Consider the following 144,179-nt stretch of genomic DNA (forward strand, 5'->3'; position numbering starts at 1 on the left):
GTGTGGAGGAGCTCGCTATCTACTTCCATGAGGGAAGGTGGCCAGGGTGGCTGGGGTCTAACTCGACCCAGTACTCCAGCCAGACCGGGTTCACGTACGGGGAGGCCTCCCTCCCGTGCCCCAGGGTATAGGTTGTTGCTACAAGGGTCAGTGTCACCGTGGGAAAACGTGTGTGTTTGACATGCAAGGGACAGATTAATTTGGATAGGTGGTGGTGGCTCAGAAAGCTGAGCAAGGATATAGGAAACCCCGCAGTCGATTGGGAACGATTGGGGAACAATACCCATCGGACGATTACAGGAACCTGAGGGGAATTGAGTGTGTGCTGGGGCAAGTGGTGGGAACCGGATCAGGGGATTTATGTCTGTATGTGGGGGTCATAGAAGGTCTGCCCCACAGGCGTATCCATCATTTTCCACCGGCAATGGCAAGATGCCGGGGAGGGGGTGGAGTGGGATTCCAGCCTGCATGCGTGTGCGGTCCCACACTCCCCGATCCCAGTGAATGCCACTGAATTTGTAACCCGCCCCCAAAAGCCCCTGCCCACGACCACAACATCACGGACTATAGTCCAGTGGTGTCCTATCACCACCAAGGGACCAGGGAATGGTTTAGTCCTAGTACCAACAGATAAGCTGCTGTACCAGGGGGTACACTATGCAGTGGCCTCAGTGATCCTGAACCTGACCAAGGTGCATTTACCTGAGTGGTGCCTAAAGAGACAGAACGGTTGTACCAAGCCCTGTTGAAGGAAATGTTTAGAAAGTTTTATGAGTTCAACTTTGCCAATGTGGACAAAGCGAAGCGGTACAGTTTACATCCTGAGCATAATATGGGTGCAGGGAGACAAAGAAGGGGGACCTGGAATGATATTGTTACTGCTTATAGTACAGAATCCTCAGTGATAAACAGCCTAGATGACATAGAGCTGCAAACCCAGGTAAATGGTTTAAAGACCCAGTTAAGAAAACTCCTAACAGAGGAGAACACAGTGGTGGGCTCAGAGCTGCATGAGGACCAGACCATGACGGTCCATTTAAAGGAGATAATAGCTGAGCTGGAGAGACACGCCAAAACAGTAAATGCACTTATATGGGAGGACAGGAATGCTTCGGACCAAGCTGCACAGAATGAGGTGTGCGTGCTATACGGGGCATGGTTGCTGGGCGAGGGCCGCAGCAACCTGGAGGATTTAAAACAAGGTTTAGTCCCCTCCTGGATTAGCAACAAGCACCTTGCAGCCCTCCACCCGTTTAGCTTCTGAAGCCTACCCTGTCCCAGTGGATTGTGGACGTTCCAATCACACTATCATGGGGATAGTAGTGAGGATGCCGGTTATGGGTGGGACAGCCTGGCCCGCATCGGTATACAGGGTGGAGAACATTGGGATCATTCAATGGGGTGCACACGTTCGTTTTGCAGAGGTCCCACCTTATGTCATAAAGTGGGAGCACACTATGACAGGTGCAGACCTCTCCGGGTGTCAGAGCGCGGGGTGCTGTGTCCCCAGCACTTGAATGCCTATTCAAGACCACAGTGCGGGTTTAAAGCTGCTGGTGCACGACCTGTGAACTGTACCATGGAGGTAATGGCAAAAGACCATGGGGGAAAAATTCGGTTGGTTGCGCCACCCATTAGCGCCTAAAGAGGTCGAGAAGTGGGGCGCTAACCAACTAGCGCCCGGGCGTAGCGAACCCTGCACCTCTTCCCAAATTAAGTGGACTTTTAGTGCCGGCACTAAACCGTTGCACCCGCTCACCGGCGCACGCAGATCATGACGTCATTTCAGTGTGCAACGCCCTTGGGGTGCCCCGGACCGGAAATTCAGTGGCGCCCCCCTCCGTTCCGCCTGGCGCTAACAAGGACAGCTTACCTGGAACGTTTCCCAGTCGCTGTCGGGCTGGGGGGGCGCTATTTAAAAGGGACTCTTCCTGGATTATTAGTGGTAGCCATTTTTGGAGCACACCTTCTGTGAGAGAGAGAGAGAGAGTTGCTCAGAGACAAATGGAGAGCCATTTCTGCAGTGAGCCTTCTGAACATAACTTTGCAGTTGGTAAGCTTCTCAACCGGCATAACTTTCAGTGCGCACTTACTATGGGGGCTGCATTGGATGGGAACATCGTCCTTCTCAATCATATTGACAGGGCACAGAGACGCAGGGATAGAGTGGCAGGTATGGCCAGACGGAGGAGGGCCAACAGACGTCGGCACACGAGACCTTACGCTGCCAGGGTTTTCCGGCAACAGTTTTCGTATATCAACATGTCGGAGGAGCAGTGTTTCCGAAGGCTGCGCTTCAGTAAGGAGGTGGTCACTGAGCTCTGCCGTCTGCTTCAGCCAGATCTGCAGCCTCAACTAAGGTGCAGGACATCTCTGTCGGTGGCTGTGAAGATCACTGTGGCTCTAAACTTCTATGCCAGTGGCTCCTTTCAGGCCATTACTGGGGACATTGCCAACATCTCACAGTTCGCGGTGCATTGCTGCATCCGTCAAGTGACTAATGCCCTCTTTAAAAGGAGACGGCAGTACATCTCCTTCCCAATGACCCCGGACAAGCAGCGAGAGTGCGCAGAGGGCTTCGCAAGGATAGCGTGCTTCCCCATGGTGCAGGGCGCCATTGACTGCACGCATGTGGCTTTGCGGGCGCCTCTAGGGAATGCGGAGGATTTCCGCAACCGAAAGGGGTTCCATTCTTTGAATGTGCAGCTGGTCTGTGACCACCGACAGCTGATACTCGCTGTCAATGCCCACTTTCCAGGCAGCAGCCACGACGCCTTCATCCTGCGCCAGACTTCTGTGGCAGACCTTTTCGAAGCCCCGGCTCACCCAGGAGGCTGGCTTCTCGGTGACAAAGGCTATCCTCTGTGCCCCTTACAGATGTCCCCGCTCCATTCGACCAGCACCCCTGCTGAAGAACGTTACAATGAGAACCATCAAGCGACCAGGAACATTATTGAGCACACAATCGGCGTGCTGAAGCAACGGTTCCGCTGTCTGGACCATTCTGGAGGAGCCCTTCAGTACTCACCTGAGCGAGTCTCCCACTTCGTGGTTGTGTGTTGCATGCTGCATAACCTGGCAATCCTCAGGACCCAGCCAATGCCACCAGACATTGAAGCACCAGCAGAGGAGGAGGAGGAGGAGGAGGAGCACCAAGATGGGAGGGAGGCACAAACTGCAAGGGCCGTCCATCAGAGGCTTATAGCAAGTCACTTCTAGGCCCCTCTGAGGGAATGCTTTCTGCCATTCCAAGAACATGAATGGAACTGTTCTGCTACCCCTAAGCCGGTCAAGGCAAAAATTTGTGCAAAGAACAGACATGGACATTGTGAATAAATAAACTTCTTTATTTAACAAAACATGTATCCTTCCCGCATGACAAAGCAATGGAAACAAATAGCAAAACAATCAGGTTGCCACATAACTAGCTCTCACACCCTGGAGACTGTCCAAAACATAACTGTCTCTCACACCCTGGAGAAAATGTCCAAAACATAACTGTCTCTCACACCCTGGAGACAATGTGCAAAACATAACCAACATTCAGACAAGCATCCTCGGCCTTGAATGAAAGAAATAACATAATTTAGCAGCACCTTCTACCTTTGGCTCCTCGATGGTGATCTGCTTCCCTTGCGGAATTGCCCCCTTCCCGCCTTGCAGCTCCTCCGTAATGGGACCCCAGTGGCTGCAGCAAGGCTGGGGGAGGCCTGCTGACTGTCCAAAACTGAGACCGCAGATGCCCTTGAGGGACGGCCTGGACGAGCTCTGGGCCTGGAGGGCCCGGCTGCTGACTGCTCCAACTCTGCATGGGCGGAAGCAGTCTGTCCTACAGGTGGTAGCAGCTGCAGTGGAGAAGTGCCAGTGGTGGCATCAGGAATGCTGTCATCCTGAGAGCGGACAGCAGCTCCCTGGTCGGCCAACACACTGGCACTCTGACGGGGCAGCACCGCAGCATGCGCAGCAGTCGACTGGTGCACAGATTGCTGGTCTGCTGTGGCGCGGCGAGGGCCCCGGGGAATCCTACCCGATCCAGCGAGGGTGTCAGCAGTCAGTGCTCGCGTGGCCTCAATCTGCGTCTGCATGAGACCAGCCACTGACTGCGTGGCAGCACTCAGCACTTGCGTGGCAGGTGCCAGTGCTTCGCCGAAGTCCTGGAGAATCCTTGCCAATGTTGCGCCGAAGTCCTGCACACTCCTTGCCTTTGCTGCGCCGAAGTCCTGCACACTCCTTGCCTGTGCTGTGCTGACGTCCTGGACACTCCTTGCCAGTGTCTCAATGGAGTCGGGCATCCTTGCCACTGCAGCCATGAGCTCAGTGTGCCTCAGCCCAGCCTGGGCGCTCATTTCTGTGAGGGCACGCACCTCTTCTGCGCTCTGTGCAGCAGCACTCGCGGCCCGACTCGCCCTCCGGGGAGACGGCCCCCGAGCTTCCCTACCCCCCTCGCATTGCTGCAGGCCGCTGGGTCCTGGAGCTGCATCCTCCTCAGACCATTCCCCCCCGCTCCCCTCCAGGGAAGTCTGGACATGGGCTGGCTCGCCTGAGGGTGGTACGGATGGTTCGGCTTCCTCCTCCTCGTCGCCTCCAGAGTCACTCGCACTGGCAGCTTGAGGGCCCGCCTCCCGAGCTGGTGATGCAGCATCTGAAAGCAGGGATGTTCAAGAGTGGCTTTAGCGAAAGGACAGGGTGGCAGCAAGGGATGCATGAGTGCTGCAATGCTCTGAATTGGCTCGAGAGTGAAAAAGTATGCTGGTGTGGGGAACAAATGGAAGGAGAGAGGTCAAAAAGGCGATAACCTTACCATTGCTGTCCACAATGGGGTCAGTATCTCCAGAGGCGACGGGGCCAATTATCCGGCTTGCCACAATCTGGTGGACTCGCTCCTCCAGGTCTGTAAGGGTCTGCAGGTGAGGCTGGCCTCCTACGGTCCGATGCTGTTGCCTTCTATTATTCGCCAGCTTGGCCTGCAAGAGAAAGGACGGTGTGTGATGAAACCTGCAGCCCTGATCTGGCATGACATGTCTCCCATGGTCGATTAGCCCTTACATTATGCTGCCCTGATCTGGCATGACATGCCTTCCATGGTCGATTAGCCCCTACATTATGCACAGAGCTGAATGTGCATGTGTGTTTCCAGAAAGGGCCATGGGTGCTGGATGACTGCTGGCCATTGGGGCTTTGCAGACCCTCTGGCCATAAAGTGAGGTGCAGATGGAGGGATGAAGATGATTCTGAAAAAGGCACTCAACCTGACGACCCGAATGAGGTCATTGAACTTCTTCCTGCATTGCACAGGAGTCCTGGGAACCATGCTGCTGGAGGTGACTCTGTGGGAAACCTCCCTCCAAGCTCTGCGATAGTCGCTGTGTTGAGGCCTCCTGCCATTCTCTGGGTAGAGCACAGATCGTCTGTGCTCCACCGCGCCAATCAGAGCATCCAATGCCCCCTCGCTGAAGCGCTGTGCTCTCTCCCTGGCCCTCTCCATATTGATGCAGTTGTTGATGCCACAGGTAGGTTACCACCGAGTTTGAGGCCTACGAGGCGCAGGGTGCAGCTGCAGATGATAAGCGATCCGCCCCTTTAAGAGCTGGCCGGCGCCAGCATGTCTAGCTGAAATCGATAATTGACAGCACCTGCGCTGCGCCCGCGGAGAAATTGCGTCGTGCCACCGGGTTAGCGCCTTAAGACTATCGTGCAGCGCCTGATTTAGCGCCACAATCACCTTCAGGGGCACAGCTACCCAATATCGCTCGAGGTGGCGATAAATTGCGCCTGGCGCTAAACTTTGCGCACCACCAGTACTAGCGCCCCAAACGGGGCGATACCGAATTTCTCCCCCCATGTTTCCCCTCAGGTAGCATTCATAGGGGTTGGGACATATTGTGTCACCACAAGTGCGCCACACTACCGGCATGGACAGTACATCTGGTGTCTGGTGAGTGGCAGCAGTTTTTGTTTTAAACCCGAGGCAGAAGTTCAAGTGGCCCAGGAACGGATTGTACCCATCCCTGAACCCTCGACTGTTCACCTCACTGTCAGGGAAAACATCACCAACCTGCAAAGTTACGTCACACATTTTGGCGATTAGACTCCCCCTCTACCAGAACATCTTACCGCCCTGTTAAAAGCAGTAGTCGTCTCACAGAAACATTTCTATACATTGGAGCAGAAGACAGTAGAGATAGGGGCCAAGATATTGGATATTGTGGTCCCACCCTGGTGGGACATTTTTGGAAATATAGAAGTCCCCTCTTGGATTAGGCTGGCTTCGCACATTTTAGTGGTTTGCCAGCTGGGAATAGTTTTCTATTTGTTGTGTGCGAAGTGCAAAGGAAGGGACCAAATGGTCCGCTCTCAGCATGAGGGAGCATGGGACAAAACCAAAAATAAAGGCATAAAAACAACCGTGAATGTGATGAAAGATAAAGTTGGACAAGTGTGTGTGCCAATTTATTTTTCCTGTGTGTAATGTTTCCAAGTGGTGCAGGGGTGTTGGACCCCCTCCGTGCTTGGATGTGAATGTAATAAAAGTTTTGTACTTTGTGTATTTTGATAAACACTACACCTAAAGGGATGGGAGAGTGTTTTGTTTGGGGATTAGTTTAGGTAATACAGAGGAAGGTTGGCTCCCGAGGATCAGAAATGTTGCTCACACCTGCATGATACTGTAGTGTTATAAAGTATCACAGGGGGGTGTGTAAGGTTCGAAAATTTCTGCACAACCCCAGAACACAAGGAAAGTCATTTTAAAAATGATTTTGGGAACACTACAGAAGGAATCTGCAAAAAGGATAATTGTAGTGGTTGGGCCAAACAGAAGAATAAAGAGATTGTTTAAGGAAAAGACTTATTGGACTGTTTTAAAGAGTTATTGGGCAAAAGGGGATTTAAAATAAAAAATCCCAGGAAGATTTGACTGGTTTAAAAGACATGTTCAGGCTTGGAAAAGGCTGGAACAACGGGGAGGCGGGGTGGGCCCCCGAGGTTTGGATATTGGACTGTCTGAGGAATGTCCAGGGCCGCCCCAGTTTTACATAAGGACAATGAAGCCTGTTTTCCCACCCAGAAGTTGCAGAAACATAGAAACATAGAAACATAGAAGATAGGAGCAGGAGTAGGCCATTCGGCCCTTCGAGCCTGCTCCGCCATTTGATGAGATCATGGCTGATCATCCAAACTCAGTACCCCGTACCTGCCTTCTCCCCATATCCCTTGATACCTTTAGCTCTAAGAAATATATCTAACTCCTTCTTGAATATATTTAAAGACTTGGCCTCAACCACCTACTGTGGTCGAGAATTCCACAGGTTCACCACTCTCTGGGTGAAGAAATTCTTCCTCATCTCTGTCCTAAATGGCTTACCCCTTATCCTTAGACTATGACCCCTGGTTCTGGACTCTCCGACCCTCGGGAACATTCTACCTGCATCTAGTTTGTCCAGACCTGTCAGAATTTTATAAGTTTCGATGAGATCCCCTCTCATTCTTCTAAACTCCAGCGAGTATAAGCCCAATCGACCCAATCTCTCCTCATACGTCATTCCTGCCATCCCGGGGATCAGCCTTGTGAATCTTCGCTGAACTCCTTCCATGGCAAGAACATCCTTCCTCAGATAAGGCGACTAAAACTGCACACAGTACTCAAGGTGTGGTCTCACCAAGGCCCTGTACAACTGCAGCAGGACATCCTTGCTCCTGTACTCAAACCCTTTCGCTATGAAGGCCAACATACCATTTGCCTTCTTCACCGCCTGCTGCACCTGCATGCTTACCTTCAGTGACTGGTGCACAAGGACACCCAGGTCTTGTTGCACTTCCCCTTCTCCCAATCTATTGCCATTCAGATAATAGTCTGCCTTTCTCTTTTTGACACCAAAGTGGATAACTTTGCATTTATCCACGTTATATTGCATCTGCCATGCTTCTGCCCAATCACCCAACCTGTCCAAATCATCCTGGAGTTTCTCGGTATCCTCCTCGCAGCACACACGCCCACCCAGCTTTGTGTCATCTGCAAACTTGGAGATATTACATCTAGTTCCCTTATCTGGATCATTAATGTATATTGTGAATAGCTGGGGTCCAAGGACCGATCCCTGCGGTACCCCACTAGTCACTGCCTGCCACTCGGAAAAAGACCCATTAATTCCTACTCTCTGCTTTCTGTCCGCCAACCAGTTCTCTACCCAAGTCAATACCTTGCCCCCAATCCCATGTGCCTTAACTTTACACGCTAATCTCTTATGCGGGACCTTATCGAAAGCCTTTTGAAAGTTCAAATACACCACATCCACTGGTTCTCCCTTATCTATTTTCCCAGTTACATCCTCAAAAAATTCCAGTAGATTAGTGAAGCACGATTTACCTTTTGTAAATCCATGTTGACTTTGTCCGATCCTGTCACTGTTTTCCAAGTGCTCAGCTATTACATCCTTTATAATGGACTCTAGCATTTTCCCCACTACCGATGTCAAGCTTACCGGTCTGTAATTCCCCGCTTTATCTCTACCACCCTTTTTGAATAGTGGGGTAACATTAGCTACTCTCCAATCCATGGGTACAGTTCCAGATTCCAGCGAATTTTGGAAGATGATCAGCAATGCATCTACTATTTCTAGGGCCACCTCCTTAAGTACCCTAGGATGTAGATTATCAGGCCCTGGGAATTTATCGGCCTTCAATCCCATCAATTTCCCTAACACCATTGATGTGCCTCAATAATTCCGAGACTCGAAGGTTGCAGAACAAAACAAGGCTTTTATTAACTTAGAACGAAACACGTAAGCGAGAGAGATGTCGTCCTTCTGGAGATTGGGGCTAGACTGGAGCTAGCTTACAAACGGGGCCAGGTATGGGCGGAGCCCTACACACAGCACATTCCAGCACATTCCAGTATACAATACAGCACATTCCAGTACACAATACAATGAGGTCTGGGGGAAGGGAAATGACACTGAAACCGATCTCAGTCACAGGCAGTGATGAATGGAAATATTTCATCACATTCACCCCTTCTATAGATTTAGTCTGTTCGGGGGTTTGATAGTCCTCTGCGACCGACGTGGCTGTTGCGGTGCCGCGGGTGTCGGCTGGGTGTCCTCGGTAGCCTCCTGGGTCTCTGCCGGGGGTGCCGCCAGGGTTGTTGAAGGGGTAGTTGGTGGGGGTGCCGTTGGTCGGTGTTCTTCCGGGGGTGAAGGAAGAGTAGTGGGTGGGTAAGAGTTGCTGTGATTGTCGTTGCCGCTATTGCCCTGGTTGTTGTCGATGCCGGCTGGGGCGACGTCTTTTATGGACACGGTGTCCTCCCTTCCGTCGGCGTGCCGGACATATGCGTATTGGGGGTTGGCGTGGAGTAGGTGTACTGGCTCCACGAGAGGGTCCGTCTTGTGGCCCCTCACATGCCTTCGCACGAGTACTGGACCTGGGGTGGAGAGCCATGACGGCATGGATACGCCTGAGGTGGATTTCCGGGGAAAGACAAACATTCGTTCATGAGGCGTGGTATTAGTGGCCGTACACAATAGCGACCGTATCGAATGGAGCACATCCGAGAGGACTTCCTGCCAGCGGGAGATAGGGAGGCCCTTGGTCCTTAGAGCTAGAGTGACTGCTTTCCATACTGTCCCGTTCTCCCGCTCCACTTGGCCGTTACCCCGGGGGTTGTAGCTGGTGGTACGGCTCGTGGCGATCCCCCTGGACAGCATGTACTGGCGTAGCTCTTCACTCATGAAGGATGCCCCCCTATCCGTATGGATGTAGCTCGGCATACCGAACAGGCAGAACAGGCTGTTGAGGCATTTAATGACCGTGGCGCTGGTCATGTCTGGGCAGGGGAAGGCGAATGGGAACCGGGAGTATTCGTCCACAATGTTCAGGAAGTAAACAGTGCGGTCGACGGACGGGAGGGGGCCCTTGAAATCTAAGCTGAGCCGCTCAAAGGGCCGTGTAGCTTTGATTAAGTGGGCTCTATCTGGGCGGTAGAACCGAGGCTTGCACTCAGCGCAAGTGCGGCAGTTCCTGGTCAGGGACCGAACTTCCTCAATCGAGTAGGGTAAGTTACGGGACTTTATGAAGTGGAACAGCCGCGTGACCCCTGGGTGGCAGAGGTCGTTGTGGAGGGTCTGTAGCCGATCCCCGGTGGCGCTGGCACACATCCCTCGTGAGAGGGCGTCAGGGGATTCGTTAAGGGCCCCTGGCCGGTAAATGATGTCGTACTCGAAGGTGGAGAGCTCGATCCGCCACCTAAGAATCTTATCATTTGTAATCTTCCCCCTCTGTTTATTATTGAACATAAACGCTACCGACCGCTGGTCGGTAAGTAGGGTGAAGCGTTTGCCGGCTAGGTAGTGGCGCCAGTGGCGCACTGCCTCCACGATGGCTTGGGCCTCCTTTTCCACGGAGGAGTGTCTGATCTCGGGCCCTTGGAGGGTCCTCGAGAAGAAAGCTACGGGCCGCCCCGCCTGGTTGAGGGTGGCCACCAAGGCGAAGTCAGACGCATCACTTTCCACTTGAAATGGAGTGCTCTCATCCACTGCCTGTAGCGTGGCCCGCTCAATATCCTGCTTAATGCTTTTGAAGGCGGCGTGGGCCTCAGCAGAGAGCGGGAAAGAGGATGCTTTCAAGAGGGGGCGGGCTTTGTCGGAGTAGTTGGGGACCCATTGGGAATAATAAGAAAATAACCCCAGGTGTCTTTTCAGGGCTTTGGGAGTGTTGGGCAGGGGCAGCTCCCGTAGGGGGCGCAATCGGTTGGGGTCTGGTCCGATTTCCCCATTCTCCACCACGCTGCCTAGTATGTAGAGGCGCGTGGTGTTGTAAACGCACTTGTCCTCGTTGTAGGTGAGGTTGAGTTTTTGTGCGGTTTTCAGGAACCTCTCGAGGTTCGAGTCGTGGTCCTGCTGGTTGTGACCGCAGATGGTGACATTGTCGAGGTAGGGGAAGGTTGCCTGCAAGTGGTGGTCATCGACCATGCGGTCCATCTCCCTCTGGAAGACCGAGACCCCATTCGTCACCCCAAAGGGGACTCTGAGGAATTGGTAGAGGCGCCCGTTCGCCTCGAAGGCGGTGTACGGGCGGTCCTCTGGTCTGATAGGGAGCTGGTGGTACGCTGACTTGAGGTCGATGGTGGAGAACACCCGGTATTGGGCGATTTGGTTCACCATTTCTGATATGCGGGGTAGCGGGTAGGCGTCTAGTTGGGTGTACCTGTTGATCGTTTGACTATAGTCGATCACCATCCGTTTCTTCTCGCTACCCCTTACCACTACCACTTGGGCGCACCACGGGCTGTTGCTGCGTTCAATAATGCGCTCTTTCAGGAGCCTGTCTACCTCGGTCGCGATAAACCGCCTGTCCTCCCAGCTGTACCTCCTGCTTTTGGTCGCTATTGGCCGGCAGTTAGGGGTAAGGTTCGCGAATAGCGAAGGCGGCTTTACCTTCAGGGTAGCCAGACCGCACACTGTGAGGGGCGGCTGGGACCCACCGTACTTGAGCGTGATGCTTTGGTGGTTGCACTGGAAATCCAGGCCCAAGATCACGCTCGCACATAGGTTCTTCATGATTAATACTTTAAAATTATCATATACAGTTCCGTTAACGCACAATTGTACCGTGCAGTAACCCAGAATGGTCGATGTCTGGGTTTTGTCAGCCATAGAGATGGTACCCTGAGTAGGGACCACCTTTAGGGAGAGTTGTTGTGCCAGTTCTGGGTGGATAAAGCTCTCCGTGCTTCCACTGTCAATTAAGCATTTAGCCCGGCACCCGTTTACCTCGATGTCCACCATTGATCTGGATAGCGGGTGCGGCCTGGTCTGGTCCACTGTGACCGATGCCACTGTAGGGCCCTGATCGATACAAGATGGCGTCCACGCTGTCTGCTCACAAGATGGCGGACCCCACGAGGTCGGGCAAGATGGCGTCCAAGATGGCCGCTCCCACGGCGCACACGCGGTGGTGGCAGGTTTTCCGGCGGTTGGTTTTCCGGCGGGGTTCCCTCTGCACACCTTCCCGAAGTGCCCCTTCTTACCGCACTTAAAGCAGGTGGTGCCTTTCACCGGGCACAGGTTTCTGGTGTGCTTTGGCTGCCCGCAGAAGTAGCAGTTGGGTCCCTGATGCGTCGCGGCTGTCGTAGGGCTTCTGGGGGGAGAGCGGGGCCCAGCCGGTGTCGGGCTGTCGGGCGGGGAAGATGCCTTCCAAGATGGCGGCGCCCTCGGTGCACACGTGGCGGCGTGGACGGCGCGGGCTGAAGAGTAGGCGTCCGAGTTTCTCTGGGCCACATCCAGGGATCGCGCGGTGTCCGCAGCCTGTTTCAGGTCCAACCCCGTTTTTTCCAACAGCCTTTGCCGGATGTAAGTGGAGCTGAGGCCTGTGATGAAGGCATCGCGAACAAGCTCGTCAGTGTACACCGCGGCTTTTACATCTCGGCACTTGCAGTCTTTGCCAAGCATTTTCAGGGTGCTTAGGAACTCCTCCACCGATTCCCCAGGTCGCTGTGCGCGGGTGGTGAGCAGGTGCCTAGCATACACCTCATTCGTAGGCTGCTGGTAATGCGCCTTTAAGATGTCGCAGGCGGCCAGGTACGTCTCGGCGTCTTGGATGAGGGGGTAAACCCGGTGGCTTACCCAATTCCGCAGAATTCCGAGTCTCATCCTTGCAGCGTCCGTAGCGTCTTTGACGGCTGCGGAATTGTCCAGGAAGAATTCCATACACTCAAACCAGTGTCCGAAGCGTGCTGATGCGTCCGGAGCATGTTGATCCAAATCCAAACGTTCGGGTTTCAGGAGTTGATCCATAGTGTTGAAAAAATAAGTTAATAAAATTGATGTGCCTCAATAATTCCGAGACTCGAAGGTTGCAGAACAAAACAAGGCTTTTATTAACTTAGAACGAAACACGTAAGCGAGAGAGATGTCGTCCTTCTGGAGATTGGGGCTAGACTGGAGCTAGCTTACAAACGGGGCCAGGTATGGGCGGAGCCCTACACACAGCACATTCCAGCACATTCCAGTATACAATACAGCACATTCCAGTACACAATACAATGAGGTCTGGGGGAAGGGAAATGACACTGAAACCGATCTCAGTCACAGGCAGTGATGAATGGAAATATTTCATCACAACCATTTCCCTACAAATACTGATTTCTTTCAGTTCCTCCCTCTCATCAGATCCTATGTTCTCCAACATCTCTGGGAGGTTATTTTTGTCCTCCTTTGTGAAGACAGAACCAAAATATGCACTTAATAGGTCTGCCATTTCTTTGTTCCCCATTATAACTTCCCCTGCTTCTGACTGCAAGGGACCAACACTTGATTTCACTAATCTTTTTCTCTTCACATATCTATAAAAGCTCTTACAGTCAGTTCTTATGTTCCCAGCAAGCTTACTTTCATATTCTATTTTCCCCTTCTTAATTAATCCCTTTGTCCTCCTTTGTTAAATCCTAAACGGCTCCCAATCCTCAGGGTTACTGCTTTTTCTGGCCAATTTATATGCCCTCTCCTTGGATCTTATGCTATCCCTAATTTCCCTTGTTATCCACGGTTGAGTCCCCCTTTTTGTTTTATTCTTATCCCAAACTGGGATGAACAACTTCTGTAGTTCATCCATGTGATCTTTGAATGTTTCCCATTGCCTATCCAACGTCAACCCTTTGAGTGACATTCCCCAATCAATCCTACCCAATTCGCACCTCATACCATCGTAGTTTCCTTTATTTAAATTCAGGACCCTAGTCTCTGAGTCAACTACTTCACTCTCCATCCAAATGAAGAATTCTATCATATTATGATCGCTCTGACCCAAGGGGCCTCGTACAACAAGATTGCTAATTAATCCTCGAAAGCTTATGATTCTGAAAACCACAGCATTTCATCATTCGATAATTAGCTTCACTTGTTCTGGTCCGACACTCCCTACTTTGCCTGTCACACAAGCACAAACTGGAACTGGGTGTGGGTGGGTCAAAGTTCACTTTGCTGTTTCTGCAGCCAAGTACATGAGCCTGGGAACTGCGTAATTATCCTCAATGATGTGGAACACTTCCTTCCTTCAACGGGTTAAAAGGGAACACAGGTACAGGCGCAGGACTTTTTATGCCGTTTAGACTTGGAAAAGATCGACTCGGTCAACATCCAATCTGCTCTCGGTGAATAGTCTGACTTCTTGTTGCTGAATAAGGATCTAAAATATAATTAAACCAATGCTTTAGGGGGACTGGGTACTGCAGTGGGTTAGACAGCGACCTTTCCCCTCTGGGACCTGGCTTCACATCCAGCGCAGGCTGATGAGATGGAAATCCCCTCTATCTGCTGACTGCAAGGGTCCGGTGTGAAAAGGGCAGCACCAGTTCTAAGTGTGCACGGGCCTACAACACAAAACTCTCCCTAATTTGTCCCGAATTACCTCACTCAGCGAGGCTTCAGGATGGCAGATGGGGGAAATGGGGATATAGAAATCACAATGGTGCAGTAGGAGGTGTTCTGTTCTTCTGAGGTTGCAGCAGGCTAGAGAACCTTCACTATGCTGTATCTGACCTGGGAGAGCTTGATGCTGACTCTGGGGACTGAAACTTAACCTCAAAAACGGGTGGGTTGGGGTCAAGTGAGATGTTAAAACTTCAAGGGGGCGATTTTCCCCGGATACTTTAGACACTAAAGAGCCTCCGAAGGGCCCAAGATTGTGTCTTAAGCTGCAACGCTGTTTTAGCCCACGTTTAGCACAAGACGCCATCTTGGTAAAGGAGTTGAAGCCAGCGTTAGGAATGGACGCCCGGAGGATGGTTAACCTGCCGATTGCCACTTAAGTTGCCGGCCGGCACTCATTAATGAGGCTGCGTGGAATTTTGGTGGCAAGCGCTTGTCCAACACCCTCTCCTAACAGCGACCAGCTGATTGTCAGTAAACTCGTCCATGCTGAGGATTTCCAGCGCTATTTAAAGGTAGATCACCTTTTACTGTTCACTTGCTGCTGGAGGTTTGAAGAGGACTTTTGAAACACATCGGGAAACTTTCTGGGACACTTTGTCAAGACCTCATCAACACCTGTACAATGAGCTTTGGAACTTGGCCCCTTTACTGAGGCTTCTCAGTTTAAAAAGATTTCTTATTGAAGTATTGGGGAGATCTTAACCTCGCTAGATGCCGTGAATCCCGGTAACCAACGGCAAAGTTCAGACGTGAAGTTCTCGAAATACCCAGTCAGCTCTGCATTGGGTTTAAACAACATTCATTTCTCAATTTCTGCTTTAAAAGAACAGACGAGGCATAAATGCTGTCTGGGCGTGGAAAGTTCCTTCAGGCTTTGGCTGCCTTGTTTGTGGTGGTGTTTGACAGATCGACATTGGAGATCTCAGGAAGAGCAACAACTGACCTCATGTTAACTCAGTCCTGCTTCCTGCTGCCAGATAACAGCACGGCATTGCCAGTGGTCAGAGAGAAACCAGAATCCAGCTTCCCAGGCTGGCTTAGAGCAGAGGGAACAGACATGGACTTGGATTGAATAATTTACAAGAAGAAAAAATTACAGTTTGAATGCTTCACAGAGAATTATGATTTCATGCCATTTATTTGCGATATTCAGAGCTTCCCTGGATGGCTCAGTAGGTAAATGAACCCCTTGGTGTGGTACTGAGTCACACAGACCACAGGTCTTGGAGCTGATCCCAAATAGAGCAGTGATATGGGACTAAAACTGGTCTCTGTTTCTACTGAGCTTGGGAGGGGGGGAAGTGCACATGTGGATGGGATTAGGATCAGCCAAGATGCCCTCCATTGTTGAATAACCTGCCGACACTTGCAGTCTCGGCTCCTCCATGAAGAACAGCAACTTGTCTCCCATGGAACCTTGGCCCAGCTAAGGGGCTTCCGCTGAGGAGCAGAGAAAAGGGCAGAATAATGGGGGCGCAAGGCAGGGGGAGGAAAAAGTGTTCTTCAGTCTTAGATTGGTTTTATGTTTCTGAGGAGCTGTAATTGTCAGAAGTAAATACGGAAAATAATGCAACTAAATTCATTGAATTCTGCAGAAAGTGAGAAGAGACACTGAAAGGATACTGACCCTGTGACCTTTGCAATTTCCCTTCCATGTTCTTGTTGGGATCATGTATATGGGGGTGGGGGGTTCGAATTGTTGAAAGATGTTGGTGACTCAGTGACCGTTTCCTACAATTACATTTCAGAAATGCTTTGCTGCTCAAACTCCCAGCTGGAGACAGATGTGTGTTTGCTGTGATTTGTGTGAGTGCAGGAGGTGGGATAGATCGGAGATGATCCAGCATGTTGTCACCATGTGTTTCATGACAAGTTGCTGCTACACTTCCCTTACTTGGGTGGATATTTTTAAACTCTTCCCGATTCAGGCCTGACACTGGACCCGTACTTTGGGCACATTTGTGTATTGTAGAGGTCAATACTCGAGCTCTTCAGTTTATGCCAGTGTTGCAGATGTTTCGGCTTCTGTCGTGGAAAACAAGGGGTTAAAAACCAGCTTCACTCAAGACAAGTCATGTCCCAGCTTAACTCAATGGATTTGTTGCAGCGATTGCTGGATTGGTTCACCAGATAGTTACTGAGGGAGGAGCCGAGCCCCTGAACTTCAAAAACAAATCTGCTATTTGATTTGTTCAGATATGTGTTCGGGAGTTTTATGAATTCAGGAAGACAATTCTTTAAACTCAGCTTGATTCCGGCAATTGGTTATTAATCACGAGCATGCTGCAGAACTTGAGTAAATGTTGGGGCAAGTGGCTCTGCTACACCCACACCCCTCCCCCCCGTCCCGAGAGATCCTTCCCCCCTTCCCACCCGTGCACCCCCTCCCCCCCGTGCTCCCCCTCCTCCCCCCGTGCTCCCCCTCCTCCCCCTGTGCTCCCCCTCACCCCGTGCTCCCCCTCCCCCCATGCTCCCCCTCACTCCCATACTCACCCCCCCCGTACTCACCCTCCCCCGTGCTTCCCCTCCCCCGTACTCCCCCTCCCCCCCGTGCTCCCCCTCACCCCCATACTCACACTCCCCCGTGCTCCCCCTCCCCCCGTGTTCCCCCTCCTCCCCCCATGCTCCCCCTCCCCCCCGTGCTCCCCCTCACCCCCATACTCACACTCCCCCGTGCTCCCCCTCCCCCCGTGTTCCCCCTCCTCCCCCCGTGCTCCCCCTCCCCCGTGCTCCCCCTCACCCCCGTACTCACCCTCCCCCGTGCTCCCCCTCCCCCGTGCTCCCCCTCCCCCGTGTTCCCCCTCACCCCCGTACTCACCCTCCCCCGTGCTCCCCCTCCCCCTGTGCTCCCCCTCCCCCGTGCTCCCCCCTCACCCCCGTACTTACCCTTCCCCGCACTCACCCTCCCCCGTGCTCCCCCTCCCCCCATGCTCCCCCTCCCCCCGTGCTCCCCCCTCACCCCCGTACTTACCCTTCCCCGTACTCACCCTCCCCCGTGCTCCCCCTCCCCCGTGCTCCCCCTCCCCCCATGCTCCCCCTCACCCCCATACTCACCCTTCCCCGTGCTCCCCCTCCCCCGTGCTCCTCCACGCACTCCCTCCGTGCTCCCCTCCCCCCCCGTGCTGGCCCCCTGTGCGCCCCCTCCCCCCATGCTTCTCCCCCTCTCACCCCCGTGTTCCCCCCCCAATGCTCCTACCCCCCCACCCCATGTTTGTAGAGGGAAGGATGTCCACCAGAACATAATATTCCTGCTCTTCTTCAAATAATACGCTGGCACCTTTGACATTCACCTGAGCTGGTCTGCAGGGCCCCAGTTTAATGCAGCATCGGAAGGAAGGCACCTCCGACACTGCAGCAGTCCCTCCGTACTGCCCTAGAGAGGGCTCACACATACACATACACACACACACACACACACACACAGACACCTACACACACGCACACACACACACATACACACACACACACACACAGACACCTACACACACGCACACACACAGACACCTACACACACGCACACACACAGACACCTACACACACGCACACACACAGACACCTACACACACACACACAGACACCTACACACACGCACAGACACCTACACACGCACACACACAGACACCTACACACACACGCACATACACACACACACACACTCACACACACAGGCACCTCCACATACGCACACACACAGACACCTACACACACACACACAGACACCTACACACACGCACACACACAGACACCTACACACACACACATACACACACAGACACCTACACACACACACAGACACCTACACACACGCACACACACAGACACCTACACACACACACATACACACACAGACACCTACACACACACACATACACACACAGACACCTGCACACACACACAGACACCTACACACACTCACACACACAGACACCTCCACATACGCACACACACAGACACCTACACACACACACACAGACACCTACACACACGCACACAGACAGACACCTACACACACACATATACACACAGACACCTACACACACACACATACACACACACACACTCACACACACAGACACCTACACACACACATACACACACAGACACAGACACCTGCACACACACACACACGCAGATATCTATACAAACACACACAGACACCTACACACACACACACACACACAAACACAGACACAGACACCTACACACACACACACGCGCATGCACACACAGACACCTACACACACACACACACACACACATACACAGACACAGACACCTACACACACACACACACACACACACACATACAAATAGACACCTACACACACGCAATTACACAGACACACACAGACACCTACACACACGGACACACACAGACACCTACACACACGCACACACACAGACACCTACACACACGCACACACACAGACACCTACACACACGCACACACACAGACACCTACACACACACACACACATACACACACACAGACACCTACACACACACACACACACACACACACACACACACACACACACACATACAAACAGACACCTACACACATGCAATTACACAGACACACACAGACACCTACACACATGGACACACACAGACACCTACGCACACACACAGACACCTACACACACACACAGACACCTACACACGCACACACACAGACACCTACACACACGCACACACACAGACACCTACACACACACACACACACAGACACCTACACTCACACATACACCTACACACGCACACACACAGACACCTACACACGCACACACACAGACACCTACACACACGAACACACACAGACACCTACACACACGCCCACACACAGACACCTACACACACGGACACACACAGACACCTACACACACGCACACACACAGACACCTACACACACACACACACAGACACCTACACACACGGACACACACAGACACCTACACACACACACACACACACAGACACCTACACTCACACAGACACCTACACACATGCACACACACAGGAACAGGATTCAGCCATTAAGCCCCTGGAGCCTGTTCCTCCTTTCAGTTCGATCATAGCTGATCTGTATCTTAACTCCAACTACCCATCTTGGTTCTGTAACCCTTAATTGCCTTAGGAACAAAAATATATCAATTTCAGTTTTGAAGTTTGCAATTGACCTCCAGTCTTAACAGGATTTTGGGGGAAAGATACAAGATGAGAAAGTAGAATTAACGTCATTAGTGCTTCCCACCCCTTTAGGTACCATGGTCTGCACCGCAGAACTGGACACAGTACTCGAGGATGGACTGTCCAGAACTGGACACAGTACTCGAGGTGGGACTGACCAGAACTGGACACAGTACTCGAGGTGGGACTGACCAGAACTGGACACAGTACTCGAGGAGGGACTGTCCAGAACTGGACATAGTACTCGAGGTGGGACTGACCAGAACTGGACACAGTACTCGAGGTGGGACTGACCAGAACTGGACACAGTACTCGAGGTGGGACTGACCAGAACTGGGCACAGTACTCGAGGTGGGACTGACCAGAACTGGACACAGTACTCGAGGTGGGTCTGACCAGAACTGGACACAGTACTCGAGGTGGGTCTGACCAGAACTGGACACAGTACTCGAGGTGAGACTGACCAGAACTGGACACAGTACTCGAGGTGAGACTGACCAGAACTGGACACATTACTCGAGGAGGGACTGTCCAGAACTGGACACAGTACTCGAGGTGGGTCTGACCAGAACTGGACACAGTACTCGAGGTGGGACTGACCAGAACTGGACACAGTACTCGAGGTGGGACTGACCAGAACTGGGCACAGTACTCGAGGTGGGACTGACCAGAACTGGACACAGTACTCGAGGTGGGTCTGACCAGAACTGGACACAGTACTCGAGGTGGGTCTGACCAGAACTGGACACAGTACTCGAGGTGAGGCTGACCAGAACTGGACATAGTACTCGAGGTGAGACTGACCAGAACTGGACACAGTACTGGAGGTAGGACTGACCAGAACTGGACACTGTACTCGAGGTGGGACTGTCCAGAACTGGACACAGTACTCGAGGCGGGACTGTCCAGAACTGGACACAGTACTCGAGGTGGGTCTGACCAGAACTGGACACAGTACTCGAGGTGGGACTGACCAGAACTGGACACAGTACTCGAGGAGGGACTGTCCAGAACTGGACATAGTACTCGAGGTGGGTCTGACCAGAACTGGACACAGTACTCGAGGTGGGTCTGACCAGAACTGGACACAGTACTCGAGGTGAGGCTGACCAGAACTGGACACAGTACTCGAGGCGGGACTGACCAGAACTGGACATAGTACTGGAGGTGGGACTGACCAGAACTGGACACAGGACTCGAGGTGGGACTGACCAGAGCTGGACACAGTACTCGAGGTGGGACTGACCAGAGCTGGACACAGTACTGGAGGTAGGACTGACCAGAACTGGACTCAGTACTCGAGGTGGGACTGACCAGAACTGGACTCAGTACTCGAGATGGATTTGACCAGTGCCTGTACAGTTTGATCATGATTTCCTCTGACTGGATTCTCCTGTTTAGGATTTTTAGGCCAACATTATTTTGTCTTTGTTGTTGCAGCTCTGCATTGGTTGGACATGTTTCGTGTTGAGTTTACTGAGGCTTGTAGCCTCTGCTGCTTTGCTTTTTCCCATCTCTCTTTGCCCCTCTGCTGAACCTTTAACTTCTTCTGTATATTTTTCTATTCCTCCCAGAGAGCTCATTCCCCTTCCTCTCTGCATGGCTTGTAAAGTTTGTTTTTCCTCGTTATATCAGTTTTAATTTGTTTGTTGAACTATTTTGAGTCTGGCCTGAGCTGATTCGTTTTGGGCCTGTGTTTCCTGGGCCCAGTTTGCTGTATTCTGGCTCCATATTGTAAAATTGCAATCTTGTTTTTCTGATTTTGGTTCTGAACTGCTACTGCAGGCCTGAAAGTGTTAATCTTCAGCCAAAGTGAGTCATAAAAGTGAAACTAACATTGTCACTCCCTGCACGGACTGTTTATAAGAATTTCACTTCCTGCTCTGGCTCCTCGCTCTCTCCGCGGAGTGCTGTGTGAAAACTCTTCAGGTGCTGCAACAATGGAGCCCGGAGCTTTAGAGGCTGAATTAACCTGTGCTGTGTGTCTCCACGTGTACCAGGATCCTGTGGCTTTAGCCTGTCTGCACAGTTTCTGTTTGAAATGTATTGAGGGAGTTTGGGCCCAGACAGCAGGCCCAGGAGGCTTTGAGTGTCCTCAGTGTCGCTGGAAATTCAACCCCAGGCCCAGTCTGGAGAGAAACTTCACGCTGTGTAATATAGTGGAAAAATACAACCGCTCACAGCCTGCTGCTGATTCAGCCGGTGTCATGTGTGATAACTGTATCGAGAATCCAACGCCAGCTGTGAAGACGTGTCTGAAATGTGAAACATCTTTTTGCTCCCTTCATTTAAAACCACATCTGCTGAACAAGGCCTTGAATGAGCACACCCTAATCGAGCCTGTGTTTGATGTAACAGAGACACAGTGTCTTGACCATAAGAAATTCCTTGAGTTCTACTGTAAAGATGATGCAGAGTGTGCGTGTGGATCCTGTATAACAGGGAAACATAAACCCCACACACTGCTGAGCCTAGATCAGGCACAAACTGCAATTAAGGTGAGTGACACAATTTCCGATATTAAATACAGTGAGGGAGAGTTTTCCTGTTAATGACCAACACTAATTGGAACTGATTGCAGACAGTGCTGCTTTAGCCCAGTATTTTTTGTTGCCCTGGGTCTGGGTGTTTGTTTTCTGTCAGTCAGATTTACTCCCTCTCCTTTCTCTTACAGTCTGTCTGAGAGAGCAGGGTGGGCACTGGGAGGGGTGTGAGAGTGGCCCCGGGTGACTGCCCCTCACCCACACTCAGCCCCTCCTGGGGAGGGCACTGTAGAGCTCAGTAATACACTGTGTGGGCACCTGTGAGAACTGGCACTACATGGCATAGGACTGGAGAGCAGTGCATGTTGTGGCCCTGCGTAACGCTGGGGGATTCTGCCCTCTGAGCAGCAGGGAGAGGACCATCACCGGTGGGTGTAAAGTCTGTGGGTTGTGCAGTTAATTACGACACAGACTTCAGGAGTAACATACAACAGGACTTTACTATTCGAAGGTCAGGGCGAATCTGCCCTATAAATCATGCCACAGCACTTATATACCGGTGTGGTCACCGTCGGTATTACCGTATACAGAAGCCAAACAAGTAGTGCCACACCTAAAATAGTTCTCTTAAAGGTAGACGGTTACATACACTACAATCCTCCCTTTTTAGCTTACAACATACTTATTTCCCATTAAACATACATTATAACATATATACAACGTTATGCAAGACAGTTTACAGATTCAGTCTCTCTGGAGGTTTCCGGACTCTGTCCGGATAACGCCTCAGTGGTATCGTCATTCCCGGCGGGGTAGTAGGTGCTTCTGGCAAAGTCGATTCGGCTTGAAAGACAGTGTCAGGTTCCTCTGATTCCCGTACTACCAGATCGGAGGTAGGTGTTCTGGGTATCTCTGTTTCAACAGTAACCGAGTAAGGTGGTGAAGTAGGTTGGCCATTTGTGGCTGACCCTATGATCTGGTCAACATGGCGCCTTATTATACTGTCCCCAAGATCCACCGTATACATCAACGGGCCTAGCCTTTTTCCAATAGTTCCAGGCTGCCATTTCTCGGTACGGTAGTCCCGGGCCAAAACTTGTTGACCTATCTGAAAAGATCTAGTGGCCCTTTCATTCATGCCCTGGAATTGCCGGTTCTCTACGTCCCTTCTGACGTTTGGCTTGAGCAAATCCAGCCGGCATCTTAATCGTCTATTAAAAAACATCATGGCGGGAGTTTGATTCGTGACCGCATGTGTTGCATTCCTGTACGCCAACAAGAAGCTATCCACCTTATGTTGTAATTTAATGTCTTCATTACCCATGGCCTTGATGGCCTTCTTGAAGGTCTGGACAAACCTTTCAGCCAATCCATTGGAGGCGGGATGGTATGGGGCTGACGTGTAGTGCTTAACCCCATTGCTCTTTAAGAATTTCTTGAATTCTTCGGACACAAATTGCGGTCCATTATCAGAACAGATCTGTTCCGGCAGGCCATTCCTAGCAAACATAGTCCTTAACACTGTGATGGTTTTTTCCGTGGTGGTGGTGGTCATCTTTATTACTTCCGGCCACTTGGAGTGTGCATCCACCGCTATTAGGAACATTGAGTCCATAAATGGACCAGCAAAGTCGATGTGTACCCTTTGCCAAGGAGATGAGGGCCACTCCCATGGATGCAGAGGAGCCTGTGGTGGCGTGTTCTGAACCTTCTGACATCCTAGGCAGTTCTTAGTGATTTCTTCGATGTCTACATCGATGCCTGGCCACCATACAAACGCTCTTGCCAGGTTCTTCATCTTCACTCCACCCAGATGTCCCTCGTGCAGCTCCTTTAACACCTTCTTTTGAAGTTTGGGTGGAATCACCACTCTCGATCCACACATCAGGGTTCCTCGACACACTGACAGCTGTTCTTTCCTCTGTGAAAATGCTTGCAGTGTTGGTTCACCCTGTGCTGGCCATCCCTCCACCGTTAAATCATAAACTCGTGAAAGAGTCGGGTCATTTCTTGTTTCGTTTTCAATCATCGAATTGGTTATTGGTAGACACTCCACTATGGATGAGTGGAACATCTCTACCGGGTCCAATGTAGTCGCTTCTTCTACTATCGGCAATGGCAAGCGCGATAACCCATCAGCATTTCCATGCTGTTTGGACCTTTTGTATTCGATGTCATATTGGTGTGCCCCAAGTAACACGGACCACCTTTGTAACCTTTGTGCTGTCATGGTGGAAACGGCCTTGTTTGGGTTGAATATGGACACCAACGGCTGGTGGTCTGTCAGTAATGTGAACTTCTTACCCTGCAGGTAATGATTGAATTTCTTCACGCCCCACACAAGGCTGAGGGCCTCCCTATCTATTTGAGCATAATTTCGCTCCGTGGAGGTCAATGATCGGGACGCGAATGCCACTGGCCTTTCCGAGCCATTTGGTAACTTGTATGAAAGTACTGCTCCAATTCCATAAGGGGAAGCATCACAAGCTAGACGAAGGGGTAACGTTGGGTTGAAATGAGCCAACACTTCTTCAGAGGTAATCAACTCCTTGCTTCTGCGAAAAGCCTTTTTACATTCCTCACTCCACTTCCATGGTATTTCTTTCCGCAACAGAGCATTCAGCGGATGCAGCACCGTGGATAGATTTGGCAGAAACTTGTGATAATAATTAATCAACCCCAAGAATGATCTTAACTGTGATACGTTTTCTGGAGCGGGGGCCTTCACGACAGCTTCTATCTTGTCAGGTGACTTGTGCAGCCCCCCTCGGTCAATGACATGACCGCAGTACGAGATCCGTTTTAGGAAAAACTCGCACTTCTTGCGATTAACTCGAAGGCCATATTCCTTCAACCTGGTGAGCACCAGTTTCAAATTTGTGAGGTGTTCTTCCTCGTCTTCTCCCGTAATTAGGATATCGTCTAAGTAGCACTGCGTGCTTGGAATTCCTTGTAATACCTGCTCCATGACCCTCTGCCAAATTGCTGGAGCTGAAGCTACCCCAAAAACCAGTCTATTATAACGATACAAGCCTCTGTGTGTGTTGATGGTGAGGTACTGGCGTGACTCTTCCTCAACTTCCATTTGGAAGTATGCCTGAGCCAGGTCTATCTTGGTGAAGTGTTTCCCTCCAGCCAACGAAGCAAAGATATCTTCAATCCGCGGAAGCGGGTATTGTACAGTGTGGAGCACCGGATTCACTGTGATCTTGAAGTCTCCGCAGATGCGGACCTTCCCCGGTCCCCCTGGCTTATTACTTGGTGAAGACTTCATGACGGGAACAATGGGCGTGGCCCACTCACTCCAGTCCACTTTTGACAGTACCCCTGATCGTTCAAGTTCTTCCAGTTCTGCCTCCACAGCTGGTCGTATCGCGTAAGGTACCGATCTGGCTTTGAAAAATTTCGGGCTTGCATGTTCTGCAACCTTAACCTTTGCTTTAATTCCTCGCAGTGTTCCCAGTCCTTGCTGGAATACCTCTTTAGCTTCGTCCAATATTCTGGACAACCGTTCAGGTTTGACATCTTCCTTTCCGGAATCCACCGTCATGGTGTTTAGTGAATGCCAGTCTATCTTTATCTTCCGGATCCACTCCCGTCCCAGAAGTGGTGGACCTCCCTCAGGCAACACATACAGGTCCATCCTTTGGTGCTCTTTATCCTTGTATCTCACCTTGACTTCTATCTTTCCGATGGGGAATACTTTGTGCCCCGTGTATGTCTGTAGTACTAGTTCCGTAACCCGTAGTGGAATATGCTTGAATAACTTTTTATAGTCATGCTTATTCATGACCGTCAGCGCCGATCCGGTGTCCACTTCCATTTTCACTGGGACTTTTGCAATCTGTAGTGTGATCCAGGTAGTTTGTCGGTCAGCTTCATTACTCACATTGTGAATTCTCAGACTATCCAGTCCTTTGCAGTTGGAGTGTGAGTCCGACTTCTGTTCCTCCGGACTCTTCCTAGTCACCTCATGTACCTTTCTGTACCACTTTTGTGGTGACTCCTTATTGTTGGTCTTCTTCCCTGACCGGCATACCTTAGCTATGTGACCGAGCTTGCCACATTTCCTACATTCTTGGTTTTTAAACCAGCATTGGTTCTGATCGTGTGTTGTCTTCCCACAGCGATAGCATTTTGTTATACTCGAGGTAATTTGGTCCACCCCGAGTGCCGCGGCCTTTAGCTGCATTTCCGCAGTTCCTTTCGCTGCGGCTTCGTGCGATGCTGCTGTAAGGACAGCCCTGTCAAGTGTAAGGTCGTTCTCCTCGAGTAGTCGCTTTTGTGTTCCTTCCTTGGACAACCCGCACACGAACTTGTCTCGCAACGCCTCTGTCAGATTCCCTCCAAACTGGCAGTATTTCGCTAGTCTACGCAGTTCGACCAAGTATTCTGCGTTGCTTTCGTCTTTCCGTTGCGTTCTCGCATAGAATTTGAATCGTTCAGCCAACATCAACGGTGTGGGGTTCAAGTGATCCTTCAGAACAGCCACAATATCATCGAAAGTCTGATCCGCCGGTTTAGCTGGTGATAGTAGATGCTTCAAGAGCCCGTATGTCTGTGCGCCCATCGAGTTTAGCAAGGTTATAGCTTTGTCGCCTTCTTCTATTTTGTTGGCCTCACAATAGATCTCAATGCGTTCCACGTACGTGGCCCAGTCTTCTACCTCTGAATTAAAATCGTTGATGTTACCACGCTTAGGCATCTTCCTCTCTTTGGGAACAACACAAGTATTTCTTTAAATTATTATTTCTTTTTTTTTCTCTAAGATGGCGGTTTTCCCGCGAAAATGGCGGTTTCCCGCTCTTATCTTCTCTCCCCGCCCACTTCAATGGCGGTTTCCCGCTTCTGTCTTCCCTGGCGGGAGGGGTACACTTTCCCCACGGGCGACGGCCGCTGGCTTTCAGGTTCACAGCCTGCACGTCGGCTTCAAGGCTTTCCCTTTTTTTTTTTTCCTGGCAGGGCAACCGGCTCTGGGTACCCCGTTGACGGCGAACAGGTTCAGCCGCTGGGCTGGCTCTCGCACAGTTCCCCTTGCTCGGCTCTGTCTCTCTCCCGCTCGCTCGGCTCTACCGGCGCTGGGTACACCCCGTTGACGGAGGACAGTTCAGCCGCTGGACTGGCTCTCGCACAGTTCCCGTTGCTCGGCTCTGTCTCTCTCTCCCGCTCGCTCGGCTCTACCGGCGCTGGGTACACCCCGTTGACGGAGGACAGTTCAGCCGCTGGACTGGCTCTCGCGCAGTCTCTCTTGGTCGGCTCTGCCTCTCCCGCTCTCTCGCAGTCCGGTGCTTCCCTCCCCGGCTGCGGCTGAGTTTCTCTCTTCCCGCGCCTACGCTCCCGGTCGCAGCGCCTCGTGGCTTCGGTCACTGCCCGGCTTTTCCCCCTCGACCGCGGTCGAGTGCACAGCCCTTATCCTCCGGCTATTCTTTTCACTTTCCCTTACTCACAGTCACCATGGCAGAAGGGACAGTCAGTGCCTGTTGCAGATGGAGTTTTTGTCGCTCCAGTCTTCCTCCTTTCTATTGTTGCAGTCTTGAGTTTTCTCCCAGCAGAACGACGAGGGCGGTTGCCACTTTTCGACGCTCTTTAGTTGCTTTGGACGTATTGTTGCCACAGGGTACGATCGGACTCGTCGCCACTGTAAAGTCTGTGGGTTGTGCAGTTAATTACGACACAGACTTCAGGAGTAACATACAACAGGACTTTACTATTCGAAGGTCAGGGCGAATCTGCCCTATAAATCATGCCACAGCACTTATATACCGGTGTGGTCACCGTCAGTATTACCGTATACAGAAGCCAAACAAGTAGTGCCACACCTAAAATAGTTCTCTTAAAGGTAGACGGTTACATACACTACAGTGGGGGAGTGAGGGACACCCACAGGGGGAGACTCAGGGGCTGGGTGGAGAAACTGTTCCTCACAACAAGAGGGAATTGCTGTTTGAGAAATGCTGGTGTGTCTGAGTCTGTCTCCCTTTCCCCGCGGCTGATTGATGGAGGAGCTGAGTCGGTGTGAAAATGCAGCACACGGTGTGTCACTGTGAAAAGAAGCCGGTGTGTGTGAGCTCACTCAGTTTATACAGGGCAGGAGCCTCTTTACTGAGCGACACAGAAGGCAATATTTCTGCTCAGGGCCCAGACACTGAGGCCCCGAGATTCATGGGAAGGCAGGGAGGGAGCAGGGGGCCTGTCAGTGACCGGGAAACACGGAAATTCCGGGAACACGGAGGTCCGGCCGAATTTAACAGCACGACCTCATTAGAATTGTTTGACTCTGTTTCCCTCCCGGCAGCGGAGCCACACGGAGAGGCTGAGCACTGCCAGGCGGGAAATCCTGCGGGACAAGGCAGGAGCCAGGGAACGCTGGGGACAGGGAATCAAAGATCAGGGCTTGTGGAGTGGGGGTGGGCTCGGAGCACAGCGGAGAGATTGTGGGCGGGTGAGAGAAGGCAGGGGAGAGAGAGATGGCGGGGGAGAGAATGATGGTGGAGGAGAGAGATTCATCGAGGGGCACGACGCTGCCCAACATGCCAGCGAGCAATAAGTTCAAGGGTCAACCGTGGGAATATATGCTCTTGGTTAATATCTGACAGCAGTGATTGTTTAGGTTGCAAGCATAAAATATCCATAATCGTTGTCCAAATCAGTGCTACAATCTCACTAAATGATTTAATTTAAAGAATAATGGGGGAACAATTGGGTCGCTCCCCCTTTGGAGCACTAACTTCGCCGGGTCGTTAATTTTAGCTCCTCAAAAAGGTTATTGCTCCCGCGCCGGAAATTGAATGGTAACAGCCCCCAGCAGGAGGCGGGGCTCCTGGAAGTGCTACCCCTCCCTCTGGGGGGCTCCCATTCAGTATCGCGGCACCACGTGTAACAGCGCCATGTGTGTCGGCACAGAGCGAGGCGGTACTGCAGGCCTCCCACCCCTGTTTAAAGGGGAGGGGCCTAGCGCAGCGCGCACCGGGGCCCTGCTGGACCATCGGGAAGTGGGGTACCGGCAAAAGAGCCCGGCACTCAAGAGGAGTCACAATCTCAGAGGATGGCCTTCGTGAATTTGAGAAGAACCGTTTCGTTACTGGGGCAGGGGCAGAAACCTGTTTGGAGGGATTCAAACATGGAGTTCCGGGAAAGATGGGCATGGTTTTGAAAGGTGACAACACGTTCCAGGACTTTGGAGAGGAAAGGGAGGTTGGAGATGGGGAGGTAGTTTTGCAAGGATGGAGGGGTCAAGGGTTGATGTTTTGAGGAGAGGGGTGATGACGGCAGATTTGAAGGAGAGGGGGACAGTACCTGAGGAGAGAGAACCGTTAACAATATCAGCTAACATGGGAGCCAGAAAAGGAAGTTGGGTGGTCAGCAGTTTAGTAGGGAGAGAGTCGAGGGCGCAGAAACTGGGTCTCATGGACAAGATGAGGTCGGCGAGGTCATGAGGGGTGATCGGAGAGAAACTGGAGAAAGATGTGAGTTCAGGGCTCGGGCAGGGGGGAACCTGAGAGGAAGTTTGGCCTGGTTGTCTAGGGGAAGGAAGGGAAGTGACAGAGGCAGCTGATTGGATGGTCTCAATCTTAGAGACAAAGAAGTCCATGAGCTCCTCGCACTTGTTATTGGAGTTGAGGGTGGAGGAGATGGGAAGAGGGGTTTAAGAAGACAGTTTGCAGCAGAGAAAAGAAGCTGGGCATTATCTTTGCATTCCAAAATAATCCTGGAAAATGAAGCAGCTTTTTCAATGAGAGCAGGACCCGATAGTGCTTTATGTGTTCCAGCCAGATCTGGCAGTGAATCCTGAGGCAGTTGTCCGCCATATCCGTTCAAGTCTGCGTCCCTTGGACTTAAGGGAGCGGTGATGAGGGCCGTACTGGGGGAATGGCCAGGGTGAGAGAGATAGTAATGGTTTTAATAGGGACTCGGGCATCAAAGGGGGTGGTGAGGGGGTGATTAAACAGATCGGTAGCTGCAGAAATAACATGGTGAATGGAGGGCCAAAGGCTGGACAGTAGGGATTTTGGAAGTGCAGTTGTAAGTGAGTTGGGAGAGAGTTTTTTCAAGGGGCGGACACAGAAGGAAGTAGAGTTGCGGGAGGGGAGGGGACAGGGGTGGAAGGCGGATGTGGGCGGAGAGCGATACGAGGAAGTGGTCAGAGATGGCCTTATCTGTCATTGACACGATGGGAGTAGCGAGGCCACATGAGATGGCCAGGTCAAATCATAAAATGGCCATGAATGGTGTGGTATCTTGAGGTGGCCATAGATGGAGACAGACACAGGTTAACTCCTTAACATGGTTTAATCAACACTTGCACATAAAAGCTTCTGCCATGAGGCAGCAAAAACAAAGAGTACCACCAGTACAGATCAGACTTAACTCAGGAGAGCAATTGCCACAGCACCACCTGGTGGATCAGGTTACTCATAACCTCCCAGGTTACTACACTCCTCCCCCCTTAAGATTGCCGTATGCAATTCTTAAACAATAACCCTTACTAGGTACTACGTTTTAATTAACCAGTATGCTCTAACCATGGTTAACCCCTGACTAATTTAACAGGTTTGTATAAGTCTTTCTGGTTGCTTGCGAATCCTTTGTGAACGTTTTAATTCCACTTGTGGTGGATTCTCAGATTCATTCACACTTGAGATTGGAGTAGTCTCTGATGTTGGTTTTACTCTGTCCCGCTGTGGCCTGGCAGTACCAGTGTCCACTGGCACCTTATAAGCCGTGCTGGGTCCTGGAACAGCCTCCTCTACTGCCCTTTGTTCCATCTGAGGCAGTTCCCCCTGCTGCCAGCTGAAAAGCTGATCCACATGCCGACAAACCCTGCGACCATCCCCTAGTAACACGGAGTACGACACAGGTCCTGTAATGTCCTGGATTAGTCCTGGTATCCATTTAGGTCCATAACTGAAGTTCTGGGTGTACACAGAGTCCCCTATGGTGAAATGGCGAGCTTTAGTATGTTTGTCATGGTACGCTTTTTGGTTTGTTTGTTTTGTCTCAACCTTGCTTTTGAGATCTGGGTGTATCAGGTCTAACGTGCACCGCAACTTTCTCCCCATCATCAACTCAGCCGGAGAAAGCCCCGTGGTAGCTTGGGGTGTTATACGATAACTAAGCAAGGCTCTATTGAGCTTGGTCTCCAGGGTGTCACCTGAGCTCTTCCTCATGAGCTCCTTAAAAGTCTGCACGGCTCGCTCGGCTAACCCATTTGAGGCTGGGTGATATGGAGCCGAGGTGACATGTGTGATTCCATTCCTTACCATGAATTCTTTGCTCCCTTCACTAACAAAACACTGTGCATTGTTGGATACAATCATTTCTGGAATACCATGCGTGCTGAAGCTGTTCCTGAGACAATTCAGTGTGGCATCAGTCGTTGCAGAGCTCACTGGATAAACGTCGATCCACTTTGAGTGAGCGTCTACCAGCACCAAAAACATTTTGCCCATAAAAGGTCCCGCATAGTCTATGTGAATTCTCCTCCAGGGTTTGCTGAGCACTCCCAGGGATGGAGTGGTGCCCCGGCAGGTGCTTTCCTCTGTTCCTGATATATAGTGCATGACTTTACCTTTGACTCAATTTCAGCATCCAAGTTAGGCCACCACAGGTAGCTCCTAGCCAGTCCTTTCATTCTAGTCATTCCTGGGTGCGATTGATGCAACTGTTCCATCAAAGTAGAGCGTCCCCGCTCTGGGACTATGATGCGTGCTCCCCATAGCACACATCCATCTTGGACACTGAGCTCGTGCTGTCTCTGTCTGTACGGCGCGAACTCCGGTCCCTCACGGTGATCTGGCCAGCCTTTCAACACATACTCACGGACCCTTGACAGAACGGGGTCCTTGGCTGTCCAGCCCTGGATTTGCACTGAAGTCATCAGGGGACTGATCTCTGATCCAGCATCAGGACGTGCTCCTCAGAGGAAGTACTGCGAGGAGATTTTGAGAGGGGCAGGCGGCTGAGAGCATCCGTGTTCCCGTTTTCCTTGCCGGCTCTGTACGTGATCACATATTCATAGGCTCTTAGTATTACTGCCCATCTCATTATTCTCTGTGATGCCATTTGAGGCACCGCTTTCATCTCATTCAGTAAGCTAATAAGAGGCTTGTGGTCTGTACTGATTACAAACTTCCTCCCATATATGTACTTATGGAATTTCTTTACTCCAAATATAATGGCCAACCCCTCTTTATCAAGCTGTGAATAGTTCTTTTCCGCAGCTGTGAGCGTGCGTGAAACAAACCCGATGGGCCTTTCCGCTCCATCTGGCATGTGGTGGGCCAACACTGCCCCCACTCCATAGGGTGATGCGTCGCAGGACATTATCAGCTCCTTCTTCTCATCGTAATGCACTAACACCCTGCTGGACTGAAGTAGCTCCTTTGACTGCTGAAACGCTTTCGCTTGCTCTGGCCCCCAACGCCATGGCTCCTCCTTTCTCAGCAGTTTGTGCAGGGGTGCCAGCAGCATCGATAAGTTTGGAAGAAACCGGTTATAATAATTCAGGAGCCCTAGATAAGCTTTCAGTTCAGTCACTGAGGTGGGTGCCGGTGCATCCTGCACTGCCCGCACTTTCCCTGGTAATGGATGGAGGCCTGTGGCATCCACCCGATGTCCCAGGAATGTAACTTCCTTCTCCATGAAACTACACTTACTCCGTTTCAGGCATAGCCCCGCCTCTTCCAGCCTCTGTAGCACTTTGTCCAGTGTTTTTAAGTGATCCTGATCGTCACTTCCTGTTAGCAGAATATCATCTAAGTACACGGCCACCTTTGGAATGCCCTGCAGAATGCCCTCCATAGTCCGTTGGAATATTGCTGGGCTAGAACTGACACCAAATGGTAACCTGGCATACGTGAACAGCCCCTTGTGCGTGTTCACCATGACAAACTTTTTTGATTCTTCATCTAGCAATATCTGCCGATACGTATGACTCATGTCCAGTTTGCTGAATCTTTCTCCCCCAGCGAGCGATGTTAACATGTCCTCCATTCTCGGAATGGGGTACTGTTCTAGTGATGATACTCTGTTCACTGTTAACTTATAGTCACCACACACCCTTACGTTACCGTCGGGCTTCAATACCGGGACTATTGGTGCTGCCCAGTCTGAAAATTTCACTGGTTCTATTACTTTGTCCTTTAGCAGGCGATCTAGTTCCGCCTCAACCTTGGTTTTCATTGCAAAAGGTACCGACCTTGGTTTAAAGAAACGAGGCGTGGCATCACTGGCTACATGATTCTTGGCTGTGGCTCCCCTTAAGGTGCCCAGTTCGTCCTTGAACACTAACTCATGCTTCATCAGCACTTCTTGCAGTGCCTCTGTACTGTCCTCCATTTTATTCATTGCCTGCCAGTCCACACTCAACTCACTGATCCACCTTCGCCCTAACAGGTTTGGCCCTGACCCTGCTACCACTACCACCGTAAGCTCTTTGGTGATTCCTTTGTGTTCCGCTTGTACTTCGGCCGCCCCCAAAATGTCCACCTTCTGTCCTGTGTAGGTTTTGAGACTAATGGGGCATGTACCTAGCTCTGGTACTTTTGCTTCCCCCCATAGCTTGGCGTACTCAGTCTGCGACATTATGGTTACACTACATCCGGTGTCAATCTCAAACTTTACTTGACCTCCGTTCACTATCAAATACTGAGTGAGAGGGGGTACGTTGGGCCTTGAAGTGTCTATACTGTATACAGTGAAAACCTCCTCACTAGACTCACTAGACTCTTCCTCCGCTTGTATGTAATTTGCCCACTTTGTGTACTTCTCCCTCCCCCCTTTAGCATGCTTTGCCCCTTTAGCACTGCTTCTCTCACTCACTGCCCTTTTACAGACTTTCTTTAAGTGCCCTATTTTTCCACAATTGTGGCACTTTGTCTTTGCAAACCTGCAGTCCTTTGCATAATTGCTCGTCCCGCCACATCGGTAGCAATCCCTGTGGTAAACCACTTTTATCGTTACACTATAGTTATCACTGTTGTATTGTTATCACCGTTATCACTGTTGTATCACGATACGAGGTCGCCTCTTGTCGCGCTGTTATACCTGGGCTGACCACCTCCGACTCCGCCCATGGCTCCACCTACCTGCCCAGGTATAAAGGTAGTCGACTGGCTGGTATTCCTCCTTGTTGGACCCGATCACCCACGAGGGTGGGCTCTGTTATTTAGTCAATAAAAACCTTTAGTTACGTTCCTAACTCGTCGCTTTTTATTGGACGAATTGATAGGTATATCAATTTTATTGACTAAATAACAGAGCCCACCCTCGTGGGTGATCGGGTCCAACAAGGAGGAATACCAGCCAGTCGACTACCTTTATACCTGGGCAGGTAGGCGGAGCCATGGGCGGAGTCGGAGGTGGTCAGCCCAGGTATAACAGCGCGACAAGAGGCGACCTCGTATCGTGATACAACAGTGATAACGGTGATAACAATACAACAGTGATAACTATAGTGTAACGATAAAAGTGGTTTACCACATTCACCCCTTGTTTAGATTTGAGTCCGGCGGGGTGAAGTGTACTACCAGTTCTGGTATGTCAGTCTGTCCGGAGGCCTCGTAAGCCTCTCCGATCGTCGCAGCGGCGGTGCTGCATTATCCGATGTTAGTGCTGGTGTCTGCGTGGTCGGCGAAAGCTCGTGGGGTTCCGGCATGCCGTCTACCTGGGCTGGAATTGGGGGGGTGGTGGGGGGGGGTAAAGGTGGTGTCTCCGGAGTGCCCGAGGGTGCGAGGTCTCGTAAGGAGACAGTGTCCTCCCGCCCGTCTGGGTAAGCCACGTAGGCGTACTGGGGGTTGGCGTGCAGGAGGTTCACCCTCTCGACCAGGGGGTCTGTTTTATGGGCCCTCACGTGCTTTCGCAGCAAGACGGGCCCCGGAGAGGTCAGCCAGGTTGGTAGAGTGGTTCCCGTAGTCGACTTCCTGGGGAAAACAAACATTCGTTCATGGGGGGTGGCGTTAACGGCAGTGCAAAGTAGTGACCGGATGGAGTGCAGCGCTGTCGGGAGGACTTCCTGCCAGCGGGAGGTTGGGAGGCCCTTAGACTTTAAGGCTAAGAGGACGGCCTTCCATACCGTCGCGTTCTCTCTTTCCACCTGGCCGTTCCCTCGGGGGTTGTAGCTGGTGGTCCTACTTGCTGCAATACCTCTCGCTAGTAGGAACTGACGGAGTTCCTCGCTCATGAAAGAGGAGCCCCGGTCACTATGTATATAGTTTGGGAACCCGAACAAGGCGAAGAGGTCGTTCAGGCATTTAATGACCGTGGTACTGGTCATGTCTGGGCAGGGGAAGGCAAAGGGGAAACGGGAGTACTCATCAACAATGTTGAGGAAGTACACGTTACGGTCAGAGGACGGGAGGGGCCCCTTAAAGTCGATGCTCAGGCGCTCGAAGGGGCGGGTGGCCTTGATCAGGCTTGCTCTGTCCGGCCTAAAGAAGTGCGGTTTGCACTCGGCACAGGTCTGGCAGTTCCTGGTTATGGTCCTGACCTCCTCGATGGAGTAGGGCAGGTTGCCGGCCTTAATGAAGTGGTAAAGTCTGGTGACCCCGGGGTGGCAGAGGTCGTTGTGGAGGGTCTGAAGTCTATCACTTTGCGCGCTGGCGCATGTAATTCGTGACAGAGCATCGGGGGGTTCGTTCAGCTTACCTGGCCGGTACAAGATATCATAATCGTAGGTGGAGAGCTCGATTCTCCACCTCAAGATCTTGTCATTCTTGATTTTGCCCCTCAGCTTGTTATTAAACATAAAAGCGACCGAACGTTGGTCGGTAAGGAGGGTAAATCGTTTGCCTGCCAGGTAGTGCCTCCAGCGTCGTACCGCCTCCACAATCGCCTGGGCCTCCTTCTCGACCGACGAGTGTCGGATCTCAGGGCCCTGTAGGGTCCTTGAGAAGAAGGCCACCGGTCTCCCCTCCTGGTTAAGGGTGGCGGCTAGGGCGAAGTCGGATGCATCGCTCTCGACTTGGAAGGGGATGGACTCATCCACTGCGTGCATAGTGGCCTTGGCAATGTCTCCCTTAATGAGGGAGAAGGCTGCGCACGCTTCCTCCGTAAGGGGGAAGGATGTGGACTTCATGAGGGGTCTGGCTTTGTCCGCATAATTGGGCACCCATTGGGCATAGTAGGCGAAGAGCCCCAGGGTTCTCTTAAGTGCCTTAGGGCAGTGGGGGAGGGGTAGCTCCATGAGGGGGCGCATTCTTTCGGGGTCGGGGCCGATGAGTCCGTTCTCTACTACACAGCCAAGGATGGCAAGGCGCGAGGTGTTAAACACACATTTCTCCTTATTGTAGGTGAGGTTCAGCCGTTGGGCTGTACGGAGGAATTTCTCCAGATTCACGTCGTGGTCCTGCCGGTCGCGGCCGCAGATGGTGACGTTATCTAGGTAGGGGAATGTGGCCTGCAGTCCGTTCTGGTCAACCATCCGGTCCATCTCCCTTTGGAAGACCGAGACCCCGTTGGTGACACCGAAGGGGACCCTAAGGAAGTGGTATAGGCGCCCATTCGCCTCGAAGGCGGTGTACTGGCGGTCCTCGGGGTGGATAGGGAGTTGGTGGTAGGCCAACTTAAGGTCGATGGTCGAGAATACGCGGTATTGTGCAATCTGATTGACCATGTCAGATATGCGGGGAAGGGGGTATGCGTCCAGCTGGGTGTATCTGTTTATGGTCTGGCTGTAGTCGATGACCAGGCGATTTTTATCGCCGGTCTTAACGACCACGACCTGGGCACGCCAGGGGCTGTTGCTCCCCTCGATGATGCCCTCCTTCAGGAGACGCTGCGCCTCAGAGCTAATGAAAGCTCTGTCCCCAGCGCTGTACCGCCTGCTCTTGGTAGCGACGGGTTTGCAGTCGGGGGTGAGGTTAGCGAACAGGGAAGGTGGCGGCACCTTGAGGGTGGATAGGCTGCAGGTGTTACGCGGTGGGCGGTTTAACCTTCGCTGGTTGTCGACTGTGAGTGGGGGGAGGGGTCCACCGTATGCTAGGGTTACACTTTGGAGGTGGGATTGGAAGTCCAGCCCTAGTAGGACGGCAGCGCAGAGCTGGGGGAGGACGAGGAGTTTAAAGTTTTTATACTCTGTACCCTTAACCGACAAGGTCACAGCACAGTAGCCGCTAATGTCCGTGGCGTGGGACCTCGATGCCATCGAGATTCGGTTGCGCGTTGGCAGGACAGGGAGGGAGTAGTGGCTCACCGTGTCTGGGTGGATGAAGCTCTCCGTGCTTCCGCTGTCGAACAGGCAGGTCGTGGCGTGGCCGTTTACTTTGATGTCCATCATCGACTTGGACAGGTGGTGTGGGCGGGCTTGATCCAGAGTGACGGAGGCTAGCGTGTAGGTAAGCGAGTCGTTGTCGTCTGCGGGCGAGGCGGTCGTCGGGTCCGGGGGCCCGGTGGCAGTCGGGCGTGGTGGGTAAAATGGCGTCTCCCACGAGGTAGGACAAAATGGCGGAGAAGATGGCTGCCCCCATAACTCACATGAGGCACTATTGGGGTCGGTTGCCTTGATCAAAGATGGCCGCCCCCATGACTCACGTGTGGGGATACTGGCCTCAGTTGCCGTGAAAGAAGATGGCCGCCCCCACAGTTCGCATGAGGCACTGCTGGCCTCTGAAGATCCGCTCCTGCAGGCCTTAGAGAAGTGGCCTTTCTTCCTGCAGGTTGCGCAGGTAGAGTTCCTGGCTGGGCAGCGCGACCTCGGGTGCTTCTCCTGGCCGCAAAAGAAGCAGCCGGCGGCCCGATCGCGGGTGCCCGATGTCGGAGCCGGTACCGGGGGTGGCGGGCCCGGTCGGGTCCGGGACGCCGACGCTGAGGTAGGTCCCGGGGGCGGCGCTGCGAAGGGTATTGCGGTAGGGGTCGGGCCCGAGTCCCAGGGTCGCGAGCAGTACCTGGAAAACGCCTCCTGGTCCTGATGGGCCACCTCCAGGGAGAGAGCGAGGGCTTCAGCTTTGTCCAGGTCGAGGTCTTTAGCTTCAAGCAGTCTTTGCCGTGAGTAGTCGGACCGTAGGCCTTTCACAAAGGCATCGCGGATATTATCTTCCGTATTTTCAACAGCCGTCACCGCTTTAAAGTCACAGTTCCTGCCGAGTGCTCTTAGCGCCCGTAAAAATTCAGCTACAGACTCTCCTGGCTGTTGCGGGCGGGATCTTAGGAGGTGCCTGGTGTACATGTAATTTACCGGGCTGCGGTACTGCTGTTTCAGTAGGTTGATAGCGGCTTCGTACGTAGTCGTGTCCTGGATGAGTGCGTATACTCTCGGGCTCGCTTGGGCGTTCAGAAGTCTTAGTTTGGATCTCTGCGGGGCGCCGGATTCTTCCAGGTAGGATTCGAAGCAGTCCAGCCAGTGTTTGAAGTTGAGGGCTGCGTTTGCTGCCTGTGGGTTTAGATCCAGGTACGGTGGTTTGAGGGCTTGCAGCCAAGCCGGCTGGTGTGGCTGTGCTTCTGGGAGGGCTTCTGGCTGGCCAGTAGTAGACATCTTTAAAATTTAGTCTACATATCAATCCCCAACCCCGACTGGTGGACTTTTCGCGCCAGCTTCCATCTTGAAAACAGCTTCTCCCACTGGTTTACTCCATTTCTCCTTGCTCATACTGTTTAAGTCCTTAATGTCCTTGTTAGCCGTCTCCATGGCTTGTGCTTTTTTAAGTGCCGTCTCAAACGTTAATCCTTCTTCTGACAGCTAACTTTGCTGTGTACTGTCGTTGTTATCTCCGCATACTAGTCTGTCCCTTAACATGACTGTGAGCGCATTTCCAAAATTACAGTCCTGTGCGAGCTTCCGAAGCTCCTCCACATACTCAGTAACGCTTTCTTCCGCCCTCCTAATCCTCGAATTGAATTTCCATCTCTGTACTATTTCACTAGGTTTCGGATTGAAATGATTCTTTAGTAGACTCACCAACTCGTCAAAAGATTTTTCCCCTGGCCGCTCCGGGCTCAGCAGATTCCTCATCCTCACACAACTCAGTAAAATGGCCCTTTTCTTTTCAGCACTGTCCACCTCGTTTGCCATAAAGAAATGGCCCAGTATTTCACAATACTCCTCCCAAGACTGCGAATTGCTGTCAAAAGGTGCCACGGAGCCTACCGTTCCTGCCATCCTTGGAGTCCGGTCACTTTAGCCAAAAAATCAAACTCCGTTTCGACTCCCGCGGCCTAGCCTTGTGCTTTCCCGACTAGTTTGCTAACCAACCCGAGCACCTCTTCCAAATACTCCAAAACTCTTCCGTCCTTTATTCTCGTCGCCATATGTGGTATCTTGAGGTGGCCATAGATAGAGACAGACACAGGTTAACTCCTTAACATGGTTTAATCAACACTTGCACATAAAAGCTTCTGCCATGAGGCAGCAAAAACAAAGAGTACCACCAGTACAGATCAGACTTAACTCAGGAGAGCAATTGCCACAGCACCACCTGGTGGATCAGGTTACTCATAACCTCCCAGGTTACTACAAATGGGTTGAAGCCGAGCCTTTGCAAGGCATCGTCTTGGTCCAAGTCGGCACCACGCTGTGACATTTGATGTCTACTGATGTCTGCAGATGAGGTCTGGAACTCTAAACACTGCTGGATCTCTGCCCGCACCAACACTTTTCTAGCAGAGGTCGCTTTGTAACTCTGTGAAACCATTTTTATGTCAAGGCTACTCTCGGTAATCCTGCACCATTAACAGTCATGCAGTCCCGAAAAACATAAAATCCACTGTGGCTCTTCTAGAGAGTCCAAGGGGTTAATTAGTCAATTCACGATTTCCTTCTGTCACCCTGGGGAAATATCCACTCAAATTAAGAAACTTCAAATTTAACAAAGCTCAAAATCTGTTTCCATTCAGCAATGTGAAAGTTGTTGCTTGGTGAATTAAAGCAGCTGTCAGCGGAAGGGGTTAACTGCTTTGTGTGTTTATAAGGAGGCGGAGCAGATATGGTCAGACTGTCGCAGCTTGTGTAACACAGCTTTCACCTGAAGCTCAAAACATCGCCCAGAGAAAAGGAACCAAACTCCAAAAGTCTCAGTGCCGTCAAAACCTGCACAAAGATCCTGATACAATTCAATTCTGGATTAATTTTAAACACAGTCTTGTCAGGAAAGGCAGCTTTTCAGTTGGTTCATCTCATTTAAACTGCAGAAAGCAAGAGCAGTTTTGAGCTGAAATCCAATTCAAACAAAGTGCTTTGAAGAAGTTCAAATTGATGGACAACCCGACCCCGTCCTGCAACTGGAACTTGGGATTCTTCAAAGCTGCATTTTATCTTCTTTTGTAGAAAAACTCTTTGGGGGGGAAATTGGGCTGGTTTGCGCTGCTCGTTAGCGCCCGGGCACGGTGCTGCTAACGCCTCCCGCGAAATTCAGCGGGTGGTTAGCGGCGGCGGTAGCCGGTAGCGCCACGCGAAACTGCACCGCCGGCAATTACGTCATCGCCGTACGCAGCGCCCCGCTCGCGCTCCGGCCGCAAACTTCCCTTTCGCCCCGACCTATCACCGGATGATATGTCCGACAGGATCGGGGGCGTTTCTGCAGCGGTGGTGATGCTACTTAAAGGCCAGGTGTCGGGCGGCCATTTGTATTTTGGCCGACTGCCAGCACCTGCCCCCTTTCCCTTTGTTTCTCGGGGTGCCGGCCGCGATCGCTCCTCTTGAGTGCCGGGCTGTTTTCACCCACCCCGCTCCCCGGTGGTCCAGCAGGGCCCCGGTGCGCGCAGAGCTAGGCCCCTCCCCATTAATCAGGGGGGAGGCGAACAATGACACGGTGCTACGAGCCGCCATGCGTGGCGCTGCTACACGTAGCGCCGTGAAATTCAGTCGTGGCTCCCCAAGCAGGAGGGGGAGTACTTTCCAGTAGCACACCACCTCCTGCTGGGGGCGCTACCACTGAATTTATGAATTCAAAACAGAAGGACTCAATATCTCAAAACTAATACCCACGTGTGTACATACATAGAGAAAGCAAGGAACAAACTGAAGACAGCCTATGCTTATAGAAAAGACATTGATTAAAATGTTTAAAATGCTCCCAACATGATGGACAAGACGACAGAGGGTTAAACTGCTTTTTGCTCTGTGAAGGGAAAAGTGGGCGGAGCTGACACCACAAACAAACATCACACAGACACATTGTTAAGAGAGACTTTCAAACAAAAAGAAAGCTGCAGCTTGTTAAACATTCGTAGCATTCTTAATGTCAAGCCCTCAGCCAATGGGGACGGTAGGATAGTGATTATGTTACTGGACCAGTAATCCAGATGCCTGGATTTATAATCCCGAGATGTGGTCCAAATCCCACCATGGCAGTTTGTGAATTTGAATTTAAATAAATAAATTGGGAATAAAAAGCTATCGGATAGTCGTAAAAATCCAACTGGTTCACCAATGTCCTTTAGGGTAGGAAATCTGCCGTTGTTATGTCCGCGTATAAATAAAACACATACTGCAGGAGAACGGTGTAACAGGTGTTTACTGAACGTAGGGTATATTGGAACTAACTGTACAGATTACTACTCAGTGTTATATACAGGTGTGGTCACTGCTGGTACTGCAGTATACAGGGGCTGTAAAAGATAGTTCCTCCCTTAAAGGTACATACATTACAATTCCTCCCCTTTTAGATTAACAGTACCATAACATTCATTAAACAATTAAATAATAACTAATTACAATTACAATTTTGTACAATATACATTAGCTGAAAATAATCTCTTATAAATTCAATCTTTGGGGAGGCTTCCTGATCCTTTCTGGATAGCGCCTTTCTCGAGTGTCTTGCTCTTGCGGCGGAGGCGATTCTGGCCCCTTATCATTGGTTGGTTCATCAGCTTCCGATGCTACTGTTTCTGAGGTAGATGCAACCTGTACTTCGGGCTCATCACCAGGTACGTATGAGCGAGGCATGGGGTTGACTTGTTCCTGTGACTCTAGGATCTGGTCAGCATGGCGTCTCACGATGCTCTCTCCAACGTCCACTGTGTACATTAGTGGTCCCTGCCGTGTGCATATCGTTCCTGGCTGCCATTTTTCTGTTCGGTAGTCACGGGCCAAGACTGGTTGCCCTACTTTGAAGCTCCTTGTTGGCTTCTCATTGATGTGCTGGAATTGCTTGTTTTCCACATCTCGTCGTACATTTGGTTTGAGTAAATCCAGGCGAGATCTTAATCTACGGTTAAAGAACATCATGGCTGGGGCCTGGTTGGTGACTGCATGTGTCGCATTCCGGTAGGCTAATAGGAAAGTGTCCACCTTGTGTTGCAGTGGAATGTTGTCGTTATACATCGCCTTTATTGCTTTTTTAAAGGTTTATACGAACCTCTCAGCCAATCCATTTGTGGCTGGATGATATGGGGCGGATGTGTAATGCTTTACCCCATTATTTCTCAAGAACCTCCGGAAATCTTCGGACACAAACTGTGGTCCATTATCGGAACAAATCTGTTCTGGCAAGCCATTCCTGGCAAAAATGGTCCGTAGGACTGCAATAGTTTTCTCCGTGGTGGTGGAGGACATTTTGATGACCTCAGGCCATTTCGAGTGTGCATCCACGGCTATTAAAAACATTGAGTCCATGAATGGACCAGCAAAATCAATGTGTACCTGTTGCCATGGAGATGAGGACCACTCCCATGGGTGTAGAGGGGCATGTAGTGGTGCATTTTGGACTTTCTGACATCCTGAGCAGCTCTTGGTCATTTCCTCGCTTTCTTTATCGATTCCCGGCCACCACACATAAGCCCTGGCTAGGCTTTTCATTTTTACCCCTCCCAGATGACCCTCATGAAGCTCATTGAGCACTCTTATCTCTCAACTTGGGTGGAATTACCACTCGGGATCCACACATCAAGGTCCCCCGGCACACTGACAGCTGTTCTCTCCTTGACGAGAATGCTGGCAACAGTGAGTCGCCATGTGCTGGCCATCCCTTCACTGTCAAATCATATACCCGAGACAGTGTCGGGTCATTTCGGGTTTCCTTCTCTATACTTGCGTTTGTTACAGGTAGATATTCGACTATAGTTGAATGGAATATTTCAACAGGATCCACTGCAGGTGCTTCCTCCACCGTAGGCAGTGGCAGGCCCATCAGCGTTTCCATGCTGTTTCGTGCCCTTATACTCAATTTCGTATTGATGTGTCCCTAGAAAAAGGGACCATCTTTGCAGCCGTTGCGCAGTCATCACTGGAACGCCCTTCTTTGGGTTAAAGATGGAGACAAGAGGCTGGTGATCAGTCAGCAAGGTGAATTTCTGCCCGTGCAGATAGTGATTGAACTTCTTCACCCCCCAAACTAGGCTGAGGGCCTCCCTGTCAATCTGAGCGTAGTTACGCTCGGCTGAGGTTAATGAACGTGACGCAAAGGCTATTGGCCTCTCTGAGCCGTCAAGGAATTTGTGTGACAGAACCGCTCCAACGCCGTAGGGTGATGCATCACATGCCAACCGAATTGGTAGTGTTGGATTGTAATGGGCCAATACTTCTTTTGAAGTGATTAGGGTTTTGCTTTTCTGGAAAGCACGCCTACATTCGTCACTCCATTTCCATGCTACTCCAGTTTTGCAGTAGGGCGTTCAGTGGGTGTAGTATAGTAGACAAATTTGGCAAGAACTTATGGTAGTAGTTTACCAGCCCGAGGAACGGCCTCAGTTGTGACACATTTTCCGGTGCTGCAGCCTTGACTACTGCCTCAATCTTGTCTGGGGACTTATGTAACCCCTCTTCATCAATCACGTGGCCACAATACGAGATTTGTTTCCTGAAAAACTCGCATTTGGGGTGGTTGGCTCGGAGCCCATATTTCTGTAATCTAGTGAGCACCTGCTCCAGGTTGGCAAGGTGATCACTGTCATTTTCGCCCGTAACCAGGATGTCGTCCAAATAACACTGGGTTCCTGGGATCCCTTGCAGGACATGTTCCATTGCCTTCTGCCAAATAGCCGGAGCTGATGCTACCCCGAATACCAGCCGGTTATATTGGTAGAGACCTTTATGAGTGTTGATTGTGAGGTATTTTTTTGATGCTTCTTCTACCTCCATTTGCAGATACGCTTGGGACAGATCAATCTTAGTGAAGCGTTTCCCTCCAGATAGTGAGGCGAAAATATCTTCAATCCGCGGACGTGGATATTGCACGGTGTGAAGGACTGGGTTCACAGTTAGCTTAAAGTCCCCACAGATGTGAACCTTCTTTGGCTCCCCAGGCATGCTGCTCAACAACTTTTTCATTACAGGAACGATGGGTGTGGCCCACTCGCTCCAGTCCAACTTGGACAGTACACCTGAATGTTCCAGACTCTCCAGCTCTGATTCGACGGCTGGGTGCATCGCATAAGGTAACGGTCTGGCCTTAAAAAAATTTGGGTTTGCGTTTTCTTCAATTTTGATCATTGCAGTTATGCCTTTTAGTGTTCCAAGTCCTTGCTGGGACACTTCTTTCACGTCAGTTAGGATCTTTGACAGTCGCCCAGGTGTGACGTCGTCATCCTTTTTGTCAGCCACAGTCAGTGCCTGAATGGAATGCCAATCCAATTGTATTTTCTGGATCCATTCACGCCCCAGTAATGGTGGTCCTCCATCTTGTAATATATACAGATCCAGTTTCTGTATTTCCTTACCGTTGTATTTAACGGGCACCCTTATTTTTCCTTTGGGGTAGTCTTTTTGCCCCGTATACATCTTCAAGATAATTTTTGTGTCTCTCAAGGGTATATGTGAATAGCCGCTCGTAGTCTCATTGATTCATGACTGTTAGGGCTGATCCTGTGTCCAATTCCATCTTTACCTGGGACCCTGCTATCATGAGAGTGACCCAAATGGTTTGGTGATCCTCCTTTGCGATCACATTGTGTAACTTCAGGCAACTTAGTCTCCTGCTTTCGGAGTCGCTATCACTCTTTTGATCTTCTGAACTACTGTCCGTCATCTTCTGTACTTTCTTGTACTTTTCTTTAGTAGTTCTTTTAGTGTTGGTTTTCTTTCCCGACCTGCAGACTCATGCTATGTGTCCTACTTTTCCACACTGTCTGCACACTTTGTCCTTAAACCAACAATCCTTCTGGTCGTGGGTTGTTCTGCCGCAGCGATAGCACTTCTCTGCTCCATATGCCATTTCATTGGTGCTATATTCTTGCGGCTTCTGTTGTATTTCTGCAGCGCCCCGTGCTGCTGCTTCATAGGGTACCGCAACACTGAAAGCCTTTTCCAGCGTAAGGTCCCTTTCCGATAGAAGTCATTTCTGGGTTCCTTCACTCTGGAGCCCACAGACAAACTTACCCCTTAAGGTATCTGCCAGTCCTGCTCCAAACTGGCAGTGTTTCGATAATTTGCATAGTTCCGTGAGATAATCAGCATTACTTTCGTCTTTGTGCTGGTTTCTTTTATGGAACTTGAATCTTTCTGCTATCAGCAGCGGTGTAGGGTTTAGATGTTCCTGTAATATAGTGACAATATCCTCAAAACTTTTCTCCATTGGTTTAGTTGGGGTTATTAAATTCCGTAATAGGCCGTACGTTCTCGCGCCCATGAGATTCAACAATACCGACGCCTTCTTCTCATCGGACACCTCATTTGCCTTGCAGTACACTTCAATCCTCTCAACATATGTAGCCCAGTCTTCGACTTCATTGTCGAAAACAGTGATACTGCCACTCTTCGGCATCTTGGGTGTGGTTTAAAATGGCGCCTCCCGCACTTTTCCTTCTTCCCCAATGGTTGAAAATGGCGCCTCTCGCGCTTTTCCTTCTTCCCCCGCTGCTGCCAATGCTGCTCCTAGCGTTTCTTATGGTAATGGCGGCGCCCTGTGGATTTCACGCGCTTCCCCTGCACTGCTGCCAACGCCGCTCTCGGCGGTCCTCATGGCAAATGGCGGCGCCTCGCGGCTTTCTGCGCGTCTCTCTCTCTCTTCCTCTCTTCAACACTGCCCCCTGCGTGTCTCTTTTTCTTTCCCTCTTCAACGCTGCCCGGCTCCTGAACACCGGCCGCGCCCTGTGCGCTCCACCCTCTCTCTCTCTTTCTTCCCGTCGACGCTGCTCGGCCCTCTTACCGTGCCGCTCGGTTGAGCTCTAGCCCGCCACAGTCCGGGAAGAGTCATCGCACTACCTGTTACCAGCCCGATTTGCTGGACCACCTCGACTGGAGAAGCAAGCCCAGCTCTCAACAGTCTCCCCCGTGATTCTCTAATCTCCGATGGATTACTGGGCGGTTGCCCGCGGTTGACGCCTGTTTCTCTGGCTTCGACCTCCAAGATGCTGATCTTCAGGGACGAATCCCCGTGAGGTGATGCAGAACTGCAGGTGAGTTCGAACCTGCTCGTCGCCACTGTTATGTCCGCGTATAAATAAAACACGGACTGCAGGAGAATGGTGTAACAGGTGTTTACTGAACGTAGGGTATACTGGAACTAACTGTACAGATTACTACTCAGTGTTATATACAGGTGTGGTCACTGCTGGTACTGCAGTATACAGGGGCTGTAAAAGATAGTTCCTCCCTTAAGGGTACATACATTACAGCCGTCCGTACCCGGTCTGGCCTATATGTGACTCCGGACAAACAGCAATGTGATTGACACTTCACTACCCACAACAAAATGAAGGCTCTCGTTAGCGCCCGGGCGAAATTCAGGAGGTGGTTAGCAGCCATGCGCAGTGTACTACATCCAGTTCTGGTCAGTCCAACAACAAGTACTGTGTCCAGTTCTGGTCAGACCAACCTCGAGTCCTGTGTCCAGTTCTAGTCAGTCCCACCTCGAGTACTGCGCCCAGTTCTGGTCAGTCCCACCTCGAGTACTGCGTCCAGTTCTGGTCAGTCCCACCATGAGTACTGCGTCCAGTTCTGGTCAGTTCCACCATGAGTACTGCATCCAGTTCTGGTCAGTACCACCTCAAGTACTGTGTCCAGTTCTGGTCAGTCCCATCTCGAGTATTTTGTCCAGTTCTGGTCAGACCCACCTCGAGTACTGTGTCCAGTTCTGGTCAGTCCCACCTCGAGTACTGTGTCAAGTTCTGGTCAGACCCATCTCGAGTATTTTGTCCAGTTCTGGTCAGACCCATCTCGAGTATTTTGTCCAGTTCTGGTCAGACCCACCTCGAGTACTGTGTCCAGTTCTCGTCAGACCCACCTCAAGTACTGTGTCCAGTTCTGGTCAGTCCCACCTCGAGTACTGTGTCCACTTCTGGTCAGTCCCACCTCGAGTACTGTGTCCACTTCTGGTCAGTCCCACCTCGAGTACTGTGTCCAGTTCTGGTCAGTCCCACCTCGAGTACTGTGTCCAGTTCTGGTCAGTCCCACCTCGAGTACTGTGTCCAGTTCTGGTCAGTCCCACCTCGAGTACTGTGTCCAGTTCTGGTCAGTCCCACCTCGAGTACTGTGTCCAGTTCTGGTCAGTCCCACCTCGAGTACTGTGTCCACTTCTGGTCAGTCCCACCTCGAGTACTGTGTCCAGTTCTGGTCAGTCCCACCTCGAGTACTGTGTCCAGTGCTGTTCAGTCCCACCTCGAGAGCCGTGATTGAGTTGGCCTCCACCACCATTTCAGGCAGTGCATTCGTGATACTAGCCACTCATTGCATAAAAAAGTTTTTTCTTATGTCACCTTTGGTTCTTTTGCCAATCACCTTAAATCTGTGTCCTCTGGTTCTCGACCCTTCCGCCAATGGGAACATTTTCTCTCTATCTACTCTGTCCAGATTCCTTATGATTTTGAACACCTCGATCAAATCTCCTCTCAATCTTCTCTGTTCTAAGGAGAACAAATCCAGCTTCTCCAGTCTATGCACGTAACTGAAGTCCCTCATCCCTAGAATCATTCTTGTAAATCTTTTCTGCACCCTCTCTAAGGCCTTCACATCCTTCCTAAAGTGCCGTGCCCCAGAATTGGACACAATACTTCAGTTGAGGCCTGATGCGCCATCAATTACTCCAAAGACTGAGGTTAAGCGAGTAACAACCAGGCTTTTATTAACTAAAGAATGAAGGTCTAGTCTCGAGTGGTCGACCCGTCCAGAATCCTAAGGGACTGGGAGGTAGTCACTTATATACCTGGAATAGTGGGAGGAGTCAGCCGAGGCATGTCCAGAACTGTACCTAGTGGAATACACATACAGACACAGACAGGTATAACAGTGGTTTACCACATTCACCCCTTGTTTAAAAATGAGTCCGGCGGGGTGAAGTGTATTTAAAAGTTCGTGTATTGGAGTCTCTCCGGAGGTCTTTTCTGCCGCTGTGATCGACGTGGCGACGGCAGGGGTGGTGGAGCTTCCGGCGTCGCGTCCCGTGTAGGCTGGGGCACTGGAGTGTAGTCCTCGTGGGTGACGGTCCAAGGCGAGCCGGCTGCTGGGGTTGGATATCGGGTCGTGGGGGGGTTGGTAATGGGTAGTGGGTTACAGCGGTCCCCGAGGGTGCGAGGTCTCGTATGGAGACTGTGTCCCCCCGCCCGTCCGGGTACGCAATGTAAGCGTACTGGGGGTTGGCGTGGAGGAGGTCGACCCTCTCGACTAGGGGGTCCGTTTTATTGGTCCTCACGTGTCTTCTCAGTAGTACCGGCCCTGGGGACGTCAGCCATGGCGGTAACGCTGTCCCCGATGTGGACTTCCTTGGGAAGACAAACATTTTCTCGTGAAGGGTGGCATTGGTGGCAGTGCAGAGCAGTGACCGAATCGAGTGGAGCGCATCGGGGAGCACCTCCTGCCAGCGGGAGGTCGGAAGGCCCCTAGACTTTAAGGCTAGTAGGGCGGCCTTCCAAACTGTTGCATTCTCTCTTTCCACCTGTCTGTTCCCCCGGGGGTTGTAACCGGTGGTCCTGCTTGTGGCTATACCCCTAGCGAGCAGGTACTGGCGGAGTTCGTCGCTCATAAACGATGAGCCCCGGTCGCTATGGATATAGCTGGGGAAACCGAACAGGGTGAAGAGGCTGTTCAGACATTTAATGACCGTGGCACTGGTCATGTCCGGGCAGGGGATAGCGAACGGGAAATGGGAGTACTCGTCAATGATGTTGAGGAAGTACACATTGCGGTCGGAGGAGGGGAGAGGCCCTTTAAAATCGACGCTCAGGCGTTCGAAAGGGCGAGTGGCTTTTATCAGGTGGGCTCTGTCTGGTCTATAAAAGTGCGGTTTGCACTCAGCGCAGACTTGGCAGTTCTTGGTCATGGTCCTGACCTCCTCAGTGGAGTAAGGCAGGTTGCGGGCCTTGATGAAGTGGAAGAACCTGGTGACCCCCGGGTGGCAGAGGTCATTGTGGAGGGCCCTCAGCCTATCGATCTGCGCGCTGGCGCAGGTGCCACGCGATAGGGCATCTGGGGGTTCATTGAGCTTCCCAGGCCGGTACAAGATCTCGTAATTGTAGGTGGAAAGTTCGATTCTCCACCTCAAGATCTTGTCATTTTTGATTTTGCCCCTCTGCTTGTTGTTGAACATAAAAGCAACTGAACGCTGGTCAGTGAGCAGGGTAAATCGTTTTCCGGCCAGGTAGTGCCTCCAATGACGCACAGCCTCCACAATAGCCTGGGCCTCCTTCTCGACCGCGGAGTGTCTGGTCTCCGGGCCCTGGAGGGTTCGTGAGAAGAATGCCACAGGTCTCCCCGCCTGATTAAGGGTGGCGGCCAGAGCGAAGTCGGACGCCTCGCTTTCCACCTGGAAGGGGATGGATTCATCCACTGTGTGCATGGTGGCTTTGGCAATGTCCTCCTTGATACGATGGAAGGCCGAGCGGGCCTCTGCCATCAGGGGAAAAGAGGTGGATTTGATCAGCGGACGGGCTTTGTCTGCATAGTAGGGGACCCACTGGGCGTAGTAGGAAAAAAACCCTAGGCACCTCTTCAGAGCTTTTAGGCAGTGGGGCAGTGGGAGTTCCATAAGGGGACGCATCCGGTCCGGGTCGGGACCGATGACCCCGTGTTCCACAACACAGCCAAGGATGGCGAGGCGGTCTGTGCGGAATATGCACTTCTCCTTGTTATATGTCAGGTTCAGGAGTTGGGCGGTGCGGAGGAATTTCTCGAGGTTTGCGTCATGGTCCTGCAAGTCATGGCCGCAGATGGTCACATTGTCTAGGTAAGGGAAAGTGGCCTGCAGCGCGTTTTGATCGACCATCCGGTCCATCTCCCTTTGGAAGACGGAGACCCCGTTGGTAACGCCAAAGGGAACCCTAAGGAAGTGATAGAGGCGGCCGTTTGCCTCAAAAGCAGTATACTGGCGGTCTTCGGGGCGGATGGGGAGCTGGTGGTACGCTGATTTCAGGTCAATGGTCGAAAAGACGCGGTACTGCGCGATCTGGTTGACCATGTCAGCTATGCGGGGGAGTGGGTAGGCGTCCAGCAGGGTGTAGCGGTTTATTGTTTGGCTGTAGTCGACGTTGTTTCTCGCCGGTCTTAACGACCACAACCTGGGCTCGCCAGGGGCTGGAGCTGCCCTCAATAATCCCCTCCTTCAGGAGCCGCTCCACTTCAGTTTTGATGAAAACCCTGTCCCCGGCACTGTATCGCCTGCTCTTTGTGGCGATGGGCTTACAGTCGGGGGTGAGGTTAGCAAACAGTGGGGGGGGTGGGACTCTGAGTGTGGAGAGGTTGCATCTGGTGCGCGGCGGGCAATTTGGAGGCTGCTGGCTGCGGACTGTGAGTGGGGGGAGGGGGCCACCGTACGCCATCGTAACGCTTTTGAGGTGGCACTGGAAATCCAACCCCAGTAGAACGGCAGCGCAAAGTTGGGGCAGGACCAGGAGTTTAAAATTATTGAACACAGTCCCGTCTACTACTAGTGTCACCACGCAGTAGCCGCCAATATCCGCTGACTGGGACTCGGCGGCCATAGAAATCCGCTGGTGCGCAGGCAGGACTGGGAGAGAGCAACGCCGCATCGTGTCGGGGTGGATGAAGCTCTCTGTGCTCCCGGAGTCAAAAAGGCAGTTTATTGCATGGCCGTTTACCTTAACGTCCATTTTGGACCGAGCTAGTTGGTGCGGTCTCGTTTGGTCCAGCGTAACAGAGGCCAGCGTAGGGGTCAGTGTGTCGCTGCGGGTATCAGATGGGGGGTGGTTGGTGGCCTGCTGCGTCCCGGCTGGTGTCCAAGGTGGCGGCGTCCATGATTCCCATGTGGCTGGAGTCGTCCAAGATGGCTGCTGCTGCGGTGGTTCGCACATGGCTGGGGAGGCCCAAGATGGCGGCCCGCACGGCCCACACGCGGCGCTGTTGGGGGCCCAAGATGGCGGCTCGCACGGCCCACACGCGGCGCTGCTGGTGTTCGGGGTGGCTTTGGCCTTGCAGACGCTAGCGTAGTGTCCCTTTTTCCCGCAGCCCGAGCAGGTCGCATTCTTCGCCGGGCAGCGCGCTCTGGGGTGTTTGGCCTGGCCACAGAAGTAGCATTTCTGGCCTTGGGATACTGCTGTCTGGCTTTGGGACACTGCTGCGGTGGTTGGGCCGTTGTTGGGCTGTGGCTGGGGTGGCACGGTGCTATGGGGCTGTCCTACCGTGTCCCAGGTTGTCGTTCCCCGCGGCGTCCATGGTGCAGAGGAGTAGGCATCCATGCCCCGGTAGGCTGCGTCCAGCGTTAGTGCGATTTCGGAGGCTTTGTCGAGGGTGAGGTCACTCTGCTCCAGCAGTCGCTGTCGGGTGTAGTTGGACCTGTGGCCCGCTACGAAGGCATCCCGGATCAGTTCCTCCGTGTACTTAGTGGGCGTTACCGCCTTACACCCACAGGCCCGGCCAAGCACGGACAGTGCTTGGAGGTATTCCTCAGTCGATTCCCCAGGTTGTTGCTTGCGACTCCCCAGGAGGTGCCTGGCGTAAACTTCGTTCACAGGGCACGTGTACTGGGTCTTGAGGAGCTGGAGGGCGGCTGTGTACGAGGTCGCGTCCCAGATGACTGAGTACACTCGGTGGTTCACCTTGGAGATCAGGACAGTTTGTTCGCATCCGTTACGACCGCAGTGGAGGCAGTCAGGAATGCCTCGAAGCACATGAGCCAGTGAGCAAACTTGGTGGAAGCGTCCGCTTCCCGACTGTCCAGGTCCAGGCATGCTGGTGTGAGGATCTTCTCCATTATAAAAAATTTAGTTAATAAAATTGATGCGCCATCAATTACTCAAAAGACTGAGGTTAAGCGAGTAACAACCAGGCTTTTATTAACTAAAAAGAATGAAGGTCTAGTCTCGAGTGGTCGACCCGTCCAGAATCCTAAGGGACTGGGAGGTAGTCACTTATATACCTGGAATAGTGGGAGGAGTCAGCCGAGGCATGTCCAGACCTGTACCTAGTGGAATACACATGCACACACAGACAGGTATAACAGTGGTTTACCACAAGGCCGAACCAGTTTTTTTTATAAAGGCTCATCATAATTTCCACGCTTTTATACTCTATACCTCTATTCATGAAGCCCAGGATCCCTTAAGCTTTTTTATCTGCTTTCTCAACCTGCCCTGCTACCTTCAATGATTTGTGCACATATACCCCATGAGCTCTCTGTTCATTCACCCACTTTCAGTCAGCATGTTATTTCCAGACCTGAGGGGAATTGAGAGAGCTGCTCATTGCCCGTGTCCCATTAGGGAACGCAAAGTGTTCTTAGTGTCTCCCATATAGGGTTTGGCAAAAGGCTCAACGTCCTTGTCTTTACTGGTGTTCACTCTGTCCGAGACCACTTGATAGCTGATGCTGTGCCATTGGCGATCCCTTTACCGATACACGTACACATCAATCGAAGCCCTTTCCCTGCTGGTCCGTGTGTGAACCGCCCCGTGTTGACCATGGCCGGGTCTCATTGCTGGTATAACTCATGACGACACAGTGCCAGTCGCCCGAGAGGCTTCTCGATTCACCGAGGGGCACGACGCTGCCCAACACGCCAGCGAGCAATAAGGTCATGGGTCAACCACGGGAATATATCTGAAAGAGGGAATATATGCTCTTGGTTAATATCTGACATCAGTGGTTGTTTAGGTTGCAAGCATAAAATATCTATAATCATTGACTAAATCAGGGCTTCAATCTCACTAAATGATCTAATTTAAAGAATAATGGGGAACAACTGGGTCGCGCCCCCTTTGGAGCATTAACTTCGCCGGGTCGCTGCTTTTAGCCCCTCAAAAAAGTTATTGCCCTCTTGCCGGAAATTGAATGGTAACAGCCCCCAGCAGGAGGCGGGGCTCCTGGAAGCGCTCCCCCTCCCTCTGGGGGGCTCCCATTCAGTATTGTGGCACCACGTGTAACAGCGCCATGTGTGTCGGCACAGAGCGAGGCGGTACTGCAGGCCTCACTCCCCTGTTTAAAGGGAGGGGCCTAGCGCAGCGCACCGGGCCCTGCTGGACCACCGGGGAGCGGGGTGCCTGCAAAAGAGCCCGGCACTCAAGAGGAGTGTCGGGCTGACCGATCGTAGCCGGCACCCCGCAGGAGGAGGCGAGAGGGAGCAGGTGTTGGCAGGCAGCCCAAAATAAATGTCCGTCCGACACCTGCCCTTTAATTTGCGGTGCCCCGGCCACTCACACGGTTCCCCGACCCTGTCGGACAATCTCTTTAACTGAGACAAACCCTGAAAAGAACCTGCGAGAGACTCGCTCGGCCTCATCTCCCGAGGTTTCTCTCTCTCTCTTTTGGAGCTGGCGAGCAGCCAGCAACATGCGAGAGGCTCGAGCTTCTCTGTCTCTCTCTCTCTCTGTGTTGGAGCTGGCGGCTCACAGACTGGTTTGAAATTAACCCTTTCAATCCCACACACACATGTACCTTGGGAATTTCCAACTCCAAGTCCTTCTCTTGGTGTTTTTAATGGTTCTCACCTATTCCTCAGGTAGGGAGGGTTCAGGATGTTCCAACTCCCCTCATCCTTTAATCAAAGCAGACAATTCCAAGCTCTGGGTTTTCTGTGACAGCCTCTTAATTAACCGTTTGAACCAACACACTGCACCAATTAGAATGATGAGGACAATTATCTGGGCTGTGACAAAACTCACTGATATTATTCTAGCCCCTGGGTGCTGAGCTGTGTTGTTAACCATCTCCCACCATGCATCATTCCCAAGGGTAGACGTCTCCTTTTCGGACGTTGGGATGTTTTACTGCGTTAAAGGCGCTTTATAAATGCAAGTTGTTGTTGTTGGGCTTTGATTAACAGGTTTTCTCTCTCTCCAGGTTTTCTCTCTCTCCAGATTATCTGATCAGAAGATCGGGGGGTGTCTGGAGGTCTTTGCTTATCTGCCCCGTGTGGTCCCGATGTCTCTGTTAGCGGCCAGGCTATCTAATACACTTTTCTCATTGTTCGGTATAGGTGGCGACACAAACATCTCCAAGAGAAAGCTATCAATTAACGATTCTCACCTACACTTTCCTGACTTTCACTTTAATGTACTCGTGGGTGCCCGCACACATCTTTCAGTCACCTGGGGCAATGCCCCTAGACCCCATTTGGTGGGGCACTTTCTCTGCTTCCATCACAACCCTTCAATCACTGCCTGTCATACCATTTCACTTATCCTATTAATTACCATTTCATCTCATTCCTGAACTCTGGAGGAATTTTACTGTCCAATACAATATTATCATCAACCCATAAAACACAGAGTAAACATTCCCAACTTGGGCCAAGTCATCAACACATTTTTGTTTATTATATCATTTCAAAATTATCCCAAATCCAGAGAGCAGTATTGTGGGACTGGCAGGACTTGTCAATGTAATCCAATCCAGCCAATAACCGCCCCATCAGTCTACTCTCAATCATCAGCAAAGTGATGGATGGTGTCATCGACCGTGCTATCAAGCGGCCCTTACTCACCAATAACCTGCTCACTGATGCCCAGTTTGGGTTCTGCCAAGGCCACTCAGCTCCTGACCTCATTACAGCTTTGGTCCAAACATGGACAAAGGTGCTGAATTCCAGAGGTGAGGTGAGAGTGACTGCCCTTGACATCAAGGCAGCATTTGACCAAGTGTGGCATCAAGGAGCCCTAGTATAACTGAAGTCAATGGGAATCGGGGGGAAAACTGTCCACTGGCTGGAGTCATACCTAGCACAAAGGAAGATGGTTGTGGTGATTGAAGGTCAATCATCACAACCCCAGGACATCGCTGCAGGAGTTCCTCAGGGCAGTGTCCTAGGCCCAACCATCTTCAGCTGCTTCATCTATGACTTTCCCTCCAACATAAGGTCAGAAATGGGGATGTTCACTGATGACTGCACAGTGTTCAGTGCCATTCACAGCTCCTCAGATAATGAAGCAGTCCATGCCCGCATGCAACAAGACCTGGACGACGTTCAGGCTTTGGCTGATAAGTGGCAGGTAACATTCGTGCCACACAAGTGCCAGGCAATGACTATCTCCAACAAGCGAGAGTCTAACCACCGCCCCTTGACATTCAATAGCATTACCATCGCCGAATCCCCCACCATCAACATCCTGGGCACACCATTGACCAGAAACTTAACTGGACCAGTCACATAAATACTGTGGCAACAAGAGCAGGTCAGAGGCTAGGTATTCTGTGGCGAGTGTCTCACCTCCTGACTTCCAAAAGACTTTCCACCATCTACAAGGCTAAAGTAAGGAATGTGATGGAATACTCTCCACTTGCCTGGATGAGTGCAGCTCCAACAACACTCATGAAGCTCGACACCATCCAGGACAAAGCAGCCTGCTTGTTTGGCACCCCATCAACCACCTTAAACATTCACTCCCTCCACCACCGGCGTACCGTGGCTGCAGTGTGTACCATCTACAAGATGCACTGCAGCAACTCGCCAAGGCTTCTTCAGCAGCACCTCCCAAACCCGCGATCTCTTCCACCTAGAAGGTCAAGGGCAGGTTTGTTTGAGGGTTCGGGGGAAGCTCTCCTGCTCCTCCAGGCCCACACGCAGTGCTGGAAAAACACTTGGCTGCTGGATCTGGCAGCTCCCACCTCCCTTCAGCTGTGGGGACTCCAGAGCCCCAGGATAGACGGCCCGCAGCCGTTAAATCCAATCGCTGCCAAAATCTGAGGCACGGCACCTCATTTAAATATTATAATTACCGGCCCGCCTCTCCTGAGCGGGTTACTCGGCCCAGACCCAACCCACCACCGTTAAACCGGAAGGAGGCACCTTCCCCGCTTCTTGTCTCCACCACCAACAGTCTCCTGAAACCCCTCTCCTCTGCCCCACCTCCCTCACCTCCAACAACAAATGCCAGAAGCTCAGGGACTTCTTTCTCAGCAAGATTGAGGCCATCGTTCAGCTCCCTCTGCCACTTCCCTCCTTTCTCCAAGCACAACAAACCAAACCATCCCCAAGTTTGCCCCTGCTCTAGCCCTGAACTCACATCTCTCCATAATTTCTCTCCTATCTCCCCTCATGCCCTTTCTGTGCTCATCTTGTCCATGAGACCCACCTTCTGCTTGCTGGAACCTCTTCCCACTAAACTACTGACCACCCAACCTCCCTTCCTGGCCCCCATGCTCACTGATAGTGTAAATAGCGCTCATCTCCTCAGGTACTCTTCCGCTCCCTTTCAAGTCTGTCATCATCGCCCCACTCCTCAAAAAAACTCACCTTGACCCCTTGGTCCTTGCAAACTACCGCCCCATCATAACCTCCCTTTCCTCTCCAAAGTATTTGTATGTGTTGTCGCCTCCCAAATCGGTGCCCCTCTTTCCAGCAACTCCATGTTTGAACCTCTCCAGTCAGGTTTCTGCCTCTGCCACAGTATTTAAACAGCCCGACTAAAAAGTCCCAAATGACATCCTGTGTGACGATGACCTGGTGCACTATCCCTCCTCATCCTTCTCGACCTGTCTGCAGCCTTTGACACGGTGTCACACCATCCTCCTCCAACGCCTGTCCTCTGTTGTCCAGCTGGGTGGGACTGCCCTCACCTGGTTCCACACTTACCTATCCAGTCATAGCCACAGAATCTCCTACAATGGCTTCTCCTCCCGCTCCCGCACCGTTACCTCTGGAGTCCCCCATGGATCTATCCTTGACCCTCTCCTATTTCTCATCTACATGCTGCCCCTCGGCGACATCATCTAAAAGTCACAATGTCAGGTTCCACATGTACACTGACGACTCCCAGCTCCACCTCACCACCACCTTTATCGACCCCTCCACTATCTTTGATTTGTCACGCTGCTTCTCCGACATCCAGTGCTGGATGAGCAGAAATTCCTCCAACTAAATATTGGGAAGATTGAAGCAATTGCCTTCGGTCCCGGCCACAAACTCTGTTCTCTAGCCATCGATTCCATCCCCCTCCCTGGCCACTGTCTCAGCCTGAAGCAGACTTATCGCAATCTCGGTGGCCGATTTGACCCTGAGCTGAGCTTCCGACCCCTGATCCTCAGCATCACGAGGACCTCCTACTTCCACCTCTGTAATATCGCCCGTCTCCGCCCCGCCTCAGCCCATCAGCTACTGACACCCTCATTCAGGTTTTTGTTACCTCCAGACTTGACTATTCCAAAGCTCTCTGACCGGCCTCCTACCTTGCACCCTCCATAAACTAAAGCTCATCTGAAACTCTGCTGCCCGTATCCTAGCTCGCACCAAGTCCCATTCTCCCATCAGCCCTGTGCTCACTGACCTGCATTAGCTCCTGGTCCGGCAACACCCTGATTTCAAAATGTTCACCCTTGTGTTCAAATCCCTCCGTGGCCTCCCCCGTCCCTGTCTCCGTAATCTCCTCCAGCCAATCCCACTCCAGAAACTCGATGTTCCTCCAATTCTGGCCTCTTCTACATCCCTAACTTCCTTTGCCCCACCATTGGCAGCCCTGCCTTCATCAGTCTAGGCCTTGGGCTCTGGAATTCCCCCCCCAACCCTCTTCGCCTCTCCCTCTCCTCCTTTAAGACGTTCCTCTAAACCTCCCTCTTTAACCCAGCATTTTCTCACCTGTCCTAATGTCTCCTCCTTTGGCTCAGTGTCAATTTTTGTCTGATTACGCTCCTGTGACGCACCTTGGGATGTTTTACTACGTTAAAATCGTGATATAAATGCAGGTTGTTACTTTAAACACTTTCCAATGAACTTTACAGGAAGAATTGGAGAGAGAAATCGAGAAGCTTCGGCGAGTCCAGCAGAATTGTTCCAGCAAAGAGCGAGACTTGGGGAGATCAGAAGCGGAAATAAAGGTAGGGAAAAGTGGAACTGGATTTCGAAAGGGTTTCTCTCCCCACTGAGTCAATGAGCACATCAGAAACAGGCCTTCCAAACCAGGCTGGTTCTGTTGGGGCTGACTCACAATCAGGAATGGTAGCGTAGTGGTAATGTCACTGGGCTAGTAATCCAGAGACCTGGACTAATGATCCAGGGAAGTGAGGTTCAAATCCTACCACGGCAGCTGGGGAATTTAAATTCTGTTAATTAAAAAAAACCATCTGGTTCACTAATGTCCTTTAGGGAAGGAAATCTGTCGTCCTTACCTGGTCTGGCCTATATGTGACTCTGAAGTTGCTGCAAGTGGAAAATGCTGCTATTGTTATTTAAAGGCTTCTGCTCACAGTCACAGCGGCCTCGCAGTCAAGTATCTTTGGGAGAGGGAATGGTGGAAGCGAAAATAGTGGAGAAGATGTGCGCAGAGGGAGGAGGAGGAGGGCAATGAGAGTTCTCAACAGGAGGCCTTACCCACCTAGGGTCTTCTCAGAGCACTCCTCTTATGTCCATTTAAGTGAGGAGCAGTGTATTAGGAGGCTACACTTCACCAAGGAGGTCGTCACAGAACTCTGCCATCTCCTGCAGCTTGAGAGCAGGGTGAACACGGCTCTCAGTGACAGTCAAGGTCACCGTGGCCCTCAATTTCTTCGCCAGCGGATCCTTCCAATCTGTAGCAGGAGACATAGATAACATCTCACTGCTCACCGTCCATCTCTGAATCCGGGCGGTCACTGAGGCTCTCTGCACCAGGAGAAGGAACTACGTTGTCCTCTCACTGAGCAGAGAGAAGAAGGACGAGGACGCATGTGGCTTTGCCAGGATAGGGGCTTCCCCATGGTGCAGGGCGCCATCGACTGCACCCACGTGGCTTTGCAAGCGCTATATAACAATCCTGAAATCTTCCATAACTGCAAAGCCTACATAGAAACATAGGAGCAGGAGTAGGCCATTCGGTCCTTCGAGCCTGCTCCACCATTCAATATGATTATGGCTGATCCTCTATCTCAGTACCATATTCCCGCTCTCTCCCCATAATCCTTGATGCATTTTGTGTCTAGAAATCTGTCTATCTCCTTCTTTAATATATTCAGTGACTTGGCCTCCACAGCCTTCTGTGGTAGAGAATTCCACAGGTTCACCACCCTCTGAGTGAAGAAATTTCTCATCTCAGTCCTAAATGTCCTACCTCCAGCCTTCTAGCCGTTCTATTGGCCAAGTCCACTTCCATTCTTCCCCGTGAGGGCCTGTTTACTTCGTGCAATTTATTCCATTGTGGCATTCAAGGCCTGTTCCACCATCACCCTAGCGGCCCTCCCTGGTGTATCATCCACACTCAACTTGTCATCCCACCATGAGCTCTAGACCAGGCCGGCGAGGGTTCTGCCTGGGAGATGGAAATCACCCAAGGCGAGTCTGAAACTTGAAGGCAAAACACATGATTATTTGCACAAACCAATCCTCCGCAGAGGTAGTTCTTCTCATCGCTCAGAGAACACCACTGAGTTGGAGATGCCTGAATTACCCTAAAGGCTCTACCATCACCACCACTGCTGAGTCCTCATCTATCGGTTTCAGGGTGTTACAGGTACATATGATGTAGTGCTCTGACTCATTTGTAAGGCGTTTGGTTTCCTCATCCTTACAAGGGTTCTTTGACTCTGGGTTTTACAGGAACAAAATCGTAGATGACACAGAGGTTTAGGTTCAACCCAAAACTGTTAGTTTATAAAAAGCAACAAAACACAGACAAAATCCTGTTGCGATTTGGCTGAAACTTACAATCACCCATCCGGCCGGTCGTTACCGTTGTGGATTGTAGGCCTGGATCGGAGATGACCTGCCCCCGTCCTCCTTTATCTGACTGCAGCTGCCTACACAGCGCAAACCCCTTGTAGAGTCAGCTGTTATATACAATCACCCATCCGGCTGGTCGTGGCCGGCGTTGATTGCAGGCTGGGAGCTGGAGATGACCGTCTTCCCTTCCTTATTACACCTGGCAGTCGCTGTAGTCAGAGCTAGCTTCCGAGAGAGAGAGCTTCCGAGAAAGCTTCTGAGCGAAAGAGAGAGAGAGCTGTGTGTGGTTCCTTCTTACAGTTCTTCCGTCCTGCCTTTTCGAGTCTGGACCTTCCCCCAACTCTTGTATTCCAATCCACACCCAGTAATCCAAACCACAGGACACGTACAGGGCTGGGGGATGGAAGACAATTCCTTATCTTGTCTCCCCCTCCCTGTGGTACATATTTGATGTGATTTAGTCTTACTGCTGATGTGTTTTGCCCAAGGTTAAAGTGTTTTTCATTGAGGCCAGGAAGTCCATTGTTCCAGCGAAATTGGCATCGTTGTCTTATCCATTGAAGATCCATCGAAACCCATTAAAACAGGAAGTCTCAATATCCAAAGTTAAATCATCTATTCACCGTTAAATCACCTATCGAGATGCTCATTGTCCAAAGTAAATGTCTTTTCCAAACTTAAATTGAAACTCACAGGTGTATCTGTGCTTCTAGACCCAACTGCACCGCGCCCCTACCAATGGGCCAAACAGGCTTCCAGCATTTTGCTATTGTACTGGGTTTTTTGAAATCTACATTCCTCCCTTTAATGTCTCTTTTTAAACTAGAGACATTACTCTTGACGAATTCTACTCCTTCTTTGCCTTTGGGTGCACTGCCGGTCTCAACCAAACCTTTACATTTCACTTTTATTACATTCATACATACATTCGGTTCAAACACTCTGAACCTCCCGTTTCAATCTTTTAAGTTTCCCCCTTCTTGTCTTCCTTTTTAATTTACATGACCAGATTAAGAGATACAACATAATACACAATTGTACAATTACCAACACATGCGATGCGATTCGAATCCAAGGAGGGACCTCAATGTTGAGTCCCACATCCCACCATGGAGGGGTAATCATCTCTTCGATTTCCTCCCTTTCTTTCTCATTCTTTTGCTGTAACACGTAATAATGTTTTAGGGACAACTAATAGCTTAACCAAATGTTCGGGTAATGGCAGGATATCGTAGCCAAAACGTGATATGTATTCTTGGAGGTTTGGTGAAGTACCATTAACTGTGATACCGATGTGTTTGTGGTCTGAGATGGGGATTATCCTTTAAATTACTGCGCCCCTCGTTTAACAACCAGGCCCCGTACATGACACACACATCATTTTGGGCAGCCCGATCCGACGCATTTCGGCCCTCCTTTGTTAATACATTGATGGTCTGAGCATGAGTCTCCAGCTTAGCTACCGTTTCCTTTAGATGAATCATCATCACCTGGTCTTCCTGCAATTCCTGACCCTCAATGTCATTACCCGCCCCCCCAGTATTTTCCTCAGCTGGTCCCTTAGGGTATTTACTTGTAATTGCAACTGCACGTTGTCCATACTGTTGACCAGTGACGTCCCTGCATTAAACACCGTGGCCACATCATTAATCAGTCCCCTTTTTCATCTCCCCCAGCCCCGTGTGGCTGTTGTTTACTGGAATGTATGCTCCCACCTGACTTTTGTCCCCATAATTCCTCTAGTAGAATTGTCTGAACATTCCTTTTAGCAACTTTTCATACAACTTTTGGCGGGCACCACCGGGGCAACAGTAACTCCGTTAAATTAAGAATAACCGACGCTACTTCGTAATATACGGTATGATACATCGGCCCAGAAATTCGGGTCAGGGGCTTCCCGCATGTGCAAGCCCCCAACTTGCACTTACCTACCGCGCTGGCCGTTGAGCTGTGGGCCCGCGTGGGATTCCAATCCTGGGCCTCCTCCAACTGCCGGCGCAGAGTGCTTGCGTATCCCAGGGGCGCAGTTAGTTGGATGCATCCCCTGGGATCACGTGGGCCATGGAGAGCCAATGGTAGCAGGGAATGCTTCATTCATAAGTTTGACAGGAAGACCTTTCAAACCTATAAATACTGTAAGCCCCAAAACATCACTAAATCTTCAAATAAAATTTTTTTAAATCACATTTTTTAAATAAACTATAAATTACATGAAATAACTATTTTAAAAAATACAGTAATTTAAATTTTGAAAAAATTAATTACATTTTCTAAAGGGGCTAAAAATAAACTTACCTTTCTTCAAAGTATTTAAAAATAATAAACCTGTGGAAAAAATGTTTTAATTTTAATTAATTCACCACTTACCTTGTAAAAAGCAGGCCTTGCAACTGCTTTTTACATGTCTAACTTCTGGAAACTTACCCTCCCGGGAAAACCTGCAAAAAAACGTAAGTTCTAAGCGCACGCGCTGCCTCTCCTGCGCACGTGTTCGACTTCTGAACCCCTTCTTTCAGGGGAACGGAAGTGCCGGTTTCCCACGCATGCGCAGTGCATGCATGAAACCAGCACTTCCATTGGGCTTACGGGCGATTACCCCGTGCGGACTCACCCGTGGAGACCCGAATTTCTGGGCCATTATTTTTCCTGTTGGGATCAACACCAGCCCAGTTTTAGGCCCGGGTGCTGTTACGGGACATTTGACCTCTGTACCCTGAGTCTCTGGGCCTTTTGGTAGAGGCTTCATCTTGCTCGCGACCAGTTTGGTCGCATTGACTGCTTTTGGAGGATCCGGGGTCACGCAAGAGTCAAAACTCTGAGTCCAATTCACTCCTGATCCGGAGTCCTGCCACTGCCATTTGAAAGTAATGGCAACCCCCCCTTTGCAGTTGTGCCCCGACCCGACCATGAACACATAAACTCCTTGCTCCTTCTTCCACCTTTTATCCCAACACAATTTTACCCCTTCCTTAGTTCCCATGGTCCATCTGTTTGAATTATTATCCAACTTTTCCCATTCCGTGGATGCATTATTTTTACCTTTGTCTGTTTTCCGCAACCACCACCACCATCCCATGGGGGTGCTCCCTTACATTCCAGACAAACCCGTCTACCCTCTTTCACCTGTACCCTCTTAGTCCTGATGTTTACCTTTGGGCAGGATACTGACACTTCCCAAATCTTGTCTCCGGTTCGCCTTGAATACTTGGCCGAGTTCGACGTTAGCCAACCCGGCCAATTCCCAATGTGGGAGTATGTAATTGTACCATTATCACCCCGTGTTGCCCCCGCTGAGTTACGGTGGGGCCAGTTCCTCCCATACACCTGTATGTAAAGAATGTCTCGGTGTCTCCCCGATCTCCCCACCCTGCTTTAAGCAGGATCATCCACACGCTCAGCCGCAGCGTCCACCTCATCTCGCGTCCTTGATTCGATTCGTTTCTATAAAAACAAAACAAAAGAATAATACTGCTCTGTGAGGGGTCTCCCCTTCACAGGTCACACTTAAATGATACACATATTTACACTTTGGTTCAATCACTACTTTCGTTTTTTCTTGTCCCGATGTTTGGGATTCTTGAGGCCCGGGGGTGGATTAGGAGGAGGTGTCCAGAGCATCCTGGGTCTCGGCACCCGACTACTTCGTCTCACCGCTCCGCCCTCTGAGTCATCCTCACCATCCCACAGCACGGGAGAAAGGCTCACATTGATCAAACTCATTACGGTTCCTTGGCCCTTGGCCCGTTTTGTGCTTCTCTCTCCGGAGTCGTACAGCTTGCACTGGTTAATGTGAAACCATTTTACTTGCCTCGGCAGCTGGATTGCATCGACCATAGGACTTGCCTTATCCACAATGTTATAGGGTCCTTTAAATAATGGCTCGAATGCCCCTATTCTGGCATAATTCCTGACCAGTACCTGGTCCCCTACCTTCCACTCCTGTGTTACCCGTGGTTCCAACAGCATTTTATTCTGTTGGTGCTGCCTTCCCATATTGTTAGCTGCCTCCCAATGCAGCCCCCTTAGAGTATGGTACAGGTCTCTAACAAACCTGTCCCGTGTGACCTGCTGAACCTGTGTTTGGGTCAGGACCAGGACCAACACATGAGTCGGGGTTCTCAGCGACTCCCCTGTCATTAACTCATGCGGGGAGTGTCCCGTACTTTTATAGAGACTGGCTCTGATGCTCATTAGGACCAGGGGTAGGACCTCACCCCATCTCTTCGGGACCTCTCCTATCTCTTTCCTAAGCCTCTCTTTTAAGGTCCGTTTATTCCTCTCTACTATACCCGATGATTGGGGGTTATGCGTCACATTCCACTTTCCCAGTATTCCCAGCAGCTTCAGGGTGTCCTGCATTACTAGTCCGGTGAAATGACTTCCCTGATCTGACTCTACTATCAGGGGCAGTCCCCACCAGGAAAACACTTCCTTCACTAGAATCTTAGCCATGTTTAACGCTGTCGCTGCCCTACAAGGAAAAGCTTCCACCCATTTCGAGAAAGTATCCACTAATACCAGACAATATTTATTGCCCCTACTTGTGGTGGGCAGTGGCCCAATGAAATCTACCTGTATAGACTGCCATGGTCCCTCTACCCTCCTTGTGTGTCCCAACAGAACCTTCCTTCGGTGGGGGTCTGGATTATTCACCGCGCACACTAAACAGTTCTCGCAATAATCCCTTACATCTTCCCTGAGCTGGGGCCACCATCCCACAGCCTCCACTTTATTCCAAGTCGTTTCTGGCCCTGTATGTCCGGCCCCCGGACCCCCATGAGCTAGCTGCAAAAATTCTTCCCTGTACTGCACGGGCACGACCCACCTATTGCCCTTGACTAACATCCCCTGTTTCACTGCTACGTCTGCTGCTCCAAAGGTCCCTCTACAGGCTTCCCACATTCCTTATCCTTAGTTACCATTTTAAGGACTGCATCTTGCAGCTGAGCCTGTTTCAAATCGGGTGGCAATTGTACCTCCTTGGGTCTCTCTTTTCCCTTTTACAGCCATGATCTGTCCAGATCAGTACGGGTCCCAAGGTATCCCTTCCCCTGCCCCCATTTTGGCAGGTACATCAGCCTTCTGATTTCCTTCCCATATTGTTACGTTGGGTCCTAATTCTATTGTTAATTCTATTGTTAAGGCTTTCGATACCGCCCCAGCCTATTCATTACCTGTGAAACCTGCTCGTGTAAATGGGGCCCCGCTCGACCATGGGGAAGTGGTCGGATTCGGTGAGTGGACCACCGTGCTAGAGGCGCCTGTATCTACCAAATACCTTCCCCTAACGGTCTCCACTTTCACATCTACACATGGACTGCCCCACTCATTGTAGATGAGCGGACACAGGTACTCGGGCTGGGCGCGGCCCCGTCACAGTGAGGGTGCAGACGCGCTGGGTCCTCTGTCACCCACAGCAGCATCCAGTTTCCCTTTATCCTTGCCCATAAACTGCTGTAATGCGGCCACTAAGATTTTTATTGGGTCGTCTTCTACCTTCCCTCGGTTTGTCTCTACCTTGGGACCCTCGTGCCCTGGTTTCCCCCCTTTCGGGAGCTTACACTCCTTACTCCAGTGTCCCAACTTCCCACAGTTACAACACGCCTGGGATCGACCCGCATTACTTCCCTCCTGTCTCCATTCCCTTTTACTCCTCACATTCCCTTTCACTTCGTGCACCTTCCCCCTGTGTTTCTCCTCTTCCTCCCTTGTCCTGATTGAAAGCTAGAGTCAGCTTCCTCAGCACACCCATCTCCGTATTGTGGAGGCCCTCTGGGTCAAACCATGACTCAGCCTTTGCGCTGATTCACGGCAAACTGTTGGACACTACGGTCCTCAGCCAATGATTCCTGGGAGCCCCTCTTAATTCTGCGCGCACTAGATCTCCTCCAGTGGCCCTCACGTAAGTCGGCCACAATCTATCTGCAAAAGTATCTGGTAACTCGCCTGCCTGCTGCCTCGTCTGCTCCACCTGCAAGAACGGACTACCTTGGCTGAGCCCTAGTGCTACCAAGATCTCATCTTTTAAGCCGTGCATGCTTCCTCCCCCTTGGTGGCTGCCGACAAACTCTGATATCGCTTCCCTTCTAGGGAGAACAATATCAACTTCCTCATCTCCTGCTTGTTGCAGTTATTAATGCCCCCTACCTGCTCTACATTGGTGAAATGAACGGAGGCGTCCCCTCCCTGCTTTAATTTAGCCACACTCGTCAGCATTCCCTGTAGCTGAAGCGGTGTAAATGGGAGCACATAATCGTTCTGCAACGGCACCGGGCCACCGCCCACTGGTGGCGGACCGAACTTCTGCTGTCATAGGGGACACATCGGTCTCGGTGGTCCCGGTGCTTCGGGAGCCGGCCGATGCTCGCTGTACGGGGGCCCATCATCTGATTCATTACTCTCCATATCCCAGTCTTCCACAACCTCTCCATGCGACGTGAGATGAACCATCCCTCTGGCCCTGGATAGTTTTAAGGTCCACTTACAGATCTTTTCATTACAAGGCCTGTGATCTGCCCCCTCATAACCCGGAGTTCGGGCTACTCTATTCGCTACCCTGATACCTTTCAATCGTTCCTCCGCCTCTTCGCCTCTTTCTAGATTCCTTTCACTTTGTTCACAGTGAGTCTGACACGGCCTCTTACCCTCTGACACCTGACACTGTAAGTATTCAAAATTGTTCTGCACCCTCTCCTCCTTAACCTTTCTCTCCTGCCTTTCTTCACTTAAATCTTTCATCAGTCGCTCTATGATGGCATCCTTATCGCTTGCCTTGGTTTCTGTGGTGTATGTAACCTGTTCCACCTTAAGAGAACTACCTTAAGAGATGTACTACTTTCTCTTGGCTGCTGTATACTGTAATACCGGTGGTGACCACACCGGTATATAAACGTTGTGTAGGGATTTGCTGGGCAGTTCAGTCCTGACCTCCGAATAGTAAAGACCTGTTAAAGTTATTCTTGTGGTCTGTGTCCAGTGATTTATAATAAGCATAACTGGGACACACAGACTTAACAGTGGCGACGAGTCCGATCATACCCTGCGGCAGTTTTACATCCAAGGCAGCTTCGTCCTCAGAACGGGCGTCGAGAAGAGGCATCCGCCCTCATCATCCTGCTGAGCACCATCGCACGGGAGGCATCGAGAACCCGGGTTAAAAAGAAAAATTCTGACCACGAAGCCCTCCATCAGCGACAGGCAGTGATCATCCCTTCTACCACGGTGGTGGGTAAGCCGATCAGCGACACGAGCAGAAAGTCGGCCGCGTTGACTGTGGAGTGGGGGAGGGAAAACGGAGGAAAAAGGGCGGAGAACTCGACCACGGCCGGTGAAAAGGGCCGGGCTGCAATCGAGGCCGAGAGGCGCAGCGACTGGGGCAGCTTAAGGCACGAGAGCCGCGGAGAACTCAAACGCAGCCAGTGTAAAGGACCGGGCTGCATGCGGGGCTGAGAGGCGCAACAGCAGGGGAAGCGTGAATGCCCACGGGAACCGCGGGGGAGTAAAAGCAGCGTTGGGGAATCGAGAACCGCTGGGGAGGCGAGAACGGCAGCAGCACGGCAATCGCCATTGCAGCCAGCGGGGGAAGAAGGCAAACACGGGAATCCGCCATTGTAGTCAGCGGGGGAAGAAGACGAGCGCGGGAAAGACCGCCAAGCGCGGGAAGCCGCCATTTTAGTAGGCGGGGGAAGAAGACAAGCACGGGAAGCCGCCATTTTGAGAAAAAGAAAAATTAAAAAACTTGTAAGGATGCCTAAACATGGGAACATTAATACCTTTGATAGCGATATCGAAGATTGGACCACGTATGTAGAATGCATGGAAGTTTATTGTAAAGCAAATAAGGTACCAGATGATGAGAAAGCACTAACCTTATTAAGCTCAATGGGCGCGAAGACATACGGGCTATTGAAGCACCTTCTATCACCAGATAAACCGGCGGATCAGACTTTCGCGAATATTGTTACTGTCCTGAAAAATCATTTAAACCCCACACCGCTGATGATAGCGGAACGATTTAAATTTTACAGAAGAACGCAGCTGAAAGATGAAAGCAACGCTGAATTTTTAATTGAACTGCGTAAGCTATCAAAGTACTGTCAGTTTGGAACAGGACTAGCAGATGCGCTGAGAGATAAATTTGTGTGTGGATTGTTAAAAGAAGGAACACAAAAGCGACTGCTTGAGGAGAATGATCTTACGCTTGATAAAGCTGTCACTATTGCAGCATCGCACGAAGCCGCAGCGAGAGGCACTGCGGAAATGCAGCTACGGTCACCGGAACTCAGCACCAATCAAATGGTCTTGGGTACAGTAAAATGTTATCGTTGTGGAAAGACAACGCACGATCAGAACCAGTGCTGGTTCAAAAATCAGGAATGCAGAAAATGTGGCAGGCTTGGTCACAAAGCTAAAGTATGCCGGTCAGGAAAGAAGACCAGCAACAAAAAGTCACCACAGGAAAAGTACAGAAAGGTACACAAGGTGACAGAGAACAGTTCGAACGAACAGAAGTCAAATTCAGACTCCAGCAGTAATGAACTGGGTAGTCTAAGAGTACACAATGTTGGTAATGAAGCAGACCTCCAAACAATCTGGGTCACACTTCAGATAGCAGGAGTCCAAGTGAAGATGGAATTGGACACTGGATCGGCATTGACGGTCATGAATAAGCAAGATTACAAAAGGTTATTCCCACATATTCCCCTACGGGATACGGAGATTGTATTGAAAACATACACGGGGCAAAGAGTATACCCCATCGGGAAGATAGAGGTAAAGGTGGTCCACAAGGGCAAAGAAAGCCAAGGAATGGACTTATATGTGCTACCTGAGGGAGGTCCACCACTACTGGGACGGGAGTGGATTAGGAAAATAAATATGGACTGGCATTCCTTAAAAGCACTAACGGTAGATTCCGGTAAAAAAGATGTCAAACCTAAACGATTGTCCAGAATATTGGACGATGCTAAAGAGGTGTTCCAACAGGGACTGGGAACACTGAGAGGAATTACGGCAAACATCAAGGTTGAAGAACATGCAAACCCGAAATTTTTCAAAGCCAGACCAGTACCTTATGCGATACGACCTGCTGTGGAAGCTGAGCTGGAAGGGCTAGAACGTTCAGGAGTACTGTCTAAGGTAGACTGGAGTGAGTGGGCCACGCCCATTGTCCCCGTCATGAAGCGTTCATCGAGCAACAAGTCGGGGGAACCGGGGAAGGTTCGCATCTGTGGAGATTTCAAGATCACTGTTAATCCGGTGCTTCACACGGTGCAGTAGCCACTTCCGCGGATTGAGGATATCTTCGCTTCGTTGTCTGGCGGGAAACACTTCACCAAGATAGACCTGGCGCAGGCGTACTTACAGATGGAAGTTGAGGAAGAGTCACGCCAGTATCTCACGATCAACACGCATAGAGGCTTGTACCGGTATAATAGACTGGTTTTTGGAGTGGCATCGGCTCCAGCAATTTGGCAGAGGGCCATGGAGCAGGTATTACAGGGAATTCCAGGCACACAATGTTACCTGGATGATATTCTGATTACAGGAGATGATGACGAGGAACACCTTGCAAATTTGGAACTGGTGCTCACCAGATTGAAAGAATATGGACTTCGAGTTAATCGCCAGAAATGTGAGTTCTTTCAGAAGCGGATCTCGTACTGTGGTCATGTCATTGACCAGGAGGGGCTTCATAAGTCTCCTGACAAGATCGAAGCTGTTGTGAAGGCTCCCGCTCCGGATAATGTATCCCAGTTGAGGTCGTTCCTAGGGTTGATTAACTATTACCATAAGTTTCTGCCAAATTTATCCACGGTGCTGCACCCGCTGAACGCTCTTTTGCAGAAGGGAGTACCATGGAAGTGGAGCAAGGACTGTAAGAGGGCCTTTCGCAAAAGCAAGCCATTGATCACCTCAGAGGAAGTGTTGGCTCACTTCAACCCAATGCTGCCTATTCGTTTGGCTTGTGATGCTTCTCCATATGATATTGGGGCAGTACTCTCACACAAGTTGCCAAATGGCCTGGAGAGGCCAGTTGCGTTCGCATCCAGATCATTGACCTCCGCTGAGCGCAACTATGCTCAGATAGATAGGGAGGCTCACAGCCTTGTGTGGGGAGTAAAGAAGTTTAATCATTACCTGCAGGGCCAAAAGTTTACGCTTCTGACAGACCACCAGCCGTTGGTATCCATTTTTAACCCTAAGAAGGGTGTTTCGGTGATGACAGCACAGAGACTCCAGAGATGGTCCCTTTTCCTAGGGGCACATCAATATCAGATCGAATTCAAAGGTACAAAGCAGCATGGTAATGCTGATGGGCTGTCGCGCCTGCCACTACCTACAGAGGAGGAGGCACCGACGGTTGACCCTGTTGAGTTATTTCACTCGACCATCATCGAATGTTTACCAGTCACCAATGCAAGTATTGAAAGAGAAACCAGGAACGACCCGACACTGTCCCGGGTCTACGAAGTGACAGTGAAGGGATGGCCAGCACATGGTGATCCACTGTTACCAGCATTCTCAGCAAGACGAGAACAGCTGTCCGTCTGTCAAGGAACATTGATGTATGGAACAAGGGTGATTATTCCTCCTAAGTTAAGAGAGAGAGTTCTAAAGGAACTGCATGAAGGTCATCTGGGGGGAGTCAGGATGAAAAGCCTTGCTAGGGCTTATGTGTGGTGGCCGGGTATCGACCAACAGATAGAGGATCTGACGAAAAGCTGCTCAGGGTGCCAAAAAGTGCAAAATGCACCTCCGATTGCACCGCTGCATCCATGGGAATGGCCTTCAACCCCATGGCAACGTGTACATATTGACTTTGCTGGTCCATTCATGTACTCCATGTTTTTAATTGCGGTGGACACACATTCTAAATGGCCAGAAGTGATTAAGGTGACTACCACTACCTCGGAAAAGACAATCGCGGTGCTAAGAACGATATTTGCAAGAAATGGATTGCCAGAACAAATATGTTCAGACAACGGACCGCAGTTCGTGTCAGAAGAATTCCAGAAATTCATGAAGAAGAATGGGGTGAAACATTATACCTCTGCCCCATATCATCCGGCTACAAACGGGTTGGCCGAGAGATTTGTACAAACGTTCAAAAAAGCAATAAAGGCCATGAGCGAAGATCAGATTCCACTACAACACAAGGTGGACAAATTCCTACTGGCATATCGAAACGCCACTCATGCAGTGACAAACCAAAGTCCTGCCATGATGTTCTATAACAGGAGGTTGCGGTCCAGGTTGGACTTGTTAAAACCAAATGTGCGGAGGGAAGTTGAAAACAAACAGTTCCAGCATATAAATAACAAGACCACTCGGAGTTTCGAAATAGGACAACCAGTGTTAGCCCGGGACTATAAAAACGAGAAATGGCAATCTGGAACAATTTGGGCCAGACAAGGACCCCTGATGTACACGGTAGATATTGGTGAAAATGTAATACGGCGTCATGCTGACCAACTGGTAGAATCGAGAACAAGGGTCGAACCCAGGGTTACGGCAGAGACAACCGTGGAAGAAGTTAGTGAACCTGAAGCATCTACCTCAGAAGTGAATGTACCTGAGGATGATGTCCAATCCATAAGAGATCAACTAGATGAGTCACCCCAGCAACGAGAATCAGAGACCCCTGAAAGGCGTTATCCAACTCGAATCAGGAGGCCTCCTCAGAGACTGAATCTTTGAACTGTTTTGCATGAAGTTGTGTATATATATAGCTATATGTTATTATGTTATGTTAAATGGGGATATAACTGTTAAGCTAAAAAGGGAGGATTGTGGTGTATATAACCTGTTCCACCTTAAGAGAACTACCTTAAGAGATGTACTACTTTCTCTTGGCTGCTGTATACTGTAATACCGGTGGTGACCACACCGGTATATAAACATTTTGTAGGGATTTGCTGGGCAGTTCAGCCCTGACCTCCGAATAGTAAAGACCTGTTAAAGTTATTCTTGTGGTCTGTGTCCAGTGATTTATAATAAGCATAACTGGGACACACAGACTTAACAGTTTCTAGTTCCCTTTTCTCATCTTCCAGCTGTTTCACCTTTTCCCTGAGAATTGAGGTTTGCTTCTGTACACACAGTAGCCAAATCGCCTTCTCTCTCGTTCTTTTATGGTTAACACTAACCGTCCACTCTGCCGCTTTCTCCTGCGGATCCTCAGAGTGTAACATTTCTCGTGCCCATGACTCAGAAATGTCTAACTTGCTACATATATACGAGGCTACCTTAGCCCCCATAGACTTCCTACGGCTACTTCTAACCGCCCACTCTGCCGCTTTCTCCTGCGGAGAGTACATCATTTCATTTGCCCCTGGCTCAGAAATGTTTGCTCTGGCTACCTTAGCTACCCTGAGACCACCTTAGCCTCTCTGAGACAACCTTAGCCTCCCTGAGACTACCTTAGCCTCCCTGAGACTACCTTAGCTACCCTGAGACCACCTTAGCCTCTCTGAGACCACCTTAGCCTCCCTGAGACCACCTTAGCCTCCCTGAGACTGCTTTAGCATCCCTGAGACTACCTTAGCCTCCCAAGGGTTTGTTGCCCTTACTTTGTGCCTTATTTTGCTCCACACCTCAAGAGTCCTTGCCACAGTCGCCAAGATATGGAAGGTGTTTGGTTTCCTCGTCCTTACAAGGGTACCTTGACTCTGGGTTTTACAGGAACAAAATCGTAGATGACACAAAGGATTAGGTTCAACCCAAAACTGTTAGTTTATTAAAACCAACAAAACACAGACAAAAACCTGTTCAGATTTGGCTGAAACTTACAATCACCCATCCGGACAGTCGTTCCCGTTGTGGACTGTGGGCCTGGATCGGGGATGACATGTCCCCGTCCTCCTTTATCTGACTACAGCTGCCTACACAGCACAAACCCCTTGTAGAGTCAACTGATATTTAAAATCACCCATCCGGCTAGTCGTGTCCGACGTCGATTGCAGGCTGGGAGCTGGAGATGACCGTCTTCCCTTCCTTCTTACACTTGGCAGTCGCTGTAGTCAGAGCTAGCTTCCAAGAGAGCTTCGGAGAGAGCTTCCGAGCGAAAGAGAGAGACTTCCGAGAGCTTCTGAGCGAAAGAGAGAGAGAGCTGTGTGTGGTTCCTTCTTACAGTTCTTCCGTCCCGCCTTTTCGAGTCTGGGCCTTCCCCTGTCTGGGCCTTCCCCCAACAATCCACACCCAGTAATCCAAACCACAGGACACGTACAGGGCTGGGGGATGGAAGACAACTCCTATCTTTTCTCCCCCTCCCTGTGGTACATATTTGATGTGATTTAGTCTTACTGCTGATGTGTTTTGCCCAAGGTTAAAATGTTTTTCATTGAGGCCAGGAAGTCCATTATTCCGGTAAAATTGGCATCGTTGTCTTATCCATTGAAGATCCATCGAAACCCATTAAAACACGAAGGGCTAGATTTTCAGTAGCTTGCGCCAGCAGTTAGCGCCTTAAGAGAAGTGATTTCCGGGCGCTATGCGTGTAGCGCCCGGGCGCAGCGCAGTTTGCGCCCCGCCCCAAATTAAGTTGCCCGTTAGCGCCGGCGCTAAGTTTAGTGCCCGCCCGGATGCGCGCGCAGAAAATGACGTCACATCCTCGTGCAACGCCCTTTGTCCGCCCCGATTGCAAACTTCAGTCGGACCGCCCCATTGTGCGGCGGGCGGCCGGAGCGTTTGGAAAAAGGAACGCAACACAACCAGCGCGGGCCCCGGGGGGCGCTAATTAAAGGGAACGTCCTCTCCAGTATAAAGGCCATCCTTTTTTCAGAAAACAGTCTTGTGCAACGCATTTCTGGAGACACAACAAGGAGGATAGCTAACTGGTTTCAAGCAGCAAGAGGCAGGTATTTTTGGACTCAGGCAATAGCGCTGCAAGTGGCCATTTGGAAATTAGACTGTTTGCCAGGATTTGATGGGGGCTGCATGGGGTGCCAACGCGCAGCTGCAGCGCCATGTCCGTAGGGCTCGCAGACGCATTGTGAGAGGGGCAGCCCTGGCTAGAGGCAGAGGGGGCTACAGGCGTCGGCCACGTAGGCCTTACCCAGTCAGGCTATACCGCCAGCAGCGCTCCTACCTAAACATGAGTGCCGCGCGATGTGTTAGAAGGCTCCGATTCCGAAAGGAGGTGATTGCAGAGATCTGCCACCTGCTTCGCCGAGATCTGCGGCCAAAGCTCAGGTGCAGGACGTCTCTGTCGGTGGAAGTGAAGGTGACGGTGGCATTGAACTTCTATGCCACCGGCTCCTTCCAATACGCTGCTGGGGACATAGCAAACATCTCCCAGTATGGCGCGCATCGCTGCATCCGCCACGTGACCGAAGCACTGTTCAGAAGGAGAAGCCAATTCATCTCCTTCCCCATGGCCCTCGAGAGCCAGCATCAGCGCGCATTGGGATTTGCCAGACTCGGGGAATTCCCCTTGGTGCAGGGCGCCATTGACTGTACGCATGTGGCTTTGCGGGCCCCTCTGGAGCATGGCGAGCAGTATCGCAACAGGAAGGGCTACCATTCTCTGAATGTGCAGCTGGTATGTGACCACAAGCAGCGCATCATGGCAGTCAATGCCAGCTTCCCAGGCAGCAGCCACGATGCCTTTATCCTGCGGCAGAGTACTGTGCATGACATGTTCCAGGCACAGCCTTCCCCAAGAGGATGGCTCATCGGGGACAAAGGCTATCCTTTGTGCACCTGGCTCATGACCCCGCTCCGCGCGCCCAGGACCGCTGCTGAAGAGGCCTACAACGAGAGCCATCAAACCACCCGCAACATCATCGAGCTAACTATTGGGGTCCTCAAGCAGCGGTTCCGCTGCCTTGATCGCTCCGGAGGAGCTCTCCAGTATTCGCCGGACCGGGTCTCCCAATTTGTGGTGGTTTGCTGCATGCTACACAACCTGGCTATCCGCAGGACTCAGGCACTGCCACCTGACGTTGGACCAGCACCTCAGGAGGAGGAGCAGGAGGAGCATGAGGAGGAGGAGGAGGAGCAGGAGTACGTTCCCAGGAGGGAGCGACCAGGGCCAAGGGCCGCACGACGCCACCTTATTACACGGTACTTCTAAGCCCCCTGTCAGGGAATGGCCAGGGGCCATGAGGGAAGATGAATGCAGCCGCTCCGCAAGCCCTCAGCCGGCGAAGCCAACAAACACTAAGAAGAACAACCATGGAGACTGCATGAATAAAGATAATTTTTTATTGCACAAAAATGAAAAGCCCTTCCCACATGAATCCCCAAAAACAATAAACGGGCCCCACAAAAAGCCCAACAAACGACTCACTCGCACAAACTGGGGAGGAGCCACTCCACCTTTATTCAAACCGGGCCTCAACGTCGGCCTAACGCAAAAAATAAGCCCTCCAAAAGCACAACCATGGGCAAAATAAAGATGGCCACCGCCATATTAAAGGAAAGCTGCCCACACCCTCTACTGAGTGGCCCGCGAGGGCGAGACCTTGGCCAGCATTTTGCCTCCCCTGCCCTGCCTGCTGCTCCTTCGCAAGCTCTGCCCAGTGGCTGCTGCGAGGCTGGGGGAAGGCGCCTGAGGCTCAGATGCCCTTCCGCCAGATGCCGCTGGGGGGCGGCCTACACGGCGTTTGGGCCTCGAGGGGCCGTCTGCTGAGTGGCGCACCTGAGCCTGGCCACCATCAGCTGCAGCCGCTTGCCGTTGACGCCCCAGAGGGGGAATGGCGGCGACGGATGGCGCAATGTGGGCCAGCTGGCGTCTGGGATGCGCTGGCTGGTGCTGTGGCGCGGTGGCACTCGGCCAGGCCCGCACTGCAGGATCCGCAGCAATCAGCCGACGGGCGGCTTGCTGGGATGGTCCAGCGCGGCGCCTGCCCTGGCGATGCCTGCCTGAGACAGCGCGTGTGGCAGCAGTGAGTGGCCCTGTGGTCCTGGTGTGCGCGCGCATCACATCCGCCAGGGTCTTGATGGCATCAGTCAGCATGCGGCCAGTCGCGGCAGTTGCTGCCCCGAACTCGCGCACACTGGTCGCCAGCGACTCGATGGCCTCAGGCATGCGCCCCACCATGCTCATGAGCTCCGTGTGGCGCCGGTCCGAGTCGTCGGCCATCTTATCCAGCTTCCGCACCTCCTCCGAAGTGAAGGTGTCCGGACTGGAGTCGCGACTCTCCCGCTGGGGAGGAGGGGGCCGAACTAGGGGACCCTTGCCGCGTTGGTGACGGCGAGTGTGCCGAGCAGCAGCACTCCCCTCTGATCCTTCCCCCCTTTGGGGGGAAGGCCGCGGGCCACGCGCACGGCTGCTGGGTGGCTGGACGCCACTGGTCCCAGAAGCTGCATTGCCCTGCGACAGTTCCTCCAGGCACTCGTCCAGTGAGGAGGTGTCAAGCATTTCCTCCTCTCCTGCGGGACGTGACTGTTCCCCCGAAGGTCCGGCTTGCTCCTCCTCCTCCTCCTGGTCGGAGGTGCTGTCACTGGCAGCTTCAGGGTCCTGGTCGTCACCAGCTGAAAGCAGGAATGCACAAGAGTAGCTTCAGAGTGAGGAGACGGCGTCAGCGAGGGAGTTAGGACTGGTGGGATTCAGCGCATTGGTGGGACAGTGGCAAAGGAGGTAGCTCGGATGGGCCAGTGCGACGCGAGAGGGCCAAAAGGCGAGGTCCTTACCATTGCCGGGCAGTGGAGGGTCGGATACACCGCACGCTGTGGGGACAATCACACGGGCTCCCATGAGCACACACACGCGCTCCTCCAGCCGAGTGAGCTTCTGCAGCTTGGCGCGGCCACCCCTGGCACGGGCCTGGCGATTAAACGCTACTTTAGCCTGCAAGAGAAAGGACGGGCTGTAAGTGCGCAGTGAAGCCCTGATGTAGTGTGCACTGCCTCCCATGGTGGAATAGCTTGGACAGAGTGAAGCCCTGATGTAGTGTGCACTGCCTCCCATGGTGGAATAGCTTGGACAGAGTGAAGCCCTGATGTAGTGTGCACTGCCTCCCATGGTGGAATAGCTTGGCCAAAGTGTAGCCCTGATGTAGTGTGCACTGCCTCCCATGGTGGAATAGCTTGGACAGAGTGAAGCCCTGATGTAGTGTGCACTGCCTCCCATGGTGGAATAGCTTGGCCAAAGTGTAGCCCTGATGTAGTGTGCACTGCCTCCCATGGTGGAATAGCTTGGACAGAGTGAAGCCCTGATGTACTGTGCACTGCCTCCCATGGTGGAATAGCTTGGACAGAGTGAAGCCCTGATGTAGTGTGCACTGCCTCCCATGGTGGAATAGCTTGGACAGAGTGAAGCCCTGATGTAGTGTGCACTGCCTCCCATGGTGGAATAGCTTGGACAGAGTGAAGCCCTGATGTACTGTGCACTGCCTCCCATGGTGGAATAGCTTGGCCAAAGTGTAGAGTGCCGAATGGCCATTTGATGCTCATGACTGTCCCAATGCTGCTGGCTGAGGGCTGGCCAATAGGACTTTCAGGTCCCTTTGCCCATCATGTCAGGTGTACATGCAAGAATGAGGAGGAGACTGGAAAGGCTACTCACCTTCACAATCCTGGTCAGATCGTTGTATTTCTTACGGCATTGTTTGTGGGTCCTGGGGGCCTCGCCGGTGAACGTCACCCTCTGGGCGATCTGCTTCCAGGCTTTGGTGTAGTCATGGTGGGTTGGATTCCTCCCACTCTCTGGAAACAAGATCTTGCGCCTCACCTCCAGAGCTGTGACCATTATGTCCAGATCACCCTCTGAGAAGCGTAGGGCACGCTGACGGGCCTTCTCTGGCGTTGCCATGACTCCCTGGGGCTGAGCAGCAGTGTTGAGGCCTCTTTGCAAGGCTGCAGTGTGCAGGGCGTGGCAGCAGACCAATTCGTCCCTTCCCCCTTTAAGAGCTGGTCGGCACCACGGGGTCTGCTGTCAGTGCAAAAATGACCGCACCCGTGCTGCGCCCCGCCTGGGCGCTATCCCTCTGGACCACCGGCTTAGCGCCTAAAGGTAGGAGTGGAACGCCTCTTTTAGCGCTCCACCACTCTCTTAGGGCGAAGCCACTGAATTTCCGGCAACGGGGCGCTACTTTGGGGCGGGCGCTAACTTCGGGCGGGCGCTAAGGTTAGCGCCCCAAAACTGTCTATACTGAAAATCTAGCCCGAAGTCTCAATGTCCAAAGTTAAATCATCTATTCACCGTTAAATCACCTATCGAGACGCTCATTGTCCAAGGTAAATGTATTTTCCAAAGTTAAATTGAAACTCACAGGTGTGTCTGTGCTGCTAGGTCCAACTGCACCTCGCCCCTACCACTGGGCCAAACAGGCTTCCAGCATTTTGCTATTGTACTGGGTTTGTTGAAATCTACACAGTACAGCACTCATCCGTGGTCATAAGGAGGTTGCCATTCTTGCCAGGTGATATGTATCCGCGGGTACCCACCTGGTCCACCAATTCACTTCAGACCACTCCCAGAGACTCTACTTTACATCCCCATTTATATGTCCCATTCTTGTGCTCCTGTGGCATCAGCATTAGAAATCTAAATGCATCTGCAGGCCCCCCTGCCTGCTGGTCGGGTTACCAGGAGTTCCTGTCTATCTTCCTCCCAGTTAATCAGATTAAGACTGCTGACTTCCTTCTGCGCCTGCCGGGGCACCGTCCCAATCCTGATGTCTTCAATGTCTGCTTCAACACTGTCAATCAAGACCCAAGCCAGCATATCACATGCTCGCCCCTTGGACTGTAAATCACTCGCCTTCATTATGGCTTTCCCTAGGACCTCTATACCTCTCTGTAACCAGATTCCCTGCACTTCTACTGCCGTAAGCGCATACTCCATTGCCTGAGCTGTGAACCGCAGACCCTTGGCGCTTTCCTGCGCCACCCAGGAGGCATAGCTACCCAGGCCCGTGATTTGCCATGAATTTAGGACCAAGTTGGCACTTCCAAACAAGCCCCCCACTTCCCCTAATATTTTCCATCTCTGCCGCCCCTTGGGGGCCTCTACTTCGGGGGCTATGTGGTCCTTATAATCATTAAGTAATCGCTGCAATTTATGCTTAGCCCAAGTAATTGATGGTGGGTGATCACCACCATTGGCCTCTAACGCTGGCACTATACTGCTCAGGTTATAGGTTACTTCTAAAGTGACAATAGTTACATCATGTAACAGTGCCTTTGGACCCCCGACACTGATCATGCCATCCATTGGAGATGGCACTGTGGTGGGACATCGCGACGGCTTTTGATATCCACATGTTGTTAAATCAATGCATCTTATATCAGTACATCCCAACCGCTTAAGAACATCGCTACACAATTCTTGGCAATATTGTCCCACAAGTCCTGGTTCCCAAATGAATGGGGGAAATTTAGTCCACCTTGCTATAATGTTGATGGTACTGATGACCACACCCCTCATTTTTCCGCGCTGTCCTTTGTGCAGCGAGCAGGAGTATAACCAACGTCACAGTTCGACGTCATCATATATGCCGGTGACTGTTATATCTCCATCAGTATTCACGCTAATTTGTAGTTGTGTATAATTGTCACTTCTGGGTCCGATAACAGGAATCCAGACCGAGTTGAAGGAGTCTGCTTACGTGGTGCCGTAGGACCAACCGCCCGGGGCGCCGGACACTGAACTTTCCCTTTGTGATGGGCAGGGAGGCGGTTCCAATCGGACTGGTTGACCAGGGGCGGACAGTTCATGGTTGCTGCCACAGATAGTGTCCCAGTATCCTTGTCCCATTTTACATTTGGGATTTATTTTCCATACCTTGGTCGTATGGGTACGTGCGGTGACCCGGTCCGTGATCCATATATTGGGTTTCTTTATCCATTCCCCTTTCCCCCCCTGTGGCAGTTGCATGTATTGTTCTGGATGTAATCAAGTACTTTTATCGATGTGCACGGTGGGCGCCTCCCACGCTACTGTAATTGTCAGGAGGGTGATCGCCAACACAGCCGTCCATCAGGCCGCCATTGTGAGTATTCCAGAACTCTGAGGGTGGTAAGGTATGTGGAACCTCTGCTTTACCACCAGTAACTGACATGCCGTCTTCATGATCCTACCAGTAAAGTGGGTCCCCTGGTCTGTATCTATTTGTAGGGGGACCCGCCCACCGAGGTATCACCTCCTCTGCCAAAATGCTTGCGGCCGTAACGGCGGTGCAATTTCGTGTTGGGAAGGCCTTTACCCAGCGAGTGAAGTGATCCATTATCACCAGGCAGTAGGTCTTTCCCCTACTCTTTGGAAGGGGACCGGTGAAATCGATTTGTAGGTTTTCCCATGGTCCCTTCGGTCTCGGGTGATTTCCCATAAGAACCTTTATCCCCTTTCCTGGGTTATACTGCGCACAGATCAGGCACCTCTGGCAGTGCTTTGCCACGTCCCTGATGTATATCCCCATGATAGATTTCTAGTAAATTCTGCCTGATACATTCGGGGGCTACCACCTGGTCTGCCCCTTCTAACTTCCATACTCCTGTCACATCTTCCTTTGCCCCATGACTCTCCCATACCCCAGTCGCATCTTCCTTTTTCCCGTGACTCTCCCATACCCCAGACACATCTTCCTTTGCCCCGTGACTCCCCCATACCCCAGTCACATCTTCCTTTGCCCCGTGACTCTCCCATACCTCAGTCACATCTTCCTTTGCCCCATGACTCTCCCAAACCCCAGTCTCATCTTCCTTTGCCCCGTGATTCTCCCATACCCCAGTCACATCTTCCTTTGCCCCGTGACTCTCCCATACACCAGTCATATCCTCCTTTGCCCTGTGACTCTCCCATACCCCAGTCACACCTTCCTTTGTCCCGTGACTCTCCCATACCCCAGTCACATCTTCCTTTGCCCCGTGATTCTCCCAAACCCCAGTCACATCTTCCTTTGCCCCGTGATTCTCCCATACCCCAGTCACATCTTCCTTTGCCCTGTGACTCTCCCATACACCAGTCACATCTTCCTTTGCCCTGTGACTCTCCCATACCCCAGTCACATCTTCCTTTGCCCCGTGACTCTCCCATACCCCAGTCACATCTTCCTTTGCCCTGTGACTCTCCCATACCTCAGTCACATCTTCCTTTGCCCCGTGACTCTCCCATACACCAGTCACATCTTCCTTTGCCCCGTGACTCTCCCATACACCAGTCACATCTTCCTTTGCCCTGTGACTCTCCCATACCCCAGTCAAATCTTCCTTTGCCCCGTGACTCTCCCATACCCCAGTCAAATCTTCCTTTGCCCTGTGACTCTCCCATACCTCAGTCACATCTTCCTTTGCCCCGTGACTCTCCCATACCACAGTCACATCTTCCTTTGCCCCGTGACTCTCCCATACCCCAGTCAAATCTTCCTTTGCCCTGTGACTCTCCCATACCTCAGTCACATCTTCCTTTGCCCCGTGACTCTCCCATACCCCAGTCAAATCTTCCTTTGCCCCGTGACTCTCCCATACCCCAGTCAAATCTTCCTTTGCCCTGTGACTCTCCCATACCTCAGTCACATCTTCCTTTGCCCTGTGACTCTCCCATACACCAGTCACATCTTCCTTTGCCCCGTGACTCTCCCATACCCCAGTCACATCTTCCTTTGCCCTGTGACTCTCCCATACCCCAGTCACATCTTCCTTTGCCCCGTGACTCTCCCATACCCCAGTCACATCTTCCTTTGCCCTGTGACTCTCCCATACCCCAGTCACATCTTCCTTTGCCCTGTGACTCTCCCATACCCCAGTCACATCTTCCTTTGCCCTGTGACTCTCCCATACCACAGTCACATCTTCCTTTGCCCTGTGACTCTCCCATACCACAGTCACATCTTCCTTTGCCCTGTGACTCTCCCATACCACAGTCACATCTTCCTTTGCCCTGTGACTCTCCCATACCCCAGTCACATCTTCCTTTGCCCTGTGACTCTCCCATACCCCAGTCACATCTTCCTTTGCCCCGTGACTCTCCCATACCACAGTCACATCTTCCTTTGCCCTGTGACTCTCCCATACTACAGTCACATCTTCCTTTGCCCTGTGACTCTCCCATACCACAGTCACATCTTCCTTTGCCCCGTGACTCTCCCATACCACAGTCACATCTTCCTTTGCCCCGTGACTCTCCCATACCACAGTCACATCTTCCTTTGCCCTGTGACTCTCCCATACCACAGTCACATCTTCCTTTGCCCCGTGACTCTCCAAAACCTCTCTCTCTTCCTTTGACGTATCTTCGGGCAGTTGCACCATATTTATTTCCTCTGGTCCGATGGCGCAAGCTACCACCGGGGCCGGAGAAGGGGGCATATTTCCTGCGGCCCTTTTAGCTGCCATATCAGCTCATTCGTATCCTTTCTGTATCCAATCGCCCCCATTCTGATGTGCTTTTACCTTGACTACTGCTCCCTCCAGTGGGAGCCCTGCAGCCTCCACCAATGCCTTTACTAGCACTTCATGTATAATGTGACCACCCTGAGGATGTTATAAATCCCCTTCAAGCCCATGAGGGCATATAATCATGGACTACGCTGAATGCGTACCGACTATCGGTGTAAATATTCACTCGTTTCCCTTGACAAGCCTGTAATGCTTCGATAAGAGCTACCAGTTCCGCTACCTGGGCGGAGTCCCCTCCTTCCAGAGCCCCTTGTCGGACCACCCGACCATCCTTCCTCACGACTGCCCATCCCGTATGGGGTGTACCACTTCTAAATTTCCTAGAACCATCGACAAGCATTACTTCACATTCCCCTTCAAGTGGGCTATCTTTTACCCCACAACTTTCCTCATCCTCTACCGCTAGTTCACACTGATGTTCTTCTCCTTCCGTTAATATGCCGCCCACAGGGTTTAATCCACCGTCTTTAACAATCTGTACGGACTTATCCTTTGGGATAAGTACGGCTTCCCACGCTGCTCTTCGGCTATCTGATACTGCTCTTAACCATCCAGTATTAAGTAGGATATTGTTTATGTGGTTTGTGGGTTTCCCTCTTGATCATGAAGGGTGTCATATCGACCCTCCCACAATCCTGTTTGTGTCTAGCCCTTACCTCTGGAAATTGGGAACACACAAGCCCAAAGACGCCCTCAGCCGTCCAATCCAAATTCCATGTATCTCTTCACTTAAACTTCAATTTCAATTCCTCTAACAGGTACCAGTGTGTTTAACTCTATTCTGATTGTTTCATTAATTATATAGTTTCTCGGTGGAGTATGTGTCAATGCAGGGACACTAATGTCTCCGAGAGAAAGCTATCAGTTTACTACTCTTTACACTTTTCTGCCTTTCAATAGAAAGCTAGGAACATTCTCATTTGGTCGTGTAATTTTCCTGCTTCTATCTTACACCCTCAATCACTTCCTCGCTCCATTTTACACATCCCATTAATTACCATTCATATCTCATTCATCAGCCCTGGAGGAACTTTACTGTCCAGTACAATATTTAAGATAGAAAGCATAGATCACACGTTCTCACTTGGTCCAATTTATTAACACTTTTTATTTATCATTAATTTAGAGGATCTTTTATTTTCCCGAAAGTAACCCAATATATAGTGCCTGGGTTCATTTTGTCATTTCAAAATTATCCCAAAATCCAAAAAGCAGTACTGTTGAACTGACCGGTTTTGTCAATGTTAAATTTCATTTCTATCAATTTATCTTATCAACTCCAATTTCAGAAACCAGTGATTCCCAGGCTAGGTGGTTTACACAGAGTTTTATCATTAGAGACAGAAGTGCTACAATTAATTTACAAGGTGACTTCCATATAACAAAAGAAAGCAGAGAATCCATTGTGGCTCTGCTTAAGAACCCAAGGGGTTAATTTATCAAATCATAATTTTCCTTCATTCACTGTGGGGAAATATTAACTTAAAATTAAGAAACTTAAATTTAATAATGTCCAATATCTTTAAATTTCATTCAGAAACACTAAAGTTGTTGCTTGGTGAACTTAAACAGCTGTCAGTGGAAAGGGTTAACTCCTTTGCAGGTTTTTTTTTTAAGAAGGCTCAAGGCAACTCTGGTTAAACTCTGTTTTCTCTCCCAGTAGACACCCTCCACTGTTGTCTATCTTTAACGGGTGATGGAGTTGTGATCTAAACAAACGGTCCCGCCCCTGGAGAGTGCCGTGTGCTCAGGGTAACAGCTGTGTGGAAGGGACGTTTGTAATGAGAGTTGGTTTGGGTTTCAGACACGAATCAATGAGCTGAAAGGAAAGCTATCGAAGAGCTTCTCTGAATGGAGGAGACAGCTGGAAGAAGATGAAGAATACGCACTGAAACTGATCAATGAGGAGGGGCTCCGAGCTCTCTCACAGATTAGAAGCTGTTCTGAAGCATTAAACAAGAGGATGGAACAGATTTCATTAATAGATGGAGAAACCCAGAGTCTGGTACAGAGGGACCCTCTCTCCTTTATTCAGGTACATCTTCAATATAAACAGGGCCATGGCTGGGGAATGGGGCATTTGTGTAAGGCTGGAGTGAGGGCTGAATTGTTTGAAGATTGTTGGTGGGACCCAGCATTGGTGCTGCCCCCTCAGCCCTGCCCTCGGAGTGTTGGTGCCCCCTCAGCCCTGCCCTCGGAGAGTTGGTGCCCCCTCAGCCCTGCCCTCGGAGTGTTGGTGCCCCCTCAGCCCTGCCCTCGGAGTGTTGGTGCCCCCTCAGCCCTGCCCTCGGAGTGTTGGTGCCCCCTCAGCCCTGCCCTCGGAGTGTTGGTGCCCCTCAGCCCTGCCCTCGGAGTGTTGGTGCCCCCTCAGCCCTGCCCTCGGAGTGTTGGTGCCCCCTCAGCCCTGCCCTCGGAGAGTTGGTGCCCTTCAGCCCTGCCCTCGGAATGTTGGGGCCCCCTCAGCCCTGCCCTCGGAGTGTTGGTGCCCCCTCAGCCCTGCCCTCGGAATGTTGGGGCCCCCTCAGCCCTGCCCTCGGAGTGTTGGTGCCCCCTCAGCCCTGCCCTCGGAGTGTTGGTGCCCCTCAGCCCTGCCCTCGGAGTGTTGGTGCCCCCTCAGCCCTGCCCTCGGAATGTTGGGGCCCCCTCAGCCCTGCCCTCGGAGTGTTGGTGCCCCCTCAGCCCTGCCCTCGGAGTGTTGGTGCCCCTCAGCCCTGCCCTCGGAGTGTTGGTGCCCCCTCCGCCCTGCCCTCGGAGTGTTGGTGCCCCCTCAGCCCTGCCCTCGGAGTGTTGGTGCCCCCTCCGCCCTGCCCTCGGAGTGTTGGTGCTGCCCCAGGATGGAGTGCAGTGAAATGTGGGATTATTCCCCATTCCTGTGACTGGCCCCACCTACTGTCCCACACTGAACTCTTTACTCTCAATCCCAAATTCACGGTTTGGTTCCATTGGGTGTTGGTTTGTTCGTTGACTGATTTGATCTCCTCTCTTTATTCGCAGAACTCGAAGCAGCTCCTTTCCAGGTAAGTTCCTCTCAGTCATACAGTAGCTGCTGCTGATAGGGAACCTTCACCTGTATCTGGGAGAAGAGTGAAAGTAGAATCACGGCTTGGAAACCTTCCCAGATAAGGAGCTTTCAAATGGTGGGAATATTGAGTGATGTTTAACTGGGGTTTGAGGGGTTATTGGCTCAGGCAGCCTGTGGGAAATGGGAGATTCTACATGTCCACTGAGGACTCCCAGCTCTACCTCACCACCACCTCTCTCCACCCCTCCACTGCATCTGTCTGGTTACGTTGCCTGTCCGAGATCCAGTCTCCGATGAGCCAAAATTTCCTCCAATGAAACATTGGGAAGATTGAAGCCATTGTCTTTTAGTCCCTGCCACAAACTCCGTTCCCTGGCCACCAATTCCATCCCCCCTCCCTGCTTACTGTCTGAGGTTGAGCCAGACTGTTTGTAACCTCAGTGTCCTGTGTGACCCTGAGCTGACTATTCCAATTTTCTCCTGGCCGGCCTCCCATCTTCCAACCTCCATAAACTTCAGCTCATCCAAAACTCTTCCTGTATCCTAACTCGCACCAAGTCCTGTTCACCCATCACCCCTGTGCTCGCTGACCTACATTGACCACTGGTTCAGCAACACCTTGAATTTAAAATTCTCATCCTTGTGTTACAAATCCCTCCATGGCTTCGCCGCTCCCTATCTCTGTAACCTCCTCCAGCCCTACAGCCCTTCGAGATCTCTGCGTTGCTCCAATTCTGGCATCTTGTACATCCCCGATTTCCTTCGCCCCACCATTGGCCGCCGCCCCTTCAGCTGCCTGGTCCCCAAGCTCTGGAACTGCCTCCCTAAACCTCTCCGCCTCTCTACCTCTCTCTTCTCCTTTAAGATGCTCCTTAAAACCTACCTCTTTGACCAAGCTCCTGTAAAGTGCCTTGGGATGTTTTACTACATTAAAGGCACGATATGAAAGCACATTGTTGTTGTTGTTGAGTGACATGAGCTGTTCCATCGGTGTGTTGAGCTTCTCAGGAACCTGTTAGACAGGAAGTGAGAGAGAGTTAAAGCTGCAGTGACCTGTATCTAACCAAGGCTTCCTAAAGGCTCCATGTGTGTCAGTGACAGCTTTATTCCATTGGGTCAGTAAGTGCTGTGTGATTGGCTTGTTCTGTCAACCAGCCCATGGAGAATGAGGAGAGGGGCGGGTCCTAGTGTCAGAGTGACAGTAAAATGTGTTGTGATTGGCTCATTCTATCCACTAACAGAGAAATGAGTGGGTGCTGAGATTTCCCAGGAATGTCAGTGTCACTGGACACTATGACCCTGATATTAACGGGGAGGTGGGGAGTGTAGTGTATGTAACCGTTCTACCTTTAAGAGAACTATTGTATGTAACCGTCCACCTTTAAGAGAACTATTTTAGGTGTTGCACTACTTTATCTCGGCTGCTGTATACTGTAATACCGGTGGTGACCACACCGGTATATAAGTGCTGTGTAAGGATTTATTGGGCAGATTCGCCCTGACCTTCGAATAGTAAAGTCCTGTTAAAGTTACTCTTGTAGTCTGTGTATTAATTCACCATATAACCCACAGACTTTACAGTGGCGACGAGTTCGATCTTACCCTGCGGCAGCGATACATCCGAAGCAGTTAACGAGCGTCGAGAAGAGGCATCCGCCCTCGTCGTTCTGCTGAGAGAAGACTCGAATCTGCAGAGCAAGGAAGAAGGAAGAATTCAGACACGAAGCCTTCCATCAGCAACAGGCAGTGATCGTCCCTTCTGTCACGGTGGTGAGTGAGCCGATCAGCCACGAGAAGCAAGTCGGCCACGTTGACTGTGAGTAGGGGGAAAATAAAAAGAAACGGAGGATAAGGGCGGTGAACTCGACCATGGTCGGGGGAAAGGAGCCGGACAGAAGTCGGGCCAGAGGCGCTGAGACTGGGGCAGCGTAGGGCACGGAAGCCGCGGTACAAGCGGGAACGCAGCCGGTGTGAGAGACCGGGTTACAAGCGGGCTGGGAGACGCAACAGCGTCGTGAGACAGCTCGACCGTGACCGGCGAAAAAGGCCGGGCAGCTACCGAGGCCGCGAGGCGCTGCGACCGGGATCGGAAGGCGCGGGAAGAAATAAAAAAATAATCAATACATAAAACCGCGGAGAACTCAGCCGCAGCCGGGGGAGGAAAGGACCGGACTGCGAGAGGGCTGGGAGGCGCGATTGGAAGCCGCTGAGGGAGAGACAGAGCCCGAGCGAGCGGGAGAGACAGAGCCGAGCGAGGGGGGAACGGGACCGAGCGAGGGAGACCGAGCGAGATTCCGCCCAGCGGCTGGAACTGTTCGCCGCCAACGGGTTGTCCCCAGCGCCGGTTGCCCTGCCGAGAAAAGGGAACAAGGAACGCACTGAAGCTGGCGCGCAGGCTGCGAACTCCGAAAGCTAGCGGTCGTCGCCCGAGGGAAAGCTTACCCCTCCCGCCAGGGGAAGAAACGCGGGAAGCCGCCAGTAGGCGGGGAAGAAGACAGGAGCGGGAAACCGCCATCTTGAAAGTGGGCGGGGAAGAAGACAAGCGCGGGAAACCGCCATTTTTGGAAAAAAAAAGTAACGAACAAATTCGTTGTTGTTTCTCAGAAAGAAAGTGAAGATGCCTAAGCATGGTAACATCAACGACTTCGATTCCGAGGTGGAAGACTGGGCCACGTATGTAGAACGCATCGAGATATATTGTGAGGCCAATAAAATAGCAGATGATGATAAAGCTCTAACCTTACTAAACTCAATGGGGGCGAAGACATACGGGCTATTGAAGCATCTTCTATCACCAGCTAAACCGGCAGATCAGACTTTCGCTAATATTGTTGCTGTCCTGAAGGATCATTTGAACCCCACACCGCTGATGTTGGCGGAACGATTCAAATTTTATGCGAGAACGCAACGGAAAGAGGAAAGCAAAGCGGAATACTTGGTTGAACTGCGTAGACTAGCGAAATACTGTCAGTTTGGGGAAAATCTGACAGAGGCATTGAGAGACAAGTTCGTGTGCGGGTTGTCGAAGGAAGGAACACAAAAGCGACTACTCAAAGAGAACGATCTTACACTTGATAAGGCTGTCCTTATTGCAGCATCGCACGAAGCCGCAGCGAGAGGCACGGCGGAAATGCAGCTGAAGGCAGCGGTACTCAGCGTGGATCAAATGGCTTCGGGTACAACGAAATGTTATCGTTGTGGGAAGACAACACACGACCAGAACCAATGCTGGTTTAAAAACCAGGAATGTAGAAAATGTGGCAAGCTTGGTCACATAGCTAATGTATGCCGGTCAGGTAAGAAGACCAGCAACAAAAAGTCACCGCAGGGAAGGTGCAGAAAGGTACATAAGGTGGCTGAGAAGAATTCAGATGAACAGAATTCGGATTCAGACTCCAACAGCCAGGAACTGGGTAGTCTGAGAATTCACAATGCGAGTAAAGAAGCTGACCTACAAATTATCTGGATCACGCTCAAAATAGCCAGAGTCCAAGTGAAAATGGAATTGGACACAGGATCAGCCCTAACAGTCATAAACCGAAGGGACTACAAGAGGCTATTCTCACATATTCCCTTGAGAGATACCAAGATTGTATTGCAGACATACACGGGGCGAAGAGTATACCCCATCGGAAAGATAAAAGTCAAGGTGAGAGACAAGGGCAAAGAACACCAAGGAATGGACTTATATGTACTACCTGAGGGGGGTCCACCACTTCTGGGACGGGAGTGGATCAGGAAAATAAATATGGACTGGCACTTCCTAAAAGCCATAAAGAGTGAGAACTCGGTGAAGACAATCAGCTCAGACTCTGGAACTGATGATGGTAAGACCAACCCATGTGCAAAAGACAAGGCTAAAATGGACTTGCAGACTAATGTTGGAAAAACGAAGGAGTGCATAAATGCTTATGCTTCAGAGGAGAACAAAGTTTCAGAACAGAATTCCACTGAACAACAACATAGTTTGACAGAGAATTCTGAGTCTGTCCAGTCTACAGACATGCACATTTCTGAGGAACACCGGGCTCGAACTCAACTCCATTTCAAACTACAACAGCAATTAGAACAAATGATTCGCCGTCTTGAGCAAGAGATGAATGCAACGAAAAAGTTCTTTGACACAGAGTGGGAGAATCTGGAAAGACAACAGAAGCAGCTGATGGAGAAAATGGAGCAGGAGCACACAAACCGTCTGCGCGAGGAGGCCAAACGAATCAAAGCTGATTCGGTTTCTGAAGGAGCGTGCTCTAATCTGGTGGAGCAAGATGTTCAGCAACTGAAGGCGCTTGTTAGCAGGTTGCAGGCAGAAAAGGCTGATTTGGTTGCCATGAATTCCGAGCTCCTACTGAAGTTGGGTGCAGCATCACCGGACGATTCATTTGTTGAAATTCGAATGGTGGAGGCTGCAGATGATGGAGAATTAAAAGCAGCAAAGGGGCCCCAGTGCAAGGTTACAAACAGCCCTGTAGCCTATCCGTCAAAAACTCAGGATGACGATACTGGGAAACGTCTGATGTGGGAAAAACTGGAACACGAGCTTCAATCTTCAAAGGAAAGGGGTTCGGAGCTCTCAAAAGTTATTGAAATAGCTGAGGTGGCAACACAGACTGAGAAGACTGCAGCAGAGCAGCCCTTGGATGCCAAAAGTACGCTGACTCACGTTAATGTAGAACAACAGAATGCTGAAACAGCTGCTCCAGTAGAGGGATTGAATAGTCCGATCAATCAATCTCCGAATGAAGTTGAAGTATTGAAATCACAAATGATGTCATTAGTAAAAGACTTGCAGAAAGCCCAGAAAAAGCTGGATGAAGCTGAACGCATGAAGAAGTCTCTTCAGGAAAGATGTCTGGATTTGGAACAAAAGCTGGCTAACGTCCAGCTGGGTATGAAGGAATTAGAAGACCCTCTCGCTGGCCTAGCTCAGGACGACACCGAATATTACCATGACCTGTTGGACGGCACCGAATATTACGATGACCTGTTCTGCCCAGCTTGTGATGACAACTCCCAAAGTGCAGAAACCATGAAGAATCACAAAAAGTCTAAGAAACACCGGGAGATGGTGGCGCTACTACGGAAAAAGGAGGAAGAGAAGGAGGAACTGTGCATGCAGCTGGCAGCTGACAGTGGAGCCCAGAGAGTCTCCAAGAAGCAGAAAAGGAAAAGACGAAGCAGAAGATGATGACCCATCTGAACCATTATCACCTCTATCAGGTCACGCACGTGGTCTTTCCGAACTGAGTCAAATCCGTTTGGAAGTAGAAAAACTTCCCAAGGTACTCAAGCTTTTAGAAGTCAGCAATGCTGGTTCAGAAGTGACGGAAGTTCAAGCTGTTAAGTCCAGTGAAGGACTATTGGATGAGTCACCCCAGCAACGTGAACCGACTACACCACAGGGAACTGCTACACCACCGAGGCATTGTCCGGACTGAGTCAAGAAGCACAGGAGGCGCCTCCACAGAGACTGAATCTGTGAACTGTTTTCCGCAGAGACTGAATCTGTGAACTGTTTTTACATGAAGTTGGATATATGTTATGATGTTATGTTTAATGGGGAATAAGTATGTTTAAGCTAAAAAGGGAGGATTGTAGTGTATGTAACCGTTCTACCTTTAAGAGAACTATTGTATGTAACCGTCCACCTTTAAGAGAACTATTTTAGGTGTTGCACTACTTTATCTCGGCTGCTGTATACTGTAATACCGGTGGTGACCACACCGGTATATAAGTGCTGTGTAAGGATTTATTGGGCAGATTCGCCCTGACTTTCGAATAGTAAAGTCCTGTTAAAGTTACTCTTGTAGTCTGTGTATTAATTCGCCATATAACCCACAGACTTTACAGGGAGGGTGCGGGGGAGGCCGTTAACGTGGGAATGCCGGGGACATGGAGGCCCTATTGATTGATGGCCTGACCGGCGGACAGGAGCAAAACAAGCGGCAGGAGGCTGCAGCCGGGGGCCCGTGGGGGCGTCCCCCGTCACTCAGAGAGAGGGAAGCAGAAGCTCCGGGGCCCACTGCGGGGGGGAAGGGAGGGGGAGGGTGGGAGAGGAGAGGCTCCGGGGGCCCATTGGGAGAGGGAAGGGAGGGGGGGAGAGGAGAGGGACCGGGGGCCCACTGGGAGGGGGCGTGGGGGGCTGGGGACGAAGACTGAAAGATTGGGGCTGGGGCAGACCCAATGCTTCCTTGTGAGGCCTGGGGGTCTCCTGCTCCTCCTGGCCCACAAGGAGTGCTAAAATGATCTGATCTTTCGCACTTACCTTGGCCAGTCGGCTCCTCCCGTCTCGGATCTGCTGTGGGGCAGCCGACAGCGCCGGCCTCCCCCTGACTCACATTTCACTCACCACCCTGATTATGTCATCAGGCCGTGACTTTCGAATGTTAATGAGGCCCCGCCTGCCTTTCGCAGGAGCCTCGTCGATGGCCTGATTTGTGTTTGTTTAAATTGAAATAGCTGGGAATGGGGTCTGGTTACTCGATCCGGATGTTTTAACCCCAGATCCTCTCCCTCCCATCGGGGTGTGAGGGGATTAAAATCGAGACGTCTGTGAGGGAATCCCACCGATCCCAGGTCCCTGGGTGGCTGTTCCTTCTCCTCTCCTCACTTCACGTGATTGTAGTGAGTGTGTTCCTGCAGCGAGGGTGAGCACGGACTGGAGACCCTCGGGATAATAATAATTATTAATAATGGAAAGATGAGGCTCCAGTACAGAGACACTGGACTGAACACAGACAGCTTTGAAAATCACAAACTGAGCTGAAGTGGCAGCAAAGCAGGATCCCACTGCACGTGTGGAGATCAGTGTGAATGCAGGGAGACTGACAATCCCGGGATTCTGCCATTTTCAGGATGGGTTGCTGCAGGGTGTCAGTACGAGCATTAGAAGGGCTGTAGGTTGTTGCACTGATCACTCGTTCCCCTTTGGGTTTCTGATCGAAATGTCCCCACTGATAAAAACATTCTCTCCTCTTTCATTCTAGAGTGACTGAGACTCAGAGAATCACAGACCCAGATGTTCCAGCGCTCACCCTCAACCTGTCCAATATATCTCAACTTATCCAGAAGAGGCTGAATGGATGGGAAAAGTACCACTCAGACATATTGGGAATCATCAGTAAGAACATGCAGCTTTTCTCCAATATAAGTGACCGGGAGCAGGTCGGGTTAGTTGTGTTCAGACAGTGAATATCCCGAACTTTAATATCAGCTCCCTGTGTCTGTGGATCAGGAGCCTGAGATTAATCCTCAGCCCCCAGTAACACCTGCTTTAAACATTCCTCACTGTAATGGGCCAGAGCTTCACCCCCCATGGGCCAGGTAGGGGCGGGTTATACTCTGCCAAGCATACCCAAAATAGTGAGGAACCAAGAGACTGATAAGAGTGAGGAGCTTAAAGTAATTAATATCAGTGAACAAAAAGTACTTGAGAAACTAATGGGACTAAAATCCGACAAATCCCCTGGACCTGATGGCCTACATCCTAGGGTTCTAAAAGAGGTGGCTGCAGAGATAGTGGATGCATTGGTTGTGATCGTCCAAAATTCCCTAGATTCTAGAACGGTCCCAGCAGATTGGAAGGTAGCAAATGTAACCCCGCTATTCAAGAAAGGAGGGAGAGAGAAAACAGGGAAATACAGGCCAGTTAGTCTGACATCAGCCATCAGGAAAATGCTGGTATCTATTATTAAGGAAGTGATAATGGGGCACTTAGAAAGTCATAGTATGATTAGGCAGAGTCAACATGGTTTTATGAAAGGGAAATCATGGTTAACAAATTTATTAGTGTTTTATGAGGATGCAACTAGCTGGGTAGATAAAGGGGAACCAGTGGATTTCCAAAAGGCATTCAATAAGTTGCCACATAGAAGTTTACTACACAAGATAAGGGCTCATGGGGTTGGGGGCAATTTATTAGGATGGATAGATGATTGGTTAAAGGACAGAAAGCAGAGAGTAGGGATAAACGGGTCATTTTCCAGTTGGCATGTTATAACTAGTGGGGTGCCACAAGGATCATTGCTTGGGCCTCAGCTATTTACAATCTATTTTAACAACTTGGATGAAGGGACCGAGTGCAATGTATCCAAGTTTGCTGATGATACAAAGCTAGGTGGGAAAGTAAGCTGTGAGGAGGACACAAAGTGCCTGCAAAGGGATAGAGACAGGTTAAATGAGTGGGCAATAAGGTGGCAGATGGAGTATAATGTGAAGAAATGTGAGGTTATTCACTTTGGTAGGAAGAATAGAAAAACAGAATATTTTTTAAAAGGTGAGAAACAATTAAATATTGGTGATCAGAGAGATTTAGGTGTCCTCGTACAGGGAAAACAGAAAGTTAGCATGCAGATACAGCAAGCAATTAGGAAGGCAAATTGCATGTTGGCCTTTATTACAAGTGGGTTGAAGTACAAGAGTCAGAAAGTCTTACTACAATTGTATAGGGCTTTGGTGAGACCACACCTGGAGTACTGTGCAGTTTTGTTGTCCTTATCTGAGAAAGGACATACATGCCTTAGAGGAGGTGCAACGAATGTTCACTAGATTGATCCCTGGGATGAGAGGAGGGATTGAGTAGATTGGGCCTATTCTCTCTGGAGTTTAGAGGAATGAAAGGGGATCTCATTGAAACATATAGGAGAGTTTGTTTCCCCTGGCTGGAGAGTCTAGAACTAGGGGGCATAATCTCAGGATTTAAGTCTGAGATGAGGAGGAATTTCGACACTCAGAGTGTTGTGAATCTTTGGAATTCTCTACCCCAAATGGCTGTGGATGCTGAGTCGTTGAGTATATTCAAGGCTGAGATCGATAGATTTTTGGACTCCAGGGAAATCAAGGGGTATGGGGACCGGGCGGGAAAGTAGAGTTGAGATCGAAGTTCAGCAATGATCTTATTGAATGGCGGAGCAGGCTCGAAGGCCCGTAGGGGCTAGTCCTGCTCCAAATTCTTATGTTTAATCAGAGTGTCTCTTAAAGGGGCACCGTTCATCACAGGGCCGTCAGTATTATTAAAGAGTAAAGTAAAAAAAAGGAAGTCTTGCATTTATATAGCGCCTTTCACAACCTCAGGAGGTCCCAAGGTGCTTTACAGCCAATGAAGTTCTATTTTTGAGGTGTAGTCACAGTTGTAATGTCAGAATATCTAAGTATGGAATATATAAACCCCCATCGAGTAATATGAAGGAGTCGGGACCTCGCTGTGTCACAATTCCCAATCACCGTCTGCTTTGTTTACAGTGCCAGCTTCCACCGAATACAGGGGCCCTTCGAACGTAACTCCTCCCCCACACAGCTCCTCTGGGACAGCCCCTGTCCCACAGAGCGCCATCAAACAGTCGACTGGGATCAGGGGGAGAGAGGGAGTATCCCAATGTGTGTTTAGAATCTGAAACGGGGATCACTCTGACAGTTTTAAATTTCTATTTAACCCTTTGTCTTTCTGTGTTGTTTCGTCAGTCAGGGTTCAGTGTGAGGGATTTGAGGGTCGAGTTCCTGCACCTGTTCCCTTCTCACAGAGTCTCAGACCCTGGGCCCGAGGGGGTGTTGGTGAATTCAGAGTGAACAGGGAGCAACAGTTTAATGTACAGAAGGGTCCTCAGATTCATCTCAATTCACAACTGAATCCTCACTGCTGTGTGTAAAATGGTGGAGGCTTTAATAAAGCTGAAATCAGGATGAACAGTAACAGGAGGGAGAGAGCCCAGGGCAACACACCTGTGTTCAGGATAAGACACTAACAGGAGGGAGAGAGCCCAGGGCACACTCCTGTCTTCAGGATGAACAGTAACAGGAGGGAGAGAGCCCTGGGCACACTCCTGTATTCAGGATGAACAGTAACAGGAGGGAGAGAGCCCTGGGCACACTCCTGTAATCAGGATGAACAGTAACAGGAGGGAGGGAGCCCAGGGCACACTCCTGTATAGAGGATGGGACAGTAACAGGAGGGAAGAGAGCCCCGGGCACACTCCTGTATTCAGGATGAACAGTAACAGGATGTAGAGAGCCCAGGAACATTCCTGTAGTCAGGATAAACAGTAACAGGAGGGAGAGAGCCCCGGGCACACTCCTGTGAGCTGTGCGTTCCCAGTACAGCCAGCGCTGAGATTGTGGGGATGTAACTGTGAGGCTGTGGGATGTGTTGTGTGCCGGTGAATCTCCTCCATTGTGTCTGGGAGAACATGTGCACAGTGCCAGGGGCTTGTGTGATTAAACTGACTGCTACTGTGTGTCTCACTGCAGTGTTTGCCCTGAGTGTACAGCACTGGGGCTCACACACTGCTATTGAACAGGGATTCTGATTGAAGGCCATTGATTTAACATGGGAAGAATCCAGTCTAACCGGTAATATGGGGCTGACACTGTCTGGGAAATACTGACACTCCTACCCTGCAGCTGTCAATCATTGATCTGAGTGGAATAACCCTGTCTGACCAATCTCTTCTCTCCTCTCTAGGGCAAAGCTCACCGATGAGCCTGGATCCAAAGACAGCAAACTGGAACTTGGTTCTGTCTGATGATCTGAGATCAGTGACACGGACTGAACAGAAACAGCCCTACCCACCTCACCCAGAGAGGTTTAAAGACTATTCCCAAGTCCTCTGCTCCCAGAGCTTCTCTTCAGGATCCCATTCCTGGGATGTGGAGACTGATGGGAATTACTGGGGAATCGGGATTGTGTGTGGGAGCGTCGAGAGGGCAGGGGAGAACTCTCTCATTGGGGACAGCAGTAAATCCTGGGGTTTATATTATGGTTCTTGTTATCTCTGGGCCCAGCACAATTCCCAGGACACTGACCTCGGACGGTTCGGGTCTGGGGTCAGGATCCGAGTTCAGTTGGACTGCGAGGCTAGGACTGTGTCATTTCACCAGGTCACTGACACACTGACACATTTACACACATTTCAAACCACATTCACTGAACCCGTGTTTCCAGCATTTTATTGTAGGAACAAATCCCTAAAACTGTTAAATTAATCCCGATAACTGAGACTCGGCGACATCCTTCCGGCTCCGGGAATCGGGTGACGTCACTTCCGGTTTGGGGTGGGGCCTCTGAAACGGGTCTGTGATGTCACTTCCTGGCTGGGGCACTGATGATGTCATTTCCTGGCTGAGGTCAATGATGATGTCACTTACTGGTCTGCACCCTGGTGATGCTGTGGGCGGGGCTCTCTCTCAGGCCCCTCCCCCTGGTGATGCTGTGGGTGAGGCTCTCTCTGAGGCCCCTCCCCTGGTGTTGTGGGCGGGGCTCTCTCTCAGGCCCCTCCCCCGGTGATGCTGTGGGCGGGGCTCTATCAGGTCCCTCCCCCTGGTGATGCTGTGGGTGGGGCTCTCTCTCAGGCCCCTCCCCTGGTGATGCTGTGGGCGGGGCTCTCTCTCAGGCCCCCCCTGGTGATGCTGTGGGTGGGGCTCTCTCAGGCCCCTCCCCTGGTGATGCTGTGGGCGGGGCTCTCTCAGACCCCTCCCCCTGGTAAATTAAGCCCCATAACTGAGACTCGGTGACATCACTTCCAGCTCCGGGAATCGGGTGACGTCACTTGTTTGGGGCGGGGCCTCGGAAATGTGTCTGTGATGTCACTTCCTGGTTGGGACACTGATAACTTCCTGGTGGGGTGAGGGTTTATTGTTGATGTCACTTCCTGGTCTGCACACTGGTGAGATTGTGGGCGGGGCTCTCTTTCAGGCCCCTCCCCCTGGTGATGCTGTGGGCGGGGCTCTCTCTCTGGCCACTCCCCCGGTGATGCTGTGGGTGGGGCTCTCTCTGAGGCCCCTAACCCTGGTGATGCTGTGGACGGGGCTCTCTCTCAGGCCCCTCCCCTGGTGATGCTTTGGGCGGGGCTCCCTCTGAGGCCCCTCCCCTGGTGATGCTGTCAGCGGGGCTCCCTCTGAGCCACCCCACCTGGTGATGCTGTGGGTGGGGCTCTCTCTCAGGCCCCTCCCCTGGTGATGCTGTGGGCGGGGCTCCCTCTGAGGCCCCTCCCTGGGTGATGCTGTGGGCGGGGCTCTCTCTCAGGCCCCGCCCCTGGTGATGCTGTGGGCGGGGCTCTCTCTCAGGCCCCGCCCCTGGTGATGCTGTGGGCAGTGCTCACTCTGAGGCCCCTCCCCTGGTGATGCTGTGGGCGGGGCTCTCTCTCAGGACCCTCCCCTGTTGATGCTGTGGGCGGGGCTCCCTCTGAGGCCCCTCCCCTGGTGATGCTGTGGGTGGGGTTCCCTCTGAGGCCCCTCCCCTGATGCTATTGGCAGGGCTCTCCCTCCAGCCCTCCCCCTGTGATGCTGTGGGCGGGGCTCTCTCTCAGGCCCTCCCCCTGTGGTGCTGTGGGCGGGGCTCTCTCTCAGGCCCTCCCCCTGCGATGCTGTGGGCGGGGATCTCTCTCAGTCCCCTCCCCTGGTGATGCAGTGGGCCGGGCTCTCTCTCTGGCCCCCCCTGGTGATGCTGTGGGTGGGGCTCTCTCTGAAGCTGCTCCCCCTGTGGATGGTGTGGGCGGGGCTCTCTCAGAGGCCCCTCCCCCGGTGATGCTGTGGGCGGGGCTCTCTCAGGCCCCTCCCTGGTGATGCTGTGGGCGGGGCTCTCTGGCCCCTCCCCGGTGATGCTGTGGGTGGGGCACTCACTCAGGCCCCTCCCCTGGTGATGCTGTGGGTGGGGCTCTCTCTGAGGCCCCTCCCGCTGGAGATGCTGTGGGCGGGGCTCTCTCAGGCCCCTCCCCCGCTGATGCTGTGGGCTATTTCTTTTGCAGTATTTTAATTGTCCATTAGGGTTTTAATGTTCTAATAATGCTGTCCAGCTACATAAACATTGCTGCACTGCAGAAAGAATCTTTCTGAGGTGATGAGGGACTATTTTAATGCAAATTTTAATATGTTTGTATTACATTCTGAAAAATTATGATCAGAGGTACACTCACTGCTTTTCATCTCTTAATCTGTATTTCGAAGAATATTTAAGCACTCTAATTAAGCCTTGTCAGTGTGGATGATTTGTTTTTAATAAGACATCTTGCTATTAGAAAATGCAAACCTGTTAAATATATTAATTTGTGTTATACTCCTTAAATACCCAGAGGCTTTTGTGGAACTGTACTTTCATAGCAGGGTCCTCTGTAAAATCAAAGTAAGTATCAATAACCTATAAATTGTTGGTGCACTGATTCTGTTAAATCCATTCAATGATAATTGCTGCGATGCACTGTACATCTGACATGCCTGAGTGAGGTGAGATCATGTTATTACAGAAGCAGATTTGACTGCATGAACTTTACCGACCATTTCAAAAAGCTGATGTTTACAATCTTACTGATAAAATGCTCTGTGAACTGATTACTGTCTCCATGTTGACAAAAGAGGACATGTCGTGACATAATGATCTCAATTGCTGCCAGTAACTTGCTTCAGCATCTAGCTCTCATTCACAGCTTGAGATTCAGTGGGTAGCTCATTATTTGTGTTTGATGAGTAATTAGTACAACTTACCTCTCCTCACACAGTAAAATCTGAAGCGTCTGACTACAGGGCATCTGGTATTGACATAACTGTGGAGGGGCGGTAAGACACCTCGGGGTTATTCATTACCTTCTTATTATTAACAAGCTGTGTTGGGCCTCCTAGTGGACCCATTAGCTACAGATAGAAATTGTTTGCGGGCAATCTTATGAGGGTTTGGGGAAGATACTAATGACTATTACCTCGAATTTGGGTTCAGTTGAATTCATTTTTCGAATGAACTAGTTTGCCTGTTCAGGTGGAGGTAAAACCCAAAAAAAACCTTACATTTATTTTGTGTCTTTAATGCAGGAAAACGTACCAAGCTGCTTCACAGAATAGTAATCAGGCAAACATTGACACTGAGCTAAAGAAGCAGCTATTACTAGAGGTGACTAAAAGCTTGGTCATAAGAGGTAGATTTTGAAAAGGGTCTTCAAGGAAGAGCGAGAAGTGGAGCAGCAGAAAGGTTTAGGAAGGGAATTCCAGAGGTTGGGGCCTAGATGGCTGAAGGCATGGCTGCCAATGGTGAGATGTGGGAAGTGGGGGATACCTGGGAGGTCAGAGTTGAGGAGGTCAGAGTTCTTGCAGGTTTGTAGGGCTGGAGGAATCTACAGAGATGGGGAGGGGTGAAGCAATGAAGAGATGAGAAAACAAGGATGAGAATTTTAAATTCGACGCATAGCTGGACCAGGAGTAGGGTTCCCAACCCTCCCATTTTTGGTGGGAGTCTACTGGGATAGGCGATTGTTTTCCCGAGTGCTCCTGCTGGTGACTCGGGTGAAAGGGCCCCTGTTTGCACAGTGTTTCATTTATTGTTTGCACAGTACCCTGGCTACCGTGGCTTGTAACCAGTCGCCGATGCCTGAGCCCTGCTGACACCCCTGTTATCTGGAAACACTGCTTCATTGCCAGTTATGAAGATGACGACATCAGGGCCAATGAAGTTCACCGGGAAACTCCAAGTCCTGAGAGAGCAACTGGGTAAGAGAGAGAGAGAAACACAAACTGGGGAGGAATGAATGAGAGAATGGATGTTTCCCCTCATGGGGGAATCTAGAACCAGGGGGCATAATTTCTGAATAAGGGGGCACCCATTTAAAACGGAAATGAGGAGGAATTTCTTCTCAGAGGGTCGTGAACCTTTGGAATTCTCTTCCCCAGAGAGCTGTGGAGGCTGGGTCATTGAATATATTTAAGGTGGAGATAGACAGAGTTTTGAATGGTAAGGGAGTCAAGGGTTACGGGGAGCGGGCAGGGAAGTGGAGTTGAGGCCAAGATCAGATCAGCCATGATCTTATTGAATAGCGAAGCAGGCTCGAGGGGCCAAATGACCTACTCCTGCTCCTACGTCTTATGTTCTTATGTTCCCCCGGTGATGTGGTGGGCAGGGCTCTCTCAGGCCCCTCCCCCTGGTGGTGATGTGGGCGGGGCTCTCTCAGGCCCCTCCCACTAGCGATGTTGTGGGCAGGGCTCTCAGGCCCCTCCCCCTGGCAATGCAGTGGGCAGGCCTCTCTCAGACCCCCCCCCGGTGATGCTGTGGGCTGGGCTCTCTCAGGCCCCTCCCCCTGGTGATGCTGTGGGCAGGGCTCTCTCAGGCCCCTCCCCCTGGTGATGTTGTGGGTGGGGCTCTCTCAGGCCCCTCCCCTGGGGATGCGGTGGGCGGGGCTCTCTCAGGCCCGGCCCCCTGGTGATGCTGTGGGTGGGGCTCTCCCAGGCCCCTCCCCCTGGTGATGCTGTGGGCTGGGTTCTCAGGCCCCTCCCCCTGGTGATGCTGTGGGCGGGGCCCGATTGTGGTGAGCACAATTCAGATTCCATGAATGATTTAAAGGGAGTTGTTTGATCTCTCACACTCACTGAGGGAGGACTGATGGATCTTGGAATTCTAAATCCCAGTTATTAATTTCCTGTTAAAGGAGCTGAGTTTGTATAACAGTATGAATTCAACCAAGGAATTGTTTAGCTGCCTGTTGAGGGGTATGCTGGGAAGGTTGGCCACATTGGGAAAGTTTTATTCAGCAGACTGTCTAGGTTAAAGGTCAGACAGCCGCGTGGCCTTGATGGTTTGTGAGGAACTGCTGTAAACATCAGATGCTGTCGTATCAACTTGTTTTAAACCGTGGGAAAGAGAGAGAGTGGAAAAGTACCAACTGTGTGATTTTGCCAGCAAGAAGGGTATAAACCAGCCATTTTAGTAAGATGGAAGGAGACAGTCCATGAGACAGAACAGAAGATCACCACACAGGATGGCGATGGAGAATTAACCCCTCAGTCTCCCGAAGCAGAAGAATTGACCATTCTGAGTTGAGTTGTACCACTGACTTAAAGCTTGTATGAATCTCTATCTGTAAAACTACTTGGCCTAGAAATTGAGTGGGGTTAGCGCCCAATTAGAGGCGCTAGAGGGCCTTGCGCCGGAATTATAGCCGCTTCGGAAATTGATTTGGGCCCCACCATCGGCGTTAGCCGGTAGCGCTGCGCCGGCACCGATGACGTCATCGGTGTGCGCAGCGTCCCGGTTGCCGTGGTAACGCGGCCGGACGCCGAAATTCAGTTGCGGCCGCCTCGCCCGTGGCAGCCGCAACCAACGATTTTTCAAAAGTTTCTTGCTGGACTTAGCGCCGGCGCATTAAGGTGGCGCGGCGGCCGGCCGCTTTCCCGGCGGCCGCCTGCCCGCACCTCCCTCCCCGGACTCCTCCACCACCCCCCCGCGGCACAGATGTGTGTGGGCCTCGAGCCCGGCACTTCTCCAGGTGCCGGGCTCATTTTTCGTGCGATTCCACCGGCCAGCGGTCGGCTGCAGGCAGCTCCTCCTTAACAGAAGGAGGAGGCCTGCAGTACCCCAGCCTGCCGCACCGCATCGGGTGCCGCAGCGGGGGATTAGTGCCGCAATCCTGCATTCAGCGCCCATTGCGAGGCGCTGACACCCTCCATTAGCGCCCGCAGCCGTCTGGGCGCGGCGCAGCTGAATTTTTGGCGGGCGCAGCGGCAATTAACGCTGGCGCTAAATTTCGGGCGCTACAGCCCTGGCGGAGGCAAACTCAATTTCTAGGCCCTTGTATTTTAACGTTAATAAAACCAATTAGTTAGAAATGTTTAAAGCCTTGTTGATCTTACCACTGATTAAACAGTAAAGAGTCATAGAGTCATACAGCACAGAATGAGGCCCTTCGGCCCATTGTGTCCGCGCCGGCCATCAAGCCCTGTCTATTCTAAACCCATTTTCCAGCACTTGGTCCGTAGCCTTGTATGCTGTGGCATTTCATGTGCTCATCTAAATGCTTCTTGAATGTTGTGAGGGTTCCTGCCTCTACCACCCTTTCAGGCAGTGAGTTCCAGATTCCAACCACCCTCTGGGTGAAAAAGTTTTTCCTCAAATCCCCTCTAAACCTGCTGCCCCTTACCGTGAAACTCTGCCCCCTGGTTATTGACCCCTCTACTAAGGGGAAAAGTTCCTTTCTATCTACCCTACCTATGCCCCTCATAATTTTGTACACCACACTCAGGTCCCCCCTCAGCCTTCTCTGCTCTAAGGAAAACAATCCCAGCCTGTCCAGTCTCTCTTCAAAGCTGAAGCGCTCCAGCCCAGGTAACATCCTGGTGAATCTCCTCTGCACCCTCTCCAATGCAATCACATCCCTCCTATAGTGTGGCGACCAGAACTGCACACAGTATTCCAGCTGTGGCCTAACTAGCGTTTTGTACAGCTCCATCATAACCTCCCTGCTCTTATATTCTATGCCTCGGCTAATGATGGCAAGTATCCCATATGCCTTTTTAACCACCTTATCTACCTGTCCTGCTGCCTTCAGGGATCTATGTACATGCACACCAAGGTCCCTCTGATCCTCTGTCCTTCCTAGGGTCCTACCATTCATTGTGTATTCCCTTGCCTTGTTAGTCCTCCCAAAATGCATCACCTGACACTTTTCCGGGTTAAATTCCATTTGCCACTGTTCTGCCCATCTGGCCAACTCGTCTATAACATCCTGTAGCCTGAGGCTTCCCTCCTCGTTATTTACCACTCCACCAATTTTGTGTCATGAAAGTTTAAGAAAGAAAATACTTTAAAATATTGGTTAAATAGTATAATACAGTTAATTTACCTGACTGACTTATTGTATTGAGAAACCCCCTATTTTCTTGTTCCAGTAGTATAGTCTGAGACACCCCCTTTATTCTTGCTACAATGGTACAGTCCTTAAGCTTGTCACATGGTATCCAGCCATTTTACAGTTTAAGCTCCACGAGGCTAGAGAGAAGGTAAAGGCTTTGAGGGCTGGAGCAATACAGTTTTTGACCGTGTTCGTTTAAACGTGTTTTGCTTTGTAATTCTGTTTGTAAGGTGTTACAGTAAACAGTTTAAAGACAAAGTTATGTTTTGGAATGTATTATTTCGACACGCATCTACTCGTTGTTAAAAGCCTCAAAGCTCAGTGGCTGCATGTTTGGAAATTACGAAGCGCCACTACATTAGTCAAAAACTTGCTCCCTAAGAAGGAAAGGACGGAATTGTCGGCGAACGTATACATGAATGGTCACGGAGCCAGACGACAATATAAGAAAGCGAAGGTACAGTGACTGTTACTTACCTTGTTCATTCTATTGAGAAGCTAAATAAGAGCTGCGGGTAAAATGGCCGAGGCCTTATGGAGCCGTGAGGAGCTTCCCCCAGCCAGAAGGATTGTTGGCCAAAAGAGGGAAGTAAAGCTCACCCCAAAGGCAATGGAAGAGAAGTTACATAGAAGCATAGGTGCAAGGAGGGCTAAATTAGCTCAGATAACTGGAAAAATGAAGATAATTGATTGTCTCATGGAAGATAATGCTACTATTAAGAAAGCTGAAGACATAATGCATTATGATTTCTCCAAGTTGCATGAAGAATTTAATGTACTCAATGAAGATGTATTAGCACTTCTGTCTGAAGAAGAGGGAAACGCTGATCAGCACAACTGGTTTGATCTTAAATCATCCAGCATTAAGGACTATGTCAAGGCCACAGAAGAGTGGATGTTAAAGATTCATCAGGATGCTGATACAGCAGAGAAAGATAAAGATGACGATGAAGTCGGACCAGATGATAGCATTTCAGAGACTTCAGCCAGACTGAGCAAAAATCGAAAAGAAGGTAGCTCTGTTTCTGGACACAGGTCAGTCGCTTCTACCACATGCTCGTCGCGACGCATGAGAGAGGAGGTTGAACGGGCAGCGTTGATGGCGCACGCAGCATCCTTAGTGGAGAAGCAAGCTCTTGAACGGGAAGAGGCCCAACTGCAGGCCCAACAGGCCCAACTGCAGGCCCAACAGGCCCAAGTGCAGGCAAAGAACGAACAGCTGGAGATAAAAACAGCTATTGCGGTCTCAGATGCCAAGTTGAGTGTGTATGAAGATTATGAAGGCTCACAGGATGGCATGAACGAATACTGCCAGTCAATGTTGTCACACAGAGTTAGATCCAGGGCACCTTCAAGAGTTAAAAGAGAGTCTGAAGGCCATCTCCTGGCATTACAGCATGGAAGAGAGGCCTCTCCACTAACAAGAGCACGTGATGCTACCCCAGACGTCAGACGGTCTAGACTAGACCCTGCTGATGACCACCAGAGGCCTGAAGACACAGGGAGAAGCCTATACCGAGTGATGCAACATCAGAACAAAATTACAGAGATGCTTGTAAAACAACAGAATCTGTTTTGACGCCCTCAAAGAGACATACCAGTGTTCCAAGGCGACCCACTCAAGTATAAGCCCTTCATCAGATCCTTCGAACAAGCCATTGACTCCAAAACAGAGAGCCGCAGTGATAAGTTGTACTACCTGGGACAGTACACCAGTGGTAAACCACAAGGCCTGGTCAGAAGCTGTGAACACATGAGACCGGACCGGGGATACATAGAAGCCAGGAAGTTGCTGCAGGAGCACTATGGTAATGAGCTGAAGATAGCCACTGCATATATTGAAATGGCTATCAAGTGGCCACAGATCAGATCGGAGGACGGGGGGGCATTGAACACATATGTTCTTTTTCTCATAGGATGTCGCAACACCATGGAGGATGTTGAATTCATGGAAGAGATGGACAATCCTATGACTATGAGAATCATCATCTCTAAGCTTCCTTACAGGATGAGAGAACAATGGAGAAGAACAGCCTTTGAGATAATGGAGAGACGGAAAAGTAGAGCCAGGTTTGCAGACTTAGTGAATTTCATAGACAAACAGGCTAAAATTGCTAGGGACCCATTGTTTGGAAACATCCAGGATGTCAGCCCAACTATTGATGGAAGAGTGAAAGTCAAGCCTGCTGAATCAAAGACTCTCAGGAAACGTGGTTCCAGGGGAAGCAGCTTTGCAACTATCGTCACTCCGGCTGGGGAAGAAAAGTCTCAGAACTCATCTCCCAAAAAGAGCAGCACAGTTTCACCTGCTAATGCCTTTCAGAAGCTATGTTTATTCTGCCAGAAGAATCATACATTGGATTTCTGCAGTGACATCAAAGCACAGCCACATAAAGACAGAATCGAATTTCTGAAGTACATTGGCCTATGTTTTGGATGTCTCTCTCAGGGGCACCTGAGTAGAAACTGTAAGCAAAGAACAACATGCAGAGAGTGCACTCGGAAACATCCCAGTCTGCTGCATAGCCACAAAGAAGAACAAGTCTCTAAGAAGAGTGAAGAAAACAATACCGACGAGAAGGTTGTTTCAAGTGCTCTGGTGTCGCTGGAACCAGAGACTTGTGGATTCACTGGGGCCGGTGACAGTGATTGTATTCTTGCCATCGTACCTGTAAAGATTAAGTCTAAGAGGAGTGAGAAGTTTGTGGAGACTTACGCCTTCATGGATCCAGGTAGTTCAGCAACGTTCTGCACAGAATCACTCATGCGACAGCTGAACGTTAGAGGCAGAAGAACAGAAATCCTATTACACACCATGGGTCATGAGAAGTCAATGCAAAGTTATGCCCTGTCAGACTTAGAAGTGTGTGGACTTGAAGAGAAGGACTTCATAGACCTGCCTAATGTTTTCACACAGAGGGAGATTCCTGTTAAAATAGGGAACTTAGCCCTGCAGAAGGATGTGGAGAGATGGCCTTACCTGGAAAAGGTGCGTCTCCCATATATTGAAGCAGAAATTGGCCTATTAATTGGAACCAATGCCTACAAAACTATGGAGCCATGGCAGGTGATAAGCAACAAGGATGACGGACCCTACGCAGTCAGGACAGATCTTGGATGGGTAGTCAATGGACCGGTAAGGAGAGATGATGGCAACAGGTCGAACAAGGAGCAACGACAAAATGTAACAGTTAATCGTATCTCTATCGCAAGCATTGAAGAGCTGTTGATACAGCAGTTCAACGCAGACTTTTCAGAACGCAGCTGTGAGGAAAAGACAGAGATGTCACAAGAAGACCATCAGTTCATGGATTTGATGACAAGGTCTACACAGTTCATTGATGGCCACTATCACATTGGTTTGCCACTGAGAAGACAGACCGCGAAGATGCCGAACAATCGCTGCATAGCAGAGCAGCGCGCCATCAGTCTAAAGAGAAAGCTGAACAAGAACCCCGACTTTCACGAAGACTACAAAGGCTTCATGAGAAACATCATAGCGAAAGGCAATGCTGTAAAAGTGCCCGAGGAACAGTTGAACAGAGACGATGGAAGGGTCTGGTACATTCCTCATCACGGTGTGTATCACCCAAAGAAGAAAAAGATCCGTGTAGTGTTTGACTGCGCCACCTCATTCAGAGGAACTTCACTGAATGACCAGCTGCTTCAAGGTCCTGATCTTACTAATACCCTCATTAGCGTCTTGACGAGGTTTAGACAAGAGCTCGTTGCCATGATGGCAGATATAGAATCAATGTTCTACCAAGTCAGAATCTCTGATGAAGATGCTGATCTTCTGCGTTTCCTTTGGTGGCCAGACGGCGACATTAGTCAAGCTATGGTGGAATGTAGAATGGCTGTACACTTGTTCGGAACATCATCTCCCAGCTGTGCAAGCTACGCTCTCAGAAAAACTGCAGAAGATGGCAAAGGCAAAGCACCATCAGAGGCTGTGGAGACAATCTTCAGAAACTTTTATGTCGATGACTGTCTGAAGTCCGTGTCAACAGAAGACGATGCCATTGCACTGTCAAGAGACCTTAGAACTCTGTGTTCGAATGGAGGATTCCATCTGACTAAGTGGATAAGCAACAGCAGAGCAGTTCTAGCTTCTATCCCAGAAAAGGAAAGAGCCACTGAAGTCAAAGATCTGGACCTGAGCCACGATGTCCTTCCTATGGAGGGAGCTCTTGGTGTACAATGGTGCATTGAGTCAGACACGTTCAACTTCAGAATAATGGTGAACGAAAGACCATCCACAAGACGAGGGATTCTCTCCGTGGTCAGTTCCATCTACGACCCTCTTGGATTCCTGGCACCACTCATTCTGCCAGTGAAGCTGATCCTACGAGAGCTGTGTAGAGACAAGAGAGGATGGGATGAAGATATCCCAGAAGGTCAAGCTCGGAGATGGCTCAGATGGTTGACAGATTTGCAACAACTTTCTAGCTTCAACGTCAGTAGATGCATCAAGCCTGTGAGTTTTGGAGTTACAAAGACGGCTCAACTACATCATTTCTCGGACGCCAGTGAGGACGGCTATGGCACGGCTACTTACCTCTTGCTGACAAATCAACAGGGCCAGAAACATTGTGCCTTCCTCATCAGGAAATCCAGGGTGGCTCCGCTGAAGCAGGTTACCATCCCGAGACTGGAGTTGACGGCAGCGGTTGTTGCAGTTAAAGTTGACCAGGTGATGCGGAAAGAGTTACAGCACCCATTAGAAGAATCTGTCTTCTGGACGGATAGCACGACGGTGCTGAAGTATATAGAGAATGAGAAGATACGCTTCAAGACCTTCGTAGCAAACAGAATCTCATCCATTAGAGAAGCTACACAACCATCTCAATGGAGGTATGTAAACACCTCATTAAACCCAGCAGATCAAGCCTCACGGGGATTGAAGGCTGAAAACTTCATGAGGAGTGAAACTTGGATACAAGGCACAAGTTATCTGCTGGAAACAGAGAGATCATGGCCAGAAAGACCAGATATGCCAAGTCAGATTGCTGAAGACGACGTCGAAGTCAAGAGATCAGTCACAGCAAATCTCATAACTACGAAAGAGAACTTTGACACAGTGAACAAGCTTGTTAACCATTTCTCAGGATGGCACCAGTTGAGGAAAGCAGTTGCATGGTTTCTAAGGTTGAAAGAGTTGCTGCTACACCTGAGCGGTAAGAGAAAAGAGTATCGAGCCACTATCCATCAGTCTGAAAGTAACCCTGATAAGCAGAGAATGCTTCTACAGCAATATATGCACCAGCACAAGACCACATTGGGTAAGAATTCATTGACCGTGGAGGATTTGGCCAAGGCTGAGATGGAGATAGTTTGCTTCAGTCAAAGACAAAGATATCCAGAAGAAATCGAAGCTTTACAGCGAAATACTCCAATCAAGAAAGGTAGTCATATCTACAAGCTGGACCCTACACTGCAAGATGGAGTACTGAGGGTGGGAGGGCAACTAAACAAATCTGCTATGCCAGAGGAGGCCAAGCATCCTGCTATCCTTTCTAAGGACCTCCGGGTTACTACTCTCATTCTTCAGCATATACACCAGAGTATTGGACACAGTGGGAGGAACCACGTGCTTGCGAAGCTAAGACAAAGATACTGGATTCCAGGAGCTAATTCTGTAATAAGAAAAATACTCTCTGAATGCATTGTTTGCAGATGGTTACACGCTAGAGCTGGGGAGCAGAAAATGGCAGACCTGCCTGAAGACCATTTGTTACCAGACAAGCCCCCATTTACAAACGTAGGGGTGGACTATTTTGGGCCTTTTGAGGTAAAGCGAGGACGGAGCCTTGTCAAGAGATATGGTGTGCTTTTCACTTGTTTGACCATCAGAGCAGTTCATATTGAGGTGGCACACACGCTTGACACTGATTCCTGTATTAACGCCCTGCGGCGCTTTGTCTGTAGAAGAGGACAGGTGTCCATTATGCGTTCTGATAATGGCACTAATTTTGTCGGAGCAGAGAGCGAACTACGGGAAGCTATTGAAGGTTGGAATCAGCTTAAAATACAGGAAGCCATGATGCAAACAGGAATTAAGTGGATCTTCAATCCACCGGCTGCATCCCACCATGGAGGTGTCTGGGAAAGACAGATACGCACCGTAAGAAAACTACTCAGTTCTGTACTGAAACTGCAGGTGCTTGACGATGAGGGATTTCAAGCCGTTCTGTGTGAGGTTGAAGCCATCATTAATGACCGACCGATAACTAAGACATCAGATGATCCCAATGACCTCGAAGCCCTGACCCCGAACCACCTGTTGTTGTTGAAAACACAGCCAGTCATGCCCCCGGGAGTCTTCAAAAAAGAAGATCTGTATGCACGTCGGAAGTGGAGGCATGTTCAGTATCTGTCAGACCTTTTCTGGACCAGATGGACAAGAGAATACTTACCTCTGCTACAGGAGCGTCAAAAATGGTCCAAAGTAAAGAGGAACTTCATTGCCGGAGACATCATCTTAATCGTGGATGATTCAGCCCCTAGAAATTCTTGGTTGATGGGAAAAATAATTAAGACCTTGCCAGATTCCAGAGGCGTTGTTCGTTGCGTTTGTTTGCAAACCAAGACCAGTACCCTGGAAAGACCGATCACAAAGCTCTGCCTGCTACAAGAAGCAGCGTGAAAGATTCCTGAACGAAAAAAGTGGACATTTATATTGTAAATATGTTGAACTCATTAGTTTATGACTCTTAAGAATGTTTGAGTAATTGATATGCTCCATGTGCCTAGTCAATTAGGGGCCGGAATGTAAGAGTCATGAAAGTTTAAGAAAGAAAATACTTTAAAATATTGGTTAAATAGTATAATGTGGAGGATCGCCACCTAAACGGGCGCAATCCACATTTCCATCCGTGGACAATAAATCGGGCACCTTGCCTTTAAGAAGCATGCTGCCTTTAAGGCATGACAAAGGAGCGGGCGTCGCCCTCAGGTGTACACAAAAGCGTGGGCGTCGCCCTCATTCTGGGGCAGCCATCTCTCAAGAGAATGTAATAAAAAGCCATGTGTTCCTCAGATCGGTTCGGCCTCCATTCGTGTTCCGCGGCAGCCTCAACATTGGTGACCCTGACGCTCAGAACATATTCCGAGCACTGCAATGGCGGACATGAACGCAGTTTCTGTGAAACTGCCGGAGTTTTGGGAAAACCAGCCCGAAGCCTGGTTCCTCCAAGCAGAGTCCCGATTCCGGCTGCGACACATCACCACAGATGGGACGAAGTATGACTACCTCGTCGCATCACTCGGTAGCTCCACAGTCACGAAGGTCTGGATAGCATTGCAGAACTCACCAGAGGAAAGCAAGTATGCACATCTTAAGGCCGCGCTCCTTAAAAAATTTACGACCTCGACATACCAGCGAAACTGCCGCCTCCTCGACCTTCCAGGCCTCAGTGACGCCTCACCGTCAGACCTCCTCTCCCACATGCTCTCACTCACCGACGAGAGCCCACCCGGGTCCCTCTTCCGCACGCTGTTCATCCGCCAGCTACCTCCCAGCATCCGCCCAGCGATCGTGGCGTCCGGCCTCACGGACCTAGAAGCCCTGGCCAACGAGGCCGACAAGCTGCTGTCCGCTCACTCCAGCCGCGACGTCGCTCCGGACCTGGCAGCCACAGCCTGGGCGCACCCCTCACCGGCCACCACGCGGCCACAAGGCCCAGCCACGGGGCCCACGGGGCCTTCGCGCCCCACAAACCCGGGCTACTGTTACTACCACGCACGGTTCGGCGCCAGGGCACAACGGTGCACACCTCCCTGCTCCTTCAAGTCCGCCCCCGTACCAGCCCCCGCGATGGCCGTGGGCCACGCGGGCTCCCTGCTGTACATCACGGATGACAAAACCGGCCGCCGGTTCCTGTGCGACACTGGAGCTCAGCACAGCATCATCCCGGCCTCCGCCCTCAACATCCAAAAGGGCGAACGAGGACAGGCGCTGGCTGTCGCTAACGGCTCGGACATCCGGACGTACGGCACCCGCACAGTCACCCTCGACCTCGCTGGTCGCCGCTACCGATGGGAGTTCATCACTGCCAAGGTACTCTCCCCTCTCATCGGCGTAGATTTCCTGTGCGCCCACGGCCTACTGGTAGACATCCCCCGACACCGCCTCGTGGACATGAACACCATGTCCCCCATCCTGGGCGCCATGGCCCCCCGTCAACCCGCCGGCATGGTGTCACAGTGCCACGCCCGGGCCACGGATGACTACTCGGCACTCCTGGCCGAATTCCCGGCCCTCACCAACCCAACCTTCTCCGCGGAGGTCGCCAAACACGGGGTGGAACACTTCATCCCCACCACAGGCCCCCCAGTGTACGCCCACGCCCGCAGGCTGGACCCGGCCAAACTGGAGATCGCGCGGACCGAGTTTGCCACTATGGAACAGCTCGGCATCATCCGCCGCTCCAACAGTCCCTGGGCCTCCCCACTCCACATCGCACCCAAACCAGGCGGGGGTTGGCGCCCCTGCGGGGATTACCGCCGCCTCAATGACGCCAGCACCCCTGATCGGTACCCCGTGCCGCACATTCAGGACTTCTCGGCTAGACTGGCCGGCCGCTCAGTCTTTTCCAAAGTCGACCTGGTGCGCGGCTACCACCAAGTCCCCGTCCACCCCGCGGACGTCCCCAAGACGGCCGTAATCACCCCCTTCGGGCTTTTCGAGTTCCTGCGGATGCCCTTCGGCCTCAAAAACGCGGCCCAGGCATTCCAATGGCTCATGGACTCAGTCCTTCGGGACCTGAAGTTGCTGTTCGTCTACCTGGACGACATCCTGGTAGCCAGTTCCTCCAAGCAGGAACACCTCAAACACCTTCGCATCCTGTTCGGGCACCTCAGCGACCACGGGCTCATCCTCAGCCCAGCCAAGTGCCAGTTCGGCCTGGACAAGATCGAGTTCCTCGGCCACCACATCACCCATGCTGGGGCCATTCCCCTGCCCACCAAGGCGCAGGCCGTCCAGCAATTTCCCCGCCCCACCACCATCAAAGGACTCCAGGAGTTCCTCGGGATGGTGAATTTCTACAACCGCTTCATCCCCAAAGCGGCGTCCCTCATGAGGCCCCTGTATGAAGCCCTCCGGGGCAGGAGCGGCAAGATGGCGGTCGAATAGACGGCAGACGTATCAGCTGCCTTCAACTCCACCAAGACCGCGCTCGCCGACGCCACCCTGCTCGCGCACCCACGGCCCAATGCCAAAGTAGCGCTCACCACGGACGCCTCCGACCACGCGGTCGGCGCCGTGTACGAGCAGTGGGTCGACGGCACCTGGCAACCACTTGCCTTCTTCAGCCGCCAACTACGCCCCCCGAAGGTCAAGTACAGCACCTTCGACCGCGAGCTCCTCGCGCTGTACCTGGCGGTCCGCCATTTTCGGTTTTTGCTGGAGGGCCACCCCTTCACTGCGTTTGTCAACCACAAACCCCTGACATTCGCAATGGCAAAGACAACCGACCCCTGGTCCGCCAGGCAGCAGCGCCAGCTCGCGGCAGTGTCCGAGTTCACCACGGACATCCAACACGTCTCTGGCTGAGACAACGTGGTAGCCGACTGCCTCTCCCGCCCCGCCATCCACGCCGCAAACCCGGCAGTCGACAATGCTCAACTCGCAGCAGACCAGCTCACGGACCCTGATCTGCTCTCCGCACCTACCAACCTACCAGGGCTACGCCTGGCCGACGTCGCCTGCGGCCCGACCACAGTCACGGTCAAGTGCGACATATCCCTATCTCAACCTCGGCCCGTCGTCCCAGTGTCCTGGCGCCGCCGGATATTCGAGATTCTCCACAACCTCTCCCACCCCGGCGCCTGCGCATCCATCAAATTGGTAGCCAACCGCTTTGTCTGGCGCGGCCTTCGCAAGGATGTGCGTACTTGGGCCAACTCCTGCCTAGCCTGCCAACGGGCCAAGGTGGAGCAACACACGAAAGCACCCCTCGAGGAGTTCACCGTCCCTTCACGTAGATTCGACCACATCCACGTGGACATCGTTGGGCCCTTGCCACAGTCGCAAGGCCACACGCACTTGCTGACGATCGTCGACCGCACCACGCGCTGGCCCGAGGCAATTCCACTGACCTCTACCACCACCGCCGACATCGCCAGAGCCTTCGTCAGCACCCGGGTCACACGGTTCGGCGTCCCCTCCGACATGACGTCGGACAGAGGACCACAATTTACCTCTGAATTCTGGACCGCCATCGCACGCAATCTCGGGGTGACCATTCACCGCACCACAGCGTACCACCCCCAAGCCAACGGACTGTGTGAGTGGTTCCACAGATCCTTGAAGGCATCTCTTCGAGCCAGCCTCCAGGACGGCGCCTGGACCGACCGACTCCCATGGGTCCTCCTCGGCCTGCGCTCCGCGGTTAAAGAAGACCTCCACGCATTGGCAGCAGAGCTCGTGTACGGCCAGCCGCTGCGCGTACCCGACGAGTTCCTGCCCACCGCCATGACACCCTGGTCAGCCGACCAGCAACGCCACGACTTCGCCTCACCGGTGCTACAGTTCGCCCCGGTGCCCATTGCCCGGCATGGCAAATCCACCTCACACATCCCGCTAAGCCTGCACCAGGCACGGTTCATTTTCGTCCGGCACGACGTCCACCGCGGACCCCTTCAACCCCCGTACGACGGGCCCTACAAAGTGCTACAGGCTGGGGACAAATTTTTCGCCCTACAAGTGGGCAACAGGACTGAAAAAGTGTCAGTTGACCGACTCAAGCCTGCACACTCGGAGCCCGGTGAGCAGGTCCCAGTAACTCGTCCACCGCCACGCGGCCCTCAAGCCAGTACACCCGGCTGCTCCACGCCTGGCCGTTCCACATCCACCGGCGTCCTACAAGAGCCGCTCCAGCTGGCCCATCAGACCGCTGCACCGTCTCGTCCACACCTCCTAAGCGGATTCTGGGGGGAGCTGTGTGGCGGATTGCCACCTAAACGGGCGCAATCCACTTTTCCGTCCGTTGACAATAAATCGGGCACCTTGCCTTTAAGAAGCATGCTGCCTTTAAGGCATGACAAAGGAGTGGGCGTCGCCCTCAGGTGTACACAAAAGCGCGGGCGTCACCCTCATTCTGTTTTTGGGTTTAGCAGAGAGAAGAGCTGGGGCAGCCATCTCTCAAGAGAATGTAATAAAAAGCCATGTGTTCCTCAGATCGGTTCGGCCTCCATTCATGTTCCGCGGCAGCCTCAACAATAATACAGTTAATTTACCTGACTGACTTATTGTATTGAGAAACACCCTATTTTCTTGTTCCAGTAGTATAGTCTGAGACACCCCCTTTATTCTTGCTACAATGGTACAGTCCTTAAGCTTGTCACATGGTATCCAGCCATTTTACAGTTCAAGCTCCACAAGGCTAGAGAGAAGGTAAAGGCTTTGAGGGCTGGAGCAATACAGTTTTTGACCGTGTTCGTTTAAACGTGTTTTGCTTTGTAATTCTGTTTGTAAGGTGTTACAGTAAACAGTTTAAAGACAAAGTTACGTTTTGGAATGTTTTATTTCGACACGCGTCTACTCGTTGTTAAAAGCCTCAAAGCTCAGTGGCTGCATGTTTGGAAATTACGAAGCGCCACTACACCTCCTATAGTGTGGCGACCAGAACTGCACACAGTATTCCAGCTGTGGCCTAACTAGCGTTTTATACAGCTCCATCATAACCCCCCTGCTCTTATATTCTATGCCTCGGCTAATGAAGGCAAGTATCCCATATGTCTTTTTAACCACCTTATCTACCTGTCCTGCTGCCTTCAGGGATCTATGTACATGCATACCAAGGTCCCTCTGATCCTCTGTCCTTCCTAGGGTCCTACCATTCATTGTGTATTCCCTTGCCTTGTTAGTCCTCCCAAAATGCATCACCTGACACTTTTCCGGGTTAAATTCCATTTGCCACTGTTCTGCCCATCTGACCAACTCGTCTATAACATCCTGTAGCCTGAGGCTTCCCTCCTCGTTATTTACCACTCCACCAATTTTGTGTCATCTGCGAACTTACTGATCATACCTCCTACATTCATATCTAAATCATTAATGTACACTACAAACAGCAAAGGACCCAACACCGATCCCTGCGGTACACCACTGGACACAGGCTTCCAGTCACCAAAACAACCTTCAACCATCACCCTCTGCCTCCTGCCACTAAGCCAATTTTGGATCCAATGTGCCAAATTGCCCTGGATCCCATGGGCTCTTACCTTCTTGACCAGTCTCCCATGCGGGACTGTCAAAAGCCTTACTGAAGTCCATGTAGACTACATCAACTGCACTACCCTCATCCACGCACCGAGTCACCCCCTCAAAAAATTCAATCAAATTGGTTAGACTTGATCTCCCCCTGACAAAGCCATGCTGACTATCCTTGATTAATCCTTGCCTCTCCAAGTGGAGACTAATTCTGTCCCTCAGAATTTTTTCCAATAATGTCCCTACCACTGATGATAGGCTCACTGGTCTGTAATTCCCTAGTTTATCCCTACTACACTTTTCTTGAATAATGGTACTATGTTAGCTGTCCTCCAGTCCTCTGGCACCTCCCCTGTGGCCAGAGAGGTTGTGAAAATTTGTGTCAGAGCCCCTGCAATCTCCTCCCTTGCCTCACACAGCAGCCTGGGATACATCTCATCAGGGGCTGGGGATTTATCCACTTTTAAGCCCACTATAACCGCTAGTACATCCTCCCTCTCAATACTAATTTGTTCAAGTATATCACAATCCCCTAACTTGATTTCTATACCTACATCGTCCTTCTCCATAGTGAACACAGATGCAAAATATTCATTTAAAACCTCACCTACATCTTCCGACTCTACACACAGATTGCCACTTTGGTCCCTAATGGGCCCTACTCTTTCCCTGGTTATCCTCTTGCCCTTAACATACTTATAAAATAACTTGGGATTTTCCCTTATTTTGCCCGCCAGTGTTTTTTCATGCCCCCTCTTCACTCTCCGCATTTCTTTTTTAAGTACCCCCCTGGACTTTCTATACTCCTCTAGGGCTTCCATTGGTTTTAGTCCTTTGTATCTGTCAAAAGCCTCCCTTTTTTTCCTAATCCATTCTTGTATATCCCTTGACATCCAGGGTTCCCTGGGTTTGTTGGCCCCACCCTTGACCTTTGCGAGAACATGTTGGCACTGTACTCTCTCTATTTCCTTTCTGAAAGACTCCCACTGTTCTGGTGTGGATTTTCTTACAAGTAGCTGATCCCAGTCGGCTTTGGCCAGATCCTGCCTTATCATATTAAAATCGGCCTTCCCCCTATTTAGAACCTTTATTTCCGGGCCATCTTTGTCCTTTTCCATGACTACCTTAAATCTCACCGAATTACGGTCACTGTCACCAAAATGTTCTCCTACTGACTCTTCTACCACTTGCCTGGCTACATTCCCTAGAATTAGGCCCAGTACTGCCCCCTCTCTTGTAGGACTTTCTACATGCTGGCTCAAAAAGCTCTCCTGGATGCACTTTAAGAATTCTGCACCCTCTAAGCCTTTCACACTCTGACTATCCCAGTTAATATTGGGGAAGTTGAAATCCCCTACAATTATTACCCTATTATTTCTACACTTCTCTGAGATTTGCCTACATATCTGCTCCTCTATCTACCCCTGACTGTTTTGGGGCCTATAGTACACTCCCAGCAATGTGCTTGCCCCCTTTTTGTTTTTAAGTTCTACCCATATGGCCTCATTAGAGGAACCTGCTAAGATACCATCCCTCCTTACAGCAGTAATTGACGCCTTGATTAATATTGCGACAACCCCTCCTCTTTTACACCCCCCTCTGTCTCGCCTGAAGATTCTATACCTCGGAATATTGAGCTGCCAGTCCTGCCCCTCCCTCAACCATGTCCCTGTGATAGCAACAATATCATACTCCCATGTGTTCATCAACACCTTCAATTCATCTGCCTTACTCGCAAGACTCCTTGCATTAAAATAAATGTCATCCAGCCTTGCCATACTCCCTTGTGCCATTACATATTTGCTCTGCCTTCCAGGCTGACTTGTTTTTTCCTCTATATTTGGCTGTGCATCACCCTCTACTATAGCTCCACTCCGTATCCCATCCCCCTGCCAAGTTAGTTTAACCCTCCGCAAAAGTACAAGCAAACCTCCCCGGAAGGATGTTGGTCTCACTCCAGTTCAGGTGCTACCTGTCCGACTTGTACAGGTCCCACCGTCCCCAGAAGCAGACCCAGTGATCCAGGAAACTAAAGCCCTCCCTCCTGCACCAACTATTTAGCTATGCATTCATCTGCTCTATCCTCCTATTCCTATACTCAATAGCACGTGGCACCGGGAGTAATCCAGAGTTTACAACCTTTGAGGTCCTGCTTTTTAATCTGCTACCTAGCTCCCTAAATTCTTGTTGCAGGACCTCATCCCTCTTTCTACCCATGTCATTGGTATCAATATGAACCATGACCTCTGACTGTTCGCTCTCCCCCTTCAGAATGCCATGCAGCCGTTCAGTGACATCCTTGACCCTGGCACCAGGGAGGCAACATACCATCCTGGAGTCACGTCTGCGGCCATAGAAACGTCTATCTCTTGCCCTTACGATAGAATCCCCTATCACTATTGCTCTCCCACTCTTTTTCCTCCCCTCCTGTGCAGCTGAGCCACTCGTAGTGCCACAGACTTGGCTCTTGCTGAGAAACCATCTCCCCCAGCAGTATCCAAAATGGAAAATCTACCGTAAAGGGAGATGGATCCAGGGGACTCCTGCATTACCTTCCTAGTTTTTTTTACTCTGTCTGGCGGTCACCCATTCCCTTTCTGCCTGTGCACTCTTTACCTGCGGTGTGACCACCTCATTAAACGTGCTATCCACGAAGATCTCAGCTTTGCGGATGCTCCACAGTGACGCTAGCCACAGCTCCAGCTCTGAAACGCGGATTTCGAGTAGCTGCAGCTGGAGACACTTTCTGTATGTGTTCGCCTTGGACACCAAAAGTGTCCCTGACTTCGCACATAGCACAGGAGGAGCACTCCACGCAGCCGAGCTGCCCTGCCATGTCCTACCCTTAATTTACTCCCTTTACTTCCTTTAAATTAAATAATATTAATTACACTAGGGACCTTACTTCCCTTTAAACATTACTTACTCTAAACTAGAGACATTGGCCCAGTAATTCCGGGCACAACGCGTGAGTACGGATGGGGTACTCACGCGTGTGCCCAGAGGAATTGCCGGTTTTCAGCATGCACAGCGCATGCGCTGAAAACCGGCATTTCCTGTCCTCTGACCCAAGGGGTTAAGAGGCAGAGCGCGCGCGGCTGCACAGGCAGTGCGTGCGCAGTGAAATTCCATTTTTTTTTCAGAGTTGCGCGCGTGTAAAGGCCTCCAGTCTTTACGCGTGGAAAAACCAGACGTAAGTATTTCATTTTTCAGGTAAGTGGGCTTTTAGTACAAGGTAGACATTTTTTTCCCACAGGTTTGTTATTTTTAAAGAATTTACAGTAAGGTAAGGTTAGTTTTAGACCCTATTTTTAAAAAAATTATTTTTTTCAAAAATTTGATTAATTGTTTAAAACATTTTTTAAAACTTATTTATAGTTAATATAATCAGTGGGATGTTTTTTAAAGTTTTATTTAAAGTTAAAGTAGTGTTTTGGCAGCCCATACTTTTCATGAGTTTGACAGCTCTTACTGTCAAACTCATGAATGAATTTCCCCTCCCCTGATTGGCTGCACAGTGCTCACCTGATCCCAGCCGGCACATCGCACTAACTACGCCGCTGGATCAGGTAAGCACAGCGCGCCGACAGCTGAACCGGGCCTGTGACAGGAAATGCAAGCAGGCCCGGGCTTCAGATGTCGGCGCGCAGGGTGAGTGCACATCGGGGGCTTGCACGCGCGGCAAGCCCCCGATCCTAATTTCAGGGCCATTACTTTGCCTTTAACGACTGGACTGTAGAAATACTCACCAGGTCCTACTTACCAATCAGCTCCTTCCTTGGTTGTGACGTCACTTTAGCGGTTTCGCAGTTGTTGTTGTTTGACTGGTCCCGCTCTCGGACTCTTTCATTGGTGTCGAGTAAGAACCAATTCCTACAGGGTGAAAAGTTAGGAAAAACAAAGGCGAAGCAAGGGAGCTCCTCCTTCCACTCCTCACCTAACTCCGTGACTCACCCAACTTGCTGCACTCTGTTCAAACCGCACACAGTGCAAAATCACACTTCAAAGCCTGTTTTTATAGGCCTTGAAACAAAGGAGCTTGCTGGGCCCTGCCCTGCTACAGGAGAACCAGTTTAATCTAGTTCCCCTAATTAACTGCCTTCAGCTCCTCTGAACTGAAGGCCTTGTATATCCCTTTATAACCCTGCTTAAAGCTGGGAAATTTAGATTTTAAACGGTTAACAAAATCAAATCAACTTTTATCGTCATTGTTAGTGCACAAGTAAACAGTAAAAGTGAAACAAACAAAAGTTTGATTTCAGCAAACAGTTAAGACTCCCTGACTCACCCAACTCGCAGCACTCTGTTTAAACCGCACACAGTACTCAGAGAGTAAATTTTAAAATTCAACAGTCACTCTGTCCCTAAAAACAGTTTGTAGTAACCTCCCCACAACAGACGTTCGACTAATAGTTCTCCTGCAATAAAGAGGGAAGTGTGTCAGTGAGAGTCTTGTGAGGTGTTTGGAGAATGTGGCTGTCATGGTGGAAAAGCTGACCGTGTGTGTGTGAGATGTGAGTTGTGGGTAAGTGAAGTTTGTAATCGTGCTGAGTGTGTGAGGATGAGGAGAAGGATGTTGAGTGAAGTGTGGTGCAGTGATTGTAGCACCGTGCAGGGTAGTGGGGGAGGGGAGTGTAGTGAGTGCTGTGAGTGTTGTCATTCATGGTCTGTGAGTGGTGCAGCTGTGATGAGAAAGTGCTTCTGTGCTCTTACCTTGATGATTCTAGTCAAATCATTGAACTCCTTCCACGTTCTGGGAACAATACTCCTAGCATTAACTTTGTGAACAATCTCGTCCCACTGTCTCTGCCTCAGGTACCAGGGGGGATTCCTGCCCCCAGGGGATAAAGGATGTCCCTTCTCCTCCCACTGCCTCATCAGCTGCCTGGATGGCATCCTGCCAGTCGTGGGGTGGTGGGGGTGGGGAGGATGGCCCTCTTCATGTTCACTGCTTGCACCAAGGCCTCCAGTGTAGCATCAGAGAACCTTGGTACCCACTCTCTCCCTGCTGCAGCCATTTCTTTCACAGGTACTTGTAGAACAGGAATTGCAGCCACAGTGCACCTCCCATTTAAGAGGTGCTGGCTGCCTTTAAGTAGTGTCCTGGACTCCCAATACTAGGCCCCACATTCAGGCATGCAGCCAATGAACAGCACGGGCAGATTTTACCTGCTGCCTGCACGGGTGTGAACCGCAGTGGGTAGTCGCCCTGCCCCACCCCCCGAGCATGTTTCCCCACACTGTTCAATTTGTAGATCTTTACTCAGTGCCACCCCAGTCTGGATAGACAGGGCTCATGGGTAGGGCAAGGCACGCTGAGGTGAAAGGTTATTACTGGCAGTAATGTGTGAGGGAGCAGAGCTGTAAATTGATGAATAATCTGCCCTTTACAATCTATCGCTGAGTTTGCTGATTTGTTGCTGCCCGTTCACTGTGAGAGGAACAGAACAGGGGACCATTGATATCCACGGGAACAGTGCCCAGGGTGGGGCTGAATTTATACTTTAATATGGCCCCCAATCAGTAACCGGCCCTGTCTGGCCCTGAATGGGGTTCCTACTAACCTGTGGCCGTGCCCCTTTCCCTGGATTGTGCAGCTCTGGGCCTTGGACCAGTTCCCACTACAGTCTCCCTATGGGAATGGTAGCATACTGGTAATGTCACTGGGCTAGTAATCCAAAGGCTGGGATTAATGATCCAGAGAAATGAGTTCAGATCCCACCACGGCAGCTGGGAATTTAAATTCAGTTAATTAAATAAATCTGGAATAAAAAGCTAATATCAGCAATAGAACTATCGGATTGTCGTAAACACCCACCTGGTTCACTAATGTCCTTTAGGGAAGGAAATCTGCTGTCCTTACCTGGTCTGGCCTGTATGTGACTCCAGACCCACAGCAATGTGGTTGACTCTTAGCTGCCCTCTTGAAATGTCCTAGCAAGCCACTCAGTTGTAATAAACTGCTACAAAACACAATAATAAGAATGAAACTGTACAGACCACCCGTCATCAACCTTGGTACAGACCACCTGGCATCAACCTTGGTACCGACACAGCAATGGCAAAGTCGACCCTGCAAAGTCCTCCTCACCAACATTGGGGGACTTGTGCAAAAATTGGGAGAGCTGTCGCACAGACAGCCTGAGATAGTCATACTCACAGTATCATACCTTTCAGCCAATGTCCCCAAATCCTCCATCACAGGAGGTCAGAACCACCAGGGGTGATGGCACAGTGGTATAGAGTCCTCAACATTGACTCCAGACGCCCAGAAGTCTCATGGCTTCAGATCAAGCAGGGGCAAGGAAACCTGCTGATTACCATCTACCGTCCTCACTCAGCTGATGAATCTGTACTCCTCCATGTTGAACAGCACTTGGAAGAAGCACTGAGAGTAGCAAGGGCACAGAATGTACTCTGGGTGGGGGACTTCAATGTAGCACCACAGCTGACCGAGTCCTGAAGGACATAGTCTGGGCCTGCGACAGATGGTGTGAAAACCAAAACAAGGGTAAAACCTACTTGTCATCGTCGTCACCAATCTACCTGCCGCAGGTGCATCTGCACAGGACAGTACTGGTAGCAGTGACCACCGCACAGTCATTGTGGAGACTAAGTCCCATCTTCACACTGAGGACAACCTCCACCATGCTAATGATAGATTCAGAACAGCTCAATGCGGTGGGAGTCTCGGAGCGGCGGCGAGTACTTAAAGCACGGCGGAGACCAAGTAGGCCTCAGTGCGGCGGGAGTCTCGGAGCGGCGGCGAGTACTTAAAGCGCGGCGGAGACCAGGTGGGCCTCAGTGCGGCGGGAGTCTCGGAGCTGCAGCGAGTACTTAAAGTGCGGTGGAGACCAGGTAGGCGTATTACTCTCCAATCTCAGAGAGGGGGAGAAGTAAAAAGTAATCGAAGTGTGATGTCACCAGAAAGCAGGTAAGTGATTGGTTGGTGAGTATTTCTCTCTTTTTAAACTTTAACTCTGTGTTTTATAGTTTCTAAAGTCTCTGTGGTGTAGCGGGGACTGTTTGTAAACCAGGGCCCTTAAATATAACATTTAACTGTAGTGTAATTGGTGGGATTGATTTGATTTAATTTAATTGCAATTAATTAAAGGATAAGTCATGGCAAGACAGCCCGGTGCCATGGTATGCTCCTCCTGCACCATATGGGAACTCAGGGACACTTCCTGTGTCCCTGACAACTATGTGTGCAGGAAGTGTGTCCAGCTGCAGCTACTGGCAGACGGCATTGCAGAGCTGGAGCTGCGATTGGATATATACTGGATCATTCACGAGGCTGAGGACGTCGTGGATATCACGTTTGATCAGTTGGTCACACCGCAGGCAAAGGTTGGACAGGTAGACAGGGTATGGGTGACAAACAGACAGAGTAATAGGCACAGGCAGGTAGTGCAGGGGACCCCTGTGGACATCCCCCTGTCAAACAGATACACCACTTTGAGTACTGTTGGGGGGGATGGCTTATCAGAGGAAGGCAGCAGCAGCCAAATTCCTGGCACCAGGGGTGGCTCTGCTGGACAGGACGGGAGGAGAAAGAGGGGTAGAGCTATAGTAATAGGGGATTCTATTGTAAGGGGAATAGATAGGTGTTTCTGCGGCTACAAAAGAGACTCCAGGATGGTGTGTTGCCTCCCTGGTGCAAGGGTCAAGGATGTTTCAGAGCGGCTGCAGAACATCTTGGAAGGGGAGGGTGAACAGCCAGTTGTCGTGGTGCATATAGGTACCAACGATATAGGTAAAAAAACGGGATGAGGTCCTAAAAGCTGTATCAAGGGAGTTAGGAGGTAAATTTAAAAAAGGCCTCAATGGTAGTAATCTCAGGATTGCTACCAGTGCCACGTGCTAGCCAGAGTAGAAATAGAAGGATATTTCAGATGAATACGTGGCTAGAGGAATGGTGCGAGGGGGAGGGAATCAAATTCCTGGGACATTGGAACCGGTTCTGGGGCAGGTGGGACCAGTTCAAACCGGACAGTTTGCACCTGGGCAGGGCCAGGACCGATGTCCTAGGGGGAGTGTTTGCTAGTGTTCTGGGTGAGGGTTTAAACTAAAATGGCAGGGGGTTGGGAACCTGAGCAGGGGGACAGAGGAAAGAGAAACAAGGCTAAAAGCAAAAGATAGGAAGGAGAAAAACAAATGTGGCAGTCAGAGAAATCAACGGTTTAAATCAAACATGGCCACAGTAAATAATCATTCTAATAGGTCTAAGAGCGTTATAAAAACAAGCCTGAAGGCTTTGTGCCTTAATGCGAGGAGCATTCATAATAAGGTGGATGAATTAGCTGCGCAAATAGAGGTAAACGAATATGATTTGATTGGGATTATGGAAACATGGCTCCAGGGTGGCCAAGGCTGGGAACTCAACATCCAGGGGTATTCAATATTCAGGAAAGATAGGCAAAAAGGAAAGGGAGGTGGGGTAGCACTGCTGGTTAAAGAAGGGATTAACACAATTGTAAGGAAGGATATTAGCTCTGATGATGTGGAATCTGTATGGGTAGAACTGATAAATACCAAGGGGCAGAAAACATTAGTGGGAGTAGTATATAGACCTCCAAACAGTAATGCGGAGGTTGGGGATGGCATTAAAAGGGAAATTAGAGAAGCAAGCAATAAGGGCACAGCAGTCATCATGGGTGACTTTTATTTACATATAGATTGGGCTAACCAAGTTAGTAACAATACTGTGGAGGAGGAATTCCTGGAGTGTTTACGGGATGGTTTCCTGGGCCAATATGTCGAGGAACCAACCAGAGATCAGGCCATCTTAGACTGGGTATTATGTAACGAGAAAGGATTAATTAGCAATCTTATTGTAAGAGGCCCCTTGGGTCGGAGCGATCATAATATGATCAAATTCTTCATTAAGATGGAGAATGAAGTAGTTGAATCAGAGACTAGGGTCCTGAATTTAAATAAAGGAAACTACGATGGTCTGAGGCGCGAGTTGGGTAGGATTGATTGGGGAATGTCACTCAAAGGGTTGAGGGTGGAGAGGCAATGGCAAACATTCAGAGACTGCATGGATGAACTACAGAATGTGTTCATCCCAGTTTGGCATAAAAATAAAACAAAAAGGGTGAGTCAACCGTGGCTAACAAGGGAAATTAGGGATAGCATAAGATCCAAGGAGAGGACATATAAATTGGCCAGAAAAAGCAGCAAACCAGAGGACTGGGAGCAGTTTAGGATTCAACAAAGGTGGACAAAGGGATTCATTAAGAAAGGGAAAATAGAGTATGCGAGTAAGCTTTCAGGGAACATAAAAACTGACTGCAAAAGCTTTTTTAGATATGTGAAGAGAAAAAGATTGGTGAAGTCAAGCGTAGGTCCCTTGCAGTCAGAATCAGGGGAATTTATAATGGGGAACAAAGAAATGGCTGACCAATTAAATACATATTTTGGTTCTGTCTTCACAAAGGAGGACACAAATAACCTCCCAGAGATGTCGGGGAACATAGGGTCTGATGAAAGGGAGGAACTGAAAGAAATCAGTATTTGTAGGGAAATGGTGTTAGGGAAGTTGATGGGATTGAAGGCCGATAAATCCCCAGGGCCTGATAATCTACATCCTAGGGTACTAAGGAAGTGGCCCTAGAAATATTAGATGTATTGCTGATCATCTTCCAACATTCGATGGAATCTGGAGCAGTACCCATGGATTGGAGGGTAGCTAATGTTACCCCACTATTCAAAAAAGGTGGTAGAGAGAAAACGGGGAATTACTGACCGGTAAGCCTGACATCGGTAGTGGGGAAAATGCTAGAGTCCATTATAAAAGATGTAATAGCAGAGCACTTGGAAAACAGTGACAGGATCAGACAAAGTCAACATGGATTTACAAAAGGTAAATCGAGCTTGACTGATCTACTGGAATTTTTTTGAGGATGTAACTAGTAAAATAGATAAGGGAGAACCATGGATGTGGTGTATTTGGACTTTCAGAAGGCTTTCGATAAGGTCCCGCATAAGAGATTTGCGTGTAAAGTTAAGGCACATGGGATTGGGGGCAAGGTATTGGTCCAGTAATTCCGTTCCAAACGCGTGAGTACGGCCGGGGTACTCACGCGTCTGGCCGGAGGAAATGCCGGTTTTCAGCATGCACAGCGCATGCGGAGAAAACCGGCATTTCCAGTCCTCTGAACGAAGGGGTTCAGAGGCACAGCGCGTGCGACTGCACAGGCAGCGCTTGCGCAGTGAACTTCGTCGATTTCATTCATGGATTCAGTGAGGGTAAGTCCTTACAAGTTACACTTGAAAAAAGCATGTGTAAAGTTGCTCCAAGGCTGCAGAGGAAGATATATTTTATCGTGGAGCTTCTGAAAGGCAATATTTTTGTTTGGGAAAGGGAGGAAAGTTATTTTAAGAAATGCTGAGGTAAGTTTTAAAGTTTAAATTTTTTTTTTAAACGGGTTTTCAGTACGGTAGGTAGAAGGAGCAATTGTGGCTGTGTGAATTGAATGTGAAAATGAGTGTTCTAAAATGAGTAATGTAACATTTCCAACACTTTTAAGAAAGAAACTTTTCATCAGTAATAAGTAATTATGTGTGTATGTCCGCATATATTCATTTACGTATATGTATGTATGTTTTATATTCCTTTACTTATGTGTATGAATGTATGTTTTTAATTATGATTTTCCAATAAGTTACTTTCTCTGAAAGTCATAATTAAATACATACATTCATACACATAAGTAAAGGAATATATACATACACGCAAAGGAATATATACAGACATACATACATAATTACTTAAAAGAATATATTACTGATGAAAAGTTTCTTTCTTAAAAATGTTGGAGTCATTTTTACATTTAATAAACACAGCAAATTCAATTCACATAGCCACAATTGATCCTTCTACCTACAGTACTGAAAACCCGTTTTAAAAAACAAAAATAAACTTTAAAACTTACCTCAGCATTTCTTAAAATAACTTTCCTCCCTTTCCCAAACAAAAATATTGCCTTTCAGAAGCTCTACGATAAAAAATATCTTCCTCCGCAGCCTCTGGAGCAACTGTACTCATGCTTTTTTCATGTATAAGTTGTAAGGACTTGACCTCACTGAAAGCATGAATGAAAGCGGCGAATTTTACTGCGCACGCGCTGCCTGTACAGTCGCACGCGTTCTGCCTCTGAACCCCTTCGTTCAGAGGACAGGAAATGCCGGTTTTCCCCGCATGCGCTGTGCACGCTGAAAACCGGCATTTCCTCCGGCCAGACGCGTAAGTACCCCGACCGTACTCGCACGTTTGGAAGGGAATTACTGAGCCAACATTTTACATGTCAATAAAATGAAAAATTTAACAATTGCACGATTTGCCCCCTCGCATCTGCGACTGAGGGTCCAAGGAGGTGCATTGCGCAAGAGGTCATCGTAGTACGTATCCTCACACTGTTCCCTTTCGGGAACTGTATGAAGTGGTGGAAGGATTTCTGGCCACGTTAACACTCCTTCCGTGACCATAACCATCTTCATACCAGCCATTAGGGTGGTTAGTCCTATGGCGCGAGGGTTTTACTGGCTCCCACAACCCATCCAAGGTGGGGGGCCACCCACACCCGCGGACGCAATTATCCCGCTGGATGTCCACCCAGAATTTATAGTTGGAGCTCCGACTCCACTTGCCGGGACTGGCTGGAGCGGGGTTCGAAACCCTACTCCTTCTGGCCCAGCGGCGGGGATGCTTACCGCTACGCAAAAGGCCCACTCCGCGCAAAAGATGACACCCTTACGTTTCCTGCACCTTTTCCCTCCCCGTGACTGGAGCCCTATGCTGCCACTTGAAAGACCAAGCTATCATCTGTCCTTTTTGCGGCGCCTTGGACTTCTCATTGCCAATGATGAGCAGGCGCTGCACCTCCACCTCATTGAGGAGATTGCTGAGGTCATCATCAGTTCAATTGAGAGTTCTTTTAATGCCGTGAATTGTGCTCATTCCAGCCATTTCACGTTGCTAATCTGAGTGGGCCTTTGACGTAGCGGTAGCATCCCCGCCACTGGGCCACACCGCGTAGGGTTTCGAACCCCGCTCCAGACAGTCCCGGCAAGTGGACTCGGAGCTCCGGCTCTAAATTCTGGGTAGACATCCAGTGGGGTATTTGCGTCCGTGGGTGTGGGTGGCCCCCTCCCCCTCGTATAGGTTGTGGGAGCCCGTAAAACCCTCCCGCCATTGGACTAACCACCCTAATGGCTGGTACAAAGATGGTTACGGTCACGGAAGGAGCATTAATCACGGCCAGAAATCCTTCCACCACTTCATACCATTCCCCAAAGGGAACAGTGTGAAGACACGTACGACGATGACGTTGCTAATTAAATAAATGGAATGAAAAAAATGCTTTCAGGGCTTTTAAAAGTCCTGAAATCGCTTTAATTCTGTTTAAAACTACTTCAGATTCTTCAAAATAATTTAAACGCTTTTAAAAGTTTATAAAAGCTACCAAAAGCTTCTTAAAAATACAAAAAACCTATTGAAAATGCTGCTCTACATGTAAAAATGCTTTGCAGCTTGTGAGAAGCATTGGGGGCGTGTCCTTTTAAAATGAGACCTCAAGGGGCGTGTCTCACTTGCACAGCGCGCTCCAGGCTTCGCGCTGGCTGCACTCCTGGGCGGCGTGACGTCAGACGCTGCCCGGGAGTCAACATTTTAAAACAGCAATTCCAGGCGTCCCTGGAGGTGAACGGCAGGCGCGTCGGGTAAGTGCATATCGGGGGCTTACACGCGCGGCAAGCCCCCGACCCGAATTACTGCCCCACTGACTTGGATAGAGAACTGGTTGGCAGACAGAAAGCAAAGAGTTGGAATAAACGGGTCTTTTTCCGACTGGCAGGCAGTGACTAGTGGTATACCGCAGGGATCGGTCCTTGGACCCAAGCTATTCACAATATATATTAATGATCTCGACAAGGGAACTAGATGTAATATCTCCAAATTTGCAGACGACACAAAGCTGGGTGGGCGTGTGTGCTGTGAGGGGGATGCCGAGAAACTACAGGATGATTTGGACAGGTTGGGTGATTGGGCAGAAGCATGGCAGATGCAATATAACGTGGATAAATGTGAGGTTATCCACTTTGGTGGCAAAAACAGGAAGTCAGATTATTATGAATGGCAATAGATTGGGAGAAGGGGAAGTGCAACGAGACCTGGGTGTCCTTGTGCACCAGTTGCTGAAGGTAAGCATGCAGGTGCAGCAGGCAGTTAAGAAGGCAAGTGGTATGTTGGCCTTCGTAGTGAGAGGGTTTGAGTACAGGAACAAGGATGTCTTGCTGCAGTTGTACAGGGCCTTGGTGAGACCACATCTTGAGTATTGTGTGCAGTTTTGGTCGCCTTATCTGAGGAAGAATGTTCTTGCCATGGAAGGAGTTCAGCGAAGATTCACCAGGCTGATAGCTGGGATGGCAGGAATGACGTATGAGGAGAGATTGGGACGATTGGGCTTGTACTCGCTGGAGTTTAGAAGAATGAGAGGGGATCTCATTGAATCTTATAAAATTCTGACAGGACTGGACAGACTAGTTGCAGGAAGGATGTTCCCGATGGCCGGGGAGTCCAGAACCAGGGGTCACAGTCTAAGGATAAGTGTTAGGACATTTAGGACAGAAATGAGGAGGAATTTCTTCACCCAGAGAGTGGTGAACCTGTGGAATTCTCTACCACAGAAGGCAGTAGAGGCCAATACATTAAATATATTCAAGATGGAGTTGGATATATTTCTGAAGGCTAAAGGGATCAAGGGGTATGGGGAGAAAGCACGGACTGGGTACTGAATTTGGATGATCAGCCATGATCGCATTGAATGACGGAGCAGGCTCAAGGGGCCGAATGGCCTACTCCTGCTCCTATCTTCTAAGTTTCTTCTATGTATCTATCTAGCAGCTCAAAACTGGGCATCCATGAGGTGCTGTGAGCTATTAGCAGGAGCAAAATGGTATTCCACCACAATCTGTAACCTCATGACCTGGCATATCCCTCACTCTACCATTGCCATCAAGCCAGGGGAGCAACGCTGGCTCAATAAGGAGTATAGAAGAGCATGCCAGGAGCAGCACCGGCGTACCTAAAAATGAGGTGCCAACCTGGGGAGGCTGCAACATAGGACTACATGCAGGCTAAAGAGCGGAAGCAGCATGCTATAGACAGGGCTATGCATTGCCACAATCAACGGATCAGATCAAAGCTCTGCAGTCCTGCCACATCCAGTCGTGAATGGTGGTGGACGATTAAGCAACTAACGGGAGGAGGAGGCTCCATGAATATCCCCATCCTCAATGATGGTGGAGCCCAGCACATGAGTGCAAAAAGACAAGGCTGAAGCGTTTGCAACCACCTTCAGCCAGAAGTGCCGAGTGGATGATCCATATCGGGCTATTCCCGAGGTCCCTACTCTCACATGTAAGGATTTCGCAATAATTTCAAAATTTCCTACAGTTCCGAATGTTGAATTTTGATTAAAGAATACCTGGGTATTCTTTAAAATCCAGGGATCAAAATGGCCGTCAGACCTCATGGCAGAAGACAAAAGACATTGAAAAGACAGCTTGTGTGTGTCTATGAAAAAGGGGTAATCAAAGATGGCTGCTCTACCTCGTGTCAGGACACAGACTGTGGACATATGAAAAGGGAAGATCAAAGATGGCTGTCTAAACTGCCAATCAAAGGCAGTTCAGGGAGTTCCCCTCCCTGCAGAGACAAGCAACAGAAACTGCTACTATGTTTACACAAAGGATTAACCACTTGAGACTGCGGTTTCAGTTTGACCACAGGACAATGACTTTTGTTTACACTAACTTTCAAAGCTGTTTACTCAGCAATTATAGAAAGACATGCTTTTTTTCAAACCAAGACAGCTCCATTCAAACTCAGTACGATGAATGGGAATACATTCACAAACCCATCACGATAAATGGGTAATTCATCCAAACCCATCACAGACAATGGGGACAGTTTGGATCCCTTTTGTTCAGCCCAGATGCACCTGGATTTGGGCGGGAAGGTTTCGGCCCCAATTGGGGTATAAGATAGCTTCTCAAGAAGCCATCTCTCTCTCTCTGATGCCTTGCCTCCGTGCTCTGCCTACAGAAGAACAGCTCAGAAGCCTGCCTAAAGGAGTGGAATACCAGCAGTTTACTTTTAAATACTGGGGTATTTTCTACTTCGGGGTAGTGAAGATCATAGACCGCAGGGGGCATGGAGCAGGCATTTTCATTGGTGAGCATACCTTTTCTGGCCCATTACAAGGCAACTTAGAATAGGTATAGGGGTGGGAATTAAGGGGAATTTTGTTAGAACTGTAATTTTAGTCGATTTTCCCTCGTTGTGTCCGTTCTCTCCTCCCCTATTTAAGTAACAGTGTTGCACTAGCAGGGAAGTGCTGTAGTGAACACTGAGTTCTGTATTAAAAGTGCTGTATTTAAATAATAGTGTTGCACTAAGCAGAGAAGTGCTGTAGTGAACATTAAGTGATCTGTAAGAAGTAAAGTGCTGTATTTGAGTAACAGTGTTGCGCTAAGCAGAAAGGTGCTTCAGTGGACACTAAGCAGCTGTATTAAAGGTGTGTTGCTCTAGTTAAAGGTGCTGTATTTAAGTAAAGCCACTAAGCAAAAGAGTGCTGCAGTAAACGATAAGTGAACTGTGTTAAGCAAAAGTGCTGAACCAGGCATAGGTGTGTTGTATCGATTATTTTTAAGTTGTTTCTTTCTTTTGTTTTAATAAATACTGGTCTGTTTTGCACCTGAACCACGAGTCACATTTTTCTGTCTACATCGCTACCGAATAAGTCCGGCAGTCAGAACCAGGAATAGGGGAGCGCTTTGAACCCGCACGGGGGTCCCTGGAGCAGCTCAGAGGCTTCTGACTAACTGCAGAGACAATAACCCCAACCCCACTTGTATTAATTCCTACAAAATGGCGACCGTGGCAGGGACATCGGCAATGGTGTGCGATGTGGCAGACAGTGGTTTGGGTTTGGAAAGAGCAGCAGTTATTGGGTTTCTTTTTAGCCCACTGGTTTGCTTGTGGTTAGGTTCCCGCAGGCTTGGGGAAGTCACCCGCAGGCTTAGGGAAGCCAGCGCAGAGAGTTGGGATAGGGAAAGGGAGGTTGATGAATACCAGGCCAAGGTAGAGCGTCTGGTGGTTCAGTTTAGTGAGGGCAAAAGCCACATGAGGCACGAGTCAGAGTACCTGAAGTGCCTAGTTGCAGAGGCCAAGAACAACGAGATGAGGGTGCAGGAGGAGAACGCTCGCCTCATACAAGAAATAAAAGAGCAGGAGGAAAAGGTTAGGGAGGTAAAAGCAGCTGGGATTGTACCTGAGGTTAGAAATCCCCAGCCTGCAGTGAGTATGCACACACAGACTGCACACGCAGGTGCAGTCGCGTGTATGAGAGAAGTCCCCCAGCACTTGGCCCGAGCGATTCCCCCTCTCTTGTGGGACTCCGGAGAGGAGCTTGAACCAGGTTTTAGACCTGAAGGGGAAGGCTCTCAGCCACCAGCAGCCAGTGGCAAGGGATTGCCTGTCCCCAGCCCAGGTTTGGGAAGGGAGGGACCCAAAGGAGGAGGTCCCCAGCCAGCAGGGAGTGTGACCCGAGCCATGGGTCTGGTCGCCGGGTTAGCCCCACCAGCGACACTCCCTAAGAGATCTCTTTGGGTACACCAGCCCAAGAAAGTATGGTCACCCACTTTCCAGTGGAGTAGGGCGGTCTCCCGAGTCAGGGAGAGGCCAAAAGGCAGAGGTCCCCAACTAGCAGCCATAAGCTGCGAGGGACTAGAAGCTGGAATCAGTCTAGCCACGCCGCAGGGAGCAGCCTGTGGCAGCCCAACCAGGGATTAGGCTGGCCGCCTGGAGATGGGTGGCGCTTGTATATAGCTTTGTTCAAGTAGTGTGTATGAGGATTAAGGTAGAACGTGTAAATTTTAATTTTTTGAATTGTAATTCAGTAGTGATATTATTAGTGTATAAGCTTTAAGTATGGTACCGTTCCGGAATTGTATTGTGAATCAAGGGCATGGGCCCTGATTACACCCCACCCCACCTCCCCGCCACCCCGAGCCAGGGGACCTGGCGAGATATTTTTTTTAGTCTTTTTCAGAGTTCCGGAAGGCACAGAGGACAAGCGTGTCGATGAGTGCTCAAGGAAGGAGCACTCCCAGCCCGCGAAGGAAGGGGTCTGCAGGAGGCGGATGCCCACAACATTTAAACTGTTACTCGAAATTCAATTTAAGATGAAGACTGGAAATTCAATTTAAGACTAAGGCCTAGAAATTCACTATGGCCCCGCCAGCTGGCTAGCGCCCAAAAGTTAGCGCTGGGCGGGGAGCCATTTGCGATCATCAGATATTCAGTTTTTGCGCCCCAATTCGGAACCGGGCGCTATTCCAGGGTGTGCCCGCCACTGCTTGGGGCGCTGAAACTGAATTTCAGCGCTCTTGGCACCGCAGCGCCAGCCGCTGCGGAGCGGCAGGCTGCAGTACTGCAGGCCTCCTCCTTCTCTTAAGGAGGAGCTGCCTGCAACGGGGAGATCGCCGCTGGATAGTGCCGGCAAATGAGCCCGGCACCACGGACAAGTGCCGGGTTCGCGGAAAGCAGCCGGCAATGCCGCGGGGGGGGGTGGTGGAGGAGGCCGGGGAAGGAGGTGCGGGCAGGCGGCCGCCAAAAAAGCGGCCGGCCGCACCTCCACCTTAAAGCGCCCCACTAAGGCTACAGTACGGCCCCGTTTTCTGGTCGCTGTTTGCGGCCGCTGCGGAGGAGGCGGCTGCAACTAAATATGGGGATCGGGCCGGTTTCGGGGCGGAACCGGGGCACTGCGCACACCGATGATGTCATCGGTGCCGGCGCAGCGCTAATGGCTACCGCCGCCAGTACCGCTGCGCTGAATATCAGCGCAAACTCCTTTTTGGCGCAGAAGCCCTCTTTAGGCGGCAACTGGCCGCAAAGCTGGCAGCGCCTTAATGAATTCCTAGGCCTGAGAATTTACAAAACTTGTTAATTATTTTACTGCTTGTTTGGAGTTGAGGGAATGAATTGCATATGCCTAGGAATTGTTGTGCTTGCAGTTCATGAATATTTAAAATACATTTATGGCTGAAGAATGGTGCCATTTAATAAAGTTTGTAGGGGTTTGCAAAATCCCCTCAGCCCTCGAAGATCGGGAAATATTAATCCACATCGTGGACGAAGACTTTGCGTGATTTAAATTGTCTCGGAGTTGGACAATATTTTAAAACATACCCAGAACCGCACGAAGGCTGCGTTAAGCTAGGCAGCACTTGGACAACACCGGAATCAAAGAACTTTGTAAAAAAAAGCGCACACCTTAAGACAGTACATTTTATTTTAAAAAAGGTACTATTGAGTTTGGTAAATTGCCCAGGGATAAAATGGCCATCAGACTGCGTGGCCAAGGACAAAGGGCCTGGAAGCAGCTTTCTGTGTCTGTGAAGCAACGGCAGTCAAATTCTGTCAATCAAAAGGGGAGTTTCCCCTCCCTGCAGAGACAATCGATGTTTGTTTACAGAAACTGCTACTTTGTGTACACAAGGGATTAAACCACTTGACTGCGGTTTCAGTGACCACAAGATAATGGGTTTCTGTTTATATAGTAATACAACTCCATTCAAAACCCATCAGGATGAACGGAAATGGTTCAATAGCCCATCACACACAATGAACTCAGCACAGAAGAGACATTTGGACTGAGGAAGGGAACAGTTTAAATTTAATGGGTTTGCATCACCCATTACTGGACAATAGGGACAAAAGGATCCCTTTTGTTTTAGCCCAGAAACTTCCGGATCTGGGCTGGAACATTTCGGCCCCAAAATTGGGGTATAAGAGATAGCTTCTCAGGGGCATCTCACTCTCTCTGGCTTGCCTCCGTGTGCCCTCTACAGCATGGAGTCTGTCTGAAGAAGTAAAACACCAGCAGTTTACTTTTAAAACACTGGGGTGTTTCTTTACTTCAGGGCAGTGAAGATCTCGTGGGACACGGAGCTGGCATTGCAGTGGTGAGCATATATTTTTCTGGCCTTCCACAAGGCGACTTAGGATAGGCTTAGGGGTGGGAGAAAAGTGGGATTTCGTTAGAATTGTATTTTAGTCGATTTCCCTCATTGTGTCCGTTTTTCCTCCCCTATTTAAGCAATTTTACCGTGATTACTTTGATCGTGTGGTGTAGTTTCTTAGTTGTAATAAAATTTGGCTTTCTTGCATCCAGACCATTTGTCCATTTTAATATATCATTAATTATAAGTTCCTCCAGTCAGAACTGGAAGGGGTGGTTTAGCGATTCGAAACCGCTGATTGGAATTGATCACAGTGCAGTGGCAGAAAAATGCTGCCTGACCAGGTAAATTACCATAAACCAGGTAAAGGAAGGTAAATTACTGTAAACCAGGTAAAGGATGCCCCCCTACAAGTTGGCGACCGCGGCAGGACTGGAGGCAGTTTTTGATATGATAAGTGGTCTGGATCTGGAGAAAGCATCAGCCCTTGCTTTTCTTGCTTTTAGTCTGTGGGTAGCCCTGAAGAAGTTAGCGGCATCGTGTAAGCTGACCTATTATGGTATAGGTGGCTGGGTTAAGAAGGGTGAGATGAGGGTGCAGGAGGAGGTTACAGAGGCCAAGAATCGGGAGTCAGAGTTTGAAAAATGCCAGGTGGAGGTATAACGCCTCATAAGAGAGGTGAATGAGGCCAGAGATAGTGGGATGAGGGTGCAGGAAGAAAATGCACGCCTCACACTAGAGGTCACGAAATGCCAGGCAGAGATAGAGCACCTTGTGCAGGAAGTCACAGAAGCTAGGGACAGTGAGATGAGGCTACAGGAGGAAAACGCACACTTTACCCAAGAAGCTAGCGAGGGCAAAAGCCATGCGAGGCACAAGATAGAGTTCCTAAAGTGCCAAATTACAGAAGCAAGGAGGAACGAGATGAGACTGCGGGAAGAGAATGCCCGCCACACCTCAGAAGTAACAGAGCAGGAGGAAAAGGTTAGGGAGGTAAAGGCAGCTTATAAGCTGGCCTGCGACCAAAGGTTTAGTGGAGCAGATCATACTCCATGTAACAGAAAGATAGAGAGTTTGGGTGTGGAGTTATTAAGGACTAAAGGGATGGTATGTCTCATAAGTCCGAAGGGAAGTCCGTCGGACAGTACCAGCAGCCCAAGTTAAACCGCCCCACAGGCAGCACCCAGAACAGAGCTGGCTAGGGAATTAGAGATCCCAAGACTGCAGCCCACAGCTCTGAGTTTTGAGGAGCTCTGGCAGCAAGAAGGGGTGGACAATGGGGTGGTAGGAGAACGCCAGCAAGTCCCACTAGGCAGGCGGGGACCAGGACCAGTGTACCCATTCCGACAACGGAGGTATGGGCCGCCCGTGAACAATATTGACCCAGGGGCTGTTCAGCATACCTATCTGGTACCCTATGATACCCAACAGCTCAGAGGCCTGGTGAAACATATTCCCCTGCTCTCCGAAAAGGGAGAACCCTCAGTGCACTTCCAAGGGATAGAACAGGCAGCCTGTGTTAACGGCTGTGATGACGAAGAGAAAGCCAAAATGTTGCTTTTCTCTGTAGATAGTAAGCTCTATCAGATCCTTTCAGATGAGGCTAAGAGAGGGCAGAAGGGTTTTGAGGACCTAAAGGAGGAAATACTGGAAGCCATGGGTGCGAACGACGGCAGTCCGTTCGATCGCATAGGGAAAACACTGCAGAAGGAAGGGGAGACCCCACAGGCATTTGCAGACAGGCTGTGGCCAGTCTACAACAGCGCATGTACAGGGGGACAAAATAGGGCACGCCTGAACCAGCGGCAGCGGTCCGAATGGCTTCGTTGCCTGGTGTCCAATTGCCTGCCCCAGATAAAAGCAAAGGCTGATACTTGGTTTGACCACCGAGACCCCCGAGCAACTGAAGAGACTGTAATCCGGCAGCTCACTGTAGCATATAGGAACGGTAGGAATAGTGGGACCCCCCAGCAAAAGGGTAAGGTACACGAGGTTAAACCTGGGGCTCAATACAAGAAAGAGTGGCGCCAGGAGGGGAGCCGTCCCTCCCAGAACAAGGTCACTTGTTACAGATGCGGGGAGGATGGCCGCTGGCGCAGGGATTGTAAAAAGCCTTGGAGAGACGATAAAGCCAGGACCCACACAGCCCCAACTCAGAAGGCAGAGACAGAAACTCCTCCCGATACAGTCGAGTCCGTCATGGAGTTGATAAAATCGTTCCTCAGGGCCAATCAGTGAATGGTAGCAGCCATCAGTGGTGCTGCAGCCCCCTCGCCCACCTCTGCCTCCCCACAATGACTGAAGCCCGCGCAGCCTGTCCGTCTGTGTAATCTCTGGTACGATGAATGGAAGAGACCGCTCATACAGATGGAGGTAGAGAAGGTAACAGGGACTTCTCTATTGGATACGGGGGCATCATGCACCGTGATCCATACGGATAATCCCACCACCTCACCTCTGTCTAACGGGGTTCCATACATACTATCGGGATTCACCGGTCAGGAGCAGGCGGGGGTATACTCCAGACCCCTCTCAGTCCGTCTGGGCACGCTCCAAACTAAATGGACATGTATCCTGGCAAGGTGGGAGGCGGAGGGAGGAAAGGGGATCCTAGGAGCCGACTTCCTGGTGGGCCACGGGATCCTCATGGACCTCCGCAACCATTGCCTTTGGGGGGCTAGCACAGACAGGGAAGAAGGTGTAGTGGTCAGCCCGGCCAAGGAGGGTAAGGGGACCTTGTGTACTGTGAAGCCCAAAGAAAGTTACGACCGCGGGCTCATGGTAAATGGTGTCCCGGAGGCACTGCAGGCAGTCGTGCAGGCAAACCTCACAGCCTTTCCCACCCATAAACACGACTGCGGGAGGATCACAGGGTTTGAGGTTAAAATAGACGGGGACCCCATGGCCCGACCACAGAAGCAATACAATTTCCCCAAGGAGGCAGAACCCGACATGGAGGCAGCCATCACCTCCTTAGTTAAACAGGGAGTGCTGAGGCCCATAGCCACACATGTTAATTCTCCACTTTGGCCGGTTAGGAAATCGGACAATTCATGGAGAGCCACGGTGGACTATCGGGTGCTTAACAGCAATATCCCCGCGTGTGCCCCCACAGTAGAAGCAGTGGCTAATCTTATTAGCAGTATTCCAGCATCCGCGAACACATTACATAAGAACATAAGAAATAGGGGCAGGAGTAGGCCAATCGGCCCCTCGAGCCCGCTCCGCCATTCAATAAGATCATGGCTGATCTGATCCTAACCTCAAATCTACTATCACTCTCCATCCCACCCGAACCCATGTGATCTCCCGGGAGAGGTGAAAAACCAGGTTAAAAAAAAAACAATGGCCAATTTAGGAGAAACAAATCTGGGAAATTCCTCTCCGACCCATCTAGGCGATTGAAACTCATCCAGGAGATCACTCTGTCCCTGTATTTTCTACAGTACTTACCTTCTGTAAAGGCGATCTCCACCCCAGCCAGGAACAGGAATAAAACCATCTCCTGAAATCTAACACAGAATTAGAACACAAGAAGTAGGAGCAGAACCAGGCTACACGGCCCCTGGGCCCGCTCCACTACCCACAGGGCCATGACCATTCTGAACCTAGACTCATGTCCAATTTCCTGCCTGCTCCCCGTAACCCTTAATTCCCTTTACTTCTCGGAAGCTATCTATTTCTGCTTTAAATTTATTTAATGACGTAGCTTCCACAGCTTTCTGGGGCAGCAAATTCCACAAACCTACCACCCTCTGAGTGAAGAAGTTTCTCCTCATCTCAGTTTTGAAAGAGCAGCCCCTTATTCTAAGATTATGACCCCTAGTTCTAGTTTCACCCATCATTGGGAACATCCTCACCGCACCCACCCGATCAAGCCCCTTCACAATCTTATATGTTTCAATAAGATCGCCTCTCATTCTTCTGAACTCCAATGAGTAGAGTCCCAATCTACTCAACCTCTCCTCATATGACCACCCCCTCATCCCCGGGATTAACCGAGTGAACCTTCTTTGTACTGACTCGAGAGCAAGTATGTCTTTTCTTAAGTATGGACACCAAAACTGTATGCAGTATTCCAGGTGCGGTCTCACCAATACCTTGTACAACTGCAGCAATACCTCCCTGTTTAATATTCTATCCCCCTAGCAATAAAAGCCAACATTCCATTGGCCTTCTTGATCACTTGCTGCACCTGCATACTAACTTTTTGAGTTTCATGCACCAGGACCCCCAGATCCCTTTGTACTACAGTACTTTCCAGTTTCTTGCCATTAAGATAATAACTTGCTCTATGATTTTTCCTGCCAAAGTGCATAACCTCATACTTTCCAGTATTGTATTCCATCTGCCAAATCTCTGCCCACTTACTTAGCCTGTCTATGTCCCTTTGCAGGTTTTTTATGTCCTCCTCACTCACTACTTTCCCTCCCATCTTTGTATCATCTGCAAACTTTGATATGTTACACTCGGTCCCCTCCTCCAAATCGTTAATATAGATTGTAAAGAGTTGGGGACCCAGCACTGACACCTGCGGAACAACACTAGTTACTGATTGCCAGTCTGAGAACGAACCATTTATCCCAACTCTCTGCTTTCTGTTAGAGAGCCAATCATCCACCCATGCCGGAATATTACCCCCAATCCCGTGATTTTTTATCTTGAGCAATAATCTTTTGTGTGGCACCTTGTCAAATGCCTTTTGGAAGTCTAAATACACTATGTCCACTGGTTCCCCTTTATCCACCCTGTATGTTACTTCCTCAAAGAACTCAAGCAAATTTGTCAAACATGACTTCTCCTTCATGAAACCATGCTGAGTTTGTCCTATTAAATTATGTTTATCCAAATGTCCCGTTACTGTCTCCTTAATAATGGACACTAACATTTTACCAACCACAGATGTTAGGCTAACAGGTCTATAGTTTCCAGCCTTCTGCCTACTACCCTTTTTAAATAAGGGTGTTGCATTAGCACTTTTCCAATCTGGCGGGACCTTTGCTGAGTCCAGGGAGTTTTGGAAAATTATTACCAATGCATCCACAATCTCTAACGCCACTTCCCTCAAGACCCTAGGATGTAAGCCATCAGGTCCAGGGGATTTATCTGCCTTGAGTCCCATTATTTTACCAAGTACCACTTCCTTAGTGATTTTAATCGTATTTAGCTCCTCCCCCCCTCGAGCCCCCTGTTTGTCCAGTGTTGGGATATTCTTAGTGTCGTCTACCGTAAAGACTGATACAAAATATTTGTTCAGCGTTTTTGCCATCTCCATGTTTCCCACCATTAATTTCCCGGTCTCATCCTCTAAGGGACCAACATTTACTTTAGCCACCCTTTTTCTTTTTATATAACTATAGAAACTTTTGCTAGCTGTTTTTATATTTTTTGCTAATTTACTTTCATAATCTATCTTCCATTTCTTAATCAATCTTTTCGTTATTTTTTGCTGTCTTTTAAAGACTTCCCAATCTTCTATCCTCCCACTAGATTTGACTACCTTATATGCCTTTGTTTTTAGTCAGATACTATCCTTAATTACTTTACTTAGCCACAGATGGCTATCTTTTCTTTTACACCCTTTTTTCCTCAGTGGAATATATATGTTTTGAAAGTTGTAAAATAACTCCTTAAATGTACACCACTGATCATGTAACATCTTACCCTTTAATCTATTTTCCCAGTCCACTCTAATCAATTCTGCTCTCATACCTTCATAGTCTCCTTTATTCAAGCTCAGCACGCTTGTTTGAGATCCAACCTTCTCACCCTCTAATTGAATATGGAATTCAACCATGTTATGGTCACTCATTCCAATGGGATCCTTTACTAGGACATTTTAAATTAATGCTGTCTCATTACATAGGACCAAATCTAAGGTTGCTTGCCCCCTGGTCGGTTCAGTTACATACTGCTCAAGAAACCATCCCTAATACACTCAATGAACTCATCCTCAAGGCTGCTCTGCCCAATTTGATTTGTCCAGTTAATATGTTAGTTAAAATCCCCCATAATTATAGCTGTTCCCTTATTACAAGCCTCAACTATTTCCTGATTAATACTCCGTCCAACAGAGTTGCAACTGTTCGGAGGCCTATAGACTACGCCCACTAGTGTTTTTTTCCCCTTACTATTCCTTATCGCCACCCAAACTTTTTCACTATCCTGCTCCTTTGACCCAATATCATTTCTCTGTGTTATAGTGATTCCTTCTTTTATTAATATAGCCACCCCACCTCCCCTCCCTTCCTGCCTGTCCTTCCTGATTGTTAAATAACCTGGTATGTTTAATTCCCAGTCATGGTCACCCTGCAGCCATGTTTCTGTAATGGCTACAAGATCATATCCATATGTAGTTATTTGTGCCTTTAACTCATTCATTTTGTTACGAATGCTACGTGCATTCAGATAAAGAACTTTCAAATATGTTTTGTGACACTTAGTTCCTGTTCTTTCCCCTTTTGCTACTTTACCTTTTACTCCATACCTTCTGTCCCTTCCTGACATGTTCTGTTTTTTTAGTCCCCCACTGTTACCTAAGTCTATGACCTTCTCCGTTGTCATTTCTATTATTTGCTCTCTAGAAACCTCCCCCCCACTAATTAGTTTAAAGCCCTCTCTACAGCCCTAGCTATATGATTCGCCAGGACTCTAGTCCCAGCACTGGCCAAGTGGAGTCCGTCCCAACGGAACAGCTCCTTCCTGTCCCAGTACTGGTGCCAGTGTCCCAAGAAGCAAAACCCATTTCTCCCACACCAGTCTTTGAGCCACGCATTTAACTCTTTAATTTTATTTATCCTAGCCAAATTCGCTCATGGCTCAGTTAATAACCCAGAAATTATTACCCTTGTGGTTCTGTTTTTTAATTTGACCCCTAGCTGCTCATACTCCTTTAACAGAACCGCCTTCCTTGTCCTATCTATGTCGTTTGTACCCACATAGACTACGACAACTGGATCCTCCCCCTCCCACTCCAAGTTTCTTTCCAGCCCAGAAGAGATGTCCTTAACCCTGGCAGGCAACACAGCCTTCGGGACTCCCGCTCTTGACTGCAGAGAACCCTATCTATCCCCCTAATGATACTATCCCCTACCACTACAACATTTCTTTTTACTCCCTCCACTTGAATGGCCCCCTGTACCACGGTGCTGTGGCCAGGTTACTCATCCTCCCTGCAGTCCCCACTCCCGCCCTCACAGGGAGTAAGAACCTCGATCCTGCTTGACAAGAGCAAGGGCTGCGGCTCCTTTAACACTTCCTCCTGGATCCCTGGACCTGCCTCACTCATAGTCACACTCTCCTGTCCCTGACCACGGACTACATCTGCATTAATTAATTTCATAGGTGTGACCACCTCCTGAAACATAGAGTCCAGGAACTTCTCCCCCTCCCTGATGTGTCGCAGTGTCTGAAGCTCGGTCTAAAGCTCTTTAACATGGAGCTTGAGTTCCTCTAGCAGCAAACACTTATCACAAATGTAATCACCGTGAGCCTCAATGGGGTCCACCGGCTCCCACATTTTGCAACAGTGACACATCACCTGTTCACCCATAGCTATGTAATTAATTAAATTTCTTATTAATTATGAAGACCCTCTGCCCGATATAGATAATATTACACCACTATTCAGTAGGGCTTACCAACTTAAAGGAATAAAAGAGAAGGAAGTAAACCAACCAACCAGCTGATCGCCAACCTCCTCCTTGAATACTGTCTGTGGGGCCTGTTTGGTTGACTCGTCTCGCTGCTCCGCCTCCGCAGTGCTGTCTGAGCCTGGGAGCGGGGAACAAAACAGAGCAAAAAACATACCCTCACCTCCCACTTGGCCGAACTCTCCCACTTACCAAACACTCGCAGCACTCAATGCCACAGCACTCTGTGCAGCAGCGCTAGTCCCGCCCCTTTTATACCCGGATTCTACTTCCGGTTTAAACTCCCCAGCAGTCTAATATACACTTAAAAAATTAAACTCACTTCAAATAATTAACTTTTTAACACACTAAAATTCACAAAATACACTTAAATGAATTTTCTCCCACTTACCAAACTCTCGCAGCACTCAATGCCACAGCACTCTGAAGCCCTTGACAAATGCAACACAACATTCACGGTGCTGGACATTTCGAATGGGTTCTGGTCCATCCCTTTAAAATGGGAGGACCAATATAAGTTTGCCTTCACCTTTAAGGGACAGCAGTATACCTGGACCTGTCTGCCACAGGGTTTCTACAACAGCCCCAGCATCTTCCACCAATGCATGAAGGATAGTTTAAAGGAGTTCAGTCAGCCCCCTCAGTTACTGCAGTATGTGGATGACCTGCTCTTATTTACCGACTCGGTCGGGGAGCATGGCCCACTGCTGGCTGAGCTGCTGGAGCTGCTGCAGAGAAAGCGGTTTAAAGTCAACCCCAAGAAGGCGCAGATCAGTCAGCAAGAAGTTAAATTCCTGGGTCTGACTGTCCGCACAGGAGAGAGGGTCATAGATAAGGCAAGGAGGGAAGCAGTCCAGGAGTTACCGATTCCCAATTCAGTAAGAGGGGTGAGGTTGTTCCTGGGATTGACGGGGTACTGCAGGGATTTTATAGAGGACTATGCAGCCACAGCAGCCCCTCTGCTCCGTCTCCTACACAAGGGAGTGGAGTTGTCCTGGGATGAGGGGTGCCAGGCGGCATTTGTTAAGTTAAAGGGAGACCTGCAGACCGCACCAGCCCTAGGAGCGATAGATGGGAAAGGGGAGTTTTTTCTGGTGGTAGCAGCCAGTGGGGATAGCCTGAGTGCTGTGCTGCTCCAAGAGCAGCACGGCAGGCTGAACCCATGGTCTATTCCTCCAGAATACTCACCGATGTAGAGAGGAGCTACTCAATATGTGAAAGGCACCTTTTAGCCACATATTGGGCTGTGAAGAAATCCCGGATCTTCGCAGGCACCTCTCCCATCACCCTCCTCACACACCACACACCCACTCAGATGCTTTTGGATGGGAGGATTAAAGATGGGACAGTCAGCAGCATCCGCATTGCGCGCTGCACCCTTCTCCTCTCACAGATGGATCTGAAGGTAAAGCGCCTTTGCGAGCCAAAGCTTGCGGCCAATATGGTATATCCTGGAACAGCCCATCGGTGTTCCATAGAAGGGGTATTGGAGGTGAACATAGGTTTATGGGCCGGGATACATCCCTCAGGCCGTGAGATCTATGTAGATGTTTCCAGCATGGTATCCGCTGGGGTACGACTCATGGGTTGCGGGATCTTTGACCCAATGGCAGACATTGCCTTGGCAATCAAGCTCCCTAACACCATGAGTGCCCAGCAGGCTGAACTGTCTGCGGTGATGTACGTGGTTACACACCCCGACATCGTCTCTACCCCGTATACGATTTGCTCTGATAGCATGTTCACTTGCAACTCGTGTACGGAGTACCTGGCCATCTGGTCCCGTCGTGGGTATACCTCCGCCGACGGGAAGCCCTTGACAGTAAAGCCCCTGCTGGAGAAAATCCTGGTAGCTGTGGGGGAGGAAGGTGCAGTTTTCATCCATAAGGTGAAGGCCCATTCCTCCACAGAACCCCGCAGCCAGGGCAACCAGCAAGCCGATATGCTGGCCAAGGAGGGTGCACGTGCAGGCACTTTTTGGGACCCATATGAGTCCGGGCCAGTGGCAGCGATTACAGGCAGGGATGGGACACAGGGAAAATTGGGAATGGTGTTGGCCCCAGCCCTTAAGATGGTCCAAGCCCAGGACCCAGTCCTGAAAGTTGTCATGAGTGCAGTGATGGAGGGCAGGAAGTTAGAAGGCCCTTACGGCGCAGCCCCCCTCTCCATAAGGGAAGGCATGCTGTTCAGGGAGGAACAGTGGGTAGTACCACAGCAACACCGGAGGGAGTTCCTTCAGCTGGCCCATGAGGGGCCGGGAGCGGGACATCCCAGGCCTGAGACCACCTGGCAATGGGTGGAACAGGCGCGATGGTGGCCAGGACTCCGGGATGATGTCCGCG

General features: G+C 50.5%; 1 protein-coding gene across 3 annotated transcripts; it reads left to right on the plus strand.

The window, feature by feature from the left end:
- Positions 1 to 21,481: 21,481 nt before the first annotated feature.
- On the plus strand, positions 21,482 to 98,659 carry LOC147081943 (E3 ubiquitin/ISG15 ligase TRIM25-like). 3 transcript variants are annotated; one of them, XM_085980582.1, is made up of 7 exons: positions 21,482 to 22,111; positions 58,065 to 58,160; positions 84,125 to 84,355; positions 85,315 to 85,337; positions 92,329 to 92,462; positions 94,583 to 94,717; positions 95,799 to 98,659. In XM_085980582.1, exons 1-7 carry the CDS (start codon positions 21,554 to 21,556, stop codon positions 96,317 to 96,319), a joined length of 1,698 nt encoding a protein of 565 aa, XP_085836708.1. In that variant the 5' UTR covers positions 21,482 to 21,553; the 3' UTR covers positions 96,320 to 98,659. The 3 variants fall into 3 exon arrangements, with proteins under 3 accessions (XP_085836708.1, XP_085836707.1, XP_085836709.1); XM_085980581.1 differs by lacking the exon at positions 94,583 to 94,717; XM_085980583.1 differs by lacking the exon at positions 94,583 to 94,717 and having other exon boundaries at positions 92,329 to 92,472; positions 95,799 to 96,001.
- Positions 98,660 to 144,179: the final 45,520 nt, after the last annotated feature.

This window comes from Somniosus microcephalus, unplaced genomic scaffold, assembly GCF_052327205.1.
Source record: "Somniosus microcephalus isolate GS21.2 unplaced genomic scaffold, FLI_Smic_1.0 scaffold289, whole genome shotgun sequence".
Classification (NCBI taxonomy): Eukaryota; Metazoa; Chordata; class Chondrichthyes; order Squaliformes; family Somniosidae; genus Somniosus; species Somniosus microcephalus.

Bases quoted from the DNA above. Each gene is read 5' to 3' on its own strand.
- LOC147081943 (XM_085980582.1), top strand. From the start codon at position 21,554: ATGGAGCCCGGAGCTTTAGAGGCTGAATTAACCTGTGCTGTGTGTCTC. The intron at 58,161-84,124 runs GTAGGGAAAAGT...TTTGGGTTTCAG, and splicing joins GATCAGAAGCGGAAATAAAG to ACACGAATCAATGAGCTGAA. The intron at 94,718-95,798 runs GTGTGTTTAGAA...TCTCCTCTCTAG, and splicing joins GAGAGAGGGAGTATCCCAAT to GGCAAAGCTCACCGATGAGC.